The 144,179-nt window shown below is 43.7% G+C and overlaps 2 protein-coding genes across 2 annotated transcripts; one reads left to right on the top strand and one right to left on the bottom strand.

The window, feature by feature from the left end:
* The first annotated feature begins 33,667 nt into the window (after positions 1–33,667).
* Positions 33,668–35,660, top strand: PGCKA1 (PDCD10 and GCKIII kinases associated 1). Its single transcript, XM_087828372.1, has 2 exons — positions 33,668–33,798; positions 34,778–35,660. The coding sequence occupies exons 1-2, from the start codon at positions 33,767–33,769 to the stop codon at positions 35,658–35,660; spliced, it is 915 nt and encodes a 304-aa protein (XP_087684498.1). The 5' UTR covers positions 33,668–33,766.
* Positions 35,661–46,565: 10,905 nt separating this feature from the next.
* RELL1 (RELT like 1) lies at positions 46,566–110,671 on the bottom strand. Its single transcript, XM_087827869.1, has 7 exons — positions 110,522–110,671; positions 78,231–78,455; positions 76,326–76,397; positions 70,009–70,066; positions 66,670–66,906; positions 64,400–64,538; positions 46,566–46,918 (listed from the first exon to the last, which is right to left on the bottom strand). Exons 1-6 carry the CDS (start codon positions 110,607–110,609, stop codon positions 64,403–64,405), a joined length of 816 nt encoding a protein of 271 aa, XP_087683995.1. The 5' UTR covers positions 110,610–110,671; the 3' UTR covers positions 46,566–46,918; positions 64,400–64,402.
* Between the last annotated feature and the right edge of the window lie 33,508 nt (positions 110,672–144,179).

Raw genomic sequence — 144,179 nt, 5'->3', positions numbered from 1 at the left:
GCAAGAGCAAAAATAAACAAGTGGGACTACATCAAGCTAAAAAGCTTCTGTACAGCAGAGGAAATAACAGTGAAAAGGCAACCTGTGGAATGGGAGAAAATGTTTGCAAACCATGTATCTGACAAAGGGTTAATATTCTTCAGGAGATTTTTAAACAAAAATAGCTCATTAAAGAGTACCACTTCCCTAGAATGACTGTCTTCTTTATTAATTTTTAATGTGAATTATACATGCTCTAATGTGATTTGGTAACATTCCGTTTAATATAGTGGTTTGAACTATAAAAGTTTTAGTATAAACAGAAAAATGAATGAGAAAAATAGAACTACATTCTTAGATGAGAGGATTATGAGTGACTATGTTTTTAATTTAGCAGACATTTATTGAGCACTTTCTCTGTGCCAGATATTGTTGAGGACCTGGGATAACAAAAAGAAAGAAAGAGCGTCCCTGAATCAGTCATTGGACTCCTTGACTTGGCTCTAGCACAGTCAGCTAAAATACATCCGGAGTGCCAAATACCAGAGGAAACTGTTAGTGTCAGATCTGAGATGTTAGTGCAAATGACTGTAACCTGAGATTGTACTGAATAGGATTACTGTGGCCAGCGAGCACTATGTTCCTTGACTTGCTGAGACTGACTTAGCCAAATTTGTCATGGGAAATTATCTCCTCTTAGAGCTTCTATTATTCTGAAGACCAGGTTACATACCTGAGAGAGAGGGAGGGAGCGACAGGGGGAAGGAGGGAAGGAGGAAGAGAGGGGTGAAGAGAGAGAGGGAGGGAGAGAGGGAGGGAGGGAGGAAGGTGAACCCAAGGCCCCTGCAAAAGTTATGTTGTTTGCATCTATTTTTAGAGACTATATATCAAGACACTGTTTTCGGTGTTCAACAGGTGCTAACATGTCATTCTCTTAACAGCCGCATAGAATAGGTGTATTATCCTCAGTTTATGGAGAAAGAACTCAGGACACAGAGAAACTGTGATTTCCCTGCAGTCAGAAAGCTGGGAAGTAATGAGAGGTTTGAACTGGACAGTCTTCATGTTCCTCTTTAATTCAAAGCACCATGCCTACCTCCGCATTTCAGCACTGGTATTGTCAAAGGACTAGCCGTGTTCTTCCTTGGCATGTGCTAGAGGGGACACCAGTGACTGGCTATGCTAACAAGATTAATGTTGACTTTATAGTACAAATCTCTACCAGAGTCCTTTCCTTCCTTTCCCCCCACCAAGTTCTCAAGGCAGCTTAATTCACTGAGATGGCTAACTATTAACTTTTCAGTCAGCATAACCATGCGTCACAGGCCAGAGTCTAAACAACAGGGAACTTTAGTCTCCTCTTGTGTCTCCTCTCACATGGCCAGAGAAAGACAGAAACGCAGCCTCAGGTTTTTCTCTCCAAATCCGTAGACGGTTGTGCCGCCTTCTCTGAGTAGGGATCAGATTCTGTCTTTGTAGATATGTGGATAATGCATGTTAATTTTCAATGATCAAAATAACCAGGGGAGTTCCACTGTTGGTTATCAGCTCTCTATGTGTTTACATTCACAAGTCCAGACTCGTACAAAGTAATTCAAAAAATAAACACATGTGGAGAGAGGTTAAGGGACCTTAGAAATTACTTCGTCCAAGCCTCTCAATTTATAAAAAAAAGAAAGTGAACACCCAAAATATTATTTATCAAAATCACATAGATGTTATTTTGAAACTGAGTCACATATTAGCTCTCCATATACTAATACACTTTATTTTATAATTTTTCATCCAAGTTATATAGTAGACTACAGTTTAAAGAACCTGCTAGTTCTACAAGCTTTCTTAACAGGTTTCAGCTCCCCTGCTGCTCACTTCCTCTCCCCCAAAGGAACACGTTCAACCCCTTGCTTGATTTTACTACCTTAATGGCAAGTATTGCCACCTGCCAAGTTTTTCATTTGGGGCATTCATTGTAGGTTGACTTTCCCCTGTGGGAGATGAGACCTAGCTCTTCTCTTCATGCACACCACACACGGTCATTATGACTGTGTGTGCTTTTCAGAAATGGGACATATATTAAACTCTGTGTTTCTTACCAGCACAGCTTATTCTTGAAGTTAATAGTTTTCTTTGTACTTGCTTATTTATTTTTATCTGTTTGTTTTTCGTGTGTGTGTGTTTTAGGTACTCACCATTCTTTCAGTATTTAAATACTTGCCGGTTGTCTAGGTGTTCTCTCAAGATGTGCCATGATCCTGTCAGTTTCCTGTCAGGCGTTCTATCAGTTATATCAACTTCATGCTTTTGCAGAAGCCTCTCTCAGAGACTCCTGACCTGCTCCTCTGGACCCGGTGCCCTCTCCACCTGGTCACACTGGCATCTCCTGTCATCACCACCTGGAAGAGTCCCTTCACTTCCCTTCTGTGTTGGAGCTTCTGTTTCCTAGACCCCATGTCTCCCTTTTTCTCATTTTATTCCCTCGTTTTCATGGACCACATCCTTCAGTAGCTTTCTAAGAAAAAGTTCATGGAGATAAAAATTATTGAAGTACATTTGTCTCTCTAAAAATGTTTCCCACCTTCGCCTTTGATTGTTAGAGTGATTACATAGAGAGTTATATGTTGGAAATCTTTTTCACTCAAAACTTTTTCTTTGTTTTTTCTTCAGAATTTTGGAGACATTGCTTCATTGTCTCCTTATTTGCAATTTGGTTGTTGAAAAGTGTACCACCATTCCAATTTCCCGTTCTTTATATATAACTTTATTTTCTTCTCTGGAGGTTGGTTAACTACTTTTTATCCTAGTATTGTGACATTTCATAGTGATGTACCTCAGTGTGGGACTTTTTAAAAATATATATATTTTCATTGATTTCAGAGAGAGGAAGGGAGAGGGAGAGAGAGAGATGGAAACATCAGTGATAAAAGAGTCATTGATCAGATGCCTCCTGCACGCCCCCCACTGGGGATCGAGCCCGAAACCTGGGCATGTGCCCTGACGGAATCAAATTGTGATCTCCTGGATCCTAGGTCGATGCTCAACCACTGAGCCACACCAGCCGGGCCTAGTGTGAGACTTTTTAAATCCATTGTGCTGGGAACTCGGTGGGCCCTTTAAATCTAGAAAATCTACCCTCAGTTTTGGGGGGTTTTCTTGAATTATTTTGTTAATGGTTTCTTCTGCAGGAATTTTTTTTGTTTAATTTTCTAGATTTCCTGGGAATTCCTGGATTGTTTATCTGCTTTTCTTTCTTATTATCTATTTCTTTGTGGTTTTGCTCTAGTTTCTTAAATTTTAATGTAGATTCTTTCAATTGAGGCTTATATTTATGCTGTTGTGTTTTTAATTTCTAAGAGGTCTTTTTTGTTCTCTGAATGCCTTTTTTCCCTAACATTATCATTTTTCTTGCTTCAAGATGCATTATATTTCTCTTATCTCTGTGAGTTTTTAATAATAATTTTGGAAATTTCCTTTTTTCTTCATAGTTCTTGATCCCTCCAGATGGTTTTTGCTTTTCCTCAGCTCTTTGGTAACACTGGTGTTCTGCTTACATGTAAGAGTAGGGGACTAAAAAGTGAAATTCCAAACACACTTGTGGGAGGGTAGAGAGGGAACACTCACTGATGGTGACATTTGCTGCAGTGATCTGGCTGAGCCAGTTGTTAGGGAACTTCAATGTCAGGATCTTGCAGGCTTTCTTCATGAGCTGGTCAGGTCCCCTCGGGAAACTCCCCCAAACTGGTGCCTGGAGGGTATGAGCCCAGCTCCCAGTATTTGGAAGATGAGGGTGAGAAGTAGAAAAGAGGCCCTGAGCAGTTTGCTCAGTGGTTAGAGCATCGTCCCTCAGACTGAAGGGTCCTGGGTTTGATTTTGGTCAAGGGCACGTACTTTGGTTTCAGGCTCGATCCCGGGCCTCGGTTGGGGCGCATGCAGGAGGCAACCAATCAATGCGTCTCTCTCGCGTCGATGTTTCTCTCTCTCTCTTTCTCTCTCTCTGAAAAGCAATGGAAAAAGTACCCTCTGGTGAGTATTTAAAAAAAGAAGTAGTGGAAAAGGGGAATCTCGGTATGCTGTGTCCATATTCACTGAATCCTCCTATCTGTAGATAGCAGCTCACCCCAATACCCGGAATGTCCCCTAGCTCAGGGACCTGTGGGTGTGCCCGCACACAGGATACACTTTCAGGCTGCTGCTGAGGTCACCCGGGTGCTTGCAGTAGGGAAAGGAGGCGGGTGTCAACTGCTTACACGCAGCTCCGCCCCTCCACCCCTTCTACCAGTCCGGCCAAAGTGCCCCCTCTGCCTGAGGCACCTGCTGCTGGGGCCCTTTGAGGACCCTGCATGTCAGAGATGGTGCTCATCTCTTCCACCGCCAGCTTGTTCAGCTCTTTCGGGCCCACCGAGTAAGGGGTCACCATCCACACACTTTCTAGCTTCCAAAATGCTGTTATTGTCACCTCTCTCACTTCTATTATTGAAAAGCTGTTGATATGTGTCTGTGTAGGTGTATATGTACATATGTGTGCTTATATAATTATTTTTAATAAGTTTCAAGCTTTTTTAAAAAATTGATTTCAGAGAGAGGAAGGGAGAGAGACAGAGAAACATCAATGTGAGAGAGACACATCGATTGGTTGCCTCCCACACGCGCCCCGATCAGGGATTGAATCCACAACCTTTTGATGTCCGGGATCATGCTCCCACCAACTGATCTACCTGGCCAGGGTGGATTTGGCTTCTTTATTAGGTTATTAAAACTCTTCGAGAGAGTGAGTCATATACTTTCTAATTTTTCCATAATGGCTACCACAAGTGCTAGATACATAGAGGTACATATAGATGTTCAACAAATACTTTTTAATTATTAAAATTTATAGCAATATCTTGGGCCAGAGGCTTCTGTATTTGCTTTGAACTTCTACAGTGCCTCAACAGACTAATGATATTCAAAAACTGCCCAGCTCAGTTGAAATGATTCAGTGTAATTTGCCATGAGTGATGGAAATGGTACACATTTCGTATAGTTGGTTTTGTGTGTTTTTTCAATGTCAGTTCACAGCCTTGTTCCTGACATATATTAAATTTTGTCAGGTAATACGTGTAAAGTATGAATCATAATATACCAATATAGATGGTGATATTTGGCTTCATGTCAGACTTTTTAAATTGAGTTTTTCCATTTCCACTGATTTTAATTGTGTCAAGCACCAACTTCAGGAAGTAAGCAGTTGGTTCTTACTCCAGGTAGTGCTTGCAGGAATGCTAAGGGTTGAAAAGCACTGCAGTAGTGAACCCTGCGGAGCCTTCCCTGCAGGGATTTCGCGTTTTCATTCAGGCCTTCAGGAGGAAAGGTGCACAGGTCCTTCTCTTTAATATGTAATCTCCGTGCTGGCCAGCGGTTGGAGCTGAGTGTTTGGTTGGTTAAACACCAGTGCTGGGCCACACAGCCAGCCTGCAGCCACACCCCAGCCAGGAGGGCCCAGGGCTGGGCTTTCTGTTTGGTTTTTAACTGTTGCACAACTGCGTAAAGTTCCGAGAACCTGCCAGGATTTTAGTCTTGGGGTGTAAGCTTTTGGGGCACCTCTTTGGGGGGAGGAAAAAGAAAAGAACCAACAGAACAGCTCCCGTGTAGGTCTGATGACGTCACAAGCCTGGTGAGGTAAGAAAATACTTCAGAAAAAAAATACAAACAAACAAAAACCAAAGTTCCTCCTGCAGTTGCCCTGAGAAAGGGAGAAGCCCATACTGATTCACCACAGCGTTTTCCTAGGCAGGAAATCTGCTCACTGTAGGCCGGGAAAGGAAGGGCTGGCGACCGAATTAGGAAGACTGATGATGCTGTAAGTTTACTTTGCATTCCTTCCGAGGTCACATAGGACCTTATGGCAAATTTAAAACCAGCATAGTTTAAGGAACTGTTCTCATGAGCAGTTCTAGCCCTGGTGGACAGCGTGTAAACTCCACAGGCGAGAACAACTTTGTTCCGGCTTCAGTTTGCCCAGAGACACGCACACCCACACTCACACTCACACTCACATACTTCATTATTACTTCTAAAACTTCAGTTTAGGTAATCTGGTTCACTGTTCTTCATTGGAGATTTTAATTCTGACTAGCCTTATTTAGTTTATCAGATTTGGTGCTTTTTTTTTTCAATTTAGAACATTTCCAGCCCAGGAATCTAGCTTGAATTTTTACGAAATATGATGAATTGCAACTAGAGCTCAAATCTCAGGATTTGAATGATGCTAAATTTAACAATGTTACCTAAAGTCTTTATATTTTCATATGTTTCTAGGCTAGAGTCTGTGATTTCCCCAGAAACATCGAATTGTCTTCCATAATGCACTACATAAATATATTTATGATAATCTAGGTACATTAATTCTTTTCTCTTAATATTTCTAGCTTTAAGATTCATATGTATTTCTTCCTTTGTATTTTCCCCCCAGCCATAATCATGTGTTATTTTTTTATTGAATTTATTGGGGTGACATTTGGTTAGTAAAATTACATAGGTTTCAGATATACAATTCTACAGTACATCAATGTATATTGTGTATTTATTGATGCTATAAATGTCTTATAACTTAAGGCTAGGCTGACTCTTGGTGGCTCTCTCATACCTTCTCTGCTTAAAACGTTTGGTATTTGCTAAAAGTGTTCATGGCTTGACAGTTAATCCTTGGTGTTCCTGAAACCCAGAATAAAGAATAGGGTTTACAGCCTGGCTGGCATGGCTCAGCGGTTGAGCATCAGCCTATGATCCAGAAGATCCAGGTTCGATTCCCGGTCAGGACACATGCCCGGGTTGCGGGCTCGATTCCCAGTCGGGGGCGTGCAGGAGGCAGCCGATCAATGACTCTCATCACTGATGTTTCTCTCTCTCCCTCTCCCTTCCTCTCTCTGAAATCAATACAGATTTTAAAAAAAGAAAAAAAAAAAAAAGAATAGGATTTACAGATGTATGTAAAATAAAAGGACAAGTGAGGTCTTAGAGTCTTTGACTTCCTCTATATTTGGCCTTGTTAATAACTACCTCAAGCGGGCTGCTGTTCTTTTTATTTTTAGAAGAAGATACTATCTTCTCCAGTGAGGAAAAATGGATCAATTCAGCCTGTTTACCTGATCATTTAGTCGACAGGAGAAAGCTGGCGTCTCCTTAGTGCTTTGTCTGTGCACCCATCCCTTTAAAACTCGAATTGATTTGAAAGGAGGGGAGATGCTCTGTTACAACAGCTACCACTGGGTGTGGCCAGGCCCCAGGCCCCAGGCGGTGTGCTGGACACATTCCATGGACTGAAGTCTTTTTTTTTTTTCAATCCTCCCTCGAGGATATTTTTCCCATTGCTTTTCAGAGAGAGAGTAGAAGGGAGAGAGAGAGAGAGAGAGAGAAACATCAGTGTGAGAGAGACACATTGATTGTTTGCCTCCCGATCAAACCTGCAACTAACCTACATGCCCTTGGCCAGAATCAAACCAGGGTCCTTCTCTGCGCAGGCCAACGCTCTACCCACTGAGCCAAGCTGGCTAGGGCTGGACTGAATTCTTTAGTTTATTTAAGACAGTAAGCATGTGAGATAGGTATGATTACCCCCATTCCACAAATTTAAAAAGTAAGCCTTTTTGTATTTGTATTGTTTTGCAATTTTTTTTCTATGTGTCCTTTAAAAAAAATAGAAGAGGTAGTGTAGATAGGACCTTAAACAGGTATGATAAATATTCTAGGGTAACGTATTTTGGAAAGTATCAAAAACTCTAAAAGATTTTGTCTGTCATCCAAACAAGATGTTCCCCAAACATATATTGTCTGCGCCGATTTCACAGGTGGCAAATGAGTCTTCCTAAGTTCTAGCCCATGATTCGGACATAAAATACTTACTGCTGGAAGTTACCTTCTGGGTCTGAGCTAAAACACTCCAGTTACAGATTTACTGTGTTTAGTTATTTATTTGTTTCCTGAGAAGAGATGAGAACAGTGATCCTTGGGAGCCAGGTAACAGTCTTCCATATACTCAAATCTGATTGTGGCTGGGCTTGTTTTCAAACCCGCTCTTTAGGCACACTTGAAAATTGCTTCTCTGTTGGAGAGGAGGCAGTTCACCTGACTGACCCATACGTTTCCAAAAAAGGGATCTCTCGCAGTGCTTCTGCCATCATCCTGATGATAAGCACTTAGTTAGTTATTCTACACCTGCTGTACTCGAGGCATTATTCCAGGAGCTTTTGCTGTGTTACCTCGAATCCTTGTAAGAGCCCCAAGAGAGTACTGTCCCATTCTACAGGTGAGGAAACTGAGTACTGCTGCAAAGTCACACGACTATGCTGAAGTCATTTTTTTTCTTCTGAGTGTTAGTACTTTAATGGGAACTTGAGGCCATACATCCCACCCCTTGAGATTCATTAACAATCACAGCAGGAGAAGTTGGGCTGCAGGGTCACTGTTAATTGGAGGTTCGTGGTGTGTGGCTGAGGGAAAATTGCCTGGGAATTGCATTTGCCCTTCAGGCTCAGAACCCTGAAACCTTGTGCTGGAGCCCCCTGAACCGGCTGGGGGATTTTGGAATTTCAGAAATTTTGTGAGGCGATATTAAAAAGTTCAATTCTATTAAAGCATGCGCAAACAAGTTATATTAAAAACAAAGTTAATAAATACTTAAAACTCATCATGTCGTAGTTACTTTAGTTCTCTGTGTTTTTTACATCTATTGTATCTGTGTGGCAGAAATACTGTATAGTAGTATGCAGCTGTACACCTCTTCAACTTTGTGTTCAGTGACTTACCATTACTCGCTTGAAATCAGCCATTACAGGAGCATTTACACCATGGAAATTGGCAAATGCCATACATTAGGTTCAGTTTAATGTTTTGTTGCTTGACTGTGCATAAGAATATGATGAAGAAAATGTTAATGCAAATTAAACATAAAAGTTTCCTGTCTGTAGCAGTTATGTAAGAATAACAAAAAAAATTCCTAAGGTAATAATTCTCCCAATATTCAAAAACTGTTACCTGTTTCAGCAAAGAACAAGTGAAATTCCAACATATGTGCTCACTGTTTCTCTTTCATCTAACTAGTCAATGTAAATGAAATATCAGCAGACATTCATGTTGGAACTATACTTGTTTTGTCAGTTGCAACCATAGGTTGCCTATGGATAGAAGAGTCTGGAAAAATGCAGTCAAAGCATCCATGAAAATCAGTTCGTCCAAATGGAATTTATAGGAGAAAGTATTGTTTATTTTATTTTTATTTGTAAACTGTATACTACACATCCCTTATTTATAATAATTAACATTTTTGTTTCTGTAGAACCAGTTGCTAAACATTTGCTGGTATACCACTGTCTGTGAGGCATACTTTTCACCTGCCAGAACCTCAGAGTCAAATTCATGCCTTCCCCAAAACATTGGCACCATTTTTAATGTAGTTGAAATAGGAACACAGCTCTTTATCCCGTTGTTGAAAAAAAGAAAAGCTAAAAAACATGACTTCTTCTGGTGGTCAATTTTCTGCATTAGTCCACCAGCAAAAATGAATACTGTCCAGAAGTCTTCAAACTACCCAGAAGCAGGTTACAGATAAGTTTCTCCTGAAATGTCATGCATTTTATTGCCATATGTTCATGTACCCTTTTTGTTAATGAAGATTATAGGCTCCATTTCCAGCTATCACTGGCTTAAGTAGTAGGATTCCCGCCCCCCCCCCCCCCCCCCCAAAGAGCAGTAAGTTAATACACTTTATGTGTTAGTATGTCAAGTTAAGAAAACATTAAGGATTAAAAAATTGGGAATTTAAACCGGTCTCATATTGACTTAGTTGAGTGAATTAAAAGTAGGATAAGAGCATATCAATTTCTGGTTTTGTCTTACTTCTACCCTGTACCACTCTAGAAACACTTTGTGATCTGTGGATTGTCATGCGTATTTTTATATGCTTAGTTAGTTACTTCTACTTTAATGGTTTTGGACTGTTTTTGCAACACTATGTTTCTGCATTACATTCCACACTGCAGAGAAGGTGGGGCTGTTCTGTTGATTTTAGCTTATAAATTAGCACACTGTCTATTACCAAATTTTGTACTTTCTCTGAGCAAACTTTAATACATAAAATTTTCCACCTTACTCTGATGGGCCTCTAATATTTATTAATGGGCAGAAAATGAATGAATGAGTGAATGAATGACAGAAAAACAACTAGAGACCCTTCCAATATTTTCTGCAAAAGTGCTCATGTAGGATTAGGGATGCTTGAGTGGAAAGGATGAAATCAATAACTGGGCAAGTTATTTTTGACTCAGGTTTGAACAGTCATCTCATGGAGACAGTCGTATCTGCAGAGTTCTTGATTCTCTGAGAAAAGTAGATGAATTGCCAAGTAATGGTGGGAATCACTTACAATGCACACTCTCCTGGTGGTGATTAGGCAGAATTTTTTTCTGGTTTTGATATTAAGCATATGTCAGGTTCTCTGTTTTCTTGAGATGTCTATTTTACCTAATTTATCAGAAATGATGCAGAAAGGAAACCATGATGAAGTTTTTGGTCTCTTGGGATTTTGTTGTTGCTTAGAAGGGAGAAGAGTTGTTTTTTTGTTTGTTTGTTTTTTGGTGGCATTTAAAGAAGCAAGATGACATAGATAGTCCATACAGAAGAAGCAACTTTTTTTACCCCCTAACTTTGGAAAATCACTGCTCCAGGTAACATACAATTTAAATCCATGGTCATTGGCCAGTCTGATCAGAATAGATAGATAATACTTCTCCTAGAGGGCGGTCACACAGCATTGATGCTACGGAGCCCATGTCTGGAAAGGTCCTAGGAGTTCGTTCTGGCTTGGCCACAATTGGCCCCTTGGCTAGAATCAGGTGACTTCTTAACCTTGAAGCCATTCTTTGAACTCTACTTTCTTTTTTTTTTTAATTTTATTTTTCAATTACAGTTTATATTCAGTTTTATTTTGTATTAGTTTCAGGTATAGAGCATAGTGGTCAGATAATCATAGACTTTACAAAGTGTTCCCCCCAGTATTTCCAGTACCCACCTGGCACCACACACAGTTATTACAGTATTATTGACTATACTCCCTATGCTGTCCTTTACATCCCCAGGACTATTTTGTAACCTCCAATTTGTACTTCTCAGTCCCTTCACCTTTTTCACCCAGTCCCCCAAAACCCCTCTCCTCTGGCAACCATCAGCCTGTTTTTTACTGTCCTGAATCTAATAGTATGAGTTCAGATTATTAGGCTCAGTCAGTTAACAGATATTTACTGAGCACCCACTAAGTGCTTAGCACTGGTTGAACACTAAATAGCTTCCTTATGGAATATATGTTCTAGCAAAGAACAGCCAGAAAGTTCTTTTCTTCATTCAACTAAAATTGATTGAATGAGAGATGGGCAAGTGACATCTTCATTGCCACCTTATGGGTGAGGAAATTGGTTTCCTTTGTGTGAGTGACTTTGCCAAGTCCTCGGTTAAAAGTGGCAGTACCAAGAAAGAAGCCACATATCCTGGGACTTTGGGTCCCAGGCAGTAGAGGGTTGCAGCCTCAGGGTCATTCAAAGCTCAGATCTTGGCTCCACCACTTGCTGGCTACAGGATGTAAGGCAAGCTCCTTAACTTCTCTTTCCTCCCCTATTAAATGGGCTTAAAAGTACTACCTACCTCATAAGGTTGTTCTGAGGGCTAAATGAGGTAATGCACATAAAATGCTTGACACATATAATCATTCAATAAATATTTACTGTTAGTATTCCATTATAAATAATAGGCACTAAATGAGATTCTGTGGTTATAAAACTGAGGAAGCATCAGCCAGGGAGACAGAAATCTATGTAACTGACCACATGATCATGGGATTGACTCTGAGTGAGCAGTTGGCACAGTGCTTTGACACTTGGGATCATCCAAGTGATTAGGACCCTTTGGACTTGAGGACCAGGGGGTCCAAAAAGCTCCACAGAGCAGATCACGATGAAGCTTTGACCTGGGAGGTCGAATTTCACTTACTTTGAAAGGGTGAGTCCGGCTCACACAGTTGTTCTAGTCATCTATTGCTGCGTAACAAATGACACCAACGTTTAGCAGTTTCAAAGGACAGACATTTCTTATCTTATTGTTTCTTTGGGTCAGGAACCCAGGCACAGCTTAATGGGGGGACTCTGGCTCGAGGTCTCTCATGAGATTGTAGTCTAGCCACAGGCCAGGGCATTGGTCATCGGCAGGCTGGATGGAGATGGAGAACGTGCTTCTGAGCACACTCAGTTGCCTGTTGGCAGGCCTGTAAAGATCCACTTCCACGTTCACTCACACGGTTCCTGGCATGCCTTAGTATCTCCTCACATACTTTGTTTATCCTGTAGAGCTGGAGTCAGCACTTTTTCTATAGAGAACCAGATAGTAAATATTTTAGGCTTTGCTGGTCATACAGTGTTGCAACTACTCAGCTCTGCTATGTAGCCCAAAAGCATCAATGGACAACATGCAAAAGAATGGGCAAAGCTGTGTTCCAATAAAACTTTATTTACAAAAGAAAGGAGCCTAATCCCAGCTCTAGATCTCTACAAGGACAGCAGCATAGTTTAGCAACAATAATACTGGCCGTCACTTAGCCCCCCAGGAGACTTCAGTTCCCAGTCTCTAATACATGTGGGTTAGAATTTTTTTTTGTATGGCCTTCCCACCCCACAAATGCTGTGTCTTCATTCACAGCAGTTTAATAGCCATTTATGTGTTCTGTCTCTCTCTGCTAAAACTGATTGATTAACCAGGGTGTCAAAACGCCTTACAAATCTCACTGTAGAATGGGAAAGATTTAGCCAGGGACAACATAATTGATGTGTTCAAGTCCTTCCTGTTGATATATGTGGTCTCAGTCACTTGTGGCATGGCTGGCCAGCTTTGGGGCAGAGAGTGATGGGCTCATGATAGCGGGACCTTGCCTGCCTGCATGACAGAGGACAGGTCCAGCAGCTGGAGGACCAGTGGCATCATGATATAGCTGCAGGTGATTCATCACTTACCTGCCAGTACAAAGTATGGCATCCACAAGATACCAGCTCTTATGGCTCTTAAGATATAAATACTTAAGGAATCACAAATAATAGAGTTTCTACAAAATGTATGTGAAAGTAGACCCCCTCAAGAATTTCCCTAAAATTCCTTAAACTAATGCATAGAAATCTGTCCCCAGTATTTCCTTCTGCATGACACTTTTGGTGAACATGCAACCTGGTTTGTCTAGACTCTAGAGCAACTGTAGTATCAGATCAAGGTCTCTCAGAGGCTTGGGTCACTTTTTTGTTGTTGTTTTCAAGGCTCTCAGTATATTAAAGTACTAAAATAATGACAACAGGATTTTTTAAATCGAAGATTTTTAAATGCTTCCATGCTCAAATTGCAATGTTGCACTCGTGCACGGAGGTAACAAAATGTTCCTATTTTCAAGATAAAGTGTTCATAGGAAACTGCTGGTGATTTGTTATGGAAAACTGGGGCTGAAGTTCAAAGGTGTGTGATGAACACTGTCATCTTTCAGTCCTGTCAGTACAGCTCTAGGCGTGTATCTGGAGATAGCTGGCAAGAGCTACATTTGAGCATTAACCTGTGAACCAGGAGGTCACAGCTCTATTCCCAGTGAGGGCACAGGCCCAGGTTGCGGGCTCGATCCCCAGCAGGGGGTGTGCAGGAGGCAGCTGATCAATGGCTCTCTCATCACTGATGTTTCTATCTGTCTCTCTCCCTCTCCCTTCCTCTCTGAAATCAATAAAAACGTATTTATTAAAAAAAGAAAAAGTCTACATTTGAGGCCCTTTGGGAATGGGAAGCCTGGGTTAGCTGACCTCCTGTATCCCATATTCCCTGCCTGCAGAGAGTTGCATAAATCCTGTCATGTTGAAGACTCCATGGTATAAATGAAAAAGCTTGAACTCTCAGTCCTTGTTCCACCGTTTACTCGTCGTGTGACCTTATATGAGTTAAGTTTGCTATTTGTAAAATGGAGCCAGTAATGCTTATTTTACAGATTTGCTGGGAAGTAATGAAACAGTGAGTGTAAAGTATCATCACATGATGAGTGTTCAAGTGTCGGATACCATCACCGCCTACACACGTGCACACACACACACACACACACACATGCTCACACACACATTCATGCATCAGATCTAGAGGCCCGGGTTTTGGCATTGAAAATCTGTTGAGTGGAACTAACTACACTGCCTGCTGGGGCCCAGGAAGGAGTCAGTCTTGTGGCTGTCACCTCCCTGAGCTCCCCTGCACAAATGAGCTGATAGCCCGACGGTGACGGGACTTGGCCCTGGGTTCAGCCTCCCCCTTCCTCTCCCGCTCCGCCTCACCTGCCCTTGGTAAATGAAGCTATTTTGCACACCTGAGACAAATCTTTTACACTGTCCATGTGAGAATACAGACTTTATAAATAGGAAAGGTGACGTTCACAGGGCCTTGGAGCACCTACAGATTCACGAGATGCTTGACAGCCCTTGCTCCTGGGCCCTGCCGCTGGGAGAGACAACTTGCTGCCTCTGCTAGGAGGAGCTTGTGCTGCAGAGAGAGACACATGACCTCACTAGGAGTCAGGAATTCAAGTGTGACTCCCTGTGGTCCCTTGTGCGGGGTCTTTACTGACTGGGGAAGGAGGACTTTTGCCCGGACAGGTTTTCCTGGCTCTTGCCTGGAGTCCTGAGTGTGCGTAGCTGTGATGCTTTGTGGATCCGCGTTTCCTGGTTTGTGATGAAGAAACAGCCTCCTGGCTGGTCTCTAACTGCCTGGCCCCCTAGGTCATCTGTACTTCATGTCAGAAGAAAATGAAAATCATCACACACATTGCAATTATGAAACGGTTATAGTCAGCAACGTAGACTTTGAACTTGGAAGGTACAAGGAGGGTGACTTTACCAAATATGGAAAGTTCCAGAAATGTTAAGCTATAGAGCGGAGTGGTTTAGTTAACTGGCAGAAGGTTGCTTCTGGAATAATTTGCAGTCATTTAAATCAGTCATTAGGGACACTTTGTATTGTCACAGAAAAGGCTAGAGACATAATGTTAAGTGGAAAAAGGCAGGATGTGAAGTCGTTTATATATTGTGTGAAATTGGTAAGTAGATGGATTTTAGTAGACTAAAATCCTGGAAAAAAATTTAACACCTAGCACCAGGTTAGGTTGCTATGGTTATGGCTGACCTTTTCCCCTTTTCCCAAACTTATGTGCATATGTGTGTATAATTATATGTATTTTTATGTACGTATATTGTATATAAGCATGTATACATACAAATATACATAACATCTTTCATGAAAAAAGGTTTTACTTTAAGCATTTGGAAAAGACTGGAGATATTTGTGAGCAGAGCAGAGGCAAGAGAGAAAGGGGTTTTATACTTTAAAAAAAGACTTAGAGTTTGGCATGTACTAAGGGCTAAATTTTAAAGTCCATTTAAAATTTTACACTCTATACTGCAGATATCTGTGCTTTACTGAGGCAGCGAGGATCTTTTTTCTCTGTAGAGATTCTAGATATAAATCACGGTTTTGTTTTCCTTGGTTTAAATGACATTCCTCTTTGATCATTCCTTCACACAAGGAAAAGATATTTCCTTGTGCGAAGTCGTGGTTAGCTTCTCATAACCCCGGACAACAAAGGGGCCCCTGTGTGCGGGGCAGGAATTCCTCTTGGAATACGGGTTAGGCCCCCAGCTGAACCGTATCCAAGGAAGATGTTGCGAAGCTTGCAAAGCTTGTTCTGAGAAAGGAGCCCAGCTGGGGAGCTTTTCTTTCTATTCAGAGATTGGCCCTGCCTGGCGTGGGGGTGGGGGGAGCCCATAAAAGAAACCCCGAAAACAAGCCTGAATGCATTTACAAATTACAAGGGAAAGTTAATTCTTGCAGCCAGTGTTGGTGCCAACTCAGGCTTATCATATTTAGAACTTAACGCCACTTGGAAAGAAACTTTGTTTTTCTTCTCATGGAAGCTAAAGAGGGGAACAGACATGGACCGTCCACTGAATGGTGAAAACTCCAAGTAAAAAGCTGTCTGAGGATAAATCATGAGTCGGACATGTTGCCCTCGGTTATTATTATGAACTAGGAATCTCATCAGGTCAGGCCCTTAGCTAGGCATTCACAGCCCCTCCCCACCTACCCGGCTCACCCCTGTGGGCTTATGTCCCATCCTGCTTTCTTTCCTGCCACCTTCCTCGAATCCTTCCACTCCCCTTAGACATTGGGAGGATTTCTAGAACGACATCCAATACCTGCTAGTGGGTCTGGCTTGTCCTAGGCCCTCCAGCAAATGCCAGTGCCCTTCCCCTTGCTTCCCTTGCCCTTCTTTGAACAGAAATTCCCCTTCCTGTGACAGGTCCCTAAGTTCCTGGTCCGTGGTAGCTCCCCTAAGAAAACAGAGGCCTGATGGAAAGAAATGAGAGGTGAGGAGAGCCGGCTCTCAGCACCGAGGGGCCCCCTTCACCAGCTTGTTTCTCGAATGTTGGAGATTCAGAACAAGAATGGCAGCTGTCTTTTGGTGCTTCTGCCACTTGTTTATCCTGATTCACACATTATTGATACACTTCACATCAAAAAAAGACGAAGGCCCAGAGAGGCTGAGAGATTTGCTCAAGGCCACACAGCCAATAAGTAGTAAAGCTACCATTCAAATCAGGCTTTTCTGCGTTCCCCAGGACTCTCCCTTTTTTCCACTGTGCGAAACCACTTTCTCAAAGAATCCCAGACTTTCGGTCACCAGCAGCATTTGCCCCCAACATCTGTGGGTGGCCAAACAGTATCAGGAGATGTAAGAGATCCCCTCCCTAGCTCCCAGAGTGGCTCCACTTGAAAACTAAATTTCTAGCAGAGTAAAAATTTCATTCCTTGTACAGATAACTTAGCTGGTTAAATATCAAGCTCTGTAAGGCTGTTTACCAATAGACCTGTGGAATGCGGTCGCCTCAGGGCTTTGAATATGTTGTACTTGAATATGTACATGAATATGTACTTGAAGATGCTGCAGAAAAAATCCCCATTTAAGATCCTCTATTGGGGGACTGAGTGAGAAAAGGTGAAGGGATTAAGACGGACAAATTGGTAGTCACAAAATAGTTATGGGGATGTAAAAACTATGTACGGTGCCCGGTGGGTACTTGAAATATCGGGGGGACTGCTTTGTAAAGTAAATGATTGCTGTATACATGAAACTAATACAAAATAATATTGAGTGTAAACTGTAATTGAAAAATAAAATTTAAATTTTTTTAAAAAAAAGAACTTCTAGACCAGTACCATCCAGTAGAACTTTCTGCAATCAGGAAAATGCTCTAGGTCTATACTGTCCAATATGGTAGCCACTGGCCACCTGTGGCTTTGGGGCATTTGGGATGTAGCCGGCTGGTGTAAGGAAGGAACTGAACTTTTACTGTATTTAATGTTAAGTAATTTAAATGGAAATAGCCACTTGTGGCTAGTGGGCTGGTAGTTAGCCTATTGGACTGCACAGCCCTAGACTACTTTAAAAGGTTGATTGCGGTGCCCACATTTCTATAATACTTTGCCTATAAATCAGTTATATCACTGGATCATAAATATTTGTTTATGTTTTGCCTACCTCATTGGGTTGTAAACTTTGTCTTACTCATCCTGTTATAATCATTTATGAGCACATGGCCTGGCCCACAGGACTAGAAGTTGAATAATTCATGTAGGTTAAATAAATGGATGTGAGTTGGCATTTTCAAAAGCATTATTGTTTTAGCTTTCTATCCTAGTTTACCCTTTCTCAGGACATTGCTATTATGACTGGATTGATTCCCACATCTTCAAATGAAGCTAAAACTGATCACTTCTGAGCACATTTTCCTTCCCTCAAAGGAAATCCCTTTTAGGCTCATTGTTTTATTTGCCTCTAAATATTATTTCTCTAAATCAGCAGTTTTCAGCCTTTCTCATTTCTTGGCACACATAAACTAATTACTAAAATTCTGCAGCACACTAAAAAATACATCTTTTGCCAACCTGACCCCCCCCCCCAAAAAAAAAGCTATAATTTTGATTCATCACACCAATGGCTGCTGTTGTGTTGGCTACTGTCATTTTTTTAAATTTGACAATCTAAGGGAAAAGAGGTGAATGCCCCTGACTAAACAGTAAGAACTCCTGCCCTTCGCTGTGTGTTCCCTACTATATTCCTGGTCCAGAAACCCTGTTTTACCCTTTCTAGACACTATATGCTTATATTCAGTTGAGATGGAGAGTGGAAACCACTCACAGTCTGTAGTGCAGAAAGGGAGTTAGGAACTAACTGTTTCTTAAACACCTTCCAAATTATCCTGATTTTAGCCCCCCCCCTTCATCCCCACCTTCATGATGCCTTCAAGGAGTCTACAGTCTGCACTGAGCTGTTTCCTTGCTATCTACACTGCATTTACTGGGTCAGTGACTTCACGCTCATGGGCTTTCTGTTTTAGCTCCTCTTTTGTTCTCTCTATAAGGTTATGCACATTTATTCTTTTAATGGAAGGCGGCTGGATATATTTGTTCTCTCTGCCACCCTCCTCCCCATCCATCACACCAACTCGGTGAGCTAAATGCTGAATTCAGGTCTCTCAAGTACTGCGTAGGCTCTCCTTCCGGCTTCCCTGTTTATGGAACGACCATTCTTCCTGTCTGTCAGCCTCCAAGAATAAGAATAATTTGAATAATTCCTTCTTTTGTCACACAGATCCTTGCTTTCATGGATTTCTGGCATTTCTCCTTTTATAATTCAGTACATATTAGCAGAAATTCCACTTTGTATTCCTTTTTGAAGAGACAAAGATAGTGAGGTGCGATCATTGGAATTAAGAACTTCCAGTGTAGTGGCAGGAAAAAAAAGAAAACAAGAGATGATGATGATAACATGTTGATGACGATGAAGATAATAAATGAAAAAATCTTAGCTAACCCTGTTGAGATTGTAGTTTGTGCCAACCAATGTGCTTGACACTCTGCTGTGACTGCATTCTTTCACTCAAGCCTAACTGCTCTCTGGAAAAGGTACTATTGTCATTTTACACATAAGGAAACAGGTAATGAGGCAACAACATTTTCCCAGGACACTCTGTATAATAAATACATGAGCCAATGTGCTCAGAGAAACCAGGGACAGTAGAAAGTAATGTTTAACTTGAAAATCAATGAAAGCTTGAAAAAATCGTTTTCCAAACTTGCTGTTTCCTCTGGATTCCCTTTGATACCAGCGCACTCCAGGCTCTTTTCATCTCATCACTTAATTCAAAGTATGAACCTTAGCAAGTCTTTCTCTACCCAACCCTTTTAATGTTCCCTGCTGACTACTAGCTGGTGAGGCTTTCAGATATATTGCCATCGCGCTGTCATTCACTACTCAAGAACATACTCTCTTTGCCAACCATGTCATGTTTGGTCTTCTGGGCCTGTTTTCAAGAACCTCAGTAACGTAGTCATATATGCCATATTCATCCCCAAAACCCACAATGTGGGTCCCCTCCATTGTCTTTTTGTATAAATCATATTCTTTCCTACACTTTTGCTTTTTTAATCTATATATATATATTAAATACTTTTTTAAATGTTTTTATTGATTTCAGAGAGAGGAAGGAAGAGGGAGAGAGAGAGAGAAACATCAGTGATGAGAGAGTCATTGATCGGCTGCCTTTGCATGCCCCCTACTGGGGATCGACCCTGCAACCCCGGCATGCACCCTGACTCAGAATTGAACCACAGTCGCCTAGATCATAGGTCGACCCTCAACCTCTGAACCAAGCTGGCCAGGCTAAATATGTTTGTTGGGTTGTTATTTTTTTATTGATTTTAGAGAGAGGTGAAGAAGGGGGAGACAGAGAGAAACATTGATGTGAGAGAGAACCATCAGTTGCCTCCCATTCACACCCCGACCAGGGATTGAACCCTCAACCTGGGCATGTTCCCTGACTGGCAAGTAATGTTCGTCAGCAGTAATAAAGAGCAATAGCTTTGGGTTATTGAACAAATCCAACATGCCCAGCATGTGATAAATAGCTCACATGTTGTGCCATTTAAAACCCACTGCAATCCTATTTTATAGAAGAAACACTGAAATTTAGGTAAATTGTTAATTGAATGATGAGTGTCAGGAGCTAGGCCTGGGGAATTTCAGAGTTAGTCTGCCTGGCTGACTATTCCAGGCCGGGCACTCCATTCCCCCATATCACTGCCTAGCACCTCTAAGGAAACTCTCTCCACTGTCACTTTGTTGATGTAATGTGGCCGTGACACAGAGGCAACTCTCAGACCTCAATTTTCAACTTTTTTGTTGTTACAGGAATTGAAGTTAAACTTCTAGAGAAACCTAATGGACAATCTCCACAACAGGTAAGCTATTTTCTTTTCTTTTTTTTAATGCTGTGGATAAAAGTCTATGCTTTCTACTATCTATTAAATTTCCTATCACTCAGTCTTTCGCTACGGTTTTTATTGCCCAAAACATTAAAAGCAGTAGACAGAATAATCCCCAATATCTATTTCTTTCTGGTGCATTCAAGTTTGAGTAGAACTCTATTTCCTTTTTCACTTTTGTTGTTTGGGGATGCAGTTCTAAAACAGGTGAGATAGGCATGACCCAACTAGATCTTCACACTGAATGATTTTCAGTTAATCTGTCTCCCCAGGCAGTTTGGGGTTTCTCCAATAAAAACCATCCCTCTCAAAAAAAGTGATTTTTGAAGTATATGGTCCCAGGACCAACATCATCAGCCTCACCTAGAACTTGTTAGAAATGCAGATTCTTGTCCCGCCTGCCCCCCCCCCCCCCCCCCCCGACCTGCTTAGAAATGTGGGAGTGATGCCCAGCCCTCCAGGATATGCTGATACACTCCCAAGTTCGGGAGCCAGGCCCTGGGATTGCAGACCTCCCTTTTATTTTCCTCTGGGCCTTCTCCCCAACTCCTTTCCTGTTTCCATCTTCCGCCTGACATGGGATATGACCTGCCATGTAGTTTACTCCAGTGGAACCAGCCTGTCCTCCCTGCTCTGACCCTGAAAGTTTTCCTCATTCCTCTTGGCAAATTCCAGATGGTGAAGCTGCCTCCTTGGTGCAAAACCTTACCTACCTTTGATGTCTGTGTCATCTGCCTATTCTGTCCTGCCGTCCTGCCTCCTCCTGCATTATAACAACTCCCTTTTTCGTCCCCACCCCAGCCAAGCTCAGCAGGAGTCCCCTGTACTCCCTTGCATGTGTCTCAGTGATTCCTCAACCGGCTGCACCCCACCATCCACGGCCCTCACTCTGTAACTTCCCCTCACCTCTTGCCATGAACCTTGTTCCTGAAACCCATGCGCGCTTTTCTGTGCTTTCCTGGCTCTGAGGCACTTGACGCTTTTGAGCAGCAGACTTCCTCATGCTAACTCCCTCCCCTCTTCTGACAGAAACTAGAAACGCCTGGCTTCCCTCCCCTCCTCTGAACACACTCTCAGTCTCCACCCAGCTAGAGCAGGCATTTGGGGAAGGGCGGTTCCCAGTGACTCCCAGGCTCTGCGTAGTTGAAAAGGCAAGAAAGACATGGCAGCAATGAATGACATGAAAGTATTCACGTTGTGCTGGGAAGGCAGGTGCGAGGCGAGGTGGGTGCGGCGTAACCGAGGCCTGAACTGGCTGGAGGTGGGGTGAGAGGGCAAAGGAAACAGCCTGGAACAAGGTCTTGGACCAGGAAAAAGCATAAATGTAAAAGAATTTTAAAGAAGCCTAAGTTTAAAGATTTGAAAGAAGGTTCGTGTAGCCAGGGGAGAAAAGGAGAGGTGATGCACTAAGCAGTTGCATATGCTACAGAAAGGACTGTGTCCTTCATTTTATAAGGCTCTCCTTAGCTGTAAGTGAGGAATCCGTGTTCATTCTCATTAGTCACTAGTATGTTCTATCCGGTCACTTCCAACAGTGAGTCAGTGAACACGGAGCCGTCGCTCCCAGGGGAGCTGAGCGTTAGCTTCCAGGAGCCAGCGGTCACCGCACTTCCATTAATCGATGAATGCGCCACCTTGTTTTACGTGTTTCTGTTTAAAGGCACCTGGTGTAATGTATATATATATAGTATTAACCCGTCAACACTGAACTCAGGGCTCACAGCTCTGTAACTCACTCCTGAATACATTTTCTCTGGGCAGCACATCACGGCTCTTCAGAACCCTGGCAGGCACTTTAGCACTCTGCTTGGGGGCATTTTAAACGGCAAAACTACCAATAAAAAGCATAAACCTGTAAAAATTCGGCATCAAATAGGTCCCAGAAAGGCCACTTGCTTCAGTGTGAGAGCTCAAGGGGAAGGCAGAGCGTCGCCTTCTTTGAGCTCAGCTGGAAGCAAGTGCCTCAGACGGTGCCAGTTTTTTGCCACTTTTGTGTGTCCGTGAATGACCTCGAAAACACCCCAGGTATTGCTTTTGGGTTACAAATACATTTTAGAAGGTGAATTCACAGATACAGAACCCACAAGTAATAAAGATCAATTGTACATGTGAAGTGTGTAGATTAACACTTGGTATGTGACTCGTTAAATATCCTGAGGACATTGGACGCCTTTGAAAAGTTTTAGGCAGGGGAAGTGATGTGATTCAGATCGGTGTCCTACAAAGATCATGTGGCTCCTGTGTGGAAAACATAGTAGAAGACGGGAGCGGATGCCGGTGACAGGAGGATATTGCAGTAATCCAGGTAGGAAAGAGGTGACGGGGCAGTGGCAGTGCACATGAGAAGGGTGAGTTTCAGGGAGAGAGTGTACAACAGGTAGCACCCCTGCCTCCCTGTAGCACCCCGCCTCCCTGTAGCACCCCGCCTCCCTGTAGGACCCCTGCCTCCCTGTAGCACCCTGCCTCCCTGTAGCACCCCGCCTCCCTGTAGCACCCCGCCTCCCTGTAGCACCCCTGCCTCCCTGAGCTGGTGTTGCTTTCTCCCTGGAATGCGCTCTGGACTCCACCTGCACCATTATATGCTCACCTTTGCCTACAAGACTTTGCTCATTTTCCCACGATTACTCAGGAACTCCTCACCTTATGTAACATATTATATGACATTTCAATATAACACTTCATTAGTCATCTCTTTATATATCTGTCTCCCTTGCTGGACTGTAAACTCTTTCCAGATCCCTGGAATCAAGTGCAGTACTTGGCACATAATATAGATGCTCAATAAATATTTGTTGCATGAATGCACATTGAGTCCTTTAACAGGCAGGGGAGATCTTCTGCCTCTTTGGGTCCTAGTAACTGGCAGAGCGTCTTACCTCCAGCAGGTGAACCTTACTCAGCCTTTTCAAGTGCAAAAACTGTTTTTACTATAATTTAAGGAAACTTTGGGATCCCAGTTCTGCACACAGAGGACCATCTGCAAGTATTTAGATGACCTCTGTTTTATGCGTGCAGCCCTGAGTCCATATCTATAGAGCAAGGTGACTGGGTGTGGTGCCCTGTAAGAGTCGTCATTGTTTGAGCATTTTAGGGTTCCAGGAACTACCCAGAACTGGTTCATCCCAAGCATTCAACTACGAGCTATGCTTGATTTTAAAGCTGTCATTATTTGTAGCCTTGTAAGTCTGTATTGTATGAGCTTTTCTCCATATCATCTCCTCCAAAACCTCCTTATCATTTCCAGAACTTGGGTTTTTCTAAATGCTTCAGGTTTCTTCCAGATTTTTCCTATCTCCTAGATAAGAGCACTTATCAAAATTAGAGACATTCCTCGAATGGGGACATGCCCTGATTTTAATGGGGTGCCAGGGAGGATTTGATCAGAACATCGCCCATTTTTATTCATAGTGTCTAAAAGCGACTAGCACCCAGTGATGAAAGAATATTCTTACAGAAGATGACCACGAACATGAGAGCAGCCAGCATCTATTAAGAACCTGCCACTTACCTGACACACTTGGCCAGGCCTATCACGTTTAAACCATGTGATCCTCACGGGAACCCTGCACAAGTCAATGCCACTCTCTCCACCTAGGAGGGGTTTTGAAGCTTGGAAAGGAATCTAGACTTGTCCGGAAGTTACATTGCACAGCAAACAGACTCATTTTGGGTAGGAGAGGGAAGAGAACTTGATGGGGGTGATGGAGAGGCTAACGTCCCTCCCCCAACGACCACTGCCGCCCCGAGGCCTAGCCTAGGCCCGGCATGTGGCCAGCAGCAGCGGCTCGGTAGACAGTTCCAGCCTTTCCAGAGTTCAGCGCTGCTGTTGTATGTTATGTGGTAACTTAGCCACGGTCTAGCCAGGAAGGGGAAGCCCTCCTTTCAAACAGAGGGAAGCTCTGTAGTCATCGGGTCGTGCAGGTATTGGAAGAGCTGGGACAGCAAATGAGGTGGTGGGGCAACACAGAGACGGGAAAGGCAGGAAGACGTCGCCCCCCAGGGCGAGACACAAAACTGGGGCCGCGGCGAACCACGGGAGGCGCTGTGGTCCTCATGGCACCATGGGGGGCGGCCTGTCGGGCATCTAGACTGTGGAGGAGATTCAGCTGTCACCATGATGAACCAGATACTTCCCAAAGCAAAGAGAGAAAAAGGGAAAAATACCCCGGATCGCCCATCTTCCCTTTCTAGTGTTCCGCCAGCACCTTCCATTGGGGTCTCTCTCTCTCTCTCTCTCTCTCTCTCCATTGGGGTCTCTCTCTCTCTCTCTCTCTCTCCATTGGGGTCTCTCTCTCTCTCTCTCTCTCTCTCTCACACACACACACACACACACACACACACACACCACCCCCCACCCCCCACCCCCCGTCTTGACTCAATAACAAATTGCCTCTCTTCTGCTCCAGACGGGACCCTACTCCCAGGAATTCCAGTCCAGAGAATAGGGGCTGAGCTTCTCAAAGGTCTTCCCTGAAACAGTTCCCACCAAGGGTGCAGGAGGCTCTGAGGGGACCGGTGAGGCCATGAGGGCTGACCACAGCTACTAACAGAACTTGACAATTTCTGTATGCCTTCTGTTTCATTCTAATAATTCATGCAAATTTAGCCTTTTCAAACACAATACTGTGAATTTATTTTAAATAAAAAGAATGGGCTTCTTCCCCCAAAACCTTCAAATTGGGCCATTTTTATTTTGTGGCTTATCTTTACCTCCTAGTTCATGGCCACATCCCCTCATCTGGAAGACGAGGCCCCGAGGCCAGCCCACGCCATGGGCAGCCCATGGGTGGGATCCAGGGGGAGGAGCTGGACCCTTGCACACCGCACAGGCGCCTTCCTCCCCCGGCCTCTCCCACAGAATTACTGTCCAGACATACAGGTGGGAGTGAGAAACCCAGACTCTCATTTGGGGGGTTGATGAGCAGTCATTGTGTCAAAAGAAGCCTTTATAGTCTTGCAGGAACCTTTGACCATGATCTGGCCAGATGACAGAATAAACCTCAGGCCTGGCTAGAGCTGGAGAAGACCCTGCCACATATGGTGGTGCCTTGGCCACCAGGATTTAAAGGTGACACTGATTATCTCAAATATTTACCACGTCACTTACTCCCTAACTTTGCCACATGGCGAAACACCTGCACTATTAGTGCCCTAATTCTCATGTTTCTGAAACCTTTCCCATAACAGGTCCCTCTTGAAATTAACTAACCACTATATGCTGCCACCTGGTGGTGAGTAGATAAAACCACACCTATGAAACTGTCAGGGACCAAATCAAGAGAATCCAGTTCCCTTTCGCAAAAGCTCCTGGATCTCAAGCTGCTTCTTATTGCATAATCCCGTGGACTCAGAAAACAGAACCTACCAAGGCAGATTATATTAATATAGGAAATGTTATATATGTAATTATATACACATTATATAATATATAATTACATATTATATAATCAGGAAATATTAATGAAGACAGTAGCAACAGTGCTAATAATAACCAAACTGTACCACTTTGTAACTTTTATATCCATTTACTTATCTATAAAATATTGGGTTCCACCTAAAAGGGTTCAGATGAAATGAACAAATACATGAAAGTTCTTTTTTTTTTTTATTTAACCCAAGGATATTTTTTCCATTGATTTTTAGAGAGATTAGAAGGGACAGAAGAAGGGGAGAGAGAGAGAGGAGAGAGAGAAACATAGATGTGAGAGAGACACATCGATGGGTTGCCTCCCACATTCGGGTCCAGCATTGAACCAGCAACCGAGGTCCAGGACCTTAACCAGAAATCGAACTGGAAACCCTTTGGTCTGCGGGCCGACGCTCTAACCACTGAGCCAAACCACCCAGGGCTACACGAAGGTTCTTAAAACAGTACTTGATGCACAGTAAACTCAAATGTTAACTACTTATTGTAATTATTAATAAGTACTGGCAGTGTGCCAGGCATTGTAGTGAGTGCCTTATATGCTTTTATCTCATTTAATTTTCAAAGTGATCCTGACAAACAGGAACTGTTATCAGTCCCATTTTGCAAATTAGACAGCTGATGCTCACGGAGGCTAAGAAATTTGCCCAGAGGTCACAAAGCTAGTAAGTGGTGGAGGTGGAATTGGAACCCACGATTCTGAATTGTTCATTTAACCGCTCTGCTGAACTGTCGGTGTGGTGTGATGAATCTTCCCAAATGTTTGTATAAATTCCATCCTTCCACCTCTATACCCCCACCACACACACACGCACACACACACGCGTGCACGCATGCTATAAGCTCTCTCAGGAAGCACCCGGGATGCCATTCACTGTATCCCCAGAACCTAGCACTGTGCCTGGGACATAGCAGAGGGTCACTGGAGAGTTATGGAGTCAGTGAAAACTCTGCATAAGGACTTCAGCTGTTCATGAAACATCTGTCTTAAGGGCCACACACTTAGTGCTACATCAAAAAAGAAAAAAAATGATATCAGATCTAGAAATGAGGAAAAGGCCACATGAAATGTTTGTAGCTCCCTCACCGTGGTTGTGATACACTAGTATGAGGACCACAGGAAGAAAAAGAAGTGACATTGTCACTGCTGCAAAAAAAAGATCTTGTTTCCACTTTCAGCACAGACCTCAGGATCCTGTGACCCCAGCAGCAGTAGCCATGGGACAGGAGCCTGGCTGGCTCCCCAGAGTTCATACAGGGGAGGCGCCATAGGACCAGTATAGACACCCTCAGGTGACCAGGCCCAGAGCAGCCTTTCATTGAGAAACACCGACCTCAACCCTGACATTTCATCCTGAGACCCATGCTTTTTGCTCCTGAAAACATAATTTTGACATGGTTTCCTATTAGAATATATCAGGAGGCCAAGGGTGATCAGCTGGTGCTCTGGGACCCACGGGGAGCCCTGCAGCCCAGTAGCCTGCACCTCCCCCAGTCCGGCCTGGGGGTCCCACAGACACACCTCCACCCTCACAGGGTGCCCTGATCTGAGTCCGCATCCCTCCCCAGGACCTTGCTGTGACACCCTCTCTCCCCATCTTGGGGCTTCAGGGTGTTGGGTGCAGCCCCTCCTGACAAGGAGGCTAAGTGCACCTCCACCCGGGAGCTGTGGGTTGGAGGGAGTGAGCCAGAGAACTTGGGCCTTCAGGCAGGAGACGAGAGGGAGGCTTTCTGCAGTCAGTCAGGATCAGGATTATGTGTTGGGGTGAGTGTGGACTTGGGACCCAAACACACCTCAACAGCAGCGTGATGGGGTGTTGACAGACTGTTGAGTGGGGTTCCCCGCCTGTAAAGGGTCATATTGGTGCCTGTGTGGCAGTGGAGGTCTCAGGGATCAATGAGGTAACTGTAAACCAAGCTGAGAGTTCCCTTTTTCCTGAGTCACTGTTTAGATCGTTAGATACGGAAGAGAACTCTGACATCATGAACTCATTTTGCAGATAAAGAAACAGGAATGAAGAGATTCAACAGCTTTCCCACATCTGCCAGGGTTGGTGACGGAGCCGTTGCCAGGGCATGGACACCCTGCACCTGGCACAGACTTTGCCGGCTGAGTTCACCCAAACACCACATTACATATTAGTTCAGGGCACAAAACTACCCCGATGGTTAGGACTGTCATTTTGACAGTTATTTTTCCCAACATATTCCACAAAATACAAGTTTTGTCGGTTGTTGATAGTCTTTTAGGGGTGAAAAATTCTGTGTCAAATAATTTTGGGAAATACTGGGTTAAACAAAGTGAAGCAGTTCCTTTTCATAACTATAAATGTGTTCACCTTTATTTTTTTAGAGAGAGAGGAAGGGAGAGGGAGAGAGAGATAGAAACATAAATGAGAGACATCAGTCAGCTGCCTCCTGCATACCCCCTACTGGGGATCGAGCCGGAAACCCTGGCATGTGCCCTGACCGGGAATCAAACTGTGACCTCCTGGTTCATGGGTCGATGCTCAGCCACTGAGCCATGCTGGCTGGGCTTAATATGCTTTTATTGATTTTAGAGAGAGAGGAAGGGAGAAGGGGGAGAGAGAGAAACACTGATGTGAGAAACACTGATTGGTTGCTTCTTGTATGTACCCTGACGGGGATTGAACCTACAACCTGGGTATGTGCCCGGACCGGGAACTGAACCAGTGACCTTTTGGTATATGGGACAGTGCCCAACTAGCTGAGCCACACAGGCCAGGGCAAATGTGTTCACCTTTAGTCTCTGCTGCTCCCAAACCTATTTGACCAGGGAACCCTTTTGTTTAGGGAGGAACCTGCAAGCACATCCCTGCGCACAAATATCCCATGAAAGCCAGTTCTCGGTGATGTTGACACCAGGATGAGAGACGCCGACTATTGAGAGTGGATTAAGTGGACTGTTGAGTGGTGCAGATAGTACAGGTCTCCATAGAGTCTCCCGATTTCCCATGATCAGTGAAGCTCAGCCTCTTTAGGAGAAAAGGAAACACACCAGGAAAATGTGTCTGGGGGAGTCTGCAAAGCCTGCCCAGAAGGGAGCAAACGGCTCTGCTGGGGAAATAGGTTGGCAGCCCAGGGTTTATCTTGTCTTTTCTCAGCTGGAGATTCAGCACTGCCGGTGACGTGGGGCGGGCAGTCTTTCTTCTCTTATGAAGCCCCTGGTAGTTGCTTTCAGTCATTCATCCTAAGTCCAGGAGCTCAGTACCCCGAAGCGACTCACTAAACATTTGTCAACGTCACCTGCTGACCTGGTTACATGAAAACCCAACTGTTTTCTGTAAACACTGGCAAGCTGGGTTTTCAAAACGGAGCTGGACTTTCGAAGTTTAATTTTATTCCGTCTCTCTTCCAAGCATGGATAAACTCAAACCGCCTCCCAGCAGCTGCTTCAGAAGGCCGCTGGGCAGAGCCCCTGACGCAGAGCGTTCTTGGAATTGCAACGGGAGGTTTTGCTGTTTCCCACGTGGGGAAGGACAACCAAGGTCCCTCCCCGCTCTCAGCTCTTTGCACTTGGCTTGTCGTTTTGGACCACAGGGTAGTATGAGATTTGATCACGGAAAGACAGAGGCCCTCGGCGGGAATAACTTCTAAAATCGTGTATGCGTCGCTCATTCATTGGCACCTGTCACTTACCAGTCATTCCTTTGTTTGATAACAATACGAGGTGCCCCCTGTGAGCCGGCCTGAGGCTGGGGTGGGCACTGCCGGAGCTCGGGTGTAGTGGGACAGGCAGACGGCTGAGGAGCACCACTCCCAGCGCTGGACGGTAGGTCCCTCCTCCTGCGGACAGGAGCCAGACCTGTGCCTTCGGGTTCTAGTCCTGGGACTGCCTGCTGGGGATGGGTCTTCAGTAAATACTCAGAATGACAGATAAATTCAGAAGGGTCAGTGGGATTTTGATAAGTTTATCTACTGTCTTAGTTCTGTTTAGGTTTTATTTCTGTCTTGCTTATGGTTAACTGTTTAAGTTTTATTTCTGTCATGCTTTATAATAAAATGATTTAAATTAAAATAAAAATCTCCATACACCCTCTACCCAGAGTCCCCAAATGTTCACACTTTCCACATTGGCTTTATTTTCTTTCTCTTTCTTGCCCCTCCCCCCCCACACACAACTTTTTTTCCTGAATTATTTTAATATTACAGATCCCATACTATTTACTCCTAAATACTGTGTCCTAAGAACAAGGGCGTTTTCTTACACAGCCCCCAGTACAGCGATTCAAATGAGGAAACGAGCATTGATTTAATCCTATCGCCTAATCTCCGAAAGCAGCCCTTTCCCTGGGTGGAGCCCTCTCCCGTGTCCCTTGGCTTCCTGGTGGCTATTCCGTCAGTTTCGCTGCCGGGGAGCAGGCCCGGCTCTCCCCAGCCTTGCCCCTCCTTCCGACCCCCGCCTCTCTCCCCCTTACCAAAGAGGATTTCTCAGCCAGGAGACTTGACTAGTAACTGACGGGACGTTGTCCTGTCCATCTTCAAGCAGGGACCGTTTAGCTTCCATTGCAAACTCAGGACAGAGCCACCCCCAACATGGGACTCCAGGAGCGGCAGGCGCCGGCCGATGGACACACGCCCTAATGGTGTTTGCCTTTCCCCTGTGTAAACAAGCGATGGTTGTGAAGGATTTGCTCTTTGCTTCTCTGTCGCTTTTTTCTACTGCAAAGAGAAAGCAAATTTTGACTCTGCTCAGTAATAAAGGGCACCTGACAACTGATTTCTCACCTTTACAGAGAAAGCAGACAGACGCCCCATTCTGAACTCAGTCCTGCTACCAAAGAACATAGACGTTCCCCATTTCCAGGGATCATGCTGGGCAAGGAATATTCCCTTTTTGTACCCAGTAGCGGGGAAACTGCTCCCTAAAAGCAAGATGTCGACGTAGGACTGACTTATGAAAAGATAAATACATTGAATTTGATATTAGGAATCATCGTATGAGGAAGAATTCATTGTAGCTACGGGCAGGCAGGGCTTGGCTACCAATCCATTAGTCACCACCCTTTTCATCTGCGGTCACACAACCTTGGACGCTTGAGCCAGTCTCGTTGAGAGAAGGAATGTGGCTGGGGAAGGAAAACACGGGGTGAGAGGGCAGAGCCAACAACCTGGCAGAGGCGGGGTCCCCCGAGCCGGGGGCGGCGCGGAGCACGGACCTCAGGTACGGGACCAGGCCTGTGGGACACCCACGTGTGCCCTAGAGGGAGGCAGTGCCGGGAGAAGCCAGACTGGGAACTTGATCCTGAAGGGATCGGCCATCAAATCATCCTTCACAAATGGCTTTGAAGGAAAATAGAGATCCTGCGGTTTTCCTGAGGGAGAGGGAGGGGACCCTAAAAGCCACAGATGACATGTAAGTTCTGTAAGAAACAGAGAAGTGGTGGCTCTCTCATCAGATTGTTAAATCTCAGCAGCCACTGCATCTCAGTGCACGTCGCTCATGTGGCCTCGGCAGCAGAGGGCAGGGCCAGGGCCAGCCTGGCCAGGCAGGTATCCCCAAGGTTGACCTTAGCCTCTGCGTCGCTGGGAACATGGTGTCACTCAAGACCTGCCTCCCTTCCTTCCTTTCAGAAGGGAGCTTTTCCTTTGTACAACTCTTGAACTCACCGTCCTAAAGTTGACCTCCCGATAGTGTTCAATGATTAATAGTCTACAATTGCTTCAATTACTCGATTATCACCCAAGGTCTGCCCTCTCTCAAACACTTAGTCCTTTTTTTTTTCTTTTCCTTTTTTTTTTTTTTTTTTGGCTCCCTAACCTCCTGGCTGATTTTTTTTTTTTAATCGAGTCCAAGATAAACAAAGGTACTGCCAGCATGGAAGAGGCAGGATTTTAGAGCAGGCGTGGGCAGGGAAGGGGGCAAGCGGGAGAACGGGCTGGTGGGGGAGGAGGTGCATGTGGTACTTTATCCTATTTATACTCTGATGTACGAACGATTATGGAAAATGGACATAAATGGGGAGCAGAGGTTGGAGACAAAATCCTGGGGTGATTTAACTGCGAGCGCTTTGAAGAAGGAAACGTTGTACGCACATATTACTGGCTACCCCCCAGCAAGCTCTCTGTGCGTGGATCCTCTGCTGTACTTGGCGTTTGTGTCTTTCAGTTGGTGCTACAGTTGGTAGAGAGATACCATTTGGTCCTTATGCCAGAAACAAGTATTTGCTTGGTACTATTAATGCTCGTGTTTGTATGTGTATGTCATGGCAACTAGATTACACCTTTCTTAGGGGCAAGGCCTCCATCTTTTTTATTTTTAAGCATGCTGTATCGAATGCCGAGTAAGACATGCTTAGTATGAATATTAATGCGTATAATCCCCAACACCGCCATGTACTAGTATATTGTTATCCCCACTTACCGATGAAATAGCTGAGGCCCAAAGTCACACAGCCAGTGTGATAGTCCAGGCGAATCTCTCCGTCTCAGATCTGTGATCACATCCGCAAAGATTTTGGTTGTTTGGTTGGTTTTGGCCTTATGAGGTAGCATTCACAAGTTCCAGAGATTCGGATGTGGCTATTTGGGGAGGAAGGGATGTCTTCAGCCCTCCCCAGGAGGTTATTTGTGGATTTGATTTATCAATGTCAGCCTAGTTCCCTGTAACCAACCAGCCAGTCCCTACTTCTTAGAAAACACCAGGCGTTTTCTCTGTGGGTAAAGGCTTGTGGAGCAGCATCCTGGGAAATTCATCCATGACAAGAGGAAGGAGAGAGAACAGGGGAGGTGGTGACCCAGCCAATAGTGCGCAATCTCTCTGTTCTGAGTGCATGTGTCCTGTGGACACAGAGGGACGGAGGCTTTAGGTTCTGTTGTTAGCTTGTCTTTTTAAAGGTCATAGATATTAGAAATGGAGAATGACTTAAAGATCCTTCCACACTCATTTTTAGGATTTTCAAAGGAAAGACCAGAATAACATGGTCGAATTTACATGAAGAGAAGGTTTTATTCAGAGGGCAATTTTCAGGAAAAAATGAAACCTTGGGAAAGGGTGGGAGACATTGGGCAGGAGGGAAGTGATGGAAGCACAGACCTTAGTCCACCGACCACCAGGAAGCGCGCAAGGCCATGTCCTTGAACTGCAAGAGTGGAGTCCATGAATTATATCCAGAATCGGCCCAGCGATTGGGAAGGGCAAAGCAGGAGCAGCTCCGTCCAGGTGAAGTTTGTGATCATGACTCCGGCTGTCACTCCTTGGGTCTCTAACATGGCCTAACGTGGAACACATAGATCAGCTGCCTTATCCTGATGCCCTTCGATACTTGAGTAGCTAATGCCCTGGCGCGGACACCTCTCCTCTCTCTTACACCTCCTGCTGCACCCTGGTTAGGCTCCCGTGGCCCCCAAAGAAGGCAGTGGGATAGAAAACGCACAGGTCCTTTCAGTTCCACCTTTCTCTCCCTAGTGTCCTTCGACCGGCATATTCTCATTTGCAAAATGGCCATGAAACTCCAGGATTGGGGAAAGCGTTGGACACGGCAATAAGAGTCAATCAATGTTTGAGAACTATCAGTTGTTGATTTTAGAAACATAAAGGCATTCCAGTGCCTCCCTGACCCACATGTTATCTTTCTGCCAAAAATTGTGACTCTACTAACTTTGAGTATCTGGGAAAGAAAAAGCAAACTTAATTTATATTAAAATGTCATTCACTGTGTGCCCGGCCAGAGTGGCTCAGCGGTTGAGCATCGACCTATGATCCAGATCACAGTTCGATTCCCAGTCAGGGCACATGCCCAGGTTAAAGACTCGATCCCCAGTAGGGGACCTGCAGGAGGCAGCCAATCAATGACTCTCTCAATGATGTTTCTCTCTCCCTCTCTTTTCCTCTCTCTCTGAAATCAATAAAGGCATATTTTTTTTAAAAAAATGTCATTCACTGTGTTTTCTCCTTTTTATGTTTTCTTTTCCAGATGATAACAAAAAATAATCCAGATGGGGTGCAGGTGCTGTAAAATGATACAAAGGTAAAGTTGAAAAAAAAGACCTCCCTGGAATGGAGGAATTCACGAGTCCCACAGAGGCACTTTTAAAGACCTTGCGTTGACTCGGTGCCTTTATCTAATTGGGGCATGACCAGCACTGCCAAGAAATTAAGAATTTGGGACTGCTTGATATCATTTAAGAGGACATGTGGCCTAGATTTTAAAACTTTTTTTGCTCCCTTCTCAGAGATGTTGGGAACTTCATCGTTCTCTGAGACTGAATTTGGTTTGGGCTGAATTTACATTTCAATGCACAGAAAAGTGTGGGTTTTAGAGGGTGCCTAAAATGGCATTGCTGAAAATAAATCATCCCAGTCACATATGTGCTTTTATTTTTTCCAGATTCTATTCCAGAATTTGGGTAATAGCAACAGAATTCTCCATAAACTAAAGGGCAAAAAAATTAACTGATGATTTTGCTGCTTTAACAAATAAATTTTGTTTGTTATTATAGTTCTATTTCATATCTATATACATACACATACATATGTAACTTTTACTCCACTGTAATCATAATGTGACGTTAGCTTTACAAAAAATGTTTATTGTAAGTATCTTTCACATTAGTCTAGACTTTGTATTTATTGTTTTGATGACTATATAATATTCCATTGAGGGGACATACCATCAATACTTAACTAGTTATTTCCCTGATTCTAGACATTTATTTTCTTTTCTATTTACTTTTTGTTTGTTTTTAAATTCCATGAACTGGATTCTGTACCTTCCTCCCTCCCTCTTTTTGCATCTTAAGATCTATTTCCGGTGGTAGAACAGTTTTGTGCCAACTCGTTTGATTTAGACACACATACAGGCTTAAACGAGTAAACGCAGAAACTAACAGGAAGAGCAGCAGCAGAGCCTGTAGTAGACATCATTCGTAATGGAAGTTAGGGATGAACAGTTATTAATCAATCAAGTTCATGATTAACCTGACTGACCTCCGTTATTCCCGCCCCAGCTATCTCTTTGATCCAGTTCAAGTGCCCTCCCCTGGCTATGTCAACGAAGTAAACAGCTGCAAGTTAGACGAAGAGGACACTGTTAAGTTAAAAGCCAAACAGAGCAGCGAAGTCCTGGTGCGTAAAAATGACCCTCGGAGCGAGGGCCTGCGGAGGACGGTGAGCGGCGGCAGCAGCTGGGGGCCGCGCGCGCCCCGCGGGCCTCGCCAGGGGCCGCGCCCCCGGGGCGACGCGGGCGGGGGGCTCTGTGCCGAGAAGCCCGGCGGCGCCGTCAACGGCATCGGGCCCGCTGCGGGAGAGCGCGGGCCCCCCCTGGACGGCGCGGGCTCCTGGGCCAGCCCCGAGAACTGCGTGCGCCCGGCTCAGCCCTTCCTCGAAGGAGGGGACGCCAGGGAAACGGACTGTGCGCCGCCAGCGTCGCCGGAGACCCGCGTCCTCGGGAATGGAGACCCCAGAGCCCCTTCCAAGGCGGGGTGCCCAGCCGGGGAGGGCCCGGACCTCGGCCTCCAGATTCCAGCCCCAGATTACCCTCCGTGCGGGGCCCCCGCTGGGGACGCCGTGGATGGCGGAGAAGGAGAGCGTCTCTCGCAGCGCCCGCGGGAGGGGGAGCCCCCGGGCGGAGCGCGCCCCTGCGAGGGGGAGCCCGGCCTGGGCGCGCGCTCCCCCGGGGAGGGGGGCTGGGACTCGCCCACCCGCGCCCTGGCCGCCGAGACCCTGAGCTGCTGCTGGAACGAAGAGGAGCCCGCCCCGCCCGGGCCTGTGGCCCATCCGGGAGACGGCGCGGGGGACGGCAGCGGGGAGCCGGAGGACGCGGCGGTGGCGGAAGCCCTGGCGGCTTTAGAGGCGGCTACTGCGGGGGAAGAGGAGGAGGAGGCGGCCTAGGGGGGCTCTGCGCGTGCGGGTGAGCGGCTGTCACGGGGCGCCTCGGGGCGGTTGCCCAGGACGGGAGCTGAGCCCGCAGCGGGCGCGCGCGGCCCCCAGGTTCCAGCCCGCGCCGCGCTCCGGCCTCGCTGCCCCGCCGCCCGCCCGCCCGCCGAGCTCCGAGCGGCCGTGGGTGGCCCGGCGCTCGGGGCGCGAGAAGGGACCTCAGAGCGGCCGCGTCGGGGTGTCGGGTGTCGGGGCCTCACGCAGCCCGCGCGCCCCGCCCTCGGGCGCCCCCCTGGGGAGGCTCCGAAGCCCCAGCTCCGGCCTGGGGCGGCTGGGCTGCCTCCGGCGGGCGCCTCCCCTTGCTTTGGAGAGACAGGCGTTGCGCCCAGCCTGGGAGAGGCCACTACCCCACGTGAAAGTGCCTCGTGTGGCCAGAGCGTGGCCTGCGCTCAGGGACAGTCACCAGGGAATTAATAACTAACCACTTGTTGGAGGGCCGGGCAAGCTCAGCAGCGTTCAGGGTGGGGCTGAACACATGGTTAGTCATTAACCGTGATACTAAGACACCTTGACCTTAACTTTTTACGTTATTACTTTTTAATCTCCTTTGGGATGGGGGTGGCCGGTCCAAATAATTCTTGAAACGGCTTGTGTCCTGTTTGGGGTTTGAAGTTTATGAGATTTGGAACAGCGAAGAGATCTATCGAGTGTTTTATGCCATGGAGTGCCTGATTCTGATTAAAATATAACAACCTGTGCGGCTGCCTGTATTACCTCGATGTCTCTAATATTCCCAGACTCTGCCAATGACCTTGGATGGTTTTTTTTTTTCTATTTAAAGAGCTAGGCTTCTAAATCACACTGGAGGGGGCCAGGCGGCTTTGCTGAGAGTAGTTGTGGCTCTCTGTCCTTGGGGTCCAAACTCTTGATAGCATGACTACCTGCGGATAAACACACCCTCTCTGAGCTTCAGCCCTCTAACTTATAGAAACAGGACAGCCATTCTGACACGGCTCAGTCTCCACTGAGAAACATGTAAGCATGGAAGATGCACTGGTATGGTGTGTCATAGCAGGTCCTGAAGTCTGACTGACCTTGGTTTGATTTCCGACTTTGCCATGTAACCTTGGACAAATATGTATCCCTCCTAGTTGCCCATCTGTAAAGTGAGAATAAGAATAGTACGTACTTGTAAAGATTAAACAAGATGACTCAAGTATTTAGTATGATGCGTGGCACACAGTAGGCAGGCGCTCAGTAAAATAAGTCGTCTTGGTTAAAAGCATCCTTTAAATAAATTTTTACATCCTCACAGCTGAAAGTGCTAATGCTGTGAAGCATAGATAATATCGTCATGCATTTTGGTAATTATTTAACATAAAACATGATTTCTGAGCCTTCATCTTTAAGGATGGTACCCGAAAAAATGCTTAACGGACCTACATGACCCCGGGTTTGTCTGGTGACAGGCCACCTCTACGTACAAGGTTGCTCAGAACCCTTAAAAGACAAACTGTTGGCATTGTTAATTGCATTATAGATGCGTTTGCCTTTGTCTTTAGTACACCAAATGCTTAATATTTCAGAGCGGTTCCTTCAACAATTTCCCAAGTGCATCTGCTGGGATTAGGTCCAGCTGCATGTGATAAATGGCTTATAAAGATGGAGATTTATTTACCGCTTATGTAGAAAAGTCTGGAGGTAACATTTCGGGCTGGGAGAGTGTTCCACGGTATCCGCGACACATGCTCCCTCTATCCTCTTGGCTTCCTTCTCAAGATCACTGTGTAGCCCATAGTGGCCGCTGGAGCTCCACTAAGTTTGCTTTCCATGTAGAAAAAGAACAAAGGGTCAGAAGATCTCACTCCCTCTCTATTAAGGACCTTCCAGAAGTATAAATCAGCCCTTCTACTTACACCTCATTGGTCAGCATCTGGTCGCTTGGCCACATCGAGTTGCAAGAAAGGCTAAGAAAACATATCTTTTAGCTGTGTGCATGGCTTTCTCTAAGAAACCCAGGATTCAGTTACTGAGAAGGGGAGAGGGGACATTGAGTTTTGAGGTGGTCAACTTACAGTCTTTGGACCTCCGCACTTCAGAGCACAAGAGCCTCAGATAGGGCCAGTTTGCAAGAAGTTAAAATGGTATTTACATTTAGTATAATGCAGTAGAGGTTTAAACCTGTGGTTCAGGGGAAGGAAGACTGGACAGCTACAGCTATCTCAACTCCCCACCGGTATCTCAAACAGAAGAATAAAAGAAGAAAATTCAGACAAGAGAGGAGTAAAGTGAGGTCTTAGTGCAGACACGTCTCTTGCCCTTGCACAGAAACACACTTCTGCATTTACATATGTACATAATTTTCCATTTTAGGACTGCTGTAGATATTTCACCATGACTAACAACTCTCTCCTAAGGGCTAATGATTCTTTTTGTGCAAAGTAACTGCTCAGAAAGGTTAACAGATGACCAAGAATTTCAAGGTTTTTGTTTGTTTTTTAAGCAATCCCAGCTCCTTCTGTCTTTATCCCGATGTCCAGACTCTACGAAAGGATGTCAGAGGAAAGTCAAAATCTTTAGGTTGAAAAAAAAATTCCAGGCTCAGCTTTATCTACTAGGTTGTCTAGCAGCTGCCTGAGCATCCTGCTCTGGGTCGTGTCTTCTTTCTGGACCGGGTGCCACCTCTTACCAGAAAAGTATGCTGACAATAGTGAGCCTTTCCCCAAACATTCTGGATGGTTTGAAAGCACAGGCGCACCCTGAATGACAGGCACCGGCTGTGACTAGGAGGGAGCACCGCACACAGTTCATGATCTCAGCAGACCACCAAGTGGAGGGATGTTTACCAGGTTAAAGCTTGGTTTTGATTTAAGATTTTTTTCTGTAGTACACATAGGCTTCTTGAGCTAAGAAGTTATATTTCACTCTTTCCTGGAGGAAGTTGAACTATTATAATAATATGAAAGTAAGCCCTTTTCCCTGGTTTCCAAGGTAGATAGCAGCAAATTGCTCTGTCAAACCAGATACCCAGATGAATGCAGAGAATTTGAGGTTTCTCAGCGCTCGCCCACTTGTCCAGGCTCGGCAGTTGTTGGCCATTCCCCTTTCCCTCTTTCCGCCTCATTCTGCCCCGACCCAGGGGTAAGCTGCTCTCTTCCTAACTGTCCATCCGTATCTCCAAGCAGGAGAGGCCTCAGGGAGAAAGAAGGCACCAAATGCAAGTACGCGAGGCCTGCCTCTAGCAATACCCGCAGCCATGCGTCGTAAATGTCATAGGCCTTATGGAGCAGCATTAGGATGAAATTAAATATTAGAGTTTTCATATTGCCTCTCCACACCCCTGGGTTATGTGAAACCTACTTTGAAAACCATTGATATAGAAGCTCAAGTGGACTGTCTGTAAAAGTGCTTAGTAGAGAGACACAACTGGACTCGTATTTTTGACGACATACAGCATCCATATGCGTGTGAGCCATACACTTAGAACATGAGCAGGCGTGAAAATGCACACCCCAGCACCAGTCATCTCCTGACCCTCACCTCGCCCTTTGAGCCTGATTTTTAGGAGACTTCTGCATTTTTTGCTTTTGAGCATTTTTTGGAATAGCTAATATAAAACAAGGGTAAAATATGACCAAGAGGCCGGAAGGTAGACGAATTTCACTTACCTCCCTTATCGAAAGTACACATTCCAAACTAACATGAGTGAGACAGTTGGTAGGCTAGCTGATTGGAATATTTGTTTAGCCTGGATCTTGCTGTTTTAAAAGCAAAACCATAAAATATTTTCTTTTGACATCAGCTACCAACCTTTTAAAAAGTCCCACAAAAATAATTGCATTTCCAGGATGAAAAATATTTTCCTTCGTTTTCATTCTCCAAAATAGGCCTAAGGCTGTGGAGGACGGTGCCTGTAACCTTTGGTACTCATGTAAACAAGGAAGGTTTCGAGGTCAAAGAGGGTTGATGGTCTCTTCTCATTAACTAGCATTCTCTCTCTGTCTTAAATGTTGATGCTTAGAAAAAAGTCAAAAGTTTTAAATGGCCCTTCATACCTCTAAGATGTTCATGACATCACCCATGAGCCAGGAGACAAAGACTGCTACAGAATTTAAAATAAAAGTTTATAGGGGGAAAAATTATAACAAGAAAAAACATCTGCTAAGACACTTTTTCAAAATCATTTGCCAGATGCTACAATTAACTGATACAGAAACCTTATTCAGCAATAATTTCTAGGAGTTGCCAAGTTAAGGTTTTCGGTAGTGCAAATGTAGCTTAACTTTTTTTTTTTTAATTACCATTTGTTAAGCATTGAGTACAATGTGTCATCTCACTTAGGTCCACCATGACCCTGTGAGGTATGATATCATTAACCCATTTCACAGATGGGGAAATGGAGGCTCAAAAGCTATACACCTCATTTACAGTCACACAACCAGCCAGTGGCAGGATCTCAATGGAAAGTGGATTTTGAGATCTGAAGGTGAGGGAACTTAAAAGCAAACTGGTGGAGATGAAGACAATTATTTTGGAAAAGTGAAGTCATGTGTATTATCAATTGGGACAGAAAGTTGTTTTTTTGGTTCTGAGGAGGATTTTCATAAAGAATTGAAAAGTTATAGTCAAGGACCCATTTGTCAGCTCTCTGAGACGACTACTATCGGTGATAATAGTTAAGTTTTTATAACGATCATGGGACCACAGGTTTCTTATCCTACAAAGCATGAGGTGGGCCCCTGGGCCATGTCTGCCATTCGACCAGCCAGTACGACGTAGCTTGGGATTCCTTTCCTCCACCTTGTCCCCTGTAAAGCAGAAGTGATGTCTCTGCCACCCTCCGGGCTGCAATGAGACTTTTATGAGATACAGAGTGTAAAGTGGTCAGTTCGTATCCAGCATGAGGTAAAGACGTATCATTTTATTACCCAGTAAAGATTAATTTGACATTGGACCACTTTTTATGAATAGCACTCAACACTTTTTAAAAACTTTTATGTATTCCTTTCTAGCATTTTTAAAAATGTATTGACTCTTAGAGAGAGAGGAATGGAGAGAGAGGAACGTTGCCTTGTTTCTCTTGCTCTTGCACTCATTGCTTGACTGTGTCGGTGCCCTGACCAGGTGTGAAACCCGCAGCCTCAGCGTATCGGGTGACGCTCTGACCAACTGAGCTGCCCAGCCAGGGCCTAACACTTTTTTTTAATAACTAAGTTTTGATTGCCGTGACCGCCGAAGCTCCCTGAACCGCTTCTAATAACATTAAACAGTGTCTAAACCACAGTCCTTTTCTACCTACATCATTGACAGTCATCTGTCTCAGGGCACAAATCTTGGGGGCACTTCACATTTATATATTTCAAAATTCTCCTTGTGATTTATTTTCATTATTTTTGTCATGTAACCATTGTAGGACACACAGTCATTTGTGTTTAGTTACTATTTTAAGTCATACAGCGTTTGAAATGAGTATTTACGTGGTCCACTTCTTTCATCCTTGCTTGCCCCAGTCAAGCTTTTATAAAATGCATTTCTAATGCAAGTCAGAAACCTCGGACTTGGCAGGGCTGGCTTATTTCAGAGGTGTGGTTTTGTTTGGTGTTTGTTTGTGTTGGTCAACGTTAAGATATTCACCCATAATAAACAAACCCATAAATTTCGCCATTGGGTATGAAGTTACAACTCCAAGAGCATTTTATCCAAGTTTCTGAGCTAGATTAACTTGCAGATAAAAAGTAATCAAGTTCCTTTTAAACTCACTGAGATGACTATACTAAGTCCGAGTCTTATCAGGAGAGTGATAAGATAAAACCACAGCCTGAACAAACAGAAAACCGGCCCCTTACCTTGTCGATCTGGGTCCATTCAGCATCAGGACAATGAGATCATTCTCTCACTTAAGGTATGTGACCTGGCGCCAGGAGAATCTCGGGCTCAGTAGATTATAGTTCCCTTTTCTACCGGTTTCCTCCTACATTAGCCTGCTCCCCAGCCCCACCCGACACCCGTCTTCCAACATTAAACAGTATGAATGCTGCAGAAACATCAAGCACTGACCCTCAAATGGCCAACTCCCATCATTCTATCATTTCTTTTGCTAGAGAGGGTCTGAACTTGGCAGCTTTGAGGCAGCTCACTGAATGCCTGCTGACTGCCCCTGCCCCTGGGCTAAGTGTGTTAAGCATCCACGCTCACATAATCGTCACAACCACCCTAGCAGGCACATATCATCTCCATGCTACACTTAGAAGATTGAGATCCAAAGAATTTAGGGTCACAGGTCGCCAGAAGCATCTGAATATCCAAAGCTGGGCTCTTCCAGGAGCTATACCCACGAGCCCTATGGCAAATCAGGGAACGAGGAAGGGCAATGAAGGGGAGAGGGTCTGCCCGAGCATTTCAGAGCAGACACCTTGGCCCAAGGCAGCTCCGAGCGACCTCAGCTGTAGGGCTGGGTGCCAGGGCTTCACTACCCATGTGGCCCTGTAGTGCCTCATATCTCCTTTTCTGAGTCATTGCATTAATCATGGGTTTTTGTTGTTGTTGCAAGTGATAGAAACTCAAACCAGGTAAAACAAACGAGGAATGTCCTTGGAGCATTTAGAAAACTCAGAAGGGCAGCTGGGCCTCAGGGACAACTGAGCCCGAGGCTTGAAAGCAACCAGGCCTGCCTCTCTCCCCTCTGCATGTCCCCTTCCTTTCTCCAGAGCAGCTGCCGACCACGTGGCAGGAAACTTGGCCCCCACCAGCCACTGAGTATAGCGTTAGCCACCAGAAAAATAAAACACTTTCTCCAGCTCCAGGTGGCAAACATCCCAAGGAGGGGCTCCACCGAGCCAGGTCACAGGCGAGTCACGTGCCCACCTCGGCCGTGTGCAGCTGCGGTCAGGGGAGAAAGGCTCATGGCTGGGGCTAGGGAGGAAGGGTTCTCCAAGGACGTAGGTGTCATTTCCACAAGGGAAAGGTCCTAGGCCGATGGCCTGTCAGCTGCACTGCCTCTTCATCCTCAGATCTTTATTTTTTTGCTTTTTTATTTTTTTCAATTACAGTTTACACTCAATGCTTTTTATTAGTTTCAGGTGTACAGCATAGTGGTTAGACAGTCATATGCTTTACAGAATGTTTCCACTGATATTTCCAGTATCCACCTGGCATCATAGGAATATAGTGATTACAGTTTTATTGACTATATTCCTATGCTGTGCTTTACAAGATATTTTTTTACCCCTGTACTTCTGCCTCCTCAAAACTTGGACCCTCCACTACTTTGCGGCTCTTCCGTGAAGCTTTTGAACCCTGAGGTTCAGCTTCAGAGCAAGAAGTTTACTGGCTCGGCTCCATTCCTGGGTAAAGCTCTGTGCTGGGCCACTGCACACACCACCTGGGTCAGCTGTGGTGGGCCAGACGCACACAGACCTTCTGAGTTCCCAAGCAGGGTAGCGCCCTCAGCCCGGGCAGCCCTGCAGATCACCGCAGGCACCACAACTGTGCCTGTATTTTTCTAATTCTTAAAAACTCTGTGAAATAGGTTTATCTTACAGATGAGGAAATTGTGGCTCAGAAAGGTCAAGTAATTTTCCCAGCATCACACAGCAGTGAGTGGCAGAGCCGCTGTTCAAACTCAATTGCAAAGGCCGGGCCGGGCTCCTTCTCAAAGATCATACTGCTTCTCACAGTCACAGCACCTCTTTGACAGGCTTCAGAGCATGGGGTTTCCTCCAAAACGGAGCCCATTCAGTGCCACCGGCATCCCACACGACGCCTGCAGGGACACAGCTCCAGGTGAGAAACTGGGGTTTCTCATGAGAGAGACTCTAGACAACTTGCCAGGATCAGAAAACAGATTAGGAAAAACCCAAACTTGGATTTTTACTCCCATAAAATAGCTAATGATAGTCTTTCATTTTTAAATGTAGGTTTTTGTTTATTAATTTATTTAGCAAACGAGCTACTTTCTGAGCCCCAAGGTACTTACTGAAAGCACAACGAATGGCCAAGAAGCCATGCAGTTCTCGCATTTGGCCAACAGAGGGAGGAAGTGCCAGCTGTGCAGGGCAGACCACCTCCCGTGTGCACGGGATGGACAGCGACACCCGCTGGGCCACAGAGTGTAGGACACAAAGTCCCAGGTGGCCTTACAGGTGTTTGGACCTGCAGTGAGGGACACACACCCCCGGGAGATCTGAGAATAGTCCTGAAGAATAGTCCCAGGAAGGTGAGGAACCAGCCTGCCCCACAGACAAAAGGGTCAAGGGGATCCAAGAACTGGCGAAGACCTTAAGTGCAAACACAGTTCCCTTTGACCACAGCCAAGCCCTGGGCAGCCAGCCTGAGTCGTGGCACCCACTCCCTCGCCCCAACAGTCCTGTCCTCAGTGGGAGGGAGGGATGGAAGGGTTCCTCCACTTCACAGCTAGATTAGGGTGGCGGAAGCCTACATATCAAGACAGACTTGAGAAGTGGTGCAGGGGCATGCTCGGCCCTGGACAGCCCCCTGCACATTCACCCAGGGCCTGCTGGTGTCGGGAGAGCTGCATCATGGTTCAGGGGGCACTGCAAGGCGGCGTCCTGTCTGCCCGTGGAACAGAATGGCCCCAGGTGCAACCCGACCAACTGCTCACTGCCCCCCGAACAAGCTGAGAAAGACACGAAAGCAAAACAGTGACCCAGCCCCAGCCACTCTGCATTACACATGCGCTGGAGAAGATGCCAGAAGGCTGACTAAGAATAAAACCTGTCACCCCGTGACACCTTCTGACTCTGAGCTGAGAGATTTGGGGGAATTTCTAACATCCTCCCCTGTGCATACATTCTGGGTTTCTTCATCTTCATAAACTGAAAATTATAAAAACCAGCTTTTCTACTTTCTTAGCAAAAGCCATTATTGGTCACCTTGCTTTCAAGGCAAAAAAAAAAAAAAAAGGCAGTGGGGGATCCTGGAACAGAGAAAGGACATTAGTGGGACAACTGGCGAGCTCAGAATAAAGTCATGGCTTAATTAGTAATAATATACCGATATTAATTTCTTAGTTTTGAACACTGTCCTGTGGTTATATAAGATGTTAACACAAGGGAGATGGGGTGAAGGGGATACAAGAACTCTTTACTGCTTTTGCAACTCTTCTATACATCCACAATTATCTCCAAACTTAAAACTAACCTTTATGGCGGGGATGAGGAATGGTGTTACCATGGGGGGGAAATCCAATGAGGAAAGTCAGCCAAATGATCACAACGTAAGAAATTAGGCACCGTAATATGAAGCTCCGTAAGTTACACCACCACACCGCTTTCGGTACACAGCACACCAACAGTCGGATCACTCACAAACTGCACACTGTATTTAACACTTTTATTTTTAACTCTGCTTTGGTAGTACAAAAGTCGTAAAAGTACAAACCGGACAGTTAAAAATACACTTGACACTCAAAAGGGTGAAAAATTTCCTTTACAAGTTTTTACATCGAGGTGGCAGCCAACCCATTCGTTACACCCAAAGTCAGTCCATCGTTAGTGTTTCTATAGCAAGTTTGTGAGGGTCCCAGTCCTGCAGCAGGAGGAAGACACGCGGCCTGTAAACGTCAGTTGCTTTGGGAACAGAACACTCGAGAGTTCTTATCAGATCATAGAAACCAGTAAAAAACTTATGTGTTGAAAATATTGAATGCTTAACTTTTGGCATATTTGGAAAACAGACAGAAACTGCTCAAGTATTAGAAAATATTTAAAACGTACTGTTGGTATAAATACAATCTTAAAATATTTGAGTATTCTCTTGCCTGTCGTATTGCTATTAAAAAAGTGCTCTGACTTGAATAAAGTTAAAAAATAATTAAAGCTGAAGAATATCTTACATTTTACCCCTCACCATTCTGAGGGCATATTCTTTAAACAAACAAAATTAAATGATACTTTTTTAAAAACTAAAACTATTGGTCTAGAGTGCACATATATTATTTACACTAATTCACATCCCCCAAGTTCCTATATTGCTACTTTTTGGACCGCAGTGAAGTTTGTTCCATACTGACTTCCTCTAGTCCACTGTATTTATGTATGTATACACATACGCCTTTTAATTAGTTGTCAGTAAAAATTGACACGAAATCGAATGTTAGACACTTTTAGTTTGATGCCAGAAACAGAATGGAATGAGTATATTTACAGTAAATACTTCAAATACATTCTAATGGAAATCACCTTCTGGGAGGCAAATGAGAAATGTGCCCTTTCTCTCTGAAATAAAAGCAGCAAGAAGTAGGTCTTGGTGATCTCCCTGTAGGTGGCCCTCCCAGCCTTTGCCCCAGACCTACCATAAATGTACTGTTTTTGCCTCTGAGTTAGTTCTTTCAGGTGTTGCATGAACTCTAAGGCTAAAAAAAATAAGTATGGTTTCCCAAGCCCAAAGGGGGAAAGAACCACTCAGACTCTTTTAAATAATAAACATTAGTTACAAGCTGGAAAACAGCAAGTGCACCAAGGAAAACAAGCCAGGGGAAGGTGCAGGCCCATCTGGCAGGAGAAGCGGAGATTTTTTGTTTTGACCTTCGGTTGCCAAAACAAGAATTTTTTTGTGACTTTAAACCATTTCCCCCTTTACTGAATAAACTAAACAAGAATTGTTCAGCTCAAGTTTAAAAAAGAAAAAAACCACTTCTCAATATTTTATAAGTGACCTAAGAGAGTGGAATGATGGTGGCAGAAGTCAATGCTGAACCCTTGGTCTTTGAATCCAAACTCTGCCCTCTGGTTCCACCTGACTCCGTGACCTCCTGGGGTATCGGTTTCTCAGGGCTAGACTAGGTTATCTTCAAGGACCTTTCGCCACCAGACAGTCATCTTTATCTCTTGTAACAGTTAAACTGTCAGAGGATCTTTTACAATCAGTAGTAAAACAGGAAGGAAGGGTGAGGGGAGCGTCAGCTCAGACTACACGAGCACTTCCACGTACACGGTGATCAGCCTGGGAAAGCTGGACACCCAAGGCCAGGGACGGGGATTGGGAGGATGGTGGCTGAAGGCGGCTGGAAAGATAAAAAAATGAGCTCTTTTCTTGCCTGGATCTGTAATAAATTTTTCATCAGACTTTAAAACCAAAACTTGTTTCAAAGCCAACTGGATTTGGTATTCAGCATAGCAACAATATTCCCTTTTAGCTTTTTTCCATATGCCTGCAGACTCCATGATAGAAATCGTATAAAAGATAAAAAACATTCCTTGGGCAACTCCATTCTTGTAGTTTTCAGTCTCAGAACTCTTCCAATGAAGTGGTTCCTAAAAGAGAAATGGAGAGAGGTAAAGCTTTGTAGCTTTGTGATATTTGCATAATATCACATACCTGCCTGCCTGAATATTTAAGCATGGAGAGAAACTGTAATCCACTCACCCTTCCCACGCATTCCCTCCCCCATCACACACTTCTTCTAGAATTCAGTCTGAAGAAAGCTAAGTACCACAATTTCAAAAGGGCCTCATTATCAAGGTTTTCTAAATGAAGAAAGAGCGGAATCTGAGACCCACAGTGGACTAAGGGTGTTGGCCTGCTCTAAAGTGAGCTCTAAGGTGGGCTTCTCCCCGTGAGTCAGTATCACTTGCTGGGACCCTGTTTCTCAACTCCCAGCCACATTCTGTCACGTGAACACGCTCAGTCACCAGGGCCTTAGATTTCAGGCGGGGTGTCTTCCCAGGCCACTCCGAACAGTTAACTCCTAGTCTCCTTGAGCACACAGGGCACCTTGGCTGGGATTTCACTGGCAAGTAAGAACACAGTGATGAAATGCTCAGTCCTAGGTCCTCCTGAACCTCCTCGGCTCCGAGCTGTATTAAGCTCTCCGAACCACCGGTCTGTGTCTGTCTACATTTACATTACAAATGAAGTCCCTTGTAAACTGGTAAAACAGTTTTCTATATTCCAAAGGGTTTTATTGTTTTTACAAGTGTCTCATCTAAGTGACAGACAGTTGTGCACCTTTCCTTTCTGAAGACTGGACACCAGGACAGGACTAAGTTCTAGAGCTCCCTGTGTACATTGAAACATACACACCACGCAGGCCAACCTTTTGTTCCAGGTTAAGGAACAAAACATTCTCTTGCTGCCAAAAGTGTGTTTGCCTATAAATATTAAACGAAAACAGGGATGAAACCAACTTGCAAAAATATGGAGTCAACAGAGATGTCTTAATTTAAGTATTACGTTATACTTATATTCTAACTCATCCTTCAAAATATTACCATATTACTCCTTTCTGCCACTCTGTAATTTATAATATTCATAGTGGTTATGAGAGAGGCAGAGACAGAGATAGATACTGATTCAGCAAACTAACTAGGTTGGGTAAAGGACCCTTTATCCCCTTAGCTAAACAGAAAGGATATAAAACACTGTCCCTAAAACAGCACAAGCTGAGTTATTAATTCTAAATGACATGATTCCCTGCACTGCACTGCTTGCTTTAGCACGGCTGAGCTACAGATCTGAACCCTAAAACTGAACAGTCAAGTCTGGGAATACTTTCAACTGAGAGTCGATTAGTATGGAAGAGACTAGCAAGAAAAAGGTAAAAAAGCCAGAGGTGGAGAAAAAGAAACATGGTCCTAAAACACAAAAAAGAGAGAATGTTCTCAGTAAAACGTCAAACTAGGCCATTACCTAGAAAATAGGTATTCGACTATTTTTATGTCTCCTTTTATCATCTGCTCCCTTAGACCTAGACTTTTTTGCACCAAGTAAAACAAGGTCAAGGGTGAGGGATGTCAGGCCTGGAATGTAACGTCTGATCGTAGTAAGAGTCTTCATTCCAGTGTAGGAGAAATTCCCGTTCTTTGCACAGATCTGACCAACTTTAAGGAGTGGGCGTGCAAGGAGGAGGGCTGGGCGAGGAGACGAGGGGTCTGAAGCCACCCCCGTGACTAGCTGTTGAACTGAAGCAGCCCCTCGTGGGGCAGTGGGGTTTGACACAGATGATATATGGATAATGCTTAGGCCAGGGCCAAGCAGTCAGCACACACCCAAAGGTTAGCTCTTAGGGTCATTACCATTCTGTGACAGATTAAAACTGCAAGGTGCCTGGCCATTGTGGCTTAGTTGGTTGAGTGTTGTCCCATGCACAGAAAGGTCACTGGGTTCGAGTCCCAGTCAGGGCACATGCCCAGGTTTTAGGTAGATCCCCAGTTGGGGTGCGTGTAGGAGGCAACCAATCGATATTTCTCTCTCACATCAATGTTTCTTTTTCTCTCTCTCCCTCCCTCTCTCTAAAATCAATAAAAACATTTAAAAAAAAAATAGAACTGCACCATACATAGTATCTTTGAGAGAAAGTGAAAAATAAAAATTGCTGCTCAAAGTCCTCACTACCAGTGCCATGAACTAAGCAAAAAAAGGGGGCAGAAGGGGGCAGTTAGCCTTTTTAAAGCTCTATTAAAAGCTGCTCAGCACTGATTTGCAGTCCTGGGCTCTCTCTCCACAAACCCACACTTATTAGCAGGCAGCATGTGACCTGCACAGCAGCTCTCAATTACCAGGTAAATACCTATCTGATGAGGATTACAATCTAGGAAAGGAGACACCACGTGCTCAGTGGCCTGTAAATTTCCAACTGTGGCCTTATTTCTGGGGCTGTGTCACATGCATCTTCACATTGTTAAATTTCTTCTCATTTCATTCCACAGTTGTGAATAGATCCATATTGATAAACAAGCACGGACTTTAAAATAGTATTTCTTTACCACAGCACATCAGTGTTCAAAGGTGCCTTCCACAGGGTCACACAGCAGTCAGGAACCACGACTGGGCTGACGTAAATGCTGGGAGGCCAGCAGCAGTGGACAGGAGGGGAGACATCACTCCATTGCCAGGGGACTCCACCATATTTAACAAGCCTAACCTCTCTCTTTTGGGCAAATTTGGTGATTACCGTCTTACATGAGTGAGTACTCAAGCTGGAAGAAATTAAGCAAAACTTCTTATATTGAAAAGACAATGTATAAATCCCAAGTGTGACCATTTCCCCCATAAAGACTGATGGACAGACATGCAGAAGCTCAAAAGATTGATCTGGAAAGTGTATTGCTTACTACACAAGTCTAATTATAAAGCTAAAGCCATGATTCCATTGTTAGGTTATGGCTCCACCAAAGCCATATATGCAGTACAGCAGTCACCCCTTTTCCATGGGGGTGGGGGGGACACTCCGAGACCCGCAGTGGATGTCTGAAACCTATGATAGTACTGAGATACATATACTGTGTTTTCCCTACACATACATACCTGTGATGAAGCTTAATTTAGAAATGAGGCATAGCAAGAGAAATGAGGCTTCCCTGAACACAAGCGCTGGATACCGTGACAGTCCGTCTGATAACCGAGATGACTACTGAGTGACTAACGGGAGGGGAGCGGATGGACCCTGGACAGAGGGATGAGTCACGTCCCAGGCAGAACACAGCAGGACAGCACGAGACTTCATTACACTACTGAGAAAGACTCTCACTTTAAAACTTATGAGTTATTTATTTCTGCAACTTTCCACTTAATATTTTTGGACCATGGTTGATGGGGGATTAACAAACCATCAAAAGGTAAAACTTCAGATGATGGGGGGGTGGCTACTGTATCTTTTTAAGACATATATGTCCCTTGTTAAAAAGGATTCTTTAGAAAAAAGGATCTGGTCCCTTTTAAAATGACGAACACGTTTAAAACACTAGAAACGTAAGTACTAAGCCCTCACAGGACAGGGTGTCAAGGAAGGAAAGGACAACCTGGTCAATGACAACGGGAGCTGGCATTTACAGCATGCTTTCTATGTGGCAGGCACGGTGGCACTGAGCAACCTGTCCAATGACTCCACGAGTCAACGATGACTGCCATCCTCACAGGAGGAAACCGAGGCTTACAGGTTCAGCACCACGCCCAAGGCCACACAGTAATCATGTTACAGTCACCCCCACGCTGCAGGGCCACACCAGTCACCACAGACAGCTGCGACGTCACTGAGATCTGCTGGTTCCCTCACCTCTCTGCCCCCCACCTGTGTGGGGACAACAGAAAGGACATGCAGGAACTGAAAACGTGACGGGGCCACTCCCTGGGAAGTCACTGTGGCTCCACAGCAACAGCTGAATGGTGCTAAAAACCTGCACCCTAAAAGGCACCCAGATCAAATGTGCACCTGTATGATGGTGACTAGATACAAGCCCACAGAATCGCAGAGCTGGCCTGAGAATTTTCTAGGACACTTTTAAATAAAATAAATGGAAAGTTATTTATAGAAACAGAGCTAAAATTGCACCAGTAATATTCACACTCAAGCCCCACAGCTACCTGTATGTGATCTTTCACCAGTAACCTGTAACCGTGAAGATCAAACTTCTCGGGACCAGGCTCCAGTCAACCCTCTGGTGATGTGCTGGCCGTTTCCAGTGGAAAGATCGCAGCCACGTGACAACAGGATCTTGCAACAGCACTGCCTGCCTGGGTTGTCACCTTTCCAGGTGTAGGTTAACAGGAAGATACCAGAAGGTACTTACTTAAGGTACTTAAAGGTCTGTAGTCCTTTAAATCTTGCTCTGGTCTAAATTTAGTGGTAAATTTTATAAATTACTATTAATAGCTTTGTAGGTTAATAAAGCCTCCTTGTTTATTTAGAAAGCACAACAGATTCATGCTCATTTAGGCTCATCCATGCAGTCTCTTTAAGTCTGCATCTCAGAATGACCAGCAGCATGTGCTTTAGAATTGGCTCAAATATTACTAAAAACTGCAGATCTCTCAGGATACCCCTATGACTTATTAAATCAGAATCCATGGGGCTGGAGCCCAGGACTATGCTTTCTTGCAAGGTGCCCCCTTGATTAATACACAAATAAGGGGTTAGTTAAGTCAAAAGGGAAACCCTGGACTAATGTTTGTCACCTGTTAGCAATCATAAGAATTAAATTCAGTTCCAAAGGGCAAACACAACACTACAAAGTCTGCTGAGGTCACAAAAATCTATATAAAAAATGGAAGAGAACACAGGTATGACAGAAGCATTTAAAGACTCAAATATTAATTTAAAAAATCTCAGCAACTCAATCTGAACTACAAAATTTTTGAATTACAGAATCATTTTTAAACTTATTTCAAAATAGTTTGGAACTAGAATTCAGCTAACCCGCAGAGGTCCATTTTAATGACCAGATGAGTGAGTGGTTATCACACCTGTTAAGGAAGCACTGCGGGCCAGCCATATACGAATCGCCACCTGAAGGCACAGCAAAAGGTAAGAAGGCAAAGACTTAGCCTTCGAAGGAAAGAGCCTGGAGCTTGTAGAGAGAAAACAGAAATAATCAGCTTCAACCCAAGACAAACTGAGGTACATGGCACATCCTTTCTACACAAAAGAGGGTATTTCAAAACTTACTTTTGCATCTAATAATACGGAATAGATGCTCTGTGCCTGTATGTATAGCTCTACTATACCGATGTAGCCTCCCTGCTAAGGTGTGTGACAATGCCCATCCCCCTTCACCCTCCTCAACGCTGGAAGGGAGGGGGAGAGGGAGAGAGAGAGACAAAGGGAAAGGGAGAGAGAGAAACATCAATGTGTCTGACACACTGATTGGGTGCCTCCCACACTCACCCTAACCAGGGTCAGGGATAAAATCTGCAACCCAAATACTGGCCCTTGACCAACAATCGAACCCATGACCATTCGGTTCATAAGCTGATACTCTAGCCACTGAGCCAAGCCAGCCAGGGCAATAGTCAGTACATTTTCATGTATGTGGGTCAAGTCAGGAAAAATTAGAATGTTTATAGGTATTTTTTTACATTCAAATTGGAGTTTTTTAAAGTAGCATAGGAATAAAATGTATATTCCTGCAAATTATATTGCCTTCTTCACTGAATAATTCCAGTGAGAATTTCTGCGCTCCTTGTAGCCTCGAGTCTTCTAACATTAGATTTGGATCTTACTGGGAAGTCTGGAGGTTGCTCTTTACTGAGTTATATCCTCATAGCAATTTATTTAATTTTTTTTAATTTTTTTTATTTTTATTATTTTATTTCTGTTTAAAATATTACAGATGTCCCTTTTTCTTCCAAATGACCAGTTCCACCCCGTCCCCTCCCCCTCCCCCTTCCCAGTCCCTCTCCCCACCACTGTCAGTGTCCTTGGGTTGTGTGCATAATTCTTTGGTTACTCTCTCCCCCTCCACCCACCCGCCCTCCTCCATCCCTCTGACATTCGTCAGTCTGATCTATGCTTCCATGTCATTGAATCTATTCTGTTCACCAGTTTATTAAGTTCTTTAGATTCCATGTATAAGCAAGATCATGTGATGTTTGTCTTTCTCTGCCTGGCTTATTTCACTTAGCATAATTTTCTCCAGGTCCCTCCATACTGTCCCAAAGGGTACGAGATTCTTCTTCTTTACAGCTGCGTACTATTCCATGGTGTGAATGTCCCATAGCTTTTTATCCCCTCATCTACTGATGGGCACTTGGGCTGTTTCCAGATCTTAGCTATTATAAACTGTGCTGCTATGAACATCGGGGTGCATATATTCTTTCTGATTAGTGTTTCAGGATTCTTAGGATACATTCCTAGGAGTGGGATCACTGGGTAAAACAGCAGCTCCATTTCTAATTTTTTGAGGAACCTCCACACTGTCTTCCATAGTGGCTGCACCTGTCTGCATTCCCACCAGCAGTGAACCAGGGTTCCCCATCCTCCACACCCTCGACAGCACCTGTCGTTTGTTGATTTGTTGATGGAGCCATTCTGACAGGTGTGAAGTGATACCTCATTGTGGTTTTAATTTGCATCTCTCTGATGATTAGCAACGTGGAGCATTTTCTCCTGTGTCTCTTGGCCATCCGTATGTCCTCTTTGGAGAAGTATCTATTTAAGTCCTTTGCCCATTTCTTAATTGGGTTGTTTGTCTTTCTCTTGCTGAGTAGTATGAGTTCTTTGTACACTTTGGAAATTAGCCCCTTATCAGATTCATCCTTGGCAAGTATGTTTTCCCAGACCGGGGCTCCTTTGTATTTTGAGGCTGTTTTCTTTTGCTGTGCAGAAGCTTTTTAGTTTGATGTAGTCCCATATGTTTATTTTTTTCTTTGTTTCTCTTGCCCTAGGAGTTGTATCAGTGAAAAGTCCACTACGTGGGATGTCTGTAACTTTACTGCCTACATTTTCTTCCAGGATTTTTATGGTTTCGTGACTTACATTTAAGTCTTTTATCCACTTTGAGTTTATTTTTGTGTATGGAGTAAGCTGGTGGTCTGGTTTCATTTTTTTGCATGTATCTGTCCAGTTTTCCCAGCACCACTTATTGAAGAGACTGTCTTTGCTCCATTGGATACTCTTGCCTCCTTTGTCAAATATTAACTGACCATAATGGCGTGGGTCTATTTCTGGGGTCTCTGTTCTGTTCCATTGATCTATATGCCTGTTGTTGTACCAATACCAGGCCGTTTTGATTACAGTGGCTTTGTAATACAGTTTGAAATCCGGTAATGTGATCCCTCCCACTCTGTTCTTTTTGCTCAAGATGGCTGCAGCTATTCGGGGTCTTTTTTGTTTCCATATAAATTTTCGAAATGTTTGTTCTAGGTCTGTGCAATATGCTGTTGGTATTTTAATAGGAATTGCACTGAATTTATAAATTGCTTTGGGTAATGGACATTTTAATGACATTAATTCTTCTAATCCATGAGCATGGTTTATTCTTCCACTTGGTTAAATCTTCCTCTATTTCTTTTTTCAGTGTCACCTAGTTTTCTGATTACAGGTCTTTTACATCCTTGGTTAAGTTTATTCCTAGGTATCTTATTTTTTTAGTTGCAATGGTAAATGGTATTGCTTTCTTAGTTTCTCTCTCTGAAAGTTCATTGTTGGTGTATAAGAATGCCATTGATTTCCGGATGTTGATTTTGTATCCAGCTACCTTGCCAAATTCGTTTATCAAATCTAGTAGTACTTTGATGGAGTCTTTAGGGTTTTCTATATACAATATCATGTCATCTGCAAATAATGACAGTTTTACTTCCTCCTTTCCAATTTGAATACCTTTGATGTTTTCCTCCTGTCTGATGGCTGTGGCGAGGACTTCCAGTACTACGTTGAATAAGAGTGGTGAAAGTGGACATCCCTGTCTTGTTCCGGTTTTTAATGGAAATGGTTTTAGTTTTTGCCCATTGAGTATGATGTTGGCTGTAGGTCTGTCATTTATGGCCTTTATTATGTTGAGGTATGATCCCTCTATTCCCACTTCGCTGAGAGTTTTTATCAGAAATGGGTGCTGGATTTTGTCGAATGCTTTTTCTGCATCTATTGATAGGATCATATGATTTTTGTCCTTCATTTTGTTTAATTGATGTATCACATTTATTGATTTGTGGATGTTGTACCAGCCTTGCATCCCTGGAATAAATCCCACTTGGTCATGATGTATGATCTTTTTAATGTATTGCTGGATCCGGTTTGCTAGTATTTTAGTGAGGATTTTTTCATCTATGTTCATCAGAGATATTGGCCTGTAATTTTCTTTCTTTGTAGTATCTTTATCTGGTTTTGGGATTAGGATGATGCTGGCCTCATAAAAAGAGTTTGGGAGTTTTCCCTCCTCTTGAATTTTCTGGAATAGTTTGAATAGGTGTTAATTCTTCTTTGAATGTTTGGTAAAACTCCCCTGTAAATCCATCTGGTCTAGGACTTTTGTTTGCTAGGAGTTTTTTGATTACTGCTTCAATTTCATTAGTTGTTATCGGCCTATTCAGTTTTTCTGTCTCTTCTTGATTCAGCTTTGGAAGGTTGTATGCTTCTAGGAATTTGTACATTTCCCCCATGTTGTCCAATTTGTTGGCATATAGTTGCTCATAATATTTTCTTACAATCCTTTGTATTTCTGTTGGGTCAGTTGTTATATCACCTCTTTCATTTCTGATTTTATTTATTTGGGTCCTCTCTCTTTGTTTCTTAGTGAGTCTGGCTAAAGGTGCATCAATCTTATATACCTTTTCAAAGAACCAGCTCTTGGTTTCATTGATTTTTTGTATTGTTTTTTTGGTCTCAATGTCATTAATCTCTGCTCTGATTTTTATTATTTCCTTCCTTCTACTTCCTCGGGGCTTTTCTTGCTGTTCTTGTTCTAGTTCTTTTAGTTGTTGTGTTGGATGGTTCATTAGATCTTTTTCTTGTTTCTTGAGATAGGCCTGTAATGCTGTGAATTTTCCTCTCAGGACTGCTTTTGCCGTGTCCCATAGGATTTGGGTTGTTGTCTGTTCATTTTCGTTACTTTCCATGAAGTGTTTGATTTCTTCCTTGATCTCGTCGGTAACCCATTCATTGTTTAATAACATGCTATTTAGCCTCCATGTGTTTGAATATTTTTGAGGTTTTTTATAGTGGTTGATTTCTAGTTTCATGGCATTGTGATCTGAGAAGATGCTTGATATGATTTCAGTCTTCTTATATTTGTAGAGACTTGCCTTGTGCCCTAACATGTGGTCTATTTTTGAGAATGTTCCATGTGCACTTGAGAAGTATGTATATTCTGCTGCTTTGGGGTGAAATGTTCTGTAAATGTCAATTAAATCCATTAGGTCTAAGTTATTCATTTAAGGTCTGCGTTTCCCTGTTGATTTTTTGTCTTGATGATCTGTCCAGTGCTGACAGTGGGGTGTTAAAGTCCCCAACTATGATTGTGTTGTTGTCAATCTCCCTTTAAAGTCCCCCAAGAAATTTATATATTTAGGTGTTCCTATATTGGGTGCATAAATGTTTATAAGGGTTATTTCCTCCTGTTGGATTGATCCCTTTAGTAATATGTAGTGACCATCTTTGTCTCTTGTTATGGTCTTTATTTTGAAGTCTGTTTTGTCAGAAATAAGAACTGCTGCTCCAGCTTTCTTTTCCTTTCCATTTGCTTGGAATGTTTTATTCCATCCCTTCACTTTTAGCCTGTGTAAGTCTTTTGCTCTGAGGTGGGTCTCTTGTAGACGGCATATATTTGGGTCCTGTTTTCTTAGCCATTCAGCTACCCTTTGTCTTTTGATTGGACCATTTATTCCATTTACATTTAAGGTTACTATTGATATCAACTTATTTAATGCCATTTTTCCCCTTTATGCTGATGTACCTTTCTCTCACTATTCCTTCTTTTTCTTAAAACAGTCCTTTTAGCATTTCTTGCAATGCTGGTTTGGTGGTACTGAACTCCTTTAGCCTTTTTTTGTCTGGGAAGCTTTTTATTTCACTTTCCATTTTAAATGATAGCATTGCTGGGTAAAGCAGTCTTGGTTGCATGTTTTTGCTTTTCATTACTCATAGCAATTTAAATGTGTACATATAATTAGCAAAAATGGGTTTCCCCAGTGACAGTAAGTGAACACTTGTGATTTACCAGCGCTATGACAGTGAGAGTCATTCAGAGCACTTTATTCCAAGTAAAATGTAACTGACATAAAGATAATTGGGCTGTATCTAGAAAAACAAAGATTTGCTTAGGAAATATTTAAATGCAGTTCAGAAGTGTCAATCTCCACACGACTATGATTCAATGTCCTCACTAAGCTACAGATAGGATAACTTATTATTCTGAGTAGTACCATGTCTTGCTAATGAGGAACGCAGACAAGTTAGACCTATTGTCTTCTGAGCTCAAGGTTAGCTGATTGGTCATCAGAGCCTCTATATGAGCATCAGATGAACAGCCTACACCTTGAGTGGCAGAAAAATTAAGAAATATTTAGAAAACCATTAATTTTTCATGGTTATTTGCTAAGTGTATAAAGGGGGCTTGATATAATACAACAGTAGCATGTAGCATTTGCCAACTCAGCATTAAGTGCCAAGGAACAAGATACCTAAAAGGTGGATATTATCATTATCCCACTTTTCAAATGGAGAAACTGAGGCAGGAGAGGCTGTTATTGTCAGAGATTACATAGATAAAAAGTGACAGACTGGGACTTGAGCACAGAGAACCTGTCCTGTGGAGTCACTACGGGATTCGGCATCCTTCCCCTGGAGAAAACAGGAGCTGGCTAATGTTAATAGAGATCAAAGCCTCAAGTTACAAATTAAGAAAAATAAAAATCCTAGTTTAACAATTAATTCCCTCTTCCTTCTAGTCCTGGGCAAAAATGTCACCTAGCATATTTCATTTTCTGCCTCCTTTGAGCCCCTGCAGGTCTGTCTCTAGGTTCTGCAGTCTCCTTGAGCATCCAAAGCTGCAGTTTCTATGGTGAAAAGGGTAGAGGCCCCTCTTTCTTAGTCCTGGTCAAATGACAGGGCTCCTGGGGGAGGAGAGAAAAGCTCCCTGAGGGGCCAGGGGGTCAATCTCTGGTCCAAAGCAGGAAGGGCTGGCAGCAGACCTTGCTGGGGAGATGTGTGTGGAGAGGCAATGGCTTGCTTTGGTGGCAATTCAAAACAAAACAAAAACCTCTGGTTCCCATGTTGTCTAAATTCTGGGAATACTGACAAGTATGTTTGAGTCTCTTCTGTATATGGAACAAGGCTATGAAACAATAACTCAGAACATCATAGTGATGACAGCAAAGTATGTTTTTAGGTCCATCCAAAACTCTCACATTTTGTCCATAAATGTTTTGGAGCCATTCCCAACAACAGGGAACAAACAGAGCATAGAACTTTTAAAATGAGCCCAGCGTTTTTACTCTTCATGGCTCAAACAATGTGGGAGAGTAAGAATTCAATAGTCATCAGCTTCGACAAAAAGTGGAAACTGTACATACACATATATGTTGTATAAGCATGTGTATATGCATAGAATAACCGTGAGAGGACACAGGAGACTCCAATATCTGTAATCCCCCCTTGGAGAGGGGACTAGGAGTGACGTGTGTGCTGGGGGAAAGATAGGGTGAAGACTTACATTTTTTAAGACTTTCAATTATTGTGCGTATTTTCAACATCCAATACCTTGGAGGCACTGAAGGGACTAAACCATCAGGAAGCCCCAGGCTCTGGAATTAATGATCAGCATGACCTTGAACAAGATACATAACCCCCTAGAACCTCCCTATTCTAAAACAAGGGAACCAGGGGCATGGGGAGAAAAGTCTACTATAAAAACCAGAGCAGAAGCTCCATGAGAGCATCGCCCTTGTCTGTCCACTTTCCACACTGCTACATCCCTAAGGCCCAGCACAGTGCCTGGCACATAGTAGGGCCTCAATAAATACTTTTCATAGATATACCTGAATTGACCTGAGCTAGCCATCACAGCTCCTCTGAGATCTCATGGTCTATATCTTACTCTACGTGTAAGAAAAGAGAACAGCTCACAAAATGGACCTGGTCCAGGCACAGCTCACACAGCCAAATACCATCAGAAGGTCCCCACAGGAGACCAAAGGAGGCCCTGCCCAGTGAAGGACGATAATGTTGAAACAATCGCTACTGTGAGCTACTGGGCTGAGTTGAATGAAGACTCCCCTCACCCCCTTGTTAGAGAACACAAATCTCCCTTGAACTTCAAAGCCACTGAGCATGTTGGTTCCAAAGTGTGGCTTTCTCCCCTTCCAAGCCCTCTCTCACCATCTAGCCCAGGGATCTGGGAAAATTTACTCCCTCTGAGCCTGGTTCCTCATGGATAAAGCAGAGAGATTATCACCCATAACTCATAAGGGTGCAGTTTCTTTTTATAAATATATATACCATTGTCCCCTTTTAGAACACTGAATCTAATGATGGGGCTTCCATCAAAGCCAAGATCCTTTTGCTTTGTTAAAAAAATATGTATTTGACCCTGAAAAAATTATATGCTATGGAGGAAAGTATTAACTTATTAGTGGTACCTGAAGTTTCTCATCCTCTCCTTCCCTGGAGCGTTAACAAAAGAAGCACAACAGCAAATAAAGCAACAGAGCTTCAGGGAGGCCCCTGGGGACTCTCCGCCACACTGCCTGGCACAGAGCTCAAAGGAAGGGGGAAGCTTGTCCCTCCTCACTGTCAGAGGAGAAAATGAAGGCACCAAAGGCCACCACGCTCGGGAGAGAGGGAGCATGACCTATGGAACAGTTTTGGCAGAAGGGGCAGAGCCCAGCAGAGCCGAGCCCCAGCTGAGCAGCACAGTGAGGTGCAGAGAACTTCCCAGTTCTCCCCACCATCCTCTGATCTTCATAATGAAAGGAACATAAGTCAGCAAAACCTTTCCATTGCCCTCTAACCAATTCTGGTTCCACCTCCATGAAGAGAACGGTTATTTCTAAGGTCCTCTTAACACAAGCAAGACAACAGCCCAAATTCCTAAGGACTGGCAAATTTCCATTTTGAGCTGTCATAAGAGTCAGAGATCTAATGTTCATAAGGAAAAAAAGGGATTCACAGAACCTAAAGCTGATGCTTGGGGAATCAGTTAATAAATAACTAAAGCACCAAGAATGGGATAAAAAGTACTGATAATAGTGAATATTTAGTAAATACTAATACCAAGGACTGAGTTAAGAACTCTCCATATACATTATGACATTTAAGTCCAGTAACAACCCCAATTTAAATAAAATAAAATAAAAATTTAAACCTATAAGTTTAAAACTCAAATAAATTACTTAAATTAGAATAGTAGAGTTTCAATAAAAAATTAAAATAGAGATGTCTACTATTTTGAATTTTTTTGATAATAAATACTGTTATGTAAACTTTCTAAATCAATGTTTTGAATAAGCTATTACCATAAAATGGGAAAAAGAAATATGCTGTATAGAATGCTTATGACAGTGTCATTTTTTATAAAGTCAATTTCAGCACATGCTTATCAATATGAACTTTTTTTTTATCCTCACTTGAGGATATGTTTTTATAGAGGGTTTTTTGTGTTTGTTTGTTTTTTTGAGAGAGAGGAAGGGCGAGAGAGAGAGAAACATCGATGTGAGAGAAACATCATTTGGTTGCCTCCAGCACGCGTCCTGACTGGCAACCGGGGTATGTGCCCTGACTGGGAATCGAACCCGAGACCCTTCAGTGCCACAAACGACGCTCTAACCAACTGAGTCCCCAGCCAGGGCAGAGAGTGTCACTTTTAAGAAGTGGAAGACCAGTGATTACGAAGACAAGGCTATGGCGTCTGCAGGCTGAAAGCAATTCGATTTATTCAACTTTGAAGAACAAAAGCTTATTCTTCTAAGAAGAAATCAAAACATTTTCTGTGGAAAAAAGAAACCATTTTAACTGCATTGCCAAAATAAATCAGGCAGAGGGCAAGTGAGATCTAGCTGCACAGGCCAGGGAGACAGGGTGAAAGAACAAGGGGAGGAGAGGCCAGTCAACTGGTTTTGTTTTTTAAAAAGAGAAGGAAAGAGAGAAACCCTGCCCCAGTCTTGATAACATTCTCTTTAGAACACTAAGTCTGATTTCTAGTACCAACCACGTAAATAAAAATAATTTTTAAAAAGAAACCTAAACAATGAGTAGACAGTTTTGGATATTTGAATCAATTCTATAGTAAAATACAAGGCACTACAGTTAAATTTGGTCAAAAACCCAAATTTAAACAAACACATTTTTTTCAGGAAAAAAAGACAACTCTAAAAACTGTATTAGACTGTACAAAAAAAATACATAATACTCCTGTCCTACTGTACCAGTCATATTTTAGGGCAAATCTTTTGATTCAGTCCAAAACCAGAGATTTGGGCCCAGGAGGAAAAGTTTCAGGATCTCTCTTCTTGGAAAACCAAGTCATGTTAAATATCCTACACATACTCTTTCTGGGATGAGAAATATAAAAACCAGCAAGAAAAAACTTAATGACTACATACATTTTTTTAAAGGTCAATGAATACTCCCTTCCCTCCTTTTTCAGAGTCCACTCTGCTGGGATCATCAGACACGGTCACTCACCAGGTCCCAACCCAGCAGACTCTAACCACAGGACCTGCCTGCCCAGAGCCCAGTTGAGTGGTGAAGTCTAGGACTCCAGAGCCAGGCTGCCTGGGTTGGACTAAACCCCATCACATGCTTGCTGGTAAGTCCAAAGTTCCCTAAACTTTCTGTGCTTAAGACCTTCATCTGCAAAATGGGGTCCTAAGTGGTGCCTACCTATTGCTGCTGTGAGGATTAAATGCATTAATGCATGAAACGTACCTTTCGAAGCACACTAGGTACACAGTAAATACTCAATAAGTAGTAGGTATTATAATTTAACTACTCCATGACTCATGAGCATTCATAGTATTCTCTACACTGTTGAGTTTGTGTGAAAATTTCCATAACAAAAACCTTTACTTTTACTTTCAAAATTAATTACCAGTTGAGGGCTAGGAAAACACAAGTCATTTGTGTGCTGATTTGGACTGCGCAACACAGTATGACTACCCTCTGCTGAGAGCCAGCTGCATGCTAGACAGTCTCCTGGCACTTGCCCTAATCAGTAAATTTAATATCCTATTTCACATTCAAGGAAACAGGGAATAGGGCAGTTAAGTACAGTTTCCACGTGGGGAATCTAGAATGTGAGCATTTGTCTTCTGATCAAACTCAATGTTCTCCTACAAAATCCTGGAGGATGGTTATGTGCTTTGCAGGGAACATCAATTTTAACCCAGTCAAATGTGGTCAGGACGTCAGATGATTAGATCAAATCCCTACAGTCAGGTACAGGCGGAATTTGGCCCGAGAAAGCCAGCTGAGCAATCCTAATTCTTTCAATCCCCGTAAAGCTCGAGCTCCTCTCTCCAGGCAGCAGGGGCCAAACAGGCCAGGGCGCGCTGGCAAGGCTCCGGCCAGGCCAGGCTGAGCCTCCCTCCGCGGGGCCTGCTCCGTCTCTCAACACACTGTCAGGCCAGCGACTCATCAGACTCTCACTACAGGCCATGCTCACTTTGCAGCTAAGCTGGCTGGGCCTTTCACACCCTAGACTTGCAGGGCCAGACGCTTCTCTTCCAGGCCAGACGCTTCTCTTCCCGGCCAGGCGAGTCCCCATGACTTTAATCAGAATGCTTCTCTAATTTATCGAAACCACTCAGGATTCCAATTCCAGCACATAAGGTACAATCTACTCTGTCCAATAAAACTTTCTGCAATGACAGAAATGTTCCGTCTGCACTGCCCAATATGGCACACCTTAAATTTTTTTTCAAATAAGTTTTTATTGATTTTAGAGAGAGAGAGGAAGGGGGGGAGAGAGAGAGAAACATTGATGTGAGACACTTAATTTCTCGCACTGAAAAGCTATCAAAGCCCCTATGTCTACAGAACTCAGGAGTGCACTCTTTCAGATTACTCCCAGGTCATCCCCAAGCCCTCGGAGCCTGGGCAGATTATCAGAGAAGCTTCACTCAAAAGCCACTTCTTCTCCCCACTCAGTCACACCAACCAAAAGTGAACGAACAAATAATAACCAGCAGCACTGAGTGAGCATTTCCATGTGCCGGGCCCTGGGCATCTTGTTATTTCATGAAAATCTCACTGTCACCCTTAGGGCAGGTAATATCATTTCCATTTTCCAGTGAGGAAAGTGAGGAATAAAAAGCCAAAGTACCCTGCCCAGCTGGGCGTGGCTCAGCAGTTGAGCACTGACCTAGGATCTAGGAGATCGCAGTTCGATTCCCGCTTGGGGCACATGCCCGGGTTGCAGGCTCGATTCCCCAGCAAGGGGCGTGCAGGAGGCAGTTGATCAATAATTCTCATCGTTGATGTTTCTCTCTCTCTCTCTCTCTCCCTCTCCCTTCCTCTCTCTGAAATCAATAAAGATATATTAATAAAACTTTTTAAAAATCCAAATTACCTTGCCCAGGTCCCAGTGCTAGTGAGTGGCAAACTGGGATTTGAACCTGGCTGCCTGACCCCAGGGCTCAGGTTCAACCTTTCTATTTCCCTGGACCTTCTCAGACCCCAGCAGTCCCCCCTCCCCCCCCCCCCACCCTACCCTCCCTTTGCCTTCATGTTCAGGCTCTCTCCAGAGCTCTGGACCACGATCACTCCTGAGTCCTCACGCTCACCCTTTTATGTATGATAAGAAACATGAAATGGATGAATGCTACTCCAGCCAAAACAGAAAGAAAAGAGTAAGATAAAAGCTAAGACAATATCAAATTCATCACAGGCTTTTTTTAAAAGCTGTATCTTCCAAAATTAAAATTGCCAAACCAAAAAGCCTTTACTTTTGCTTTGAAATTGCTTCAAAATATGTGGTGGAAAGAGTGATATTCCTACTGGGGGTATTTTAGAATTATGCACATTAAAGAAAACTGGTTTCCAATTCAATTAATGGAAGAAGCTTGCTCTAGCCTTTTACAAATCACGGTTTACCTAGAAATGACGACAAGGTTGTATTTCATTTGCCCTGCATGGTTTTTTAAAGGAAATTTAATATGCTGCTAATGTTTAAAAACCTGCAATGATCTCACATTTAAAAAGCCTAGACTTTCACCTTTTTTTTGCATAAGATTAAGCAACACTAAGTACCTTCTGCCTTGTGGTGATGTAAGCCCTACAGGTGGGTTATGTGATTTCTGGTTTGCCACAATCCCCACCACTCCACATTGCCTCATAAGTAGTCCTTTCTCCTCTTTATCATGCAGGCCAAGCCCCTGGAGGCACCCCAGTTTGTGGCCTCTTTATAAGCAGCTCTGGACAGACAAGTAATCACGTTCAGTCCTCTCCAGTCCGACCAGTTGCAGGAAAGCACGCTCATTTCCCTGCCAAGACATTCCTATGCTCCCCCACACCCCAGAGAGGCTCTCAGTGCCCTCTCCCTATCATGCACCATCCCACCCCCAATGTCACCCAAACTACAACTCACCTGTTACTCTGTGCCACTTCGTTCTCTTTTCACAGGTGTCATAGGCACCTCCCCATTGACGCTCTCAGTCCCACTAACTGACATCAAGCTTCTCCGCTCCTTCTGATTGGACTTGTGTTCCACTTTTGTGACTCTAAACCTGAGGGGGCAAAGAGGAGATGTGATGTGTTTTGCTCTCCTAGCAAACAGGAATGATGGGTGAACACACACACACACACACACACACACACACACAGCCAGAGGAGCCCCAACTATGTATTTATCAGTATTAGATAGTAGTTAGGTTTTTGTCTGTGCTTTTCTAAAGCAAATTTGGGTTAATTTTTGGGTTAAAGATTATGATTAGGGGAAAAATTTAAGAAAATTAAGGATGAGATTTTTCATTAATATTAAGAGAGAAGCCCAAGAAATGTACTCAATTTGATAGTTTTTCTAATCCATCATCATCAAATCCCTAAGTCTTTCATAATAGCCCCTCTCTAATTCTGTCCTTAAGTTCCCTTAAAAGTCTCTCAAATAAATTCTTCTTTGTCCAAAATGAGATCACCCACCATCAGGAGGAGGCTGAGGGAGTGAGAGGAGGGTGGGGAACCTCATCACCAGAATTCTGCTCTGTAACAGTCTAAGTAATACTAGGACCGCTCCTAGTATTCTACATCCAAGAAGGAGAGCCGGACTGGGGGCATTTAAACAAAAACAGGCTGAATCTGAGTTGAAAATTTCAGCAGATTTTTCTTTTAAAGCCAACAAAATACGCTTTGTCTAAGCAAGCTACAGGTTCTCATTGCATTCCACATTCATAAATTCCCATGACTCCGCTTCTTAATAAAGCAGTGCGGTCATGGGTTGCACTGTTTTGCTGGAAGGGGCAAACAGCCCGGCAGTTTTCCCTTGTGCTTGTGCAAAACATGATGAAATTCAATAGAATTTGAAAAACAGTAATAACAGCCAACTCTTGAGTGCATTATAAGTGCCAAAAACTGGCCTAAGACTTTTACATGACTCATCTCATTTAGTCTTCACAGCGACCCAAGGAAGCAATGTTACTGCCATCCTATTTTACAAAGGGGGGAAATGAAGCAGAGAGAGAAGCAGGCGTTTGCAAGTCATGGTACCAGGACTCAACGAGGCAGCTGCAGTGAGTCCCAGAGTCTGTCAGTGGCGAAAGTGGACCATGTATACACTACTGTCCACTGTTGCTTGGTGCTTGTCTGGTCTGGCCCAGCACGCATGCTTTTAACCAAAGTAGTGTTAGCAGTGCAGTCCCTGCGTGAGACTCAAAATCAAAACAGCAGACACTGCAAAAATGCTCCACACATAGTCAGACTGATTCATCACTTGAACTGCAAGTTCTCCACATCACACATGAGTCACAAGTAAATGGTACTTTAGGAATGTAAACCGAGGACTCAGGTGAGGTGAGATAAAAGAAAAGCAGTGACAGGGATCCACATGGAGCTGACAAGCGACAGACTGGAGAGCAGTGGACCAGTTCCATTGCTTTTCTTCCTGGCACATGGCTGGACATTTCCCAGTAGCCTGACAGTGAGGTGTGGCCCAGTGATCTGAGTTCTAGACAGTAGAATGTGAGTGAATGAAATGTGCCCTTCCAGGCCCAGCTCATTGGAACCTCTTATGAACAACCCTCTGGGTACTTTCTCCTGCTAGTGAGCCTGGCTCAGCCACAGGGGGAAAGACCTTGGGACTCTGGGTGACCGCCTGAAGAGCCACCTACTGACCTTTCCATCTCCACAAGTGAAATATAAATTTCTGTTTTCTAAATAGTTGAGAGCTGGGCTTAGCCTTTAGACAGAGACTGGGACTTACACCATCAGATCTGCTGGTTCTCAGGCCTTTGGACTTGGACTGAACTACACCACCAGCTTTCTGGGTCTCCAGCTCTCAGCCAGTAGATATAGGGACTTCTTGGCTTCTATAATCAATGAGCCAATTCCTATAATAAATCTCCTCTTATTTATATCTATATGTATCTATCTTATTGGCTGCTCTTCTCTGGAGACCCCTAATACAGCAAGTAATTAATGTTTTACCTCAATTAATACAACTGGCATCTGATATAGCAATAGCTACTTCTTAGGATCTCTCTGCTGTTAGAGAAATACAAAACTTGGACCAAAAAATTCCTAAAAGGCCAGAAATGTGGCCTGATCCAGGCTAAGGAGAGCATACTTGATATTAACAGTCTAGTACAGATCCACACAGCATGGCAGCCATGTTACCCAAACCCAAAGCATCCACAGGAATCTTACCTGCCCACAGAGAGGACGGTGACCTCTCCTTGACGCCTTGGGCGGCTTTCTTTGGACTTGTTGGTGGGTTTTATGAAATGCCACCGCTTGTGCCTACACCGATGACACACGTCCCTCTCAACAGCACCGCCCACTGTGTGCAGATGGTGGCCACAGATGTGCTTTCCTGGGGTGCCACCTGGTGATAAGGGCCCAGGACTCACAGGTGGGCTCCCAGGAGTGCTGGGGGTCACAGGGCTAAGGGGGGAAGGGAAAAAAAGGTAGAACTGGTTACTTAAAAGAAACACCAGCTAAGGCACTCTCTCCCCTGCCAAGTAAGAAGCAGGTTTGAATCAAAGGAAAAAAAATGCCTCTTCCAATAAAACAAATGAGCTTTGTGGACTGGTCTGAGGCAGCAAACAACTCTTAGGACTATGCAGTGACAGCTCGTTTTAAACAGCAGTGATGTGATTGATCACCTCGAGAGTGGCATTAGCTGGCTGGAAGGAAACCACTGCTTCTAACGATGATACGCTGTTTGTCTTTAAAGTATTAGGTTTCTTCCTAAACTGATCTCTATTCTCATGCGATCATACTAATTTCTCACAAGGAGCAAAGTGCCTGCCTAGATTTCTAAGCAAAGAGATACCCTGGAGGATTGATAAACTTAAATTCCAATCAAATTATCCAGTGACTAAAGATAGAATATTTGATCCAATTGACCATTGCATCAAAAAAAGAGAAAGCTTTTATCCCTGGATGGTGTGGTTCAGTTGGTTGGAGTGTCATCCCGTACACGGAAGGGTCACAGGCTCGATTCCCAGCTGGGGCATATACCTAGGTTGCTGGTCCACGGTTGGGGCATGTATGAGAGGCAACGAACCAATGTTTCTCTCATATCTGTATTTTTTCTCTCTCTCTCCCCCTTCCCCTCTCTCTAAAAAATAAAAACAATCAGTATCCTGGGGGGGAAGAGGGGGGAGAAAGCTTTTAGGTTGAGATACCAAAAGTGATGCCCAAAAGAAATGCTGGAGTTGGCAACAGTAATAATAAAAACAGCTAACATAGTATTCTAAGCATTTGATAAATGTTAATTCATCTTTACAGAACCTTATGAGGTAGGTATCAATTTCCTCATTTTAAAATTTTGAGGCTCTGAGTTTAATAAATTGCTCAAGGTCTCACAGCTAATAAGTAAGGGATCTGAGGCCCAAATCTAATCTAAGAAGTCTAATTCTAGAAATCATGACCTTAATCATCACATAGTACTTCAGAAACAGGGAGATCACTTTGATAATCTGGAAGAAATCCAGCAAGACCATCTAAAATATGAAAAAGCAGAAGTATGCAGGCCAGGGATTGGCTGCTTTCAAAAGGTACACGTTAGGGCTCTGGTCCGCTGGAAAAGGAGGAATTAAAACAGGGCAGGCCAGTCCGACAGGGAACTAGCCCTCTGACGTGGTATAAGTGGGTGTAGGTGGGTAGAGGTGAGGCGACCGGTCACAGCAGAGCCTGACACCTAAGACTGTGCCCGGAGCCCCAGAGGCACATGGGAGGCTATGACGCACAAACCAGCCTTTACGCTGCAGAAATAGCCACTTGCACATTAAAAAGAAGTGCAGCCCAGCAGCCCATGATTAAAAGATCCTCTCAAATATCACAGATAACCAATACCTTCCCAGTGCTCTTTAGGGATGCTCTTTATATCACTGAAATAAAAACACACAGCAGCAGCTTTCTGGGGCAAAACAATGTTAAATGAACTCCACACAGTAGAAGGTTGAATTCCAAAGTTCAACAACAGTCATTCAACAAACATTTATCAAATACCCACAGTGTATAAAACCCAGGAAAGGAACCACATGATGCCCAAATATGACGGAGGCAAAGATACCATGAGCTAACCCAGTCCTAACACCAGGTGTCTGTGCTCAGAGCTGGAACATGGGAGAAATCATAGCTCATATGTGTCTAAAAACACCACTTCCTGCACTGAGTTACCTCGATAAAGTGCAAAGCTAACATGGCCAGTTTGACAAGCACGTATTAAATATTTAAAATATGCTGGGTGCGCCCTGGCTGGTGTGGCTCAGTTGCACTGAAAGGTTGCTGGTTCAATTCCCGGTCAGGGTACATGCCCCAATTGTGAGCTCAATCCTGAAGTAGGAGGTGAGCAGAAGGAAGCTGATTGCTGTTTTGCTCTCCAATTGATGTTTCTCTCTCTCCCTTCCTCTCTAAAAATCAATTAAATATATATACATACAAACATATATATATGCTTTAAAAAATTTTTTTTAAATTAATAAAATACGCTGGGTGTACCACCCACAGAGTAAGCAGAAAAAGGTCCAAACTCCTTGCCACGTCATTCAGTCCCAAAATGCCTTCCTGGCCCTTCTTGTTACGTCCACAACACGTTCTCTGACCATCCCAGGCTGAACCTTTCCAGGTGCATCCCACACTTTCCTGCTCCAGGGCCTTTTATCCTGGACTTTCTCTGCCTACAAGCAGCCCCTGCCTCTCATCTCTGCTTGTCACACGCCTGACTCAGATGGCACTCCTTTGGAAGCTTCCCTGGCCTCCCGCTGGCCCCATGGAGCCCTGAGTCCTTACTTCTCCCACAGCACTCACACGCACTCCACCACAAGGGCGCACACGGTCTCCATCGCCCACTAGACCGTGTCCTCCACGGACCTGAAGGCCCAGTTCCAGACAGTACCCAGGACACAGCAGGCACTCAATAAATGCTCCTTATTGGAGAAATGAGAAATTATGTAAAAATACAGTTCCATAATTAATTAAGAAGGACTATGATGCTCAACAACAACAAGCAAAAACTGGCAGTCCAAAAACAGAACTTAGCAAGTGCCCCCAAACCAGCCCTGTTTCCTATTAATCCTCATTGTTCATGGAGGTCTTTCAATGCCAGAGATATCTTGTATTCCTTATAATAACCTAGTAAAGTGGGTGCAGTGGTCATCTCCATCTCATAGAAGATGGAATGTGAGCTCAGAGTGGTCAGTTAACTTCCCCAAGAAGATGCCCAATAAGTCATGGAGGTGAGACTCAACCCAAGTCCCCAGTCCACTTCCTCCACCACCATTCTCCACCACAGCAATTCTCAACTGGGATGAATCTGCCTCCAAGGGACACTGACAATGTGCCCAGACATTCTGGAAGGAGGGGGACACTGGCATCCAGTGAGCAGAGGCCAAAAATGTTGTTGAGCACCCCAGTGCATAGGGCAGTTCCCCTCAGCAAATAATTATCTGGCCCAAATGTCAACTGTGCCAATGCTGGGAAACCTGCTATAGCTGACAACTGAAAAAAATGTCCCATACACGGGGAGGGAGCACTCACCTTTCAGGGTCACACAGGCTGTTATCTGCTACCATTGCCTTTAAAACATCAGCGTTTGCTAAGGGAAAAAATGTGAAGAATTAAAATAGCATGAGAAAGATAAGTAATAAAAGAATTATCACATCAGAAAGCTGTTGGAAAAACACCTGATTGAGTTCATTCAGTTCAGAGATGAGGCTCTGGGGCCCCAGAGGAGGGTCTTTCCTATGGTAACGCCAGGATGTGGCACCATCTGCCAACAACTTTCACCACGTGGGAACTGAGGACTGAGTGACAGAGAGTCCACACAGAGGAAAGCAGATCCAGTAGAGAGCTGTTTCCTACACATCATCACGATATAACACAGAAGACATTTCTTCGTCCTCTCAAACCACAGGGAATATTAAATGTGGCTGCTCCAGGGCATTCAGCTCACTTTGCTAAGAATGTAATAAAATACATCTTCAGAGACCTTGTGTTTGGAAATGCATTAGGGCATCCTCACTGATAGTCATGAATGATTTCTATGTGCCCAAATAATAACCTCTCAACTCTGATACCCATGTAGTATCAAATTCTTCCCACACAAAATCCCACATGATACAATTTTCCAGGTAGGTTGTTTGGCTTCTCTCTGCTTCCTGATCACACAAGACCGTAACTGAGGCCAGATCGCTCAAAATTTCAAGTGCTGGTCACACATACAAGATACCAAATATGGACTAAGTTAAATTAAACTCTTAATGTTAATTTTTTTTTAAATCCATTTTGTATATGGCTGTCAATGAAAGCAAACAGAATCTAAGCTTCTGGCCCCCATTCAATCCGCTCAGGCATGAGCCTCTTCTAGTGAGCGGTCAAGCTCCTAGGGATAGAAGGCTGAAGAGATGCTCAAGTTTCTCTCGAGTGTTTAACTGGCAAGGCCAGATGTTATTACTGACTCCTGACCTTTCCATTGATTTGTAAAGCACTGTTCTCATGACCAACCACAACAAATCCTCTAGAAAAAAAGAATGAAAAGTCACTATTTACCATGCGAGCTAACACCACTTAGCATGTGACATCTCAGATGACACCCCTACTGGAGGGAAATTAACTCTGGCTCCAACTGCTGCTTTTGCACTTCACCATTTAACTGTTTATACAGCGTTTCTCAACTTTTTTTTTTCATTGTTGTCCCACCCAGGAATCTTCTTTGACATTTCTTCTCTAATCATCTTCCCATGAAGTGATAACCCTACAGATACATCTTTTTGTGTACTATACGTATATGTGTTTTATATATCAATATTAAGTTTTTTGCCCCAAAATCTTGCAAATGCATGTGGTCTTTTTAAAAAGAAGTATTAATCAACAAACTAAAAGAAATATTTTTTTGCCCTTCAAGACTCTGTGAGGATGCCCTAATACATTTCCAAATGCAAGTTTTGCTCTAAATAAGACTCTTGTCATGACAAGGAAAGTACTGAAATGGATTGTCAGTATCTTCTCCCCCATGACAATGAACACACGTTAGTTACCCTGAGAGGCAAATTTAAGTATAGTCTAGTGATGTCACTCATTTTACCTTTTGACTAACATTAAAGACTCAGAAAAATGATTTTCTTTCAGATAAAGGGTTTGCCAGTTGACACTTATAGTCTGCCATGATTTACCAATCTTCAAAACTATAAACAGAAAGGAAGGCAAACAACCACAAAAAACGTTAAGACACAGACAGCACTAACAGCACTCACTTATGAGAATGGGGTTTTCAAAAACCAAAGTTTAAATAGGTGCCTGAGAAAATTAACCATCTGTAGAATGATGACCTCCTTTAGAAACATCGAATTATAAAATGATCCCTGGAAGATTATTAAAACATATTAAAATCATTACTAAAACTTACATTTTATAGAATTGTGCTGTTCCTCATGTGTTCATGTACTCCTACACCTCACCCTTAGCTCTTAGGAATAATTAGTGAACAGCTCCTTTCTTCGCTATGAGGGAAGTCTTTAATAGTAGACATGAGTTTCTATGCAAATATCATCCACACCCACCCTCACAGAGGAGGTTTGGTGTGTGGGATGGACACAGACACACACACACACACACACACACACACGCACGCACGCACGCACGCACTTGTCTTCCAATCTATACCAGGGAGTGAACTTCAGTAATCTGTCCCTTGGGAACCTTTTTGGTTTCCTGTGATGAGAAAACTTTCTAACATAATACCACCGTTAGGACTTACACACATGCTTTAATCCGGTTGCAAAATTACTTATATAAAAGAGCAATAATCTAACTAAATCCTACTGAATATATCTCTTCTTCTTGCATATCACTCATAACTCCAATAAGTCATAAACGACTGTTTCTCCTACACTTGTCAACATTCTGTCAACTACGGCTCCCTTCATGGGTTTCCAGGGAACAGAAAGAGAGAGTTACAGGGAAAGAAAACCTGTTAAGAACAGGGGAAATTTTCTCATGGGCAGCAAATTTTCAGGAAATGCTTCCTCTCTTCTTTCCTTTCTGCCTGATAATATGCATAAAGCAATCAAAATCAGGCAGGGGGAAAAAGCCGTTTTCTCTCCCACCACTACTCTCTTCAACGTTTTCCCTTACAATCAAGGCAAATTTCAAAAGCAAGAACTACCACTGCCATCAGCAAAATGAGAGTGCCTGGCACGTGCCAGTCACTGGGTAAAAGCTTTACCAACCTCACCACGTGGGACTCTCCTGACAACTCTGACAGCAGACAGAATTATTACCCCCATTTTACAAATACATAGACTGAGGCCTAAAGCTTATAACTGTCTGGCCAGAGTCACACAGGTACAGTGACAGGCCTGGACACAAACCCTGGGCTACCTGACTCTATGTCACCCCAATGTTCTTCCTACCCTAACGATTAATAGTTCAATGGTTGACAGAATGTCTGCATAACCATTAGGGCAAGTTTCAGAGACCTACAGTAATCTATAAAGGAATCCTTTCTGCCGTAATATAAATTGCAATAAGAATTTCATAACGGGATCCCTCTGCCTACTGTGAATAATCAGGGGCACTTGGAGACTAATCAAGTGCTGCAGTTATTCCAAGACTTGAGATTAGGAGGAAAATAATCGGCACTCAAGTCGGCTGGGAAATTCATCCTTCAAGAGATAGACATCTAAACCAACCTGATTTGCAACATTCAAGACGTGATATGTTCAAACCACAAACAAGACGGTCACCATGAGTACAGGTGAAATGCTACTCCATTAGTCAAATTAAAGATACAAAGCAGAAGACTAGTCATACATCATGATGGCAAATGGTTTAAAATACGTAAATATAGGCAAAGTAAACCTAAATAAATGTGGGAAATGGTACTGGATGAATTATACTTAATTTTATTCCTTTTTTTTTTAGTTTTAAAGGTTATGCTATGGTGTGCTTACAATTAAAAGGAATTATAAAGTTAACACCAACAGAGAGGTCTAAATTGATAGTAGGTTCAGAGTCTTAATGACAAGGGCAAAGGTAAAGTAGAAAAGGCTGTGCTCTATGGGGATTTAGGTCTCAAAGGCACTGAAAGGGCTAGGTTCTAACTGACAGGAGACCCGAGTATGTAACTAGCCACCCAGCTGTGGTTTGGGCACAGGCTTGAAGCCAGAGAGGGCCACAGACAGGAAAGGGGTGTCCTCTGAGATCAGATGTCCCCTGGTGGCCAAGGAGGGCCAAGGGCTGCACAAGAGATCAAAATCCCCCCATTCGCACAGGTCGCTGGCCATGTCACAGGCAGGGTAAAGAACCAGGGGGAGAGGGTAAAGAACCAGACGGGGGGGAGCAGAGAGAAAGAATGACAACAGTGCCTTGGGTATTACCCCAGCACACCGACCGGGAATCAAGGCGGCTGAAACAAAGAGGCTACTCTCCAAAAGCACAGGGCGTAATTCAAAAGAGAAGAACAGGCCTATTTGCCCTTGAGTGTGGGAGGTGAGGAAATGATACAGAATGCTTGCTCCAGGGACCCCAATTCCCCTCGGTTATAATCAAGAGCAGGGCCGCTGCTGGCACCAACCTGCCACACACCGGTTGTGGGACCTTAGGCAAGTTTCCTACCCTCTGATCCTCAGCTGCCTCATCTGCAAAATAGGGTGGTAACAGGGCATACCTCATCAGGTAGTTCTGAGAATTCAATGCATTAATGTTTCCAGAATTTTACAAACTACCCCGGCTGTATACTTGAACCCTTTGAAGGAGGAAGTTTACCATCCCTATTTCCTACAACCACAAAAGAGGCAGTAAGAGCAAGTGGTTGGTTAAGCATAGACTATGGAGTCAGATGCAGAGTTCCAATCTCAGCTCCACCACTTGCCAGCAAGTTAATTAAGCACTGGGGGCCTCAGTCTCTCAGCTGTAAAATGGGAAGAAAATACCTGAATCACAGATTGTTAGTCCCTGAAAAGCCCTTGGAACAGGCCTGGCATGCAGCCAACAGTCAGTGCGCACTTTTAAGTTATTCATAAGAGCTTCAGCCCCTGGCAAAGTTTCCACAGGTGACTGACTTCAATCACTTCAGCGCCTCATCCAGCACTCACTAATCTAGGAGCTGCTTCGGCTCTCAGAAGCCCAGGCCCCAAAGGCCTCCAAGCTCCCCAAAGCCACGGGCATAGGAGCAGTGAAGCGGTCATCCAACGCCTTACTCTGAGTGCTCCTGTAACGGCTGAAGTTTCTATGCCAAGAACATGTTTGTGCATTTCTTGTGCAAATTAAAAACCACTTCTCTATGTGCAAGAAACATGCACCCTCGAGTGTCAAGAATAGCATCACCAAATATTGTTCCCTGAAGGAAGGTCTCTGGATGACAAATTAAAATGCAAGCATTCTGGTCTTGTTTGCTCTTATGTTAAACAACATTCTATTAAGTCCGGTTATCTGGTTTAACATCCTGTAGAAACTGAAAGCTACAAATTAGAAGAGAGGAGAGGCGACATTGTACATTTGAGAGAGACCCAGATCAGGCTATGCTGTTCACTGACAGTGTGAACTCAACTACCTGGAGCCTTCATTTCTTCATCTATAAAATGGATATAATACTAACTTTAGAGATATTTTGAGGATTAAGTGAAATTACACATATAAAGCACCTAGATCTACGACAAATACATCAAGCACACTCTAAAGAACAGTGAAACTTATGCTGAAGCCCAACAAACGGCTGCTTCTCTAAGTCAAAAACACTGGCAGCCTGGGCCAGGAGGAAGCCCTTGTTGATAGAGAGGTTACAGGGTCACGGGTCCCCAGGGCAGAAAAGCAGATGTTTATTAGCAACACAGAGGCATTTCAACTTCTAGACAACTGGCCCAGTGCATCAGTAGACACCATATGAGCTAGCACCGAGGAGAAAAGACGGTGCCCGAGGACAACATTTTCTTTTCAATTCTCATGAGAATTCAAAGGATGGAGATCTGCAGCTACTGAGTATGTGGGCAAGGAGTTGCACAAACCTCAAAAGTCACCGAGGGCATGGAAGCATCCTGTGGTAATAATAACCAGCGTTCAGGGCAATGACCCTGATGTATCTAATCAAGATTAAGGTACCCCTCCACTAAAGAAGATGGAGGGGTAGAGTGGTCAGAATACATCTCAGAGGGAAAATGCTTAAATCCATAAAGGTTAAACGTTTTAAAGTTTGTACACTTAAGAATGGATCAGAGAACAGACAAATCCATAACGACAGAAGGCAGAGCAGTGGCCAGTGGATGGTGGGGAAGGGGCTGAGAATGGAGAGGGCTGCTTAATGAGCTTCAGTTTGGGATGAAGGAGTTCCAGAACTAGAGCGGGGACGGCCGTACAACACCTGGAGCGTACTTAATACCAATGAATTATGCACTTTACAATGGATATCATGGTAAATTTTACGTGACGCGTATTTCACCATAAATTTCTTTAAAGCACAGAACATTAGTAGATAATATTTGAGCGCCTATCATACTGTGCACTTTATGTGCAGCAAGTATGTCACAGGAATGCAATGAGCTAAGTGTTGTTATTACCTTCATTTCACAAAGGAGGAACTGAGGTAGTGTAACTTCCCCCACATTGAGGCGAGGCAGGATTGAAGATAAACTGTCACCTCCAGGGCTGACTCCGCAACCCTCAGGCCAACCGACTCTTAGAAAACTCACTTATTGAAATGCTCGTGGTTGGACAACGCTGGAAGCTGAGCTCAGGTGAAGGTGCTGCCGATAACTTCAGAAAAGCTACAGGACAGGCCATACAAATCCTGACTTTTCCAAGCAGGTTTTTAATAAAATGCATGAATACTGAATTGTTCCAGAACACTAAAACAGCCATACCTTCATTCTTCATGATGTAGTGGACAATTTGCCCAACGGTGTCACTATTTTCATTCATGCTGTCATTCAACTCTACAAGAGAAAGGGGAGGGAACAATGGGTTACAGTTGGTCACCTGCATCAAGTCAATGAGACATTCAGTCTTAGAGTCCAAGACTCCATTGAACAGTCTCCAGAAACTCAGGCAATCACCAAGGGTGCTAAGAACCTAGGCTTCCTTCTGTCAGCTCCCAACTGCCTGAGGCAGAGCACGCAGGGACTCCCTGGGCCTAACAGAGTAGCAGACTTGTCCCTCAGTCTCTTCTCAAGTCCAATGCCCACTCACTTTCCAAGGCAACCATTTCATGCATTGATAACAGCCCACACTATTATTTCTCTCTCAACATTTGTTAAACCCGTAGGGGAAATCGAAGCTAATTGAAAGAAAAAAAATTCTCCTTGGATTATTTTAATTACAAGTGAACTATGTAAATGCAGGATTTTTCTAAACTGGGTAACGTATCATTCATCCATGTTTATAAGACTCTCCTTTTGTTGAAATACACTTCCAAATGATCTAAATTTTGGCCATGGCTATTTGCCCACAAACTCAGTTTACTTTGAGAGACTACATAAGTGATAGTGTTTGAGAAAGAAAAACAATCAAACCTCTACTCTGAAACTGATCTGTATAATTTGTTTTAGTAAAACAAGAAGGAAGAGGGAGGGTTGAAACACTCCCTCCTAGTTCACAGAGAAGGAGCCAAGGCGTGTGATGTTCTACGCGTGTATCTGGAAGTGTCTTCCTCCTGCAGGGAGGTGCCTGTCTGGTTGGACAGCACAATGCTGACTGCTGGCCAACCTACAGGGAGTCTAGGGAGGACACGAGGGGGCGGTCCACTTTCTGTTGACAAACACCCAGCTCTGGTTTGCTCATAAGCTTGTTATGACTCATCCTGTAACCATGTTCTTTCTCTGCCTCAAAGGTCAGTGGGGGAGGGAAAAACCAACAGGCCAGCAAGCTGGCAAGGAATGAGGAAGCTCCCCCCCCACCCTTGGGCTGGCTTGGAGGGTGACCTACTTGCTGCAAATGTCACCTTCTTCAAAACCTTCCCTGTGAGGAGCTGAAAGGGGTATGGAGAGTTATCTACAACTCCCCAAGGCTCAAGTCAGGAAATGTCCCTAAAAGACGGTTAGAAAGAACATCCGTGGAGAAAACAGAATTTCACCTCGTAGGTTTTTCTAAATACTACCCAACAACTCCATGTTAAGATGAAAAGGTGAGTCACCCTAACGTTAATACTAAGGCGCCAGCTTGCCAGTCCCATACTGCACTATTCACATAATCATTAATTTAAACAACATAAACTCCAATCTCATAGATTTAAGACAGGACTCCCCGGGCAAAAGTAATATCCCCTAAATGGTGAGATCTATGGATTTTTCCCATGATTTTAATTAGAATCTAATTCAATAATAGTGGTAAGAATTAATATTGACTGAGCCACCATCTGTGTTACACATCACATCATCTTCTCTCTAAATTTCTCAATAATTCTATGAGGTAGAGATTACTATATGCATATAAATGAAATAACCATTTTAATTAATGGCATTACATTAATTAAAATTAAATTTCAGTTAAATTATATATAGCAGAGACTCAAAGCATATGTAACTTGCCCAAGGCCATAGGCAAGTAAGAGTAATTACCTGGTAGGTATTCAATAAATGAAAGCCAGGTTTCAAACGCTAGGTGTGGTTACTGTGACATCCACACTGTCACTTACCATACTACCTGCTATTAACATGGATCATCTTGCCTCACAGAGATGGAATATATATACGTGTGTGTGTGTACACCTGGTTTCTTATTTAAAAATCGTCCCCACCCACACTCCCATAAAAGGAATCCGGACTACTCACCTATCTTTTCATCCTTTGCGTCTTCCACATCTTGCTCAGCTTCTGTTGTACAACGATAGCCTTTCTTCTTAAGCAGGTGGCAGATGAGGACACCAAAGAGACCCATGATGAAGAACACGGGGACAAGCGCATACGCAATATATTCCGGGTGTCCGCTCCCAGTGTTGTCAGTGGGCGATGGTGTCGTCTCCGTTCTGGAGTGCAGTGTGTGGCTGCCACCATTGTCTGGAGGAAGAACATGCATGGCTGTGTCAGATAAAACCCCAGGACCTTGGGACATGTTCACGTTAAATCTGAGTCTGCTCCCAAGGCCACGGGCCATGCAGACACTGGTGGGTCTGGCAGTTCAGGAGCACAGGGTGACGGCCCAGGTTTGGGCTAACACAGTGCCATCCTGTCGCTGCTACTCATAAGCTGGGTTCCACCCTGAATAACTCTTTCTACAACCTCTACAAGCCACCCTCTGCTTCTTTATCTGTAAGGGGACCTATGCAGCGGGGAATAAAAGTTCAGCTAGTGAAGGGCCCAGCACAGAGCAAACACATAATCACTGGGCGGTATTATGAGCACAGGTTCATGTGCCGGCACCACCTCTTAGCAGCTGTGTGGCACTGAACAATGACAAGAACAATGGCTCGGCTTCACTGTGAAATGGCCATACTAATAGTCTTACGCCCCCCTTCTGGGGTTGTTACGAAGATGAAATAAATCAATACACAGGAAACATTTAGAACCATTTCTGCAACGCAGGAAATGCTCATCACATGCCAAGCACCATGCAAGGCACTTGTGACATATCGCTGGGCAAGAAGAACAAAGGCCCCTGTCTCAGGGAGCTTCCTAGGAGGATTCAGCAAACTGACAGATGCACAAAATGGAAAGGGGGAAAATCCAGGACGGCATTAAGATTTTGGACCAGGGGCACAAACCTAAAAATGAAAGCCTATGCACTTGTTTACTCATTCACTGATCCAGGTTAGCACTTACGGCATGCCCATTACGCGAAGAGCTCCGTGCTGGCAGCTGGGTAGAGACTGACAAATAACAGCTTGGCCAGTGCCATCCTGAAGCTTAGAGGGTAGCACTGGGAACAGCCACCAAACAAGCCAGCACGTGGGCAGATCATGACAGACTGGGACAAATGCCATGGAAGTTATGCATGGGGCAGCAGAAAGAAAAACAATGACAGTGGGGTCCTATTTTTATGACTTCAAAAATAGGGCAGCTGGGAAGGGGCCATCTCTGGGAGGAAAGAAGAAATCTGCTTTTAGACATGTCAAAGTGTGGACTTACACCAGAGGCAGTGGGATATCTGAGCAGGCCAGCTGGGTGCCAGTTAGGCTCCTACGTAGGAAAGTAAGTAACCTAAGTAAGATATGGCCAATTATGATAACAAAGAGCCGATGGTGTAGAACACCAGCCAAGTGCCAGTTCATGGACACAAAATGCAGAGAGATTAGCAAACAAAGGAGGGGGTCAGGTAGAATGAAGATTGAAGAAAAATATGGGCTCTGATGGAAATGAAGTCTCATCATTTGAAATACTCAGATTATGAAGTGATAAAATGAGGTTTTTCTACATCAAAAAGATTCACACATGTTGCTTAAGAAACCCCAAAATTGGAAAGCTGGGTACATTTAATTTCGAACTCTCTCAAGAGTATTTCGGTGAAAAAAGAATCTGTGTTGTAATGATTACATGAGGGGCAAATACATTTCATCAGCGCAGCAAACATATCAAACAGGAGCTTAATTTGCAAATCATGGAGCATAGAACAAAGGGCTATCTCTCTTTCACATAGAAATATCCATTATCTCTGAACCTGAACATGAAAGGAAAGTGCTGGTTTCTTCGGTTTGTAGAAAGCTGCATTCATTATCAGACAACCTCTAGAATTTCAGATAACCTATATATTTGTTAACCTGTATTTTTCAACTTATATTTTTTCTGATTTCTCTTCCAAGAATCAAGATAATGAATGAATGAATGAATGCACACACTAAACATATGCAAATATATCACCTAAATGAGGGTTTGGCTCAAGCCTTACTTTCAGTGAAACCCAGAAGCATTTCTTTAACTCCTTTTATAATTCTAAATAAGTTTTATTTATTGATTCCTTTTTACTCACAGATTCCATACACTGGGAATAGGGGAAGCAGGCAGGGGGTGAAGCCTGAGAGGGTTTACTCAGAATCAGACTGTTTCAATCTGAGAAAGATCAATTGTCTTTGGAGAGCAGCAAGAAACAGGGATGGAAGCAGAGGAGCTGAGAACTGGAGCCAAACAGCTCCTCCACATGTCTTCATCATTTATTTGACATCTAGCAAACCCTTGCAAATACTACATATTTACAGTGTTTGTGACTTACAACCATGTATCAGTCACAATCTCATAATTATTCTACCATAAAAAAAACTGGAGAAGAAATCAATCTAAATGAATGAACATGAACTACAGGAGAGATGCAATATAGGCACTGAGGTTAAAAGGTCAAGATTGACTGACATAAATAACAGGTTGGCCACTTACTAGGCTTGTCATCTTGGGCAAGTTATTTAAGTGCTCTGAGCTCAGTTTCCTTATCTGTAAAATGGAATCAAAATGATGGCACCATTCTATGGTGATTTTAAAACACGGCCCCAAATGATTAAGTACAGCTCCCATGGAGAGGTAAGGTCTATAACTCCTCCCCTTGAATATACACTGTGTTTTGCCTGAGCAATAGAGTAGGTTGGAAGAGATCCTTTGTCAGCTTCCACATCCTGTCTCTGGGGTCACTTGCTTTTGGAACCCAGCCACCATGCTGTTAGGAAGCCCATGCTGCCCTGAGGAGAGAAACCGGTAACAGTCATCAATCTGCCAATCTTGTAACTAAGCCATCTTAGAAATAGATCCTACAGCCCCAGTTGATGCTCCATGGAGCAAAGATGAGCTGTTTCCGATGAACTCTGCCCAAACTGTAGATTCCTAAACAAAATAAATGACTGTTGTTTTAAGCCACTAAGCACTACATAAGTGTTCAGTCATAATCTTGACAGAACGGCACTATGCAATATGGTAACCACCAGCCACAAATAGCTAGTTAAATTTAAGTTAATTAAAATTAGGTAAAATTAAAAATTCAGTTCCTTGGTTGCACTAACCACATTTCAAGTGTTAATTTTAATTCACAAGTAACTATTCACAAATAATGCCTAAATCATTTGTTAACTTAGATAAATTTTGTTTTCCTTCAATTTACATTAATAACTTGCTTAAAGACACTGTGTCCATCTCTCTCCCTCACCCTCAGCTGAATCACATCTGAATTATGAACAAATTACTTATTTGATAATTAGTAGCAAAGGTTGTTGCAGCATTATTTGTAAAAGTCAAAAATAGGCAGCACTTGCAGGTTTGACAATGGGATAATAAAATATCTAAGTCAATCACGGTCTACCATTTGATGAAATAAAATGCACCATTTAAAACTATTTATGAAGATGTTGTGAAGATATGGGAAGCCACTTATGATCTAATGTTGAATTTTACAAGTTAGATTCAGTATCTTACATAGAGTATTACCCAACTAGTAAAAAAAAAAGCACAGCCCAGCGGCACATGGCTCAGCGGCTGAGCATCGACCTAGGATCCAGGCGATTGAGGTTCGATTCCTGGTCAGGGCACATGCCCAGGTTGCGGGCTCTATCCCCAGTCAAGGGTGTGCAGGAGGCAGTTGATCAATGATAACTCTTTCATCATTAATGTTTCTCTTTCTCTCTCTTCCTCTCTCTGAAATCAATAAAGATATATTGATTTGATTGATAAAAAGAAAAAAAGCATAAAACATGCAAAGTAATTCTGGGTAACTGGATAATAGCATAATTTTAAATTTCATTTGTATACTTTTCTAAAATTTATACATATGTTACTTTTGTACCAAGGTGGGTGACACTTAAAGAAAAAGATGTGGAGTTGAGGTTGTCAGCCACTTGGGGCTCACAGATCTCTTTGGCAATCTGCTGGATGTTATGGTTCCTATTCCAAAATTTTGCCTCCAATTTTTGTGAGCTCTGAACTCCAGTTACTATAAGGGAAAGTGACGTGATAAAAATGATGCCCACACTTCTGCTTGAGCAACATGGTGGACATTGGTTCCATTCACTGAGATTAGAAATATCTGTAAAAAAGTCTGCTTGGTGTTATGGGTTGAATCTTGCCTCCCTCCCAATCCACACATTGAAGTCCCAACCCCAAGTATCTTAGAATGTGACCTCATTAGGAGATAGGATCTTTACAATGGTAATCAGGTTAAAATGAGGTCATTACAGTGGACCCTAATTCTGTATAACTGGTGTCCTTATAAAAAGGAGAAATTTGTAGACAGACATTCACACAGGGAAAACACCATGTGAACATAAAAGGCAGAAATCAGGGTGATGCTTCTACAAGCCAAAAAATGCCAAAGATTGCCAGCAAACCACCAGAAGCTAGGAGAGGCATGAAACAGATCCGTCCTCACAGCCCTCAGAAGGAAACAACTCTGCCAACCTTGATCTTGGATTTCTAGCCTGCAGAACTGAGACAATACATTTCTCTATTTTAAGCCACCCACTTTGTGGTACTTTGTTACAGCAGCTCTAGCAAACTAATATACTTGGCATGGAGAAGACAGTATCACGAGTTCTTTGAGCATGTAGAAATAGAGGTAAACAGAGGGACATTCAGATGGAAATACCTACTGAGCAGCTGGATCTACTCCATGAGGAAGCAGAGGAAGAGGAGCCAGGGCATCGCCCTAGGGCACAAAGGAAGGAGTTTCCAGAAGGAATGAGCAGTCAGCTAGGGCAAATGCTGCAAGAGCAAACAACTAAAATAGGAAGGAAATGTAAAATGGTGTAGCTGCTATGGAAAAAAATATGGAGGTTCCTCAAAAATTAAAAATAGAACCGCCATATGATCTAACAGTTCCATGCCTGGGTATTTATCCAAAAGAACTGAAATCAGGATCTTGAAGAGATATGGGCACACCCATGTTCATTTGCAGCATTATGCCCAATAGCCAAGCTATGGAAACAACCTAAATGCCCATCGGTGAGTAACTGGTTAAAGAGAACGTGGTGTATACATACAATGGAATCCTAGTCAGCCTTAAAAAAGAAACAGATCTGGTCGCAGGTGACAGCAGGACGAACCTGGAGGACATTAAGCTGAGCGAAGTACACCAGCCGCAGGAGGACAGACACAGCCAGATTCCACTTACAGGAGGTACTGAAATAGTCAAACTCTTAGAAGCAGAGATGAAATTCCGGTTGCCAGGTGCGGGGGAGGGGGGGAAGCTACCCCGATGGGTATGCAGTTCCAGTTATGTAAGATGAGCGAGTTCCAGAGATCTGCTGTCCCACGTTGTCTATAGCTAACAGTACTGTTTGTGCGTCACAAAATATGGGAAGAGGGCAAATCTCATGTTAATGTTCTTACCACAATGAAAAGAAAAAAGCAACCAAGAAGTACCTTTATAGAAAGATGATGCAGAACTCAGACAAATTAGGCCACAGAGATGTTTCTAAGAACATGTGGAAGACCTTTAGTTTCTAATTTAGGAAGCAACTTGGAATTTTTTTAAACTTTCTCCTTGTATTTTACTCTCTATCTGCTTCTCTGTCATTTCTATTAAAATCCTAAAATAAATAAATACATACATACATAAAATGGATAAATAAATTTTAAAAATAAAATAGGAAGGGAAAGCAATGCTGGGGAGAACCTTGTGGCCTTGGAGGGAGCAGTTTTTCAATAGACTGAAGGTAAGGCTGGATTCCCTGGGTTGAGGGATAGAGACAGCTCAATTCACTCTTTTCTAGAAGCCAAGGGTAGAGGAGCTCGCCTCAGGGGGAGAGGGAGGAAGTTTGATTTGGAGCTTTGCTGTGGTTGCTGTTCGTAAGTGGTACAACGGGAAGTATTTACAGGCAGAAAGAGGAAAAGGGAGCGTCTGAGAGGGAGTAGGGAGTGATAACCTTGGGGAAGCCAGAGGAGATGATTTCCATACGGAGACAGATTAAACACTTGAATTAGAAAATAAGACACTTGTTCGGGAAGCAGGAGTGATAAGTTAAGAGTCCTTTGTAGTGGGCAGAAGAAAGCTGAGGGAGCAGGTGCTCAACAGTGTTTTCTCTTAACATATAAGAAGAGATGGCATCTGTTGGGCACAGTGAGGCGACGAAGAGAGATTGAAGGAATGGGAGAGGCCAGTGAAAGGACTGTGCAAAGGCACTGGAGCACAGCTGATCTGTGCACCCCAAATCTCCAAATGGGCTAACCCATGCAGGGAGGGCCACGGGAGCTGGGAAGCCCGGGACAGTAAAGGACCAGAAGTCGGTCAGATGGGAGGCTCCCAGAAGGCTGAGCCAGAGGGAGGAAGGGAACAGTTTGGGGTGGGATGGTTCCAGAAGCAAGGGAAGTATGGAAGAGTTTACTACTCTTGTTACTATTAACAACAACTACCACATTTATGGAGCATTCATGGGCCAGCACTACGCTAAGCACTGAACCTTCACTGCAAACCTATGACATAGTGGTATTATACCCACGTCACAGACAGGGAATAGGCATGCAAAGGTAAAGCAAGCTTCCCAAGGACACGCTGCTACTCAGGAGGTAGCAGTGCCTGGATTAAAACCAGGCAGCCTGGGTCCTGCCTGCCTGCACACTGCTTCCTCTTACCTTCTCAAGGCCTAGGAGACTGCATAGGGACAAGAGAAAAATTCAGAGGTGTCCTAAATTAAATTACAGCAGGCTGGTGGGAGGAAGAGTCAAGGGAAGTTAATCAGTTAATGGAGCCACAGGTTTAAACCAGAGAAAGACTGGTCACATCCAGAAGGTAAGCTGAACCTCTGAATCAACTTCCAGGTAGCAACTTCAGCTCGTATCTAAAACAAACAGTCGACCACCAGATGCCACCACATCTTGCTTAGGCATGAACTTTCCAGACTGTCGCCCACAACCAATCCAAAAACATCAAATACTTCTTCCTTACAGACTAGTCACCTACCCCAGAACTTTTTCTGCTTTACCTTTTCCCACCTACCCACCCTCCCCCACCTCCTCCCATCTATAGCTAATGTAAATTCTTTCAAAACAGCCTACATCTTTCTTTCTCAACTCACTGTTGAAAGAGACCGTCAACCCCAGGACAGTGGACATGGTGTCTTCTCCATCCATCCCTGCCACTGGTGTTGTGGACTGCATGCCCCAGGACCTGGTCCTTCTTCTGGCTCAATAAACCCTTTCATTCAGAAAAACTTTCAGCTGTGAAGGTTGTTTAACAATATGTAAAGCGGGGCTTGTAACAGAGTACCACCCAACTACAAATGCCTGTTGAAGACATATTTCAATTATTTTTCTTCCAACAATATTTCAACATTTAGCTATTTTTCTGTTAAATGTTTAATGCTCATTTGCTCTCATGTTTCACAGCTTAAAAGATCCCCAAACTTCAAAACAATGGGTTCCAATTAGAACAGTAAGAAGTAAGGTATGTTTTGAAAATGCTCAACACCAGACTCCAAAGCAGTTTATGGGGATGAAATGCAAAACTCTACTATTGGTCTGCCATCTCTGACCTCCCTCCCAACACCCAAATCACGACTCACCTTATGCAGGCTACAACTGGGGTCTCCTCAGCCTCTTCAAAAATAAGCCCAACACCTCATCTCCAGTAGCTTCTGCATGCAGTGAGCCTTAGAACCTGGGAGTTCTCGGCTCTCACTGATAAAAGCGATTCCCTTCCACAACATTACAAGGGGAAAAAGTGTCCAACGAAGACAGCCTTTATCAAAACCTGTTGGGTTTTTCCTTGGCCCAGAAAAGTTTGTTTAATTACCTACACTAGCTTTAGTTAACTCACTGTATTTTGAGAATTCACTACGTATGTATGTTTTGCCAAGATCCCATTGGGAAGGGCACAAAAGAAGACAGATAAAAACGACTGAAGGCAGCAAGGAACTGAGGAAGAAGTATAAGGAATAGCTAAAAGTCATTCCCCCCAAATCGAAAGCTGTTCTCTGGCTGGTTTCCAAGTAATACTTGTATTTTCACCTGACTCCAATGGTTAAGAGTATAACAGGTGAAAAATGCTCAGTCTCTCTGTCTTAATTCTAGCCTGCTTGCTTCCTGTGGCCTTCAGGCAAATAGCTCCTGCTATAGATATGCTAACCATTAGAGGAATTCTACCTGAGGTTTGAGTTTTTGGAAAAATTGCCAGCCCCTTGCCAGAAGGTACCTCTCCTGAAAGGTGAGGGAAGTGTACAAAATAGTTGTTTATCAAAAATTTCCAGGCCCTAGCTGATTTTGCTCGGTGGTTAGAGCATCAGCCCATGGACTGAAGGGTCCCAGGTTTGATTCTGGCCAAGGGCACATGCAGCGGTTGCAGGCTCAATCCCCACGCCCCAACCGTGTGGGAGGTAACTCTCATCATTGATGTTTCTCTTTCTCTCCCTTCCTCTCTCTGAAATCAATAAAGATATAATAGCTGTGTCTCTCTCACATCAATGCTTTTCTTTTCTCTCTCGCTCCCTTTTACTCTCTCTGAAAAAGCAATGGAAAAAAATATCCTCAGGTGAGGATTAAAAAAAAAAAAATTTTTTTCAGGAGCCTCAAGGCCAGACTCAGATCAGCAGGGGTCAATGGACCAGGAACAAAGAGATTTAGAGACTGCTCACTCTTCCTTGGATCCCACTGATACCCAGATGTCTGGTCATCAATCACCTCTTGCCCCTCCCATTCTCCTTTCCCTTGACATAAAAGAAGCCTGAATTCTGGACTCTCAGAAGATAGATTTGAGGAGTCTCTTAAGGCCTCCATCTTCTCAATTGGGCACCTCCTCACTCAATAAACCTTTCCTTACTCCAAACTCTGATGTTTTGAATACTGTCCTTTTAAAGCACTGGGCACATGAACTTTGGACTGGTAACAAGAGGAGCTGAGACAAAATGGTGCAGAAATGGCATTCCTCAAACCCAGTGGGCATCACTTGAGGGTTACTAAAATAATGGGGAAGACAATGGTAATAACCAGACTCCAGATAAGGAGACCTTGTGACTTCTCCCAAGCAGCTCTGTTCCAGCCAAGGTCAAGAGCATTTTGATGGTTCTGATAGCTTTTCTTTTCCTTTTATCAGGCAACGGTTTGCATTCTCAGAAGCTTAGGGTTTCCCAGCAGACTGACCCAACAACTCTGTGATGGGAAAGGAGCTTGGTAAGTAAGTCGATAACCCACACCAAGCTTGAATGGAAAAGAACTTTTAAATACACACACACACACACACACACACACTCTCTTTTTCCTTTTTTTTTTTTTTTTTTAGCAAACATTCAAATCACAGTACCCAAGAGTAGTCTATTTTGGGTCTAGATTACTAAGATTGCTAGATGAGCATTTCTCTAAAGGATTTTTTTCTTTATCCAGCTTTGCCACCTGCTACCTCTGTGATATTGAACAAGTCACTTTACTTCTCTGGGCCTTTATTTGCTCAGCTGAACAATTATGAGCTAATACTGATGTTTTTGTGGTTCTCAAAATTCCACAACTCCCCCAACTGTCCACAGCCCCATCCACAATCCACTCTGGGTTGATGCTACTGGAGAGTAAAACACAAGCCCACCCTTCCGTTCCACAAGGCAAGATCCAAACTATCTAAAAATAAACTTATTTCATAACAAAACTGTAATAAAGTGAAATGCTCAGTCTCTCTGACTTCATCTCATTCGGGCCTGTGTTGTTCCCATGGCCTTCAGGCTAATAGTTCCTGCTTTAAACATACTAATCACTAGAGAAATTCTGTTTGGGGCTTAAGTATTTACAAAAGCAGCCCCTCCCATTTTTCCTTTCCTTGGCATAAAAGAAGCCTAAACTCTGTGCTTCCTTAAGGTTGATTAGAGGAAACACTAAGGTGTCCATATTCTCAATTTGGCACCTTCTCTATCAATAAACCTTTTCTACTCCAGGCTCTTACATTTTCAGCTTTGGCATTTTTGAAGCATTGGGCATACGGTCTTTGGACCAGTAACAAAACCAAATCTGACAAACTCACTGGTAGCAAAGCCTGTCCTGATCTAATGTGAGGCTATTTGCAACCTCTATTTCACTGAGTTTACTGCATAAACATTTAATATATGTGCTTAGACCCCTCAGGGTTTAGGCTACAGCCCCAAAGGTTTCAGATGGTCACAACTATGAGAAATGGATTTAGAGAACAGGAAACGGAGGTTCAGGAGGGTATATCATTTGCCCAAGGTCACACGGTTAAAGGCTAGTGAGAGCCTGGATGAAAACCCAAGCAGATCATGTTTCAGGGCTGTGCTCACAACCAGATCTACCAGCTCCTGCAAAACAGCCTCCTTTATCAAGTGAACTGGTTAAATACAGTTTAAATCAATTACCTACACTAGCAAAAGAGAAAGCAAAGCAAATCCTCCAAAATTAGCTCCAAATTATTCCTACTTTCAGCTATAGAGATAGCCCAAGTCATAAAGCTTTTAAGATCATCCCCCAAAGCACCAGCATTCTCTCAGGCAAATTTAAAAAGTTTAAAATGTATGGAGAGAACAAATGAGCTTATCTAAAAACTAGAAAACAGTGGAAGTCAGAATATAAATAAGTGCTAAATTTTGTAGTGAAACTTCAGGCAACTGCCGACTTCCAAACACCTCCCAGATAAACAGCTGCTATGGCCCTACCCTCCCCCACTCTGCAGCTGTGACTAGGCAGGGAGGGGACATCCAGAGAGGACCAGCCTGCTCAGAGTCTACCCACCCATGACACAAAATCCCTCCCAATGTACATAGCCAGTTACCTTTATTTTGTCAAAGTCCCTGAAATGCTACCACCATCCGGGAGCACAGAACTCTGATTCTGGGCAGCAAAGGCCACTTGGGGAGCAGATGGAGGCCTAGACAGCTTTCTCAGCAAAACATGCACAAATCAACAATGCCTGGCCATGAACCCATGACTGACAGATGCATTTGGCTAAGAGGCCCCTTGAAAAATGCAGCTGTCTGAGGCTTCTGCTAATACCTGTATAAGCTCAGCTGCGACTTTGAGGGTGCCAAAATGGAGAGCTCAGGGCAGCAGGAGCACCCCAGGATCTGGAGACAGTCATTAAGCATAAGAAAGGAAAATTGGGAGGGAGCAAGTAACCAAAGATTTCAAAATATTGCCTGTGCCCAAGACAGTTCCTTTCCTTCCCCACCCCCACCCCCACCTAGCTAAATGTGCATTACAATAGCTTTTGTTGGTATTCGTAAAACCGAATGCAATAAGTTAACCTTGATTGGAGCCTGATTCAAAATTTTAAACAATAATAAAAATTTTAAACAGCCACAAAGGCTATTTTGAGTACAGTTGAGGAAACTGGGTTAAATAGTATTGGAGACTTGTTTATTTTCTTAGGTATAATAATGGTATTATGGTTATGTAGAGGAAGTCAATCCTACAAGATGCACTAGAGGTATTTAAGGGTAAAATGTCTGCAACTTGATTTCAACTAGTTCTCCCTCCCAAAAAGTAGGTAGGTAGATAGAAAGACGGGAAGGGTGACAATCTGGCAAAATGTTGAATCTAAGTGGTTAATACACAGGTGTCCATTTTACTATTCTTTCAACTTTTCTGTAATAAAAGTTCATAGTTTCATTTTATCATTCTTTGTAAATGCCCTTTGTGGAAGTCTAATAATCATTTTTAATGGGAACACGCATTTCAATTTCCAACCCAATTACTCAATTAGGCATGCTTGAAACACAAGCCATACTTAAGCTGTGGTTTCTTTCTCTGTGTTCCACTGGAGTTGAGAAGGGCAGTAACTAGTGGGATCCAGAGGAGGAAAAGGGACTTCATATTAGGTTTCAAAAGAAAAATTGAATTTGGGTGGACAAAAAGGAAACAAACATTCTTGACAGGCAGAAAACTGGATAACAACCTGAATCACTCCTGAACCCCAGAGCTACTGGAACAAAGGACTGAAACTAGGGTGACGTCAACATAAAGAACCAAAGTACTTAAAAATCACGATGGAAGCTACAAATGTTTACATCATAGGTTTTCATTCAAACCCAGGGATGGGGGTGGGGTGGGGGGAGAGTAACTGCGGAGTCAGAGAATGTCCCAGGCATTCTCCACAATTGGCTCAGATGCACTGTCTGAAGTGATTTCTTACGGCCACAGAACTCCCTGACCAAACACAATTCCCCGAAGGGCACCAAAGGATTGCACACAGACAACAGCTATAGCCCCACAGCTGCTCCTTGGAAGGGGACTGATTAACTTTAGGATCCCTGTGTTGTGAGAAGCCGAGGATCTCAACTTCTGGGCTCTTCCTGAACACTCTAGAGTACCTCAAATAATGGTTTCCTTTCAGAAGACAACAGAAGGCTGATCTGACCTGGCCTCACCCCAGACCACAGCAAGGTCAGCTCACCAGTATGTGCACGGCGACACAGGCCAGGAAGCCACCAACCGTGGCTCTAGGAGAGGCTGAGGAGCCCCCAGCAGGCCCCACGTGGGAACACACATCGTGGGGTCCTCAGAGAGGGGTGTCAGCCAGGGGCTGCAGGGACCAGGAGAGCTCGGGACCTCCCTGAGTCTCCCCTTTCCTCTTTTCCTGTTCTCCTGCCCTTTCCCCTGCCCTTACTCCTTCTCTTGTTATTGTCAGTTTTGTCCATTTAGTGATTTTTATTTTTTTTTAATCTTTACTGACTGATGGCGCTATGTCTCCAGGGGAGGGGCTGAATGGCTGGGGGGCAGAAGTAGAGTGAGACTTTGTGGACCTTTCTGCACCTTGCAGACTGTAAGTGATGGCCATTCAAGAAAGAAATGGGATTTTTGAAAAGTCATTTGTTTGAAGTGACCTTAAAACAACAGAGCTTCAGAAATCTAATGCTCACTTCACATTCTTTTCAAAAGGTGGTGTGTTACTGAGCATGAGTTGCTGCATTAAAATAATTGTAAGGCAGCATTTCCCAAGTGTGTGCAGCGCAGCAGGCACTGTTCTAGCTGCTTCCTGTACAATCTCATTTCATTTCCATGTCTGTAAGGTGGGTCCTGTCGTTACCCCCATCTGCAGAGGAGGATAATGAGGCGCAGGGGGTTCAATAACAAGCCCTAATGTGCCAGGTGGGACAGGCTTTGACCCAGGCAACGTGACCCCAGGCCTTGCACTCAGCCACGTTATCTAACAGTGTCTGTAAGAGCAGAAGGAGCCTTTGATTTTATCTAGTGAGTGACACAAGCCTCACAGTAAGCAGGGGGGTTAAACCATCACCAACTGACACAGGGCTGGGGTCTAGGTCCACATCCACCCACTCTAATGCCTTTAAACCCTAAAAAGCTGCCTCTCTTCATGTGAACTGATTATGTCTGATAAACACTGGAACCTGCATGCATTTTTAACATAAAAATCATCTTCATGAAAAATGATTAAAGTCAGCTAGAGCAAGACGAACTTTGTGTTGACTTCATTATTTAAAAAAAACCAAAACCCTCAGCAGCATAAAATTTCCCATTATTAATTTCACGGCATAAAGCAAAAGCTCACTCTAAAGTATAACTCTGTTTTAGCCCTCCAGAACTCTTATGAAGGTAGAAGGAATACATTTTTCTATCTATGGAAAAAACACCTCATCCACATATATATGTTTTCGCGTTATTACTCACAAACTACTATACTTAGGAGCAATTCAATAGTTGCCACAAACATAATTTGTACTAACCATGTTAATTATATGATATCTGAAAATCTTTCAGAAGAAAGGAAGAGAGGGACAGGGACAGGGACAGGGACAGGGACAGGGAGAGGGAGAGGGAGAGGAAATAAGGGAGGAAGGGAAGGGAAAGGAAAGGAAGAAGGAAGAAAATCCTCAATCACACACAGTAGCTACAGAAACCATACAAGATATAAAGTTCCCACCCAAAAGCCACTTGATACTTTCACATTCACTGTTTTGTCTGAAACCTCTAATCCCAAGGAAGTAGTCAAGAGGGCGGATGAAATAACATTTTGCAAATAAATCAGTGGCCTAACATAACTGAGTAGATGCAGAGAAAGGAGCCAGGCAGAAGAACCAAAACTCAGAGCCGCTGACATCTTCCCCACCCTGGCATTCTGCGGGCAACCAAATTCAACACATATTTCACAGGAAAATCCCCATGTATGTCAAACTCACCTGTTTCCCCTAGTAGAGGGGAGGATGTCCTGTCTTTGTATCTCTAATCCCTACCACAGTTCCTGGAACACAGTGGGAGCACCTTAAACATCAGCTACATAGACCTGTGAAAGCAGATTCCAACCTTTCAGAAGGGCCCCTGGTAATTGATCAGGTGTTCACTCTCCCTGTAATTGGATAAGCAGTTTTAAGATACTATTTGGTAGAACAGAATGTCCAGTGTATTTATACCTCCATATGCCTAATACCAACAGTTTTTAAAAACATAAATTTTTTCAAAGCTGGACGATTGCCCAGTGTGGCTCAGTGGTTGAGCATTGACCTATGATGCAGGAGGTGACAGTTTGATTCCTGGTCAGGGCACATGCCCAGGTTTCAGGCTCAATCCCCAGCAGGGGGCGTGCAGGAGGCAGCCAATCAATGACTCTCATCATTGATGTTTCTCTCTCTCCTTCTCCCTTCCTCTCTCTGAAATCAATAAAAATATATATATTTTTTAAAAAGCTGGACAACTGATACACCCTATTACACACTTGTTAGGCAAGCCCTTTCCAAAAGATGTAAATATATCAGCAGGCCCCTGTGCTCATCGAAATCAACAGAAGTTTCCAGTTTGCAAAGATTCACATGAAGACCACAAATAGTAGCGCATTCCTTTTTTTTCTTTTTTTTTTAATATATCTTTATTGATTTCAGAGAGAGGAAAGGAGAGAGAGAGAGATAGACAGAAACATCAATGATGAGAGAGTCATTGGGGATCGAGCCCGCAACCCGGGCATGTGCCCTGACCGGGAATCGAACCCCGCTGAGCCACGCCCGGCCGGGCAGTAGCCTCTACTGGATTTTCATGGGACACTGTCACATTCCAAACTGCCAAGTCCTGAAGCAGCGAAGCTGACACACCCTCACCAAAGGCACTGCCCTCTTTCCACCAGGTTGCGATTCCTAACTGATCTCTCTGTGCACATTCTTCACAAGAGGCCAAGCAGGGAGTAGGTTAGAAATTATTTAAACTATGGGAGGAAGCTAAATGGCAAGTGCCAGAACAAAACCACCAAATGGGAAGAGGCCAGGCCCAGATGGCCTGTTTCAGGCAGACACAGCAAGCCCAGGTTTAGTGTGTTCCCTTCGAGACCAGTGACTCCCCTGGAGCATCACAGAGAGAGCTGGGGCTGAGGACACAGCCTCAGGGAGCTAGGCCCCTGGTTGCTGAGAATAAACCACCCCTGCCAGGGTCGGAATCAAGCCAAGTAATCTGCACAGGGCAGAAAAAAACAAACCAACCATGTGGGACAACAACAGGGTGTTGCTGAGCCAGCTGGAGGTCAGCAAGGCCCTCAAAGAGGAAGATTGCCCAGCACTGGCCAGAAACAGTTTACCCTGCCTACATACAAGGCCTCCGGGACGTTCAACTACCCTACCGCCAACCGCGAACTGCAGCGAACCTGCACTGAGTGCTTATTTATGTGCCTGGCATTTCTACTGACATCATCTTTCTTTAAATCATCACAACTCTCAGTTAAACCCATTTTAAAAACGAAACCATTAAAAAACAAAATTTTGAAGCCAAGGTCGCTCATCTGGGGAACGGCCAGGATTTGAACCCATGTCTGTTGTAATCAGGGCCCAAGCTCTGAACCAAAGCTGCACCCTAGAAAGAAAGGAAGCCAGAGGCTGGCTGCACTGTGTTCATTCAACTTGCTTCCTTGCTGTGAGATCCCAGGCGAGTCAATTAACTTCCCTGTGCCTCAGTGCTCTCATCTCTAAAATGAAGATAACAATGGAATTGTTTCTGAGTCTTAAGTGAGGTGAACTTGGGTTTACCTGAGTGCCCAGCACACAGTCAGTGCTCACTAAATGTTAGCTATGGTTGTCATGGTGATTGCTATCAGTGGTAAGAAGCGTAAACACTGCTATCCTCACAGAGGTTACAGCTCAGCTGATGTCAAGCCAACGGGCAGGAAAGCACAGTGAGCCACGTGAGGCAGACTGGAGAGGCAGTGTTTAAAGTCGAGGACAGAATAATTACGTCAGCCCGGAGGTGAGGGAGCAGCTGCCACAGTCACGCTCCTCAGGCCGCCAGGCAGTGGCTCCCACACGCTGACACCGGCCCGAAGTTTCTCCTTTTTCCAGGAACAGGAAGCGGATACTGATTAAACAGAACTCCGCAAAAGTCTCCACACCGGGTTTTCCCGTTAGTCACAGGTGAGGTCAGGGAACAGGAAAACAAAGAGGAGGAAATGCTGTCCCAGGAAGTCCTCCGCTGTGAATCCTCTGCTAGTGCTGTCCGAGAAGAGAAAAGCGAAAGAGGGACAAGGGCAGAAATAAAGATCACTTCAGAAAGGCAAAGGAAAGAGAAACAGAATTAGGAAAACCCTAGACATAGAGGTGATTTTAAGGGGAAGAAATAAACGTGAAAGTCACTAGTAAGAACTCTAAAAACAGTAGCAAGAAAAATACTACTAACACTCATCACAAATTGATGCACGTATTGTATAGTTACTATCCCAAGTACTTAACAGCTATGAACCCATCTAACCCTTACAATAACCCTATGAGGTAGGTATTATTTATTTTCAACCCCATTTTACAGATATGAAAACTAAAGCACAGAGAGATGAGTAACCTGCATCAAGGTCACACAGCTAGCTAGTGGCAGAGCTGAGACTTTAATCCAGGCAGTCTGGCTGCTCTGTGGCCTCTGAAGTGTGAGAAGTTAACAGTTCTGACATTCACTCAAGTTCCATGAAATGGGATTACCGGTAGCTCATTTCTAGTTGAGTTAGAGTCCTGAGTAGAAAATCTACAGGCAGTTGTTACTCATCTAATTCAGTTATAAATCTAGAATGACAAAATGATTTTTCCTAGGAAGTCAATTATCGGGAAGGGAAGGTGCACTGAAGTTATATTCTCTCCAAGTCAATTTACCTATTTTTTTATTTCACACCAAGTAAAATTTTTTAAAAAATCCTGCTACCATTTATAAGAAGAAAAATCAAAAGGCCATCCTAATTTACATTTAACACTGTTATGATTGTTCATTTCTTCTCGGAAATCCTAAACTTCCCTTTGACTTTTAAAACAATATAAACAATTTGTATGAAGGAATCAGATTTGCCATATCCCTTTGTCCAAAATGGCCTTGTTAACAAAAAATGTTCTGAATAAACAAATATAAAACAGTAGTTTGAGCTACCATGATCTCAGTTTTGTTGGCGAAAAAGATGCCAAAATGTTTACACTAGCTATCTCTGAGCGGTAAGATTATAAATTACAGTTCAGCCTAATAGTAATGTTAATGCTGTAGAGGTAAGCCAGAATACTGGAAACCCCTTAGTAAGGAGACCACCTATAACTTCAATCCATCATATTTACATACAAGGTATTTCTACTGACTAGAGGCAGAAACAATGCCATGAAATCTTTGGTCTACACCATAGAAGACAAGGATCAAGGAAAACCACACAGTGGTATAACTTCTACTTTATTACACTATAAAACACAATGTAAATACATAAACAATAAGGCACTGACCCGGTAATTTCTTTTTTTCCCCCACTATATTTTTTAAATGCTTTTGAGTTTTTATCTAAATAGTAGACCACTATAATTTCAAAGAGATTATTTTCAGGCACAAGTTTTAACGTTATGAGTTGGTTTTTCCCCAATAGAAAACACTTCCATTTTTCCAACACCAATTCTCCATCACCAACTGGGTGTCCTACAGTTTCAATTCAATTCTGACCTGCACAAACCCCACAGGTTGAAGGGCTCATTCCCATGAGACTGCCCCACTTCAGATGCCAGCTGCAAATGGGGTCCCAGGCTAATCAACAGAAATTCAGGGTTTCCCGAAATCTCCCTTAGAGTCCACACTTCACTATAATGATTCACAGAACTCAGGAAAGTGCTACACTTAGGATTACTGTTTTATTATAAAGGACACAATTCAGGGGAGACCAAATGGAAGAGATATATAGGGCAAAGTAAGGAGGGTGAGGGGCACAGAGCTTCCATGCTCTCTCCAGACATGCCACCCTCCCAGCGCATTCATGTTCACCAATCCAGAAGCTCCCTTCACCTCCTTGTTTCAGGGTTTTTATGGAAGTGTCATTATGGAGTCATGATTGATTAAGTCATTGGTCACTGGTGACTAACCCAATCTCCAGTATTCCAAGTATCAGGGGTAGGGCTGAAAGTCCCAACCCTCTAATCTGTAGTTGGTTCCTCAGGCAGCCAGCCCTAGCCTGAAGCTATTGGAAGACCCACTAAGACACACCAAATCTACCATCTGTGTAATTATTTCCATAACATGTAGGAACCTAATTTATACTAAATTATTTTCAAGGGCCTTATTTTCCCCACTCCCAAATAGGGACACATCAAAGGACTAAGAAAACAGACCTGCTGGAAGGGACAGAGGTGGAGTCCTTAGCCAAGTAGGGTTTTAGAGACCACCCCAGTGCTGATATGCATGCTTTATTTAAAGACATGGCTCTGGCCTGGCTGGTGTAGCTCAATGAGTTGAGTGTCATTCCCATGAACCAAGGGGTCACTCGTTTGATTCCGTGTTGGGGCACATGCCCAGGTTTCAGGCTCGATCTCCAGGACGGGGCATGCAAGAGGCAGCCAATTTATGTCTCTTATTGAATTTTCTATCTCTTTCCCTCTCCTTCCTCTCTCTCTAAAATCAATACAAACATATTTCAAATAAATTAAAGACACTGCCCTGAATACTGATGGTGTGAGGTTTCAGAGCTAGTTACCCCAAGATGTGCTTCTGTGGTATGTGGATTGTTCTGAGCTAAGGGCAACTTTAGCTAAGGGCTCAGGAGAAACTTCTGTCCCTCCCTTGAATACCTAGAAAAACTTTACTTGGGTGCCTTGCCCATAATAAGAGATAATCAGAGATAACCTCTTTTGACCTGTCTGTAGGGCAGGACAAACTTTTATTTCCTAAACATCTGCTCCTCTTGCCATCCTGCAATGGCCTTTTGAAGCCCCCCCTCATCACTAGCTCAGGGTGTCTTAGATACCTCAACGCCCTTTTCTCTCTCTGAACCCCTCATGCATGTGGGGTCTCTGACTCTCTGATGTATGGGAGTTCCCATTCATATGTATGTATTAAATTTGGTTATTTTCTCTTGTTAATCTATTTGATTATTAGGCAGCCAAAAGAATCTTGAGGGTAGAGGAAAGTTTCTTCCTCCCCCACAACGGCCAACACTGCCCTTATGGATGAAAAGGAAATGGGATCTATGAAAGGTAACCTCTCAGGGTGATCTGATCATAAATTCCTAACTGCGCAGGTCATGGTAGGTAGTCATGCTCCAGGTCTGTAACTTTTTCAGTAAAAAGTTTTAAGCCAGCCCTGTCCATTGTTCTTGTGCATCTAGGCTAACATACCTTTCAAATACCAGAGTACCTCTCAAGAGAGCACATAATCTTAACTCTCCTGTAACTCGATCCCCACTTTGTTTTCTCCAGTCATCCTAACATGGGTCTCCTCCTTGATTTCAAATGTATAAAAGGGGCTGCAAAATGTTTATTCTCAGGAGCATTTGAGATCCTGCTCCCTGGCATATGTCCTCAGTTTGGCTCAGATAAACTCTCATAAAAATTCTCTACAGATTTGGACACTTCTTACATCGACACCCTCCTCACCAGGAGAGAAAAGAACTTGAACTCAACAATAAGACTAAAAAGTGAAAATGCACAAGTCTTCTAAAAATAAATATTTAGCAAGGAATTTAGGAATCGAGTTGATTTGTACAATTTCAGAAAATTTACTCCAATGTAAGACAAATACACAATTAGCTAGCTTTTACCATTAATGAACACTTGGCCTTCACGCCATCAAGGTTATATATTACACTTATTTCATGATTCCAATTTCCCAGCACTTCTTAAACTTTGAAAATTATTTCTATTTACATACTACAGGTACTATATTAAACCTGTATGCCTGGATAGGCCACATTTGCGTTACTTACAAAGGGTTACATTATTTGTCTGATCCTCCAAACAACTCTGAGGTGTATAAAGAACAGATCTGATCCCCCTCACCACCACCCAGAGGGAAAAATAGGCAACAGTATCTAAAATGCCTTGCTAAAATTATGGGGCCATGTCTCAAATTCCAGTCTTTCTGAGCTCACATTAGAAGCTCTTCCATCAAATCGCAAAGCCTGAGCACCCCTTCTGGTCCCCTCCACCCTCCACTCCACCCCATCCTCAGCCCCCACACCCCACAGAAAAGTGCATCATTTCAGGAGCTCCCAGCTTAGCCTCAGCCTCCACTCTGCAGTCTACACCAGGTCTGCACTGAAGTTACCTTTCCTACCTCCACAGCTTTGCACAGGCTGTTCCTTTTCCCTACACTCCCTTTAAGGTCCATTTAAAATGCCTGAGTCCAGCCGGGCATGGCTCAGCAGTTGAGCATCCACCTAGGATCCAGGAGATCAGGGTTCGATTCCCGGTCAGGGCACATGCCCTGGTTGTGGGCTGCAGCCAATGACTCTCTCATCAATGGTGTTTCTATCTCTCTCTCTCTCTCTCTCTCCCTTCCTCTCTCTGAAATAAATAAAGATATATTTAAAAAAAGATAATAAATAAATAAAATGCCTGAGTTTCAGGTCATTAAGTCTTTTCCAATCCCTCTTATTAGAAGAAAAGTGTGTCTTCTGTGATCCCACATAGCACTTTGTGTGTAGTTCTCTGATTATACCAAACATATTGTCCATTCTTCCATAATGATTTGTATTCATAATTTATCTTCTTCTCAATCACAAGTTTGTGTGGGACAGAAACCAAGCTTGCCCTTCATTTTACACACCTACACAACACCTCACAGTGACTCAAATAAGGCCCTTGTTTTTAAATGAATTACACTGTGTGAGTAAGAAATACCTACAAGTTATATCTGCAAAGACTGTTAAGACATTGACTTGGTGATCAGGCATGGGAAATGAGTTTTACCTTCCAAACGGGGCTCCTCGGTTCTATCTCCTAGCTTTAAGCTATGTCCAACTGCTATCAGTGGTTGTTTTGTGTTTTGCCTTTAATAGAAGGGGCGGGGGATGGAAAGAATTAAGGAAGCAGCAAAAGCATTCAGGCCATGCAAGCGTATAGCACAAACACGCAAAGAAAAGTGAAGGAATGCCTGTTCGTTAGCCATCTGCCACTCACCAATGCCAGGAAATTCCGGGACGCTGTTTTTTATAATGTGAATAATTCACATGATTGTGTTGGAGACTTCCAGCTATAAAGAGCTGTTAGAGCATTTGAAAATTATTGTTATGGAGTTATACTGTGAAACAGAAAGCCCAGTGAATTCTTCAAAGCTCCACCCTGGACAGGAGTCTCAGAAAATCACATTCTGTTTGTATACACGCATGGGGAAGAACGGCTTGGCATGTTACTGATATGGAAAGGAAAGTATTTGTTTTTAACGTTATCTATTATGTAACATCTTATGTACACGGTTCTTTATACATCTTCAGCCACCTGGTTAAGCTCATCTGGTCAGGCAAGAAGAGGAATAGCATAAACTGTCTTATTTGTGTCTTTTCAGGAAACAAACCTATTTTCCCTCAATATCTACCTCATGCCAAAATTTTGTAAAAATCATTTATAAACCTAATGACATGTAAATTGAATTACTGCCTTCAAACATTTACTCTGAAAGCAAATGAACAATTCCTGAAGAATTCCTTGGATAACTGCCCGTTTTCTATTAAAAACAAAATCTACATTCAGTTTACAAGATGCCTTGGTTTTCTCTTTACGTAGATGGACCTACAATAAAAAAAGCTTTAAAATAAATAAATAAATCTAAAACCTTCCTTTTACGGGTGGCGTTGCTCACGGAGTACATGCAATTCCACATAACACAGTTGACAACAATGAACAAACATCTCGCTTTGGCTTCCCCTCACTTGTGGCCTGAATGAGACTTCACTTCTCCTTGTCTTGGCTACTCTGTAAGTCTCAGTTTCCTCAGCTCTGCAAAACAGAGAATATGGGAACCTGCCCTCACCGTGGTTGCAAGGAATAAATCTGATCTGCACCTATCTTCTCCGTGCCGCTGCCTTGAGGAGCTCTAGACAGCCAGACACAGTGGGAACAACAGCATATAATTATCTATTAAATAACATGGAGTGTATGCAACATGTATTCATGGACTCCAAGGAAATAAAATCTGTGCAAATACCAAGGGAAGGTTTCCTGGAAGTGTTACCCTTGACCTCAGCTTGAAGGATGGGTGGCAAACAGGCTATGGGTAGCCCACAAGGAAGGCAGGGATTTCCAGGTTAAAAGAAACACAGTCCACCCATTTCTTCCACCTCTTACCACCCCCACTGCCATTTGATCCTTAGGCAGCATCGCCTGAGAATGTGCTAGAAAAAAGGAAATTCTCACCCAGTGATGTGGCTCAGTGGCTGAGCGTCAACCCATGAACCAGGAGGTGACTGTTCAAGTCCCGGTCAGGGTACATGCCCAGGGTTTCGGGCTCGATCCTCAGTGGGGGGGCGTGCAAGAGGCAGCCGGCTGATGATTCTCTCTCAGCATTGATGTTTCTGTCTCTCTCTCCCTCTCCCTTCCTCTCTCTGAAATCAATAAAAAACATATATAAAAAAAAAGAGAAAAGGAAATTCTCCAGTCCCAGACCTAATGGCTCCCAGCAGTCTGTGTTCAACGGCCCTCTAGTTCCTGCTGATGCAAGCTCAAGTTCAGGAGCCACTGCTCTAGCTTTGTTGCTTTCACCTCCCCTTCCATGACCTCTAGTTCCCTCCACCTGGCTAACGCTGACATTTTTACAAGTTGAAACTTCACTTCCTCCAGAAAGCCTTGCTCAACCTTTACTGGACTCTCATCCCGCCCCCAGCCGCAGGTCAGGTATGCTGGCCCTGGGCCATACTTTCCTTATCGAGGTGCCAAAGACACTTTATCACCAGTTGCTTAGTAAATCTTCTTCCCTGATGACCTGTTAACTCCATAAAGGCTCCGACCAAGTCTGTTCCGTGCACATCCCTTTTCCCCAGGGCCTTTCGTACAGTTAGGCAGTTACTAATATTTGCTGAACTAAACTTAACCCATGAAACAAAGGTATAAGGGGAAGGTATAAAACGTTATGAAATATGATATACAATTAATAGGTACATTTGAAGCACTGGTTGTGGAAACACAACTGAATTTAGTTTGTCTTAGAGAAGAGCTTCATGAATGAATCTAGGTTTTGAACACCTCTGCCCTGAAAATTTTCACTAACACTTCCAAACGTATCGATGTACACCATACTCACCTGATAAAGGCGGCACTTGCGTACTTTTTATTGTCACTCTTTTTATCTCCACGGCCAGATTTTTCCACCTGGGGCTTTTGGAGCAACACGGCCCCTAGGCTGGCAGTCAAAGCAGCCTCTCACCAATTCAGGAAGGGAGGGGGAGAGGAGACTACAGCTAAAATTTGTAGGTGAACCTTGGCAAGCCTAACTGTTTGCTTCATTATAAAGAAAAAGCCTCAAGCTGAGTCAGAATGTAGTAGGCAGTTTAGACAGACAGGAGCAGAGCAAGGATGATGGGCCAAGTACAGAAGGTCACCAACGCAGAAAGCCTTGGGTGCCTAGCAATGGGCAAAACTTCCAAAACAAGGACCTCACCCCCAGGATGACCTTTCCTGCCCTAGCATAGCTCTGGTTGGGCCGTTTGGACCCCCTGACCTTTTATATCATGGTCATGCCATTCGAACCCTCCCCTGACATTTCCTCCCTTGGCATGTCGCTAGTCATGAGAGTTAGGCCCCCTTAGAGGGGGAACGAACAAGGGGGCCAGAGAACAGTCCTTAAGCATTATGCCCCCAGGACAATGACATTCTGACCGACACCAAATTACATCTAGGCCTCAGCTGTGCTTCAGCTCCAGGCCCAGAAAAGCAGCAAAACCAGACCAGCAATGCCATGGCTGACCTCAGGGCCTGCTGCATTAACTAATGACCCCCTGCCCTAGTGCTGATCAACCAGTGGAGACCTATACCCTGAAAGGACACACCTGGAACACTGATGAATATTCTATTGAGATCCTCCCCTGGGACCTCCCCTCAAGTCCCCATCCATAAAAGCCCTTAGGATGGAGAACCCAGCTGCTCTCCCTCCTTCCCCTCCCCCTCCTCTCTCGATCCTACCCTGTAACTTGCTTCTAAGCCCATTTCATCTACTCTTCACTCCTTCTATCTCTGAGACCTTCTAAACAAACCTTATCTTATAGTTAGAGTCTCGACTCTGAATTCTTTCCTAGCTAGTACTGACGTTGCTACACCAAAGTCTGGTCTGACCCCACCGGTCTAACACCTGGTGCCATTCTCACCACTGCCAACAAGAAGACCTGGATGCCAGTTCTGGCTTCCTTCCTTCCTTCCTTTCTTTCAGTCTTTAAATGTCTGCTCTGTTCTGGGTCCTGTGTTTGGATCTGAGCCTTGGACAGTGACCAAAACACACACACACAGGCCCTCCCTCACCAAAATGAATGGTCTGCTCCTCTCCTACAGGCAGAATATGACCCCTCCTGCCTTCCGCGGGCCACTGAACCTCTCAGGCCGTTTCCCCATCTGCAAAGAGAGGGATTAATTATAAGATGACCACCAAATCCCCTCTGACGCTAAAATTATACAACTAAAACAGCACAGTTAGTCTCAGAAGTTAGTTTAGCCATAGTCATTCTTCTCAGGGCCTGCTCACCCCAGATCCAGAGCTGAGAAACCAGACCCTGGAGCACGAGGAACGGGACAGAGGTAGACCCAGGAGCTTTGCCAGGAGAGCAAAGCTGGGCCGACTTCAACGGACCACCAGCTCTGACACAATGGGAAGAGTGCTGGCTTTGCTAACTCGGCTTCCTCATCTACTAAATAAGCAGCTTTAGGGAGATTATCAAGGTCCCTTCCAGCTCTAAGTCCACAGGATTCTACTTTTCATTCTCATTTGTGTTTTTTCCACCACCACCAAGCAATTAACTCAATTCTGACACTATCTATGGGGAGATAGCATCAGATCCACACACACACACCCCCCCCAGGTAAAGGGCTTAGATACACAAGACTGCCCCCCAGCACACACACTTCAGATGCCAATCTCAAGTCCAGGTTGTCACCTGTGCAGCTGACCAATGGACAACAGATGGCAGGTTCCAAAGACCCCCCCCCCCTTTGGGTTTGATTAATTTGCTAGAGGGCCTCACAGAACTCAAAGAAACATTTTATATACTAAATGCTGATTCAGCATAAAATGCTATAACTCAGGAACAGCCGGATGGGAGAGCTGCCTAGGGCAAGGTATGGGAAAAGGGCGAGGAGCTTCTATGCTCTCCCGGGCATGTGTACCACTCTTCCCTCATCTCCACACGTTCACCAACCTGGAAGCACATCAAGTGTTGTTCAAGAGTTTTACACAGCTGGATCTGCAGCCTCCCACCCCTCTCTCTTCCCCTACACAGAGGCCAGTGGGTGGGGATGAAAGGGACAAACCTCTCATCACTTTCAGGCGACCAGTTTCATCCTGAAGCTGAACCACCCTAAGGCACTCATTAGTATAAACGCAAAATGATACCCTGGATAACCAAAAATCATGCCAATAGGGTAATTATAGCAAATCTTAGGTGAAAACTATCAAAATTTTATGACTATACCTATAGAAGAACTGGCTAGAGATAAACCAATTGGTCAATCTTCCAAAATTCTTCCCCCCAAAAGTGTCACGTAAACATAACCGTTTCTTTCCTTTTTTTTCTTTCTCCTTCCTTGCCTAATTTTGGTAGCAAAATGGCTCAGTCCTACATACCCCTGTGTCCCAAGAGAAGTCCCTGGAAAGCCCACTGGTCCCTCTTCCTCCCCCTTGCCCTGGAGCTGGGGGCACTGCCCAGCGCTGCTTCCTCAAAGCCCCCTTGCCCATTGCACACCACCCTCAGCATGCAGGGCTCAAGAGCAAGATGAGAGAGGGCACCTGAAAGGAAAGCTCTGGAGCAGTTCAGAACCTTGTTCCATCTGAGAGCTGTGGCAGGTTAGTAAATGGTTAGTATTTTATTAAGGACAAAATAATAATACACTTTTTTAGCACTTCATGCCAAACACTGTGCTGTGCATGTTTTATCTCCCATCCAAGTACTAATGAGGCCGGACTTTGCTGAGCTTCCAAGATCAGACAAGATCAGGCACGTTCACGGTGATGTGGCCACAGACCATGTATATTTTATCTAGAAACAGCAATCCACAAGGCAACTCTGCCATATCTTTTCCATAATACAGATGAGAAAAGTGGTTTAAAGATTCTTTTTCCCTGTACCACAGGCACTTTATTAGTGATTATACATTGGGATATGCAAACAAAATGGGGCTAGGGGAGTCAGGGAGAGCTGGGAGCTGCTTGGGATCCTGGGATGAACAAAGGCAAGACAGGGGCCTTGGGGTATCTCAAAGGGGGAAGAGAAAACCAGTTCCCTGAGTTCAACTAGTCTGGCCAAAGGATTCTCAAGGTGAGATGACTGGGAACAGGAACTCAGTTTGCCTGAGTTATCTGCCACCCTCTACCCATCCCTCCCTCCCCAAAAAGTCCCTTGGGTGGATTCCATTCCTTTTCTCCCTCACAGAAAGAGGTGTGTCAAAAACTGGCAGAGGAGAAATTGGCCCAACTCCTCCATCAACTTTCCATTACAATGGGCACCATCCCTAAAGCCACCTAGAATGAACAAAACTCCAGCTTTCCCCACATAGTTTTATCTTACTAGATTCCACACTGGAAGACTGAAATAGTGCTTCTTTTCATGAACTGCCACTCATTTGAAGAGCTCTTTTCTCCATAGGATATTTTACTATTTTGAGCAGTTTTACATTTGGCTCCCCACAGACAGGAACAGATGAGTCATGGAAGAGGAAATAGAGAACCATGGTCCCTTATCTGAAAATCTGGGGGTCAGATGTGCCTTGAAAGTCAGACTTTGTGATTCCAGAAAAGTAATGCGATGCATTTAGTGCACATTACATTAACACTCAGAAACCAAACTCATTCATATCACTGCAGCAAAACAGCAATATTCACACTAACTGAGATAAATATATATTACAGAATCTCACATTGGTTCAAATTAGGTTTAATGTCAACAGAGTATGCAAAAACCTCAAAAACAAAACAAAACATAAAACAAAACAAAAAAACAACAACTTGGTTTTTGGAGATTTTCAGATTTCAGAATTGTCCATAAAGGATTATAGACATGCGCAAATGGCTCAAATATTAGAAAAAAAATAGTCAACATACCAGTAATCAAAAACATACAAATTCAAACAATCACTGTACCAATTTTCACCTTACGAATTAGCAAATACATTTTTCAGAGAAAACGCCAGTGGTGTGAAAAGTGACTACTGCTTTGAGAACATAAACTGGGACAACCTTCAGCTCACCAGTATTGATGTCCCTAGGCCTCAGAAACACGAATACCTTTGACCCTACCCCCCGAAAGACGCCTCTTCAGGAACTCATTCCCCAGGAAGTTATCAATATCTAGACAAAGCTTCACACCCAGATGTTCACTGAAACTGAGTTTTAAAATTCATTTGAAAATAATTAGCAACAACAGAAATATCCTAAAATGGAGGCACAACAGGGTAAAATGCAGTGAATCCATGTAATAGACTATGATGCAGCCGTTTTTTGAATGTAGGGAAGTGGAGAAAACTTCATGTATCACAGACATGAAGTGAAAATCATAGGGCACAAAGTTATATTTGCATTATGATCCCATCCAAGTAAAAGAGAGACAGGAGACCAGAATGAAACAGACCAACAGTGGCACATGCCTGGGAGTAACGAGATCCCCTCTCCCCCAAACTTTAAATGTCATGGAATTTTCCAAAAATATCAAGAACACTGTATTTTAGCTGACAGAAAATGGGAAAAGAAGACTTGGCTACTTAAATCCCAGTCAGTGGCGGCAAACTCATTAATCTGAAGCATCACTCTGGGCTTTTATATATTTACAATGAGCCCATCATTGCAAAACCATCACCACTTAAAGAATGAAAACCTTACAGTATGAGTAGTATACATTTATTAGTTTGGTTGACTTTGTAATGTAAGTCCAACCTGATAGGCACTTTGGGGAAGAAATACAGAAAAAAAATACACAGGATAAAAGACATGTATCACTTTGCCATTTGCTAAGGCCTTTCAGACAGTAGTTCATTTGATCCCTACTGGCAGCCAGGAAGGCAGATAAAAATAGGAGCTGGCGCACGCCCATTTTACAGGTAAGAAAATGGAGGCTGAGAGCCACACTCCTGAAAGTGACAGGGGCTTTTCTTGACTTTTGACTTCAAGTCAAGGATTCTGACTTAGAGCTTGGTACTCTTTCTAATATATACTGCCATTACTCTTAGTGATTCTTTATAAATATCTTAGAATAGAAAGAAATTCCTCATTTGAAAGAAAAACAAAATGATTTCGTAATATAATAAGAAGAGGCTTCAGAACTGAACAGATCTGACCAAGGTCAAAATCCGACTTACATATTGAGTGGCCTTTTTTTTTTTAATTTTACTTTTCAAACACAGTTTACATTCAATATTATTTTGTATTAGTTTCAGATGTACAGCATAGTGGTTAGACAATCGGATACTTTATTAAGTGACTTTTTCAAGCTAACATCTCAGAGACTCAATTTCTTTATCTATAAAAAAATGACTATTTAGCCTGGCGGGTGTTGCTCAGTGGTTGAGTGGTCATGGTTCAATTCCTGGTCAGAGTACATGCCCAGGTTGTGGGCTCCATCCCCAGTAGGGGGCATGCAGGAAGCAACCGATCAATGATGTTTCTTTCTCATTGATGTTTCTATCTCTCTATCCCTCTCCCTTCCTCTCTCTCTCAAAATCAACAAAAACATATTTTTTTAGAAAAAGGTTATTTAAATTATTCCAGTAATTAAAGAATTAACCAATAAATGCATAATTGGAACAACAAATCAATGTTTTTCTCTCTCTCTCTCTCCTCCCCCTTTCTCTCTAAAATCAATAAATTTAGAAAAGTTATTCCAGTATTTATTACAGGATAGGCTGTTAAAAGAAATGAACTGAGTACATAGACCAGAGCCTGTCACAAAACAGATATAATAGAAGTTGCATTCCTTCCTCCAAATTCCAATTTTAGTCTTTGGTAGCCACGCCACACTCCTTATTCCACCTGCTTTCAGCAGCCCATCAAATCTTTACCAGTCGCTGAAGTAAGCGCCCTAAAATAATTAGAAACCACTCAACACAATAGTTTTAAACAATGACAATTTAAATCATTTGTCAGTTTTAAATAACTTCTCAATATATAATTAAACTTAAACAATTAAACAATCAGAGCCAAACAATTCTTTGAAAAGTAATGAAATTTTGCTTCTATCACCTTGAGCTTAGACCTTTCTCATTCCCAAATAGATGGTTTGATTAACTTATTTGGGGGGCAGAAGTGGAAACGGGAAAAGAGGAAATGACAAGTACTTCTCAAATTTTTTCATTTCCTCTTTAAGTTAAATTTGGACTTGGAAGCCCAAGCTCCAAGGGGTGCTTTCTCAAAATTCTATGTCTACTGATTATGTTTTATGTGGATGTACATCTGGGTAGTTACCTGGCCAAAGGAGAACCAGAATTTAATAAAGCTTATCTTTAGCATCTAAATGAGGAGTTGGGAGGCTGGATGGCAGCCCACAGAGTCCAGGGAGAAGGCGCTTCTCATTCACCAGGCCCTGGACCTTTGTCGCCTACTCTTTACTAGGAGGCTATGCCCACTGTCTGGTAGAGAAACAAATAAGACCAAAGGTTGAGTAACCAGAGAACTTAAGGACATAAATAAGCCAAGATGTGGAAAATCATCCCTTCTGCTGCTTGTGGTATATAGTTTCAAATGCTGCTACTAGAGACAGAAATTTAATGAGATCCTTCTTCTAGGCAGGAAGTGAGTGACGTTACCACTACCCTCTGTGAAGTTGTCTGTTCTACTTTCTTCTGCTTCCCACCTGACAACCACACACTTACAATTTTATAATGTCCTAAACTCCCTGTCTTAGAATCTCAACGCCACTGCGGAGGGTGATTTCTGCTCTGTTTTCTCCCTGGGGTGGGTACAGTGGAAAGAGAATAAATGAACTTTGGAATTAAGCTGGCTAGGTTATCAAAGATAAAGATACGTTTAAGACATACACACACTCACACACCTCCTAGTGGTTCTGCTTCTCTGATTAAATGCTCGCTGGCTGATACACCAGCTAGGTGACATTGGGCCAATTTTTTAACTACTTTGGGCCTCAGTTGCTTCACTAGAAATAAAAACCTCCTAGGGTTATGAGAAATAAGTGTAAAAACGCATGCAACGTGCCCAACTCAAAGCCTGGAGCGCAGCAGGTACTCAACATTACTTCCCATTCCTTTCTCCCTACTTCCCCACTAACACTGGCACCGTCTTAGATTCCAACGAGTGGCCAGCTTTGGACCCATCAGGCCTCAAGTCACCCTGACAAATCTGTACCCTGTACCCTTCTTTTTAGATACCTCATTCTTCTAAAGTGTTCCCTTTCATCAAAAAGGTTACTGCGCAAATTAGGCGAGAGTTTTCTTCATTCTGTTCATCCCGAGAGCTGGGTGCTGCTCAGAGATCCATGGAAACACAAATTTACTGGAGGGATGGATTTCTCTGGTTGATGGAGGATTACATGCTTCAGGTGCTGAACTTTACTCCCAGGTTAAGCTCTTCAAATTCTGGAGCAACTCACTCTGTCTCCCTTCTGTCTTCAACCTCAAGCCCAATTTGGAACGTGATAACGCAACTACCCATCTCAGCAAAGAAACGCAGGCTGAAAACCAAAATCTCCCATCCGATAAATAATACACGTCACCAGCTGCCATCTCCCCCAGAAGTACGGCTGAAGGAAACACGGGTCTGCTAATAAAGACTCGGGGGATGTATTATCCATCCGTTTCCTTCCTAACATGTTCTGGTTTCTAGGAAAAAGTGAAGGCCAAAGTGACAAGCCAGTTTAAAAGCTGTCACTGGTATCTTCTCACGGGTTAAGAACAGCGTGTGTGTGTTCACGGAGGAGACAGTCACAGTTGGAAGGCTTCCAGACGCTTATTATTTGGACCTGAAGAGGAGAGGAGCTTGCTGACGTAAGATTCCAGGTCGTGGTAACCCCAATTGGCCAAGAAGGTATCCGTTTATTATTATTATTTTTAAACCACTCAGTAAGGTGGCAATTAAGAGGGGGGAACCATAGCAAGGAATCCCTGGTGCCTACGGTTATAAAAACAAGAGTTTGAGACAGGACAAGTTACATATCCTCTTAGGTTTCAATTAAAAATTCCTGCTCTAAGTTCATTATTGGAGACAACACTTTATCAACTGCTGGTGGCTTCCTGCTCTGACCACAGCAGGTTCCTTTTGTGGTGACAGGAATCAACTCAGAAGAGAAAAAAAAAAAAAAGTTAAGTTTACAAATGCGTCTTGCCTTTCTCCAAGCCTGACTTACACAGGATATGCGAGAAGAAATCTGAAATCCCCAACCTGTCACATGAATCCATCAACCGCTCACATAAACTAAAACTTGCAAAGTAAAGACACTGAAACTCCCCAACGTTTCAAGCCGTAGAAGGGCTGGGGGAGCGGCGACGGCGCCCCGGGGCTCCTGTGTCACGATCTTCCGCTCGCGGGGCCTTTGAGAAGGGGGGGCAGAAAAGGGGTTCGCGGGGCTCCAAGGCGCCTGCCCGGGGGAAGCGCAGCCGAGGAAGGCAAGCCCAGGCCGGGTCCCCGCGCCCGGGCGGCTCGGAGGTCGGGACGGGGCACCAGGTCCTCGGAGGAGCCAGCCGGAGGCGCGAAGGCGGGAGCCCCGCGGGCGGGCGGGGAGGGACCGGAGCCGCGCCACGCGCCGCGGCCGGCCCGGGCCACCCCGGCAGCCAGGCGTTCAGCGCCCGGATCCCGCGGCTGCGCGGGGCTGGAGCTGCGCGGGGCGCCCCGGGGCTGCAGCGCCGATCCCTCGCCTCCTCCCGCGAGCCCGGCCCTGACGGGATGCTCACCCGGGGCCACGAGCGGCGAACTCACGATGCCTCCCACAAAGACCGCGGCGGCAAGGACGGCGGACTCCGGGAATCGCCGCGAAGCCATCGCCGCGTCCCTTCGCCCTCCTCCCGCGGGGCGCCGCGTCCCCGGCTCTGGAAGGCGGCGCAGCTCTGGAGCCGGCGGGCGGACGAGAGGCAAAGCCGTGACCCGGCGCGCAGCGAACCCCGCCCCGCCCCGGGCCCTCCCCTGCGCCCCCACCCACTCGGCCCCGCCCTGCGCCTCCGCGCCCAGCCCTGGGCTCCGCCTGCCCTCGCGGGAGGCCCGCCCCGCGCCCCCGCCCCGAGCCCGCCCACCGTGGCCTGGCCCCGCCTCTCGCCAGCTTCCTTTCCCGGCGTGGTCACGGGCTCAACGGACCCAGCCGGCCAGGCCCCGCCCCTTGAGCCCCGCCCACCGCGGCCTGGCCCCGCCTCTCGCTCGCTTCCTTTCCCAGCCTCAAAGGACCCAGCCGGCCAGGCCCCGCCCACCGCGGCCTGGCCCCGCCTCTCGCCCCCCTCCTTTCCCAGCGTGGTCATGGCCTCAACGGACCCAGCCGGCCAGGCCCCGCCCCTTGCGCCCCGCCCACCGCGGCCCGGCCCCGCCTCCTCTCGCCTCGCCAGCCGCCGTTCCGAGTCCGGTTTAACCGCAACTGTGAAGATTGCGCGGGAGCCGGGGGCGGGGGTTGAGTCAGCTTTCCCTCTCCCGCTCGAGTACCGGGCGGGCGTGGACAAAGGAAAACAGCGGGTCGGGAAGCTCTGGACGCAGCCATGGCCAGCACGGCGTGGGCGCGATCTTTTTCCTCCGTGGGCATCTCTGTTGAGCTGACCTTCCCCTCGGCGACTGGTCCGGGAGGGGCGCTGCGCTGGATGTCAAATTCCACTGTTTCAAAATTGAGAGAAGGCAAATCATTGACATTTCTTCCTATCTCTGCTTCCATTTAAGCCACTCCTGTTGGGGGAAAAGCATACCTGCAGGAGTAAGTTGCGTTTTTTCAAAATCTTGTGCTACATTGCACCTTGCAAATACTTCCTCGAAGTAGCTCTTCTGGTGCCTTGTCACTTGTTATCTCCTTATATCCTCACGTGAGTAGTTTCCCCATTTCACAGGCTGCGGAGTAAACCCGTGACGGCCAGGCCACCGTGATGAGCTGGAATTAGCTCATCTCCATCACGTTTGCTTCCTGCTGTGCCCTCAGCGAGCCTGGCTTAGTGACAGCACAGGCTCAGGGGTCAGAAGTGGTTTTTCAAGTTGAAGCATCATCCCAAACACTGATTAAACTCAGAGCCTTTCTCTGAGTAGCTACTTCTTATGTCACTTTAGAAATTTCTGAAGCAGGGTGGCCAGGCCTTGAGAAAATACTAAGAACACCAATAAGGCCCTGGGCTGGGGACTGGGGGTGCTCACAGAATGGAGCTCTTCCTTGGCCTGACTGACAGCCTTCAATTTTCAAAGGACTTCTTGTCTTCTCCCTGAGTCCTCCGTGCAATCTACTAGGCTCTCGCCAACATTTCCACTGATGTGGGAATTGCCACTGACAGAGAGGCTCCGCCCTACAGATGGCTGGGCTGAGCCATAGAGCCTCTGCCCTTTGAAATTAAAGGCACGTGCTGTGTGTCCTGTGCACAGTTGTCCTCACATCCTGCAGTCTAGCTGGTGAGGCAGTTTTATACCAACATAAAAACTGACAATGGCTAAAGAGGAAAGAGGTCAGTGTAGGTTTCTAACTAAAAAAAGGAGAGAGTCCTGGGCCTAGAAATTACACTGTAAATTGTAAGTTTTAGCCAGAACTAGCTACATAATTTGCAGAGCCCAGTGTAAAACAAAAATGCAGGACCTTTTTCAAGAAGGCAATAGTGGAGCACTAAATCAATCACGGAGCCCTTCTAAGCTTTGGGTTCTTCTGTGCAACTGCACCCACAAAGCCAGCTCTGATTTGGGAACTTAAAGTGGCAAAATGCTTGAACCAAGAGATCTATTCAAAATGTAAAATATCACTTGAAAATTGAATGATGTTTCACTCTTTCCTCACAGATTGAACTTTCTATTAAAAAGACAAGATTGTTTTTAACAACATATTTGAATTAGCTATCTGCTATGACTTTCCAAAAATAAAAATACAGTCCAGTATCTAAAACTGGAGGAAAACTTAGTAATCATCTACCAAGCCAACTTACTTTACAGATGGGAGATAGTTAAGTAACTTGCCTGATATCTCATATCTAATAAGAGCCAGGGTTGGAAACCAAGTTTCTGAAATTTCCCTTCTCAGACTTTTCCATAACACTTAGATGCTTGACATTCTCTCTATAGATATCTTATACTGTCACATAACCCTAAATACTTGCATTTGCACATATTGTTAAAGGGAGGGAAAAAGGAAAGAAAGAAGGAAAAGAAGAAAGAAGGGAGGGAGGGAGGGAGGGAGGGAGGGAGGAAGGAAGGAAGGAAGGAAGGAAGGAAGGAAGGAAGGAAGGAAGGAAGGAAGGAAGGAAGGAAGGAAGGAAGGAAGGGAGATCAAGCCTAAATTATTTTCTAGATATTTACAACTACAGACTTGTTTATACCATTTAAAAGTACCACATACACATGTCTAAAAGCTTTTGCTTATTGTTTTATTTTAAATTGGAAAAGGAGAGCTGATTGGCTAATATTTAAATGTGAAGACTTCAATGCAATGGAAGTTCTCTTCTATGTTAGGAAGGGGATGCCATATTTCTTCTGAGGAAGTAAAAATTAACATCACAAGACTAAGTGGTCTTCCCATTTTTTCAGAAATAAAATTAAAGAATAGTAGGTAGAAATCATTGCAACAATCGCTCTCATTTACTTGTAGCTTGGATTGATCCTGATCCTGTGGTGAGCACTTCTCCTGCATTCCTTCCTCAGACCCTCACAACTTTATATTTTGGGAAGTATAGTTACAGATCCTCACTTCGAAGCTGTGGAGACTAGGATTTAGGGTTTTAAGGGGACCCAAGTCACACAGCTGCTCCACTGCACTGCCAGGACTCAAGTCCTGGATCAGCTTGCTCCAGGCCTGCACTTGAACTTCTGTTTATACTGTTCTGCCTCTAAAATGCAGAATACTAGCCAACCAGCTCTCCCTTTTCCAATATAAAGTCTTATCCTGTCATTGCATACTTAACATACCTAGCCTTTTTTAATTGTCAGCAATGGCTTAGATGTTTTTTCTCCAAGGAGAATAATTTATTTATTTATAGGAATGGGTTATGAATAAGCTTCTGTATTTTGTTGATTTTGTTTGTTTGTTTGGGGTTATTTTTCACTTTCTCTGTAAGAATTTAGTTAATTATTCCCCATAGTAGAAGCCTTTCCTGTTTTCCTCTGTGCTGCTAAGGTGGTCATTTTCACCACCATCATTTAAATGTGTAAGACTCAGTTGGCTGGTATTTACCCTAATTAATGTTGAAAATACTTCCGCAGAAGGTCTCTGTAGAGTTTCTTTTTTCTGTGATTTAGATGTAGTCATCTTTCCTTTAGAGAGGTTATATCCAGGACAGAGGCTTACAGTTCTTTAAGAAAATACATTTGCAGGGGAATAAAATGATATTTTAAATCTAGGGTTATTTTGACCTGATGAGTACATACTGTGTTCTTAGTACTAGGCTGAGGATAGGAGGTTGGAAGGGAGAGTCACTGCACATTTAATAAAAGATCCCACCTTTGCTTATAGGAACCTTTTTAACTTTCCTGGGACAAAGGAAACAACAGCATAGTGAAACGGAACTGGTCAAAGGACCAGGGTCAGGGACTAAAGCCCTGCCGATGGTGCTCTCTGTGACTTTCAGCCACTTCTAGTCAGTCAGTCTTCATACCGATGAAGTTCAGGGGAGCAACGAGCTCATTTTTTAAGGTTCCCATCCAGCCCTTAGAGTTCACACCACAGCGAGTAATCAAATGATAAGGTTCATGGTGCCAAAGTCAAGCTAGACATTATTGACATTTTGGGGTGGCTGTTCTGTGCATTGCAGGATGTGTAGCAACATCCTTGGCCTCTACCAACTAAATGCCAGTAGCACTCTCCTTCCAGCTGTGACAACCAAAAATATCTCCAGATATTACTAAATGTCCCCTGAGGGACAAAATTGACTCCAGTTGAGTACCCCTGGGCTAAAGGAATTCCAAGAAGATTATAAGGATTGCAACTGGAGGCTCTGAACAAGGCTTCATGGAAAAGGAGCAATTTGAGCTGAGTCTAAAGGAAGTACAGGGATTAATGGAGAGGAGAGTGTATGACATACAGTGGAAGAATCTGCACAGTGAGGAGAGAAAGAAAGAGAGAGCAGGTCAGCAATAAGTGGGTCATAGCTGAGCATAATAGTGTCAGAGAACCGAGAATTTCAAATGACCGTGAATTATCATAAGTTTTAATAAAGGATTCTATCACCGAAATACATTGTTTTAAGGATGGTGAGAAATATATTCATTATTCAATTAGCTATGTTTCTTCATAAGTCAGGAAGCTACAAATAGAGCAGTCTTAATTTTGCTGACGTGTTCCGTAGACGTCAGAGGAATTTGACCCTTAGGTCAGTGATGGTGTCCATCATCTTGGCCTCACGAGCTGGACCACACGTTGGGTTTTGTTTCATGGGCATATGCTCTTCTGAAAATTTCATTTAAGAAACTCGGACCGTTTGCTGGCAGAACCTCAAAATCAGGTGTATATGCATTGACACAGTTCTCAGTAAAGAGCAAAAGAACGTGGCACCTTCTGGTTCCGGCCCAATAAAACCCACAAATGCACATTTAGTGACAAACTACAAAGTTCAAGGTGTCTGCCTTAGACAAGCTTCCTTTGGATTATAATTAACAGAAACCTAAACACTAGCTCAATAAACAATACATTTATTATAGGGCTAAAGCACTCTCAAGGATATAAAGATGGCCAGGCCTCAAGTCCTCAAACAATTCAGAACTGGGAACAGTAAATAGTAAATGAGGCTTCTCTACCCATCTCTCTGGGCTGACACACTGTTCCTATTTCTACCTCTTAGCAAGTATATGCTTCCTCTCTGTCTATCTCTATATATCTGTGTGTTTCTGTCTCTTTCTCTCTTTCTGTCTCTCTCCCTCTCCATTTCTCTCTCGCTCTGTGCCATCTTCTGCTTATTCATTGTTTGCCTTGGCCAGGCCTCCCATGGCTGCTTTCCACCCAGGCCCTGCTCAGCATGACCTACATAGATTGGCCGTAGGTAGGTTTTCTGTGTCCCAGGACATGGGGCTACCCAGCCAGGGATTTGAGGGTAGCTACTCCTCCTAGACTGGGACGCTGGGCATGGTCCTCACACTGACTGATAGGTTCTGTATGGGGAGGTATCATGGAAGCCAATAGAGTCGACAGTTTCCTGCAGAAAGAAGTGATCATCACTGTCAAATGTGCAGAGTAGCCCAGTAAAATAAGGACTGAAAGGCTACGCAGCAAGTCAGGCAACGTGGAGGTTACGGAGGACGCCTGTGAAAGGACTTTAAGGGGAGTCTTAGAAGGGGGAGCCAGAGTGCAGTGGGTGAAGAAGTGAAAATGATTGCAGAGAGTTCTCTTTCCAGAAGCTTGGCTGAGAGAGAAGAAAGAGTATTAGCAGGGACCTTCGGAGTCAAGAGAAGGCTCATGTGGAACAGAATTGATGTTATAGGACAACTGGAAACAAAGATTGAAGGGGGAATAACTAATGCAGCAAGGGCCAGAGTAAACCCCTGATGGGATCAAGAGCGTATATGGCAAGTGTTGGCTTGGCACAAAAGACAGACACCTCATGCTCTGAAATTGAAAAGACAGGAGAAAGGCACAAATATTCGCAGGTGGGAAATAGAAAGTTTAGGAGATTCACATTAATGGAGACAAAGCCATCCCCTGATGATGGAAGGAAGGGGAATGTTGCAAACGTTTTGAGGATACCGTGGTCAGAGCCATCAGTACAGGTGTCCGGGCTGTATGCTGCGCAAGGGCATCATGTATGAATTCACCCCAGGATATGAGGGCAACAGATTGTGGCCTCCTGATTAAATCTTGGAAAAGCAGAGGAGAGCCTCTTCCTGCATAGAAACCCACACTGCACACACGGGCGTGCACACAATTGAACAGGCATGCATGTACACTCTCACTGGTGTCACACACACACGCACACACACACACACACCTGTGTCCTATGTCCATCATGCTCTGAGCATCCCTTGAGATTTCTTCTCTCACCCACAGAAGCCTGGTTCCTGCTGACCATACTCCAACCCTGCTTTTCTTTCCTTGGGGACGGGGGCAGATTAAGCACACAATGTGCAGTGGGGACACACAGTCAGGGGGCGTTGCACAGGTGGAAGGAATGAGGTCACAAATATGTGTGCAGCTGGGGATGCTTCCCCTTGGGACTCTGGCAATCCTGTTTCCTCCTACCCCCAGGGCAGAGCTCTCCAGATTGTGCAATAACATCAGAACAAACTAACTGGAGGAAAGGGCACTTTTTGCTGATTTGGAGAGATTCTGAGAGTGGTAAAAGTTTGCATGGTCACCAACGGGAACGGGAGAGCTGCCCAGTGGGTGCGCTTCTGTGCATCACGAGGGTAGAGCTGAGGTTGGAGCCCATGAATTTTTCATGGGCCAATCTGCCTGATTGAATGATGCTCTTAAACTGTGCTGAGCCACACAAGGGTAGAAATGAAGAAGGCAGCTTAGGGGATGGATTCAGGTTTAGGGCCCTAACATCTTTATTTTCAGTAACATTGAAGTGCAATTTAGCACTTTGACCATGCAATTTTCTTTGACCATGAATGTAGGCAACAAACCACAGTGCCTGCAACACTCGCACCAATAGAAATCAAACAAATTTTCTGATTAATTATAGCTATGCAGGTACTCAAAATATTATTTATGCCCATTATTATAAAATTACTTTGAAACTTAAAATTACGCATTAAATGACAAGATTTAAAGTAAAAATCTTGTCATTTAATGTGTAAAGTGGCACATGTATTACAATTTTAAAAATTAATTGGTTTTCCTTGTAATAGTATTCTGTTCTATACATTTGAAAATAGGACTCTGAGAAGAGCCCCCATAGGCTAGGCCAGACTGCCAAAGATATCCGAGGCACACATACACACACAGACTTGGAACCACTGCTCCAGGGCCTGCCTTTGCATGATCATACCCACTGAGGAGCTTTCCTATTCAAAGATTATCTTCCCTGATCCTGCTTTTCTATAAACAGCTGCCGTTACAATCAAGGCGTGGGGGATGTAAGTAAGTTTCTCTAGCTAGTTAGCTAGATACACATTTTTGTACATTTATTCTGTGAGGATATTTTTTTCCTTGCCCATGGATGAAAAATAAAGCAAGCCCCATGATTTTCCTGCTACCTGTAAGTAATAAAAGCTACTCTAGGCATGAATTAAAAGTCCAGTTGCCTGTAATAATTAAAAACTCTTCCTTTTGCCCTGCAGACAGAATGCCTACCCTGGAAAGGTGGTGTCATCGGTGTAGTGACACTGGGAGGAGCCATCCATGGGCATGCCTTAGTTGTCCCCCACCTGCCAAAGGAATGGCCCTCAACGTTCTCAGCTCAGTGGCTCTCTGGAAATTGCCCTCAGCAAAAGGGAGCTGCCTCAAGGCCATGCCTCCTCCCCAGGGGCAGCCCCCCTCCAATGACTCCTTAGGGGAGTATAGAGTAACCTCTCCCAAGGAGGGGCAATGGCAGAGGGGCCACCTGGCTCGAGAACACCCCATGGGGAAGCCTTAGCCTTCTGTAGCAACTGCACCCCAGTTCGATGCCTTCCTCTGCCCTACCCCTCTCCCCCAACACACAGAGTGGACCTAGGGGCGCGCCCTAATAAACGTCCTGCCTGCAGATCTCCACCTCGGGGTCTGTATCCTGGGGCACCCAGCCTTTCTCTCTCTTCCCTGTCAGGCACGTCTGCTCTTCATTCCCCATCGTGCTCACCACGTTTTTATCTTCACAGGCTTGGGCTGTGAGGCAGAGAGGAGCCGGCGAAAGAGCAAGAAATCTCTACGTGAGTGCTCTCATCAGAGCCAAACGGGAATGGAAGGCGCTCAAAGCAAACTTCCTCTCGTGTGAATTCTCATGGGTTCTTTAGAGACAGACCCCTCTGGCCATCGAACTGCTGCCCACCCCTGGGCATCTATCTTCCTCAGTCCCCTTCAGAGGGAGAACATCTGCTCTGGCTGTCACCCCATGTCTTCCTCAGACTTAGGCATCAGTGTGCCTCTGTTGTCTTAGGCATCAGTGTGCCTCTATCATCGTTGGCCTGAGGACTGCTTGCCTCTTAGACCATCCTTGTAGACAGGACCTAAGGCCCCCTCACAGGCCTGGACTAGAGGAACACAGTCTTTGCTCAGAGCAACTAGGGGAGTCACAGCTACTCCTTCTCGCAGCGAAGCCGCTTCTCCTTTGCTCCACTGTCAAAAAGGTGCCCAAGCCATTCCTCACCATGTAGAATTTGCAGGTGGAAGACAGGCCCCAGAAAAAGGACACATGTCAAGCTGAGTGATGTTGCCAAAAGGTCCCCCTGGCCTTGAAAGAGAGGAGGGGGCACACCCGTACTTCCCCTCCTCGGTGGTGCTGGAGGTGGGGTTAATGCCCACAGCACACCTGCCACTCTTTCTGAAATGTGTCCCTTCTCTTCATTTAAAGTTCCAAACTTTTTATACCTCCACTGTGGGAGAGGAACTCAGAGTCATGTTGCTGGTTTTCGGCTACCTCATTGGTAGGTAAATCAGTGGCCCGCACCGCACTTTGGAAGATGGTTCTTATGTCTCGATGCCTTAGCTGACACAGCAGTCTGCACCTGGTGTAACGCATTAGATCATTCATAAAACCACTAACATTTCAACAAGGCTGAATCGCCTGTGAAATGATAGGTAAGAACGGCCTGAGCATTGAGAAAGGGCTTGACGAAGCTGATTGTACCAAAATCACTTGTAAAAATGTTAAGACGTAAATCCTAAAATCATCAAAATTAAGGAAAGAAAAGAGTTTCTTTTGTGACTTGATTGTTTTCAATTCAATAAAGGCGAGGTTTTGGATTGTCTTGCTTTGTATGCAGCGACACTTCAATTTCTCTGGGTTTGAAACCATTTTCTTGTTCTGGTCCGCAGATGGCCTGGTGAATTGCTCTTTGCTCTACTCTCACCCTCCTCAGTGCGGCCCAGCCCACAAACTTGTTACCTGAATCACACCTATTAGATCCCTGATGGGTAACAAGAGTGAACACAGCCCGAAGACAGTTCCTACACCTGGCGATTGCTATCAAAGTGCTTGCAATGTCAGCAGACTTTCCCTTACCCACTGAAACGGAAAAGGAATTCCCTCATAGTTTGCTTTGTGCTTTAGATTTTACTCACCTACCTGCTCCAAACCTCAAATATTTATACTTTAAAAAAATACTTCTTCTCTACCAACTAAATATTTCATGCTCATTAAAAACAAATATGGAAAAGTAAAAAAAGCACCATAAGCTAATTGCTGAGAAATTACCATGTTGAGTACATTTGGGTATCATAATGTATTGATATGGTGGGTTTTTTCCCAACTAATATCATTAGCATATTCTCATGTCATTAAATAGTCTCTAAAAACATGTTATTAATGTAAACCATTCACTCTTACTGTGGACATCTATGTTAACTCCTATAATGATGCCATGAGAAATGGTCTTGTTCATTAACCATTAGCTGCATCCCTACATTTTTAAGGATGTATTTCTAGAAGTAACTTTAAGAATTCCTCATGTTCTCTAGAGGAAAAAGTAAGGAAAACCCCATTTCATCCAGGCTTGTGCAAGGATGCTTCTAAGTTATTTTTACTGACTAGTCCGGCAGTGCTGTCCAAAAGAACTTCTGGTGATGACAAGAATATTCCATATCTGTATTGTACAATATGAAGCCACAAGTCACATGTGGCTATTGAACATTTGAAATGTGGCTAGGAGAATGAGGAACTGAATGCTAAATTTTATTTGGTTTTAATTAATTTAAATCGAATTTAAATGGCTGGTGAAGACCACATTAGACAGCACAATGGGGAAAAGCAGACTACATTGATCGTACCTGGAGTTTACCAAGTAATATCTTTTAAATTTTGCTTCAAGTGCAAAATTCACATTCTCTATAATTACTAGTATTTGAAATCCTAATTTTTAAGCTACCGCACCTCTCTCCTGCCTCTTATTTAGTTTAATAACAGGCTTTGATGGGTGATAATAGAAAAATATGTAACAACCTAGACAACCTATACCTTTACAGAAGTTGTGGTGATTTTAATTGCCACAAAGGACCTAAAGACGCTTCAGAAACTATGTTTCACAAAGACCAATTATGTCATTCAGATTTTCAGAAGTAGCTTGAGATCTAATAAAACATGACATGACTCAGTACCTAGAGAAATTTGAAAGATAAATGACCCATGTGTTCCATGTTCTGGAAAAGGAAGCACAGAAATCAGCCCCTTTTGTGGTTCTTAGTTCACACCTAAAAAGAAATTAAATAAGATTTTTGGCTCTTGTTTATGTTTGGGAAATAAATTACCAAGTTATACATTTTCAGGAAAACACAGTCTGAAATATGATCTTACCTAATTCACTCTTTTTTCAGTCCTGTAACCAGCTCCTTCACTGATGAGTCAGCCAACACCAGTGCACACCTCAGCATTATCTTATTTTTCCCACTTGGAACACTCTTCCTGCCTCCTACCACCTTTGTTTTATTTTTTTAATTCTCCATGTTAATATCAAACCATCTGGTGCTAAATTCTATACACGGGGGGCGGGGGGAGGATTTTTAAAAAATTTTTCTTTATTGTTGAAAGTATTACAGGTGTCCATTTTTCCCCCCCACTGACCCCCTCCACCTCACTCCCACCCCTCCCCAGGCCTTCACCCCATTATTGTCTGTGTCTATGAGTTATGCATATATGTATATAACTTCTTTGGTTAATCTCTTCCCACCCTCCACCCCCCTTCCCTCTTCCCTCTGAGATACAACCACCTGTTGCATGCTTCAATGTCTCTGGGTCTATTTTGTTTGTTAGATTCTTTTGTTCATTAGCTTCTTCTTAAAGAAGACCCTTCAACATTTCATGTAGTACTGGTCTGGTGGTGATGAACTCCTTTAGCTTTTTCTTATCTGTGAAGCTCTTTATCTGACCTTCAATTCTAAATGATAGCTTTGCTGGGTAGAGTAATCTTGGTTGTAGGTTCTTGCTTTTCATCACTTTGAATATTTCTTGCCACTCCCTTCTATCCTGTAAAGTTTCTGTTGAAAATCAGTTGACAGTTACATGGGTGCTCCCTTGTAGGTAACTAACTGCTTTTCTCTGGCTGCTTTTAAGATTCTCTCTTTGTCTTTAACCTTTGGCATTTTAATTATGATGTGTCTTGCTGTGGGACTCTTTGGGTTCTTCTTATTTGAGGCTCTCTGTGCTTCCTGGACTTGTATGTCTATTTCTTTCAGCAGGTAGGGGAAGTTTTCTGTCATTATTTTTTCAAATAGGTTTTCAATTTCTTGCTCTCTTTCTTCTCCTTCTGGCACCCCAATAATACAAATGTTGGGCCTCTTGACGTTGTCCCAGAGGCTCCTTATACTAACTTCATATTTCTGGATTCTTTTTTCCTTTTGCTGTTCTAGTTGGGTTTTTTACATCCACATGTTCCAAATTGCCTATTTGATTCTCAGTTTCCTCTACTCTGCTGTTGATTCCCTGTAAATTATTCTTCATTTCAGTTCATGTAGCCTTCATTTCTGATTGGTACTTTATTATGTCATCGATGGTCTCACTTGTTTTCTTAATAGTCTTACTAATGCCTGACAGGGCGTGGCTCAGCAGATGACCATCAACCTAAGATCCAGGTGATCGGGGTTCGATTCCTAGTCAGGGCACATGCCCGGGTTGCGGGCTTGATCCCCAGTTGGGGGAGTAAAGGAGGCAGCGGATCAATGACTCTCTCATCATTGATGTTTCTATCTCTCTCTCTCCCTCTCCCTTCCTCTCTCTGAAGTCAATAAAGATATATTTTTAAAGTATAATCTTACTAATATCCTTGAGCATCCCTATAACCATAATTCTGAACTATTGAACTATGTATCTAGTAGCTTACATGGCTCCATTTCATTTAGTTCCTCTTCTAGAGATTTCTTCTGTTCTTTCCTTTGTGACATGTTTCTTTGCCTCTGCATTTTGGCTGCTTCCAGGTGTTAGTTTCTATGTATTAGGAAGAGTTGCTTTGTCTCTTGGAATTTGTAGAGTGGCTTTGTATAGTAGGTGTCCTACAGGTCCCTATGGCTCAATCTCCCCAGTCACCTGAGCTGGGCCTTCTAGGTGCTCCCCTGTGTGGGCTGTGTGCACTGTCCTGTTGTAGTTGAGCCTTGGTTGCTGTTGGCATCACTAGGAGCAATTGAGCCCCCAGGCCAATCAGCTGTGAGGACCAGCTGCAGCTACAACTGAAGAGCTGCTGTACTGGAGCCACCCCATGAAGCAGAATTTACTTCAGTGGAGCTTTGGTGTTCACCGAGTCTGCCCGTTGAGTGTGTCACTTGTGGATGTAGTAGGATTGTAATCCAGCTGACCACCAGGTTCACTGTCTCTGGGGCCTCTCAGGAGGTGCAAAATCAGCCTCTGCCTATGGCTTGCCCAGGGCCACCCAGCATGAGCTACACAGCAAACCGTAGTTGGCTGCTACTTGTGCTGGGCTTGGAAGTGCCCAGGAGAGGCCAAGGTATGAACCAATGCAGGCTGCCGCTAGTGCCAGGCCTGGGGCCACTTATCAAGAGGTATGGGGCACACTGCTGCTTGTTTGAGAGATTTTAGGCAAGTCCTAAGCATGAGGCTCAAGAGGCCACTTGCATAGTAAAGCCACTGGAATGAGCTTGCAGGTAAGGAGGGGAGGGGTCTCTGGGAATCACCCTGTCAGGGTGAAAGGTGTCTGGTTGGTAGAGATTCAGAGAAGGTACCTGCCTGCCAGCTCTGTGCAGGGAGAGCTCACCAAAGGAGCAATGGCCTCCGCCAGCTCTTCTGTCTGGGAGAAAGCTGCCCCTCCAGCTCTCTTCCCAATTCCAGGCAAGTTAGTTCCTCCCTGAATGTTCCAGATTCCTTTCAAGCTGCTGCCCCGGCGCTGGGCTCAGAGGGAGCAAGTCTGAGCGAGTCCGTGCATGGGCCCTTTAAGAGGAAAGCCTGGGACTCCCACAGCCTCTGAGTTCCTCAGCGACAGACCCTGCTGGTTTTCACAGCCCGAAGTTGTGGGATTTCTCTTCCTGGCCCTGGAACCCTAGGCTGGGGGCCTGATGTGGGGCTGGGACCCCTCACTCCTCTGGGAAACCTCCACCGCCGAGATGTCCTCCCAGGTTTACCCCTCGGCACTGGGTGTGGGCCGGTGGCTGCGTCTCTCGATTCAGCCCCGATCCGCTCGCATCTCCGCCCCTCTTACTGCTTTCGATGCTTCCTCAGTTCCCTGGTTGTAGGGCTTCTGTGCAGCCAGATCTCAGGAAGCTCTGAGTGAGGGTGGTTCTGTGTTTTAGTTGTAATGGACGCGGTTACCTGCACCGCCACCTCGTTGTCTCACTAGCAACTTTGTGTTAAAGGTGACCACGCATCAGCCAGGCCTCCGGAGCTGGAAGTGAGGATCGTTCATCGCGATCCTCGCTACTCAATATCTGTCTTCACCTCTACACTCGAAACTCCTTGAGGTCGTTGTCTTCTTTCTTCACTGCTATATCTGCAGTGCCTTTTATGTGTAATGTAGGTGCTCCATAAATATTGGATGCATGCATTTAATCTTCATGTGAGGAGCAGGTTTTCATTCCTACGCTGGGTGAGGAACATGAGGTTCAGAAACAGCTAAGAGGCGGGAGAAGCGGGATTTGAAGTCAGGTCCCTGACTCCAAGTCCACAGTTCTTTCGATTCCATGAGAGCTGCCTCTCATTTCCTTCTCTAGGAAGTCATTGAACATTCATCGCTCCTTCCTTAGCCTCAGAGATATGTGAGCAATGAAAGCAATTTCAGTAAGAGCAGGACTGCAACGAAAATGGCTTTAGCCACAGAAGCGATAAATGCAAACATGGAGCTATCTCTAGAGCCAAATGCTCTCATTTAGAGTGAATTACCACTCACTCCAATCTGAAAAAATGAGGCCACAGACTGCAGCTCCCTTTTTTTGTAATAGTTTGTAATGTAACAGCTCAATTTAACCACCATAAAAAAAATCCCTGTAGAGTGCTGTGAAACTTGAGTAACTGCCATTCACTTACCAGTATCCCACGAATTTTGCTTTAGTTAATCCAGTTATGTAGCTCTTTGCATAACAACATATTTCACCTAATTGGAATGAGAATGGATTTTTAGATGCTCCCCCTCCTCTTGCTATTTTTTTTTATTTCAGATGTAGGAAGTAAGGTTCAGAGAAGTGAGAAGACTTGCCCAAGCCACACAGCACTGGTATGAAAACAAAGTGCTCATGCTTCTCTCTCCCATGACCTGTCCACTTTACCAATGACCTCCAGACACAAGGCTGCAGAAGGGTGCCCATCTATGACCTGGTCCCTATCAGTCCAATGAAATGAGAATGCTATCAGTATAGCGAGCTCTACATTATAATTACCAAAGTTTGTAATTTCTTGTTTATTCATTTGTTTGTTTTCTCCCAGTCTCCCTTATTAAAATAGGTTTGTATACCAAGGAGCATGGCAGTCTTGTGACAATTCTTTCTTTCTCACTTGAAAAACTCCTGCCAGTCCTTCAAGATCCTTCAAAATTTGGCTTAAGCATCAGCCCCCAGAGAAACCTTCACAGATCTCACCAGTCAGAGCAAAGGTTGCCTCCTTGCAATGCCTATAGTAATTTCTGTTTGATGAAGGGATGAGTCTTATATGCTTCTTTTTTTTTTTTTTTAATTCTAAAGACTTTATTTATAATATAAGTTTTGGTTTGCTAGGGCTGCTGTAACAAAGTACCACAAACTTGGTGACTTAAAACAACAGGAATGTATTATCTCACCGTTCTGGAGGCTAGAAATCTGAGATCAAGGCATTGCAGGCTCATGCTCCCTCTGGAGCCCCTGGGGGAGGGTCTTTCCTTGCCTCCAGCTTCTGGAAGCCCCAGACTTCCCTTGGTCTGTGACAGCGTAACTACAATTTCTGTCTTTGTCTTCACGTGGCTGTATTCCCTGTGTGTCTGTTTCCCTTCTTCTAGGACACAGTCATATTGGACTAAGTTCTCACTCTAATCTAGTGTGACCTCATCTTAACTAATTAACCTCTACAATGACTCTATTTCCAAATAAGGCCACATTCTGAGGTAACTGGGGTTGAACATACCTTTTTGAGGAAGATAATTCAGTCATAATCAATATATATCCCAACATGTATACTTAAGTTCCCAGTTCTAGCTCAAAGTGAACTGAGCTGTGGAATCAATACCCAGAATCAGGAAACAGAGCATGATCAGCACCCCAAAGCTCTGTCACACTCTCTTCCAGTCACTTGCCCCCACCATCCTGCCTAACAGAATGGGTTCGTTTTTTTCTTTTAGTTATAATTCATGTACCATAAACTATATCTTTTAAAGTACAAAATTCAGTCATTTTTACTATATCTAAAAAGTTGTGCCACCATCACCATTATCTAATTCTAGAACATTGTCATCACCTCGAAAAGAAACCTCTTACCCGTTAGTAGTCATTGCCATCCCCCCCTGGTTAACCAGCCACTGACAACCACTAATCTACTGTGTCTTGACTGATTTGCCTCTCTGGACATTCACTTCATATCAGTGGGATCATAGTGTCTGACTTCCTCGATGTTGAATAATGTTCCCAAGGTTCACCCATGTTGTAGCATGTAGCAGTACTTCATCTGTCTTTATGACTGAGTAATAGTCTACTGTATGCATACGCCACTTGCTTATCCAGTCTTCATTCGCTGTACATTTGGGTTATTTCCACTTTCTAGCAATTCTGAATAATGCTATGAACATTTTTGTATGTATTTGTGTAGATATATGTTTTCAGTTCTCCTGGGTGTGTACCTATGTGTTTTTGCACCCTAATCATCCAGCACAGATATCAATTGGTAGATATCAATTGATTGATTGCAAGTTACATGTGACCCTGGTCTCTGAAAAGGCTATTCTCTCCTACATCAGGGGATAACTGGGACACTTAGAGAACTGTCGCTCTCTTGTGTTTTAATCACATTGTTTCTTTACACTCATTCTTCCTAACAACCCTTCAAATCACCTGCTTTTCCACATCAGCCTAGTGCAGGAAGCAGCACTCCGCTCCTGTGCTCAGAAAACATCATCTGGAATCACAACAGAAGGCCATGTGCTTAAAATAACGAGGTGAAATATTTGGGAAAGTGCTTTGTAAGGTAATGGTAAATTACTTTCCAAAATGGTTATAGCATTTTTCCCACTAGTGTGATAGGAGTTCCCTTTGTTTATATTCTTCCAGTTTCTACCCTTCTTTTTACTATTTCTCTTTACTATAATAAATTCATTATTATTTTGTGCTTTTGGTGTATGTGTATGCTTTTTCTAATATTTCATTTATGACATCTTTTCATATTTCAAATCATTAGGATATTTTCTTATAGTCTCTTTAATATTTTTAAAGTTTTGCTCGTGACATTTTGGTTTACTAACTACCAGGAATTTATTTTTGCATCTGATATGAAATAGAGATTCAAGTTTCACTTTTTCCTGTATGGAAAAACACCATATCCTGGCATCATTTATGGAATACACTCCCCTTTGCCCACTGATCTGACTTGCTACGTGGTCACATATCACATTTCACCTTTGTTTTATTTCTGTATCTGGGCTTTCTTTCTTGTTTCTCTAATCTCTTGTCAATCCCTGTGCGAGCAATACACTCTCAAAATTGTATCTTTATAATAAGCTTTAATGTTTATTATAGCAAGTTTCCACACGCTGTTCATCTTTGGAAGTATTTTGACTATTCCTGGCAATTTGGTGGGTTTTGTGATTTTCTGTGTTTTGTGTGTGTTGTTGTTTTTGTGTGGGGTCTTTTTTCTGTGTGTGTTTTTTTTGCAATTTGTTTTTTCATTTAAATTTTAGGGTCAGGTTGACAAGTTCCATGAAAAGCCTATTTCAATTTGGAGTCTCCATCAGATCAAATTTTGAGAAATCCGACTTATTATATTCCTTGGCATTAACATGATATATCTCTACTTTTATTTAGGTCTTATTTAATGTTTTTCAATAAATTTTTATACTTTTCTTTCTAAAGGTTTTGTCCAGCTTTGTTAGATACATCCATAGTTATCTTAATTTTTCTTTTTTTTGGTTTCCTCTAGACACAGACTCTGAGATGACTGGCTTAATTGGGGTTCATCCCAGGAAACTCTGATGGAGGAATAGGGAAGGGAGATAGGAAGTCAATAAGTGATGTGTTTCCAAGCAATGTTCTCCTGTGTGTCCTCGGAGCTCAGTCCCGCTGGAGATCGGGGACAGTGACGAGCAGATCTGGGCTACTGTCTGCCACCTCCCATCCGCCACTGGTTGGGGCGGTGTGGGTGTGGGAGTGGTGGTGGGTGTTGGCGATGGTGGGGTTAACTCTCCAGCACCTCTAGATACTCAAGAAAGCCCTTAGGGCTTAGACAAAGGGGTGCAAGTTCTGGCCGTTGAAAGTGGTAAGAAAGAAGTGGTACATATATATCCACTGTAACTAACATACTGTCTGGTTCACTCCAAGTTTTCCATGTTAAAGAATGGAAGGAACATTTCACCAGATGTGGTTGAAGCCTTGCCTTCATTCCCCTTTGAGCACCTTGGTGCTACGTCAGGTACCAGCTTGTTTGCCTTGGAGCGGTGACACATTACATCACCTTGCAGTGTTAGTGTGGAGAATTTCCCTCCGTCTGCCGCGTTTCAGCGTCTTCACTGGCAAGGTCTAAGGAGGACTGTTTTCCTCCCACGAACACTCTCTGACAGGCCTGCACAGTTACCATTTTGCCCACAGTCATTTTACAATAGCTGCTCTTGGAGTGGCCTCAAGAACTAAGTTACTACACCCATCCTGATTTAGGGGGGGGAGAGAGTAGCTTCGAGGTTGGAGAAGATTTGGAGGTGGTTCCTCCCTCTCTCAGGAATGATTGGTTCTCAGATCCTTCCATTCCAGCACCAAATAGCGCCCGTCTTCCCCTGCTGCAGAGCCAGAGGATTTTTCCTGCTTAACTGTTTCAGGCTATCAGCCATAAGTAAGCTGTCTCTAGGCTGATATTTTTAAATAGCAGTTTTAACATCTAACCCTATATTGTATAGAAAGGTGGTATAACATGAGATTCTGAGAGCAGGCTCTGGCACTCAACCCCGCGGGTTAAAATTCTGGATTTTCACACCTCCCCGTGCCTCATTTTCCCTACCTGTAGAATACAGGAAATAATCATCTCTCACTCACTGAGCTGTCATGGGAATTTAACGGGTTAACACTGTAAGGCACTTAGAAAACTGCCCAGCACATAGCTAGCACTCAATAAATATTAGCCATTTTTCCATTTGGTTCTGATTAGAGCTTATATTTTCTTTTAATATCAGGATTTTTCTGAGTGCCATTTAGCAACTAGAGAGTAAATACAATAATTCTATTATGCTGTCACTTTAAGTAAAGCCAGAATTTGAAAGAAGTGACTTATTTGCTTTGTCAAAGGCCATCACATTCAGGACTGAAATTGTTTGGAATTGGCAGAGGATGATTATCTTAAGCATCATCCTACTTGTCACCTCTTACCTACACTAACAGGAAGCCTGCAAAAGAAACTAGCACAGTCCTGAGTTGCCTCGTCCCTCTGCCAGTGAGTCACATACATTACCTGGCAGTTCATGGGAGGAGAGGAACAACTTCTAGAAGTTGGCAGGCTTCCAAATGTCTGGTGATACACTTGAGATTAAAATACAAATGTTTATGCTTGAAGACATTACTCAGATCGCGATGTTTTCCTAAGATGTGCTCTGGCTTGCGCATGGCTTTGCTCTCCACTCCTGCCTCTGGGCAGGGATTTCCTGCTTCTCATAGGAGCGAAGATGTATTACTGTCACTGCTCCTAGAGTTGACGCCTGTCCATTAGCTCCTGTGATACAACAATCTGGTGCAGCACATGTAACAGGTAGCTGCACACTCATATCATAGCCTCCACGCGTGTTTATTGTTAGGCTTAGTTTATATAGCTATTTATAGTCAATCCTAAAAATAGGACCCACTTTTAGGGCCATTTGGGTTAGAACCATGCAGTCCACCTAAACCAAACCAAACGACAGTAATAACAGCAAAAATACAAAACAAGACATAAGCCCTGTGAGTGTGTACCTACTTTCAGCCTGGTGCAGCCAAGAAGCTGCCTTCCCCTTTACGACTTCTTACAAGATCATCCAGGAACTCGAGAGTTTGCCTCTCAAGGACAGTTTGTTCCAGAGGCGTGGAGGAAAAATACAGATAAGCACACAGGCTTCCGGAGAAGTCAGCCCTGAGATTGTCCCAGGATGTCAGGCCAGATCTGGAGAGGCTGAACAGAACAGGGGAGCGCTCTAAGAGTTAGGGTGCCAGTTACATCAGGGTGAGAGGCAAAAACATGAACTTGGAGCAAGTGTTGAACTCTCTCTGCTTATTTTTCCTTCTGTAAAAACTGGCCCAAAATACCATGAGTACGTACCTTATACGATAGGAGGTTTAAGTACAATCATGTAACTTTAAAATAGGCAGAGCTTTCTTAACTACCACACACAAAGAATTAGCCAAAAAAGAAAAGATTGACATATTGGGCTTCATTAAAATGAAGAACTTTTATTCACTGTTAAGATACAATTAGCACAGTAAAAAAAAAAAAAAAGCTCGCCAGATTGCATTTTTCAGAAATGTCTGTGATAGTTCCCATCTCATACACTCATTCAGACCCTAGTCACTGTCCCATCAAGGTTTGTGCCTCAGGTCTATGTCCCTCCCTTCCTTGAACCTGGGTGGACCTTTGTGACTATGTGACTAATACAATATGGAAGAAGCAATGCTGAGGGGCTTCCTGGGCTATATCATAAGAACCCATACAGTTTCCACCTCCCTTGGGACAGTCACCGTTGGAACTCAACCACCATATTGTGAGGAAATAATAGCCATGTGGAGAAGCCGTATAGATAGGAATGAACTTGCCAGCCACGTGAGTGAGCCGGCTTGGGAGCAAATGCTGCTGTTCGTGTTTGAGCGGCCCCAGCTCAAGCTGCATGGAGCAGAGAAAAGCCTTCCTGTGGAGCCTTGCCCAAACCACAGCAGCACACAACTAAGACCATAATTCAGCGCCGTGACGCTTCCGATGGGCCTGATTAGTGGTTGTGTTGCTGTCTGTGGGTTTGTGGAGATATTCTGGGGTAGATCACAGTGCTTGCCAGAGGCCAATGCTCTATTCCCCGATTCTCCAGCTTAAGAATGCACACTTTTTTTTTGAATACTGAATTTTCAAAATGTTACCGAGGGGACCTCTGGTGTCTCTGGTGGTGTAGTAGTTCCTTGCTCCAGTATCTGTAACTATATCATAAAATTGGTAGAATAGGATCATCTGTGTATCCTAGATCAATCTCACCCCTTCCTAGATTCAATTATTGATGAGAGGCTCTTGGGAACAAGGTCACACTGATAGAACACAATCAATAATGATGGGGAAATGCTGAGCCACTGAATTTACTGTACTTGAATCAGAAAAAATACACATGATTCAAAATTGCACTTGGCAAGTCTCCAAAATGCTTGGTTCTGGGCACTTTTCAGTGTTATTAAGAATATTCTTATGTGCTCTAAAAACATGTGTTATTTGAGAGTAGACACAAAACCAGTTTCCCACCAAAATCTGTATATACTATGATCATACCATACATTTCATTTTCTAGAAATGCAGTGACCCACTCTAAGGTTTATAAATAAGAAAAAACTTTAAGTAATTTTAGTATATACTGGAGATTTGTTCAGAATCAGGTGGATCTATGTTTGACTATTCTCAAATTAAATAATATGCAGAAATTATTTTTACCTACTTATACTCTGGTTTCCCATGGTAAATTCTAATATAAACTGTATAACTCAGCAAAACAAAGGTTTCCCAGGGACTTAGAGCATAATAACAATTATAATTACCATAAAGTAAAAAACACTATAGTCAAGGATTCAAATGAATAATTCTTAGTTGCTTTGCTATATCATACATGGAAATCAAACTTGTATTTATTTTTTAAATGTTAAGATCATAGGAAACTTTAAAATTTTAATACAGGGTATCTCTGTTAGAGATACTGATTTAATAATATATTGCAACCTACATACAATGGGGATCTTTGATTGCATTGTACTAATCACATAAATGGGTGGGTTTTCCAACAAATACATGTAATTATATATTAGAAGCCAGAAAATATTTTTGAACAACTCTTTCCACTTGCATTTGAGCTTCAACCATTTCCCTGTAGAAAGCCACGCATTCTACTGCAAATGTATCAGTACTTGTTGACTGGCTGTCTCTGAGTAATCACTTTTTTTTTTCCCCAAAGAATTTCCCTGGCTGGGACTCTTTTTAAAAATATATATATTGATTGATTTTATTTTATTTTTATTTATTGATTGGTTTCTGAGAGAAAGAGAAACATCTATTTGTTGTTCCACTTATTTATGCATCCATTGGTTGAATCTTGTATGTGCCCTGACCAGATATTGAACCCACAACCTTGGCATATAGGGACGAAGTTCTAACCAACAGAGCTACCCAGCCAGGGCTGAGTAATCATTTTACACTGATGAGGACATTCTGGACATCATATCTAGACATCTACTTACTCAACTAGAACTTGGAGCTTCTTGGGATTTGTCCCAGCTCTTACACTCTCTGCTTAGCTCTGGATGAGTCACTGCCAATCCCCAGAGCCATATTTTTCAGTCTATCAAATAGGATGAACACCTGCCAGCCTTTCCATCTTCTGTTCTGTACAGCTCTCAGGGCTGGGCAAAAATCTCATCTCCAAGGATTCTTATAAGGTCTAAATAGATGATGTTGAAGCTCCTCAGAAGAAAGGTGCTGTGCCAATAGATGTAAGGCACTTATTATGATGTAATTGAAAATCCTTATAAAAGTATTACAAACAAGACAATATATAACTGCCTAAATAAAAGTTGACTGTTCAGGATAGCATTACTTTTCTGATTGCAAAACTAATGCATGTTGGGTTTGGAAAAGATTAAAAAATATAAAGAAGATAAAAAAATCATGCCCACAGTATCTCCACACAAAGATAGCTGAAAGTATGACAAAAATTTAAGATAGATTGCCCCCTTTTCCCCTATGAGAGTAATACTCAAAATAATACACTGCTAAATTTGTTAAGTTAAATGCATTCATATAAATATTCATAGTATTTACTTCCCTGTATCTCCTAAGAAATACATTATATAAAAATTACATCACACCTTCCAACTAAGCTTAATCATACTCCCACATTAACTCTCTCTTCTCTCTCCAGACTCTTCCATGTCCTTCCAACCAGGTCTCCATTCTCTGTTTTCACTGCCTCTCAATTCCCTATTCCCACTCCAGTAAAAACAGCTCCTAAAAATCCCCAAGCAATTCAGGATTTGCCCTCAGCCTGCATACTCCAATTCTCATATTTAACTGAACAGTAATCAAACCTTGTTCCTCAAGCCTGCCCCTTGGATGAATTAGCTCTCCTACCATGCTCCATTTAGGGAGATGTCCTAAAATGGTTTCATTCTGACTCAGTGTGGTTTCCAGAGAAATTCCAAAACAACTTCTAACATAAAAAATGAATGTGGGAGAAGCTCCTAAATCTCACCTTAAACAGAGAGACGATGTCCAGAAGCCAACAGGATTGGAGGAGATTTTATGAAGCTCGATGATAATTGCCATGAAAATTACAAAGTAAAAAAAAAAAAAAGACTCCAAGTGCAGGTGCTTAACAAGCCGAGGGGCAAAATTGATGCATGCCAAGAGCACACAATAAAGCAAAGCTAAGGGAAAATGTTCCCACTGAATTCTGGGCTCGCAACTGCCAATTATCCCCTGACCATAGATGCTGGTTACACGGGGCTGAGATTGTCCTCAGATGTGGTGATGGTTTGCACAATCGCGCCCAACCAATTTCCCAATTCTCCTGGACAAACAACAAACAGTCCTCTGAAAAAGAGGCAGGCCTGGCCAGGAGTGCCCAAGGCGACCAGGAGGCAGCAGTGTCAAATGCCTGTCACCTTGCCCACATTCCCAGGATCCTCTCCCTACACTGAGTTCAGTAGGCAGAGAGGGAAATACCTTAACTCTTTGAAGCTATTGAATCTTTTAATAAACCACAACAGAAATGTCCTTTCACAGTTAACTAGCTATCGGTATAAGCCAGTGATGCCTGCCAGAAAGGAGGAAAATAATAGAGTGAATGACATTCTTCTTAAAAGAACCATTATATATAAAGGGATGTGCGTGTGCATAGGCAAAATGACAGCACTCCACTTTTAAAGTCTTTGGTGTCTTCTAGCTATTTTTGTTTAAAAAACCAAATACACAATTTTACCTGGTGCTGACCTCATAGTGAAGGTTATAGCAATCTCTACTTATCATTCTTTGCATTTGCACACAGATCTCTACAGCTTACCTGTGTTTCCTGGCCTCCCACTGTTGTGGTGTCAGAAGGAAACAGAAGGCCTGGACTGAAGGCAGGGAAGGGGTCAGAGCAGTAGCCGAGAAGGATCAGGAAATATATGACGGAGGAGACAGGGAGAGGCTAGAACAGACATACCCAAGAATCACTATGAGCCAAGGATAACCAGGGACCCAGACCTAAATCTTTAAATCCCAAATTATTACATCACCCAACTCAAGAAATTCTAACAATTTATTCTGTTACTCCTCCTACTACTGCATTACTCGGGTAGTAAGTGGCAGACTTTTGGAGGTTTTAGGTATTCATGCATTCCTTTCTTCAAGACTCACCAGAGATTTGTCTGATGGAAGGAGTATATGGGATTTGGGGCCATGTTTTAAAACTGTTACAGTAGCTTTTCATAACAGCTCTGAGCTGCCAGTAAGAAGGTTGACTTCCCCGAGGTCGCCATGCACTAAGGAAGCCCAAAGCACGTGGGGAGGTCTTGTGGAAACACTCCTAGCCAGGCCCCATTCTCCAGTCATCCCAGCCGTCACCCGATGCCTAAGTGAGGAAGCCGTCTTGGAAGTGGACCCTTCAGTCCCAGCTATTCCAACCGCCACCCATTTGATCTACCCCAGCCATTCCAGTCACTGCCCCTGAGACTCCAGACGTTGCGGAGAACGGGAGAGTTGATCCTGCTGTGCCCTTTGTGAACTCCTGGCCCACAGAATCCATGAGCTTAATGAAAAGTTTGTTCTATCCCCCCGAGTCCGGTGTGGTTGTTACTCAGCGACGGAGGCCTGGGGCAGCTGCTCTTCATTAAGCGCTCATTCTGTACTGACATTCTGCATGTGGGTGGTTTTACATCAACGAGAAACCCGAGGCTGAGAGAAGCCAAGAACTTCTCACGGCGCTGGATGGTGTGACAGTGGCAGGGTTGAAGGCCTTGCTCAGTAAGACCGAAGCCGGAGCGCGTAGCCACTCCCGGGGGCCGTGGGAAACGCCTCGGACCAGAAGGGAGGGACAGGTGGAGAAAGGTGGTGTCTCTGCCCGTCTCCCAGATCTGTACGGATCCCTCCACCTTCAAACTTCCCTCCACATTTAGTGCTTCATTCTCTTGAACACTCGTCTTCTTTATTCTAAATTTTCCCAAGGGTGAGAGATGTTTGCCCTCTAAGAAATGTCTCTGCTCTTTATAACTTAGAGGGGGAGAGTGGCTATCTTTTTAAAAAAAATTTGTTCTTTTGTAATTACAGTTGACATTCAATATGATATTAGTCTCGGGTGCACAACACAGAGGTTAGACAATCATACTTTACAACGTGCCCCAGTGACTCCTCAACTTCAAGGGAGGGAAAGTGTTACATATCACCCCCCTGCACACTGCTCCCTGCAATCATAGCCAAGAAATGTTATGACGGAGACCTTCTCCTACTAAACACCTCTCTGCAAATGGACTAACATTTTGAACAAACACTTATATGCATATATTTAAAGTTTTTAGTGGGAAAAATGAGCTGCTTCTTTCTCATTAATTTAGCTAAGATAGGTGAGATTAGTGACAGCACTACTTACTGAGGATAAGATTAAACTGCTTCTATATTTTATCTTACTAACACTTACAGCAGACAAACCAGTGTCACGATATATTGACAGAAATGAACTAGAGATGTCAAAGCAGTTTTAGCATACTCAGGATATTTATTAACTCCTATCCAAAATAATTCATCTTCAGTTCTTCATTAGCAGCCAGTTTTAATGATTTAACCTGTAAACTTTAGCTAAATTTGTATTATCTTTGGATAAAAGAAATAGATTCTAGATCCAAGAATTTCCTCTATGTGAAAAATAAAACTCGAAGTTTTCTATCAAATTCTTAAATTATCTGATGGACGTTTCACAGGCATGAAATACCTAGCTCATCACTCACTTCACTGATAATTAGTGTTAAGGGAAATGTCAAACAATTTATAAAAACTCTGCTATTCCAAATTCCTAACTTGGACCTACACTATGCCTTTACCTAAAGATCTAAAGATGCTTTATTCTGAGTCTCTCATTCATCTTTGTAATACAGATACACATTTTATTTTGATTTTATTTATTTGTTTTGTTTATTTATTATCAAACATTTCTATTGATTTTGGAAAGAAGAAGGGAGAGGGAGAGAGAGAGAGAGATAGGAACATCAATGATGAGAGAGTCATTGATCCATTGCCTCCTACACGCCCTGCACTGGGGATCGAGCTGGAAACCTGGGCATGTGCCCTGAAGGGGATCAAACTTTGATGTCCTAGTTCATGGTCAAGGCTTAGCCACTGAACCACACCAGCTGAGCCAGATATGTATTTTATGTACATTCATAATCAGCCACCAAGACAACATAACAAACAATCCATTTTCTTTACAACTAACCTACCAGTGTCACATTGAATTAAAATCCTCTCATTGATGTATGGAGACAGGACCTGCAAACTCACAGGGTTAATTCACCACCTCAGTTCAGGTCAACACAAATTCATTGACCTCCTACTAAGTGCATTAGATACTGTAAACACAAAACCAAAATGAACAAATATAATTCCTACCATTAAGATGGAAAACTCTGGGTGTGTTTGAGAACAGAGGCCTAGTTCAAGCAGACTGCCAAGGTTCTGACTAACACGTGAGAGTCCTCAAAATGGGAGATTTTAGAGATTTCCTTGTGGAGGGTTTTGCAGGGTTGGCAGTGCTTCTATCTGGGTGTTACCCTGGTGGTGGACTACAATACACTCTTATAATTTTCAACTCTGGCTTCACAATGGAGGTCATTATTAATGCGCTTCCAACGTTCAGGCCTTGAAAATCTACATCTCACTTCAGAGGCAGATGTTAGATTTGGGTTTTTTAAACTTACTTTATAGAAGCCTTTCTGACAGATGAATCCCCCAGTGCCAAAGAAAGCACACAGGAAGTCACCAACAGATGGCAATAACAGAAGCTCTAGGGAGCACATAATGATATTCCATATGGCATATGGCATGGGCTCATAAAAACCGTTCTAATGTCCATAAATTAATTCACCAGCAATCACAGAGGAATTAAATCTTCTCTTGTGACCTTTATTGCAGTGTGGCACCCCCTTTCCAAACTGCACACAATGTAGCAAGGGTAAGTGTGGCATAGGAGGAGGGAGCAAACAAAGTTAAACCAAAATGAAATGCAAATCAGGCAATCAGCAACAGACCCATAAAGCTTTAGGAGGCCAATAGCACTAGCTCACAGTGCCAGCTACTGTTCAGAGGGGCACTGAGATTTTCTATGAACAGAGTTGGAATTTTAACATGGGACCAATATTCTAACTTTGGGGTGAGCATACCACAGCCTGCAGGGGAAATACAGCCTATTTCTGTATATCCTGCAAATTAAAGGGTTGGAAAAAAATCAAAAGAAGAAGAATATCTCATGATACATATAAATTATATGCCACTCAAAGCTCTACTGGAACCTACAGTGGACTCGCAAAATTGCAAGTAGCTTCATTGGACTGCAGCCACACTCCTTCGCGTAGGGATTGGCTGTGGCTGATTTGTGCTACAACAGAGTCGAGCAGTTGTGATAGAGACCAGGGGGCCTGCAAAGCCTGAAATGCTTAGTATCCCTTTGCAGAAAAAGTCTGTGCACCCCCGTTGTAGCTCAACACCAACAATTTAAAAATGAGAAACTGAGGCCTCTTTTGTAAGGGTTTTGCCACAAAAATAACTTCTTTAGCTCTAAGGATTGTGTGCTCAGAGCAAGGATTGGTTGTCTTCACTTAGTTAGGGCTCCAGAGCCCACGTGGCTACGGTAACACTTGTCTAATTGCACTCTCTCTCTTTTCTTAGAGCTTAAAAAAAAAAAAAGTTTTAATTGTAACATAAAATACCCTAGACTTGGCCTATTGATGAGAAAGTCTTTATACATAACAGTATCATTTAAATATGACAGTTAACCCTCTCTTTTTTATTGTAAACTCTGTCTGGACCAGGGGAAGGGTCTGCCACATTTATTTCAGGATCTACCCTGCTATCCCGATGCTCATATATATTTGTTGAGTTAAATGATCTTCCAAATCCTCTTTACTACTGCCAGTGTTATCTTCCTAATATTAATAATGATTTTCTCAGGATAATGTATGGTTTTTGTTTCAATATATCTTTATTGATTTAAGAGAGAAGAGGGGAGAGGGGGAGAGAGAGAGAAACATCAGTGATGAGAGAGTCATTGATCGGCTGCCTCCTGCACTCCCCCGACTGGGGATCGATCTCGCAACCCGGGCATGTGCCCTGACCGGGAATCAAACCCCGATTGCCTGGATCCTAGGTTGATGCTCAACCCCTGAGCCACACCCTGCCAGGCTGTATGTTTTTACATTAATAAATAATAGTTTGACATGGTACCAACTTAGAAATGCACAAAAAAGTGACTTTCCCTCTGATTCATCCTGCAACCACCCAGATGGTCTTCCCAAAGGCAAACAACACTATTGGTTTCTTGTGTCTCCTTCAAGAGGAATTCTATGCAGAAATAAGCATGCAAATATTCTTTATTTTACCCAATGTTAGCATATTGCACATGCTGTTTGGTACCTTGTTTTTTTGTTTTTTGTTTTGTTTTGTTTTGTTTCATTTTGAGCACATTTTGGAGCTTGTGTTATACCAAAATACAGGTGGCCATCATGTCTAGAAACATAAGAAATATGTCTTTTAAAATATAGCTTATTGATATAAAATATATGATAAAATAATGTTTCCAGACTTTATAGCCTGGCAGCATATATGTATCAGGATAAAAATCTTCATATGCCCTTTTCAACAGCCTCAGCAGGCTCCTCTTTTCTCTCCTGGTCAGTCCTGCTCCTGTGCCTGGTGCCCCTTCGCTCTGGGACCCGGATGAGACCCCACACTGCAAGCCATTGGTCACAGCTTCCTGTGGGCAGCTGAGGCCAGATGACATAACCAGGAATGTGACCGTCCACCAGGTGGAAAGCAGAGACAGAAGGAACCACGCAGTTGACGTCCCCTCCTTTTGCCCGCTGCAGACTGCTCTGAGATGGCTCCTACTCACAAGGGCCTGCCCAGTGAAACACCCTCTCTTTGCAACGCATTAATCTAGTCGGCCTGGTAACACATCGCATTGCATGGCACTTCCTTTCACTCACTTCTCTTTTCCTCAACCTCACCGCCCTGGGTTTGCGCCTCCCAAGCAAATGATTAGCTTTGCTTTCTGGAGAATCTGATCTAGGACACGATACCTCTGCCTCATTCTTTTTAAGTAGCCGCATAGTTTTTTATTTACGTATATACAAAATTTATTTAACCGATCCTCTATTGGTGAACAGTTAGGTCATCTCCAATCTTTTTCAGGCATGAATATTTAAAATGTTAATAGTTTTTGGATCTCTGCGCTTTCATATCATCTCTTCTTGGATGACATCACATTGCTACATAATTGGTATTTTTATCCTAAGAAAATGAAAGCTAAACACTTTTAGAAGGATTGGGCACTTACTTCCCCCAGGAATTCATTTTCTGCCACTCTGACCTTTAAATTTCATAAGCCATCAATACTGAACCGCTTGTAATTCCCAGACTCTCTTCAAGTTCCCTGCCTTGTCACAGACTGTCCTCTCTGCCTGGAACGCCCTCCCACAGGCTATCGGCCTGGCAAACTCCTGCTTGTCCTTAAGCCAATATCTTGGGCCAAAATTATATCCAATCCTCTTTCTCTAATCCCCTTCCAGGTAAGGACTTCTTTTTCCATGATCTACTTTTATTTAGAATGCGTGACCATTGTTGCAGTCATCCTGTGAATTCTAATCATTTCTTTGCATTTCTGCTTCTCCATGGGTCTGTAAGTTCTCTGAGGAGAGCAATCACATTTTTTACTTTTGTAACTCCAAGGCTGCAAATAATCAACAACAGTTATCCAAAAAGAGCTATACCATATTTGCCTCTAAGGACATGAACAGCAATCCAGCTTCAAGGGGATTGGTGCTCTTTTTTATAAATAGCTAAAGTTTTTGTCCATATACCAAATATTTTGCCCTATGAATCTATCCAAACAGAAAAGCATGTTTTCTTAAAAAAAGCATGACTCAGTTGAGAGAGATCTGAGTTAGATTTGCGGCTCAATAATTCTTTATCTTGCACCGGTCACTCCAAATTTCTGAGCTCGAATTTCCTCACCGGGCAAGTGGCTGCAACAATACTTACCTCGAGGGCTGGTTGTAAGGCTTACATGTGATAACACACGTATTCACATTGTCTTTCCTGCACCTGGAATAGACTGGGAGGATGGCCTAAAAGTGTTAGTTCTCTTACCCTTCCCTATCTTCGTGTAAAGTGTGTGATCTCTCTTCACGTCAAGAGTTTGAGATCTATAACAACAACAAACACTTTATATAGGGCTCACTATGTGTCCAGCAGTATTTTGTGTGCTTTACATATGTTGACTTACCTACTGAAGTTGATTAGAGCCTGGCCTTGACAATGTGACCCTGTGATGGTTTGAATTAACTCTCAAAGTACTGTGATGATAAACTATTTTTTATGTTACATTCAGTTCCAGAGATGACATACAAGACTAGAGAACTCCTGTGAATAATGCTTTTGTTATCCAAAATAGAGTATACTTTAGGGTACCAGGAAAGTTTCGATCACACACACATAAACAAATTGAAAAAGTTAATATTGTTATTTAAAAAAACAACAACAACACACATTGAAGCGGGTGGTAGTCATGGGGGAAACTTTGGTAATTATGGATTGGACTTTGTGTTTATTTTGAATTACTTGGGGTGGGTGGGAGGGAGAAAGAAGAGCCCAAACGTGTTCCACGCTTAGAACTTGTGGTATTAACTGCCTTTTACCCTTGACAGGAATTTCTCAAATCGCATTTGGAGATAAAGAGCTGAGAGTGAATCTCAGGTAAGGCTTTCAACCCAGAATCTGGAAGATTCCTGCAGAATGCAGGAAACATGCATCTCGGAGGGGGTTCCAGCCGCCTCAGCCAGAGCTGCTGGAACAGGCATCGCTTGATCTCCTTTCTTGCAAAACAAAGACGTTTGTGGTTTCCTAAGTCCTATTTCTCTTCTTCCTCCTTCCAGCCATATCACTGCTTGCTTGTTGCAGACAATTTGTTGTCTACCTAACAGCCAGTCACCCCACTTCTTCCTGCTAACAAAACACCAACCAGCAGAGATCCACTCATCCCAGGAAGGGAGGCCTCTCTTCCAGCCGGTCACAGCCAGTTAATTGTGTTTGGTCCAGAGCTTCGTGCCGCCCCAGTCCCCTTCGATAGTGTTGGGTCAGAAGAGAAGCGGGAACCTGTTCTAGCCAAAGAGATGTAGAGGGCAGTTGGCTGGGCAATTCCCACCTGAGAGGGATAAAGCTTTGTGTGCTCCCCCCACCTTCTTCCTACCTTGGAAAGCTGATGGGAAGCCAAACGACCTAAGGCTGCAGCAGCCGTCTGGTGCCCACGAGGCAAGGAAAACAAGAATGCAGAGCCAGTAGCTGAGAATGTCTTCCTTTGGGCAGGGGTGCTTGATGACATCGTGAAGGCTCAGAACAAAGCCTGGGGTTACCTCCAGACTTCTTGTGAAATAAAATTAAATGTTCTTTGAGTTTAGCTGCCGTAAACTGGTCTTGCTACTAATTTTTACCAAACATATTTCTAACTGATGTACTTGCCCTCAATATAAAACTTTTTATGTTGTTACTTGCAAAACATGGACAATCAGGAACATCACAATGATGAGATTTTAAGATTTTTTGTCTCCATTTTTCCCGGTTACATGGATAAGAGGAAACTCTGATGACTATAAAAATCTTCAGAACTAATTTAATTCTCTTTGTTGTCGCAAGTTCTAGTCTTAATACTTCTGCAAAACGTTAACTCCCAAAATATAGCCAAAGCTATGGAAACGGTATTTTTCTAAAAACTGAGGCATTTGCCTTTGGGGGGCTGAAAAATCCCACATCTCAGCTTCTCTCTGTGCATGTGCTCAGCTGTCCTGCAAACCACCTTCCTCTCTTGTGCTCTGGCTCTTCCTCCCCTCCAACTCTAACGTGCATGTGACGTTGAATTACTATACTGCCAAGTCCAGTTCTCATTCTACAATCCTTTTTGGCTCCAGAGTGCAGCAACAGCTGATTACAATGATCTGTGCCCCTTACCTCAATTTCTTAAGAAAAATTGTAATGAGGTGATGACAAACCAATTTATTGACTCTCCATGGGTCAGGAGGCCACGCCTGGTCACATCTGCTGTGGCTGTGCACAAAGATAGTGTGATACAAACTTGGATACCTAAGCCTGCCCTTCAGCAGAGCAGCAGGGAAGGGGCCTCTTTGTAGGACAAATAGTGAAACAAGGCCTGCAATAGGTATCATTTAGTTGGCATCATGTTAGTAAAACATTAACAGATTCTCATGTATTTTTATAGGATATCAGTTGACATAAACCTACAATTACATTTTGTATCCTGATCAGAGAAACATGCTATTGAAGGCGTGGTAGACAAAATAACAGCCTCCAAAGACATCCACGTTTTAATGCCCAGAATCTGTGAATACGCTACATTACGTGGCAAAGGGAAATGAAGGTTCTAAGCAGCTATTTGAAATAAGATTATCTTGGGTTATCTGGATGGGCTCCGTGCAATCAAGAGGGTCATTAAATGTAGAAGAGAGAAGTAGGAGAATCAGAGTAATGAAATGTGAGGAGATTACTGGCCATTGTTGGCTTTGAAAAAAGAATGGACATGAGCCATGGAATGCAGGTGGCCTCTAGAGGCAAGAAAACAGGGGCTCCTCTGGAGCCTCCAGAAAGAATGCAGCGCAGCCAATATCTTGATTTTAGCCCAGTGAGACCCTTTGGGATTTCTGGCTACCGGAACTGTAAGGTAATAAACTTGAGTTGTTTTAAGCCACTAAGTTTATGGTAATTTGGTACATAGTCACAGGAGACTAATACAAGGGATAAGATGGGTGCTGACTTTTACGTGCTAGCTCATATTGTCTCATTTAATCCTGACAACAACACTGTGAGTTGGCATGATTAGTCCTGTTGTCCTAATAAGGACATTTAGGCTAAGAGATTACACAGACCACCAGCGGCAGAGCTGTTTCATTCCCACATCCATGTGCTTTCAAGCAAACCACAGCTGCGTCTTCAGGAGGCGGTCACTGGTTCCAAAACTTCGCTGTCAGATGGAAGAACCTGGCATCTTTAAAAATCCTGACGCCTGGTTCCCATGCCCAGACACTCCCACTTAATTGGTATGGAGTGCAACCTGGCCATTAGTTTTAAAACCTCCCCAGCTGATGCTGAAGTGCAGCGGGGTGTGGCAACCACTGTTCTGGAGGAAGGTCTACAGAGCTGGTGCTAGAACACCTTCATTTCATTCAACGTCATTTCATTGCAATGTTGATGAGATACCATGGGAGCTTAACTCTTGTTGATATCAATTGGCCACTGGTAAAACTGGTTTCATTGTATGTCATTCCACCACAGTTCAAAAACCTGCGAATGACATTTGGTGAGGACTTATCTGTAGTGCCTTGGTGTTAAATGGTGACATTACAATTTCTTTTCCTCTTTGAAGTGACTTTTTCAGTGATCCACACCTAGGTTGCCCCAGAGGTTCACCTGGAAAGCTTTTAGAATATACTTCTGCTTGGCTTCACCCTCATAGATTCTCATCCAAACGGCTGGAGGAAGGCGAGGTGGAGTTTAAAGCTCCCTAGATGATTTGATGTGTATTAGGTTGAAGCCCCCACACATGGGCGCAGTTGCTGGCTGGAAGCCTGTCTATACTGTGGATCATGCTGAAAACTCTGGGTGCCGGTGGAGAAAAGGAGGTTTTCACAGCAGAGCGGATCCCTCTGCTACCCAGTGGGGTGTTTAGGGGTAGATGCCTCCAGCTGTCCCTCCCAGGAAATCGTTACACTTATTTGCAGAA

This window comes from Miniopterus natalensis, chromosome 1, assembly GCF_054644295.1.
Source record: "Miniopterus natalensis isolate mMinNat1 chromosome 1, mMinNat1.hap1, whole genome shotgun sequence".
NCBI lineage: Eukaryota > Metazoa > Chordata > Mammalia > Chiroptera > Miniopteridae > Miniopterus > Miniopterus natalensis.
Note: the sequence above shows the minus strand (reverse complement) of the source record. Positions and strands in the feature narration are given on the sequence as shown.

Excerpts from the sequence above, each read along its gene's own strand:
- PGCKA1 (XM_087828372.1), top strand. The coding sequence starts at position 33,767 with ATGGGGTGCAGGTGCTGTAAAATGATACAAAG. Across the intron at positions 33,799-34,777 it reads TGCTGTAAAATGATACAAAG|CTATCTCTTTGATCCAGTTC; the intron begins GTAAAGTTGAAA and ends TTCCCGCCCCAG.
- RELL1 (XM_087827869.1), bottom strand. The coding sequence starts at position 110,609 with ATGGCTTCGCGGCGATTCCCGGAGTCCGCCGTCCTTGCCGCCGCGGTC. Across the intron at positions 78,456-110,521 it reads TTCGCCGCTCGTGGCCCCGG|ACAATGGTGGCAGCCACACA; the intron begins GTGAGCATCCCG and ends TTCTTCCTCCAG. Across the intron at positions 76,398-78,230 it reads CGCAAAGGATGAAAAGATAG|AGTTGAATGACAGCATGAAT; the intron begins GTGAGTAGTCCG and ends TTTCTCTTGTAG.